Source organism: Cydia splendana, chromosome Z (assembly GCF_910591565.1).
Source record: "Cydia splendana chromosome Z, ilCydSple1.2, whole genome shotgun sequence".
Taxonomy (NCBI): Eukaryota; Metazoa; Arthropoda; class Insecta; order Lepidoptera; family Tortricidae; genus Cydia; species Cydia splendana.
Genome location: NC_085987.1, coordinates 6,081,473 through 6,209,161, shown reverse-complemented (window position 1 = coordinate 6,209,161; position 127,689 = coordinate 6,081,473). Strand labels below are relative to the sequence as shown.

The 127,689-nt window shown below is 37.9% G+C and overlaps 5 protein-coding genes and 1 long non-coding RNA gene across 8 annotated transcripts in view; 3 read left to right on the top strand and 3 right to left on the bottom strand.

The window, feature by feature from the left end:
- The window catches only part of LOC134805226 (uncharacterized protein C1orf131), a 1,513-nt gene extending 180 nt beyond the window's left edge, over window positions 1-1,333 (top strand). The window contains exons 1-3 of the mRNA XM_063778534.1: window positions 1-153; window positions 817-1,001; window positions 1,240-1,333. The exon at window positions 1-153 is cut by the window's left edge and continues 180 nt beyond it. Coding sequence (XP_063634604.1) covers window positions 1-153; window positions 817-1,001; window positions 1,240-1,302 — 401 coding nt within the window. The 3' untranslated portion in view covers window positions 1,303-1,333. The remainder of the gene's footprint in view (window positions 154-816; window positions 1,002-1,239) is intronic.
- A 4,767-nt stretch (window positions 1,334-6,100) lies between these two features.
- LOC134804271 (uncharacterized) lies at window positions 6,101-74,492 on the bottom strand. Its single transcript, XM_063777256.1, has 3 exons — window positions 74,113-74,492; window positions 44,012-44,279; window positions 6,101-9,326 (listed from the first exon to the last, which is right to left on the bottom strand). Exons 2-3 carry the CDS (start codon window positions 44,132-44,134, stop codon window positions 6,252-6,254), a joined length of 3,198 nt encoding a protein of 1,065 aa, XP_063633326.1. The 5' UTR covers window positions 44,135-44,279; window positions 74,113-74,492; the 3' UTR covers window positions 6,101-6,251.
- Window positions 74,493-75,490: 998 nt separating this feature from the next.
- Window positions 75,491-92,752, top strand: LOC134804293 (CIMIP2 protein CG18335-like). Of its 2 annotated transcripts, XM_063777296.1 has the most exons (8): window positions 75,491-75,685; window positions 81,039-81,177; window positions 81,704-81,800; window positions 82,654-82,829; window positions 83,002-83,161; window positions 83,592-83,730; window positions 90,652-90,750; window positions 92,602-92,752. In XM_063777296.1, exons 1-8 carry the CDS (start codon window positions 75,636-75,638, stop codon window positions 92,669-92,671), a joined length of 930 nt encoding a protein of 309 aa, XP_063633366.1. In that variant the 5' UTR covers window positions 75,491-75,635; the 3' UTR covers window positions 92,672-92,752. The 2 variants fall into 2 exon arrangements, with proteins under 2 accessions (XP_063633366.1, XP_063633367.1); XM_063777297.1 differs by lacking the exons at window positions 82,654-82,829; window positions 83,002-83,161 and having other exon boundaries at window positions 75,493-75,685; window positions 92,602-92,706.
- Window positions 83,874-89,237, top strand: LOC134804277 (elongator complex protein 3). 2 transcript variants are annotated; one of them, XM_063777270.1, is made up of 7 exons: window positions 83,874-84,555; window positions 85,215-85,379; window positions 85,884-85,998; window positions 86,373-86,623; window positions 87,824-87,989; window positions 88,346-88,558; window positions 89,008-89,237. In XM_063777270.1, the coding sequence occupies exons 1-7, from the start codon at window positions 83,993-83,995 to the stop codon at window positions 89,197-89,199; spliced, it is 1,665 nt and encodes a 554-aa protein (XP_063633340.1). In that variant the 5' UTR covers window positions 83,874-83,992; the 3' UTR covers window positions 89,200-89,237. The 2 variants fall into 2 exon arrangements, with proteins under 2 accessions (XP_063633340.1, XP_063633339.1); XM_063777269.1 differs by having other exon boundaries at window positions 83,876-84,555; window positions 85,884-86,002; window positions 86,377-86,623.
- A 499-nt stretch (window positions 92,753-93,251) lies between the features above and the next one.
- LOC134805058 (kynurenine aminotransferase) lies at window positions 93,252-114,100 on the bottom strand. Its single transcript, XM_063778344.1, has 9 exons — window positions 113,832-114,100; window positions 103,518-103,671; window positions 101,346-101,472; window positions 99,976-100,085; window positions 98,847-99,087; window positions 97,613-97,779; window positions 96,259-96,445; window positions 94,864-95,027; window positions 93,252-93,482 (listed from the first exon to the last, which is right to left on the bottom strand). The coding sequence occupies exons 1-9, from the start codon at window positions 113,999-114,001 to the stop codon at window positions 93,420-93,422; spliced, it is 1,383 nt and encodes a 460-aa protein (XP_063634414.1). The 5' UTR covers window positions 114,002-114,100; the 3' UTR covers window positions 93,252-93,419.
- Window positions 114,101-121,770: 7,670 nt separating this feature from the next.
- On the bottom strand, window positions 121,771-122,447 carry LOC134805348 (uncharacterized). The gene is made up of 3 exons (XR_010146267.1): window positions 122,423-122,447; window positions 122,002-122,294; window positions 121,771-121,930 (listed from the first exon to the last, which is right to left on the bottom strand). It is a non-coding gene; the product is annotated as an uncharacterized LOC134805348 (long non-coding RNA).
- Between the last annotated feature and the right edge of the window lie 5,242 nt (window positions 122,448-127,689).

Here is a 127,689-nt window from a genome sequence, read left to right as displayed (position 1 = left end):
CAGACAATGTGGTGAAACTTGGTCAGAAGGAATTGGATCAAAAGAAAGACTTAGATCTTAAGAAAATCAGGCATGAAGTTGTGAAATTTGGTATGTCAGGGTTCGACCCGTCGAAGAAAGAAGAAGCCAGGATTGCACTTGCAGTTAGTTTAGGTAAGCAGGAAATATAATAACAAGAATATAGTCAATAGGTCCAAAACGAACCGGACACTCAAGCCCATGTTCTTAGTATTCTTTCTAATAGTTTTTTACCATCAACAACATAAACAATTTAAAAAGCTTTGCGTCAATAAGTTATTATGGGACATTCTTACACAAATCGACCAAGCCCTAAAGCAAGCGCAATAAGGCTTATGTTAAGGGTACTAGACAACAATATATATACAGATATATACTTAACAACATAGAAAACATCCATAACTGAGGAACAAATATTTGAACCTGGGACCTACTTATACCACAGAATAAATAATAGTACTTTCGTACAGAAAGGAAACTTCCTACAAAACCAAAGTTTGACAGCGGTTCAGGGTCGAATCATGCTATCCCTTTCTAATATATGACACTATCCCTTTCGGCTATTTAGGGTTGTCAATGCAAATGATTATCTTATCTGTGGTTGTGCATGCAAAAGGAAGTCAAGTGGTGCTAACCCTAATAATTGCTCGGAGCAATGCTGAGCCGAGCGGAGCCGAGTTTGGCCGAAGTCAGGAGTTTCGCACCCCTGCTTATACTTACTCCTACCTTGATACTTTCATCCTTCCATTATTCTGCAATTCCCTTAGTAATAAGCATGTTTATGTTTTATGTTGATAGGAGCAAAACCACCTAAGAAGGAATATCTCAACTACAAGGAACTAATGCAGAAGAGGAAACAGGAGAAACAGAAGGAACAAGAAGAGAAGCAGATGATGAGATCAAAGAGCATGCTGCAGACCGGTGGAAAGAAGAAGAAAAAGACTGGAAATGATGTTGGGCACTTGTTAGATACATATGGGAAGGTAGGTTTACTATTTTTGCAGACAGAACTCTGAACTTGTGAACCTAAAAGTAGGGTTGAAATATTAAATGTCTCTCTCTCTCTCTTTAGCCCTTTTCTACCCTTCGGGTGTAGGCCCGATATTTAAAAAAATATCTAAAATATTGATGATTATTATTATTCTAAATCTGTCTGTAAATCAAATATGTGTTATCTAGTCAAATTTATCAGTCTAGATACAATTAAATTTATTCTTACAGGTTCAGAAAAAGGATTTGAAGAAAAAAGATGGCCCAAATACTAAAAAGAAGAGAAAGAAGTGATTTTTACTTTTTAACTAGGTGTGTATAAATTTAGTTGCAAAAGCAAATTAAATGTTTAAAAAGTATGATTTAAAAAGTTTAAATATTCCTCATCTTACCTTCCTTTGCATCTCATCATGTTTTGAGCAATATGCCACACATTTATTCATAAAACTTTATGGGCCTGAGTTAGTTAAATGATGTTTTATCCCTTTCTTACAAATACATAAGTCAAAATGACAGATAAAGACAAACGATTATTAGCTAATAAAGGTTTATAGCGCGTTTATGAATAAAGGGGTTAGAAAGGAATGATGAAGATGATTGAATAGCTATCCTATTATATCCTTCCCCGGGTCTTAAACTATCTCCATACCAGGTAAATTGGCTCAGCGGTTCAAGTGTGAAGAGGTACAAACAGACAGGCTGAGTGACTTTCAGGGCTCGAAACCGGTATTGAAATACCTGTTAATATTGTTCCTAATCCGTTATATTTCGTTCATTAAAAACCGGATACTTAATGGAATGTAAACTGAAAAAAACAAATAGGGAACGGAATTTTATAGTTCGCAGGGAACGATAAAATACCGGTTCCTCTTATCTCTCGCTCTCGGAGACTCAAACTCCGTGTCGTCCGTGAAAGAGACAGCAATACTTACACGTTATATCTTGCTTCAATATTTTCAGTTTAACCGGTTAATTTCATTCCTCAACAACGAAATGAGAATGTATTTGGCATTAACATAAACCGTTATATCAAAAGTAACTTCTAACCGGTAACCACAAACAGAAATGAAATCCTTTTTGTTCCCGGGTGAATGAATGAAACCGGTTTGAAAAATAAAACGGATTTAATCGTACGAAATCTGGCGTTGGAAACGCTCCAAGTCTGGCTTTTTAAACGCTGGAAGTCTGACGTTTAAAACGCTAATATTCTAGGGCACGTATTTAACCGGTCAACTAATTAATCGAATTTGGGTAGTTTAAAATAATAGAAATGGGTACTAAAATTAATAGTTTGGGAACAAAAACGGAGCCTTAAAATCAAAGAGTAAAGTAAGTAATATAGGTACTTAAAATATATCAATATGAGTTGTATTTTAATGCCGTTACAGCTTTTGATTATTTTTAGGCAGGTGCCAAATATTTATTTGGCAACTGAATTATTATATTGGCGACTATTTATGAAGCACATTTTAAAAAGACAACGGCTATCTATTAATTTAAAGATGAAGTTCGTTTAAAATATTTTGTCTGGTCACTACACGGTCAACGTAACACGCTCCTCCTCGCTTCGCTCGTCGTCGCACCTATCTTTTGACTCTGGCAGAACACAGTGGTAACTATTGATAATTAGTAATTAAAAATTTAAAGACCTAATGGTATAATCGCCATTAGGTGTTTCATGATTAGGAATTTCGATTATAAGTATAGCAAGTATAGTAGGGTATTATTGGTAAATAAATTTGTGGTGTTTTATGGATTAGGAAATTTGACAATTTAAAGTACTAGGTATGCATATGTTTAAATTTAAATTATTTAAAAATGGAGTATTTAAAGCTTATGTATATAGGTATCTTAGATATTCTGTATATGTACAAAATATAAACAACCAAATTTTATGATCGCTTTACAATATTAGTTGCCAACTTATTATTTTAGACGCCAACCTATCAATTCAAGTTCCCTATATTTTTTTTGGGTGGCTTGATTTTGCTGCCAGTTTTTTAATAATATGATGCTTAAATTTGAGGCTAATATAAATTTATTGGTGCTAAAATATTAATGCACAGCCAAATTATATTATTATATGCCCAGTGAAAGTTCCTGTTTAATATTTTAGTTGCCCGGTTAATAATAAGCCATATTCGAGTTTGATATACCAGGATGGTATGCTGCGCTAAGAGGTAAAACTAGACAGAGACACGTTTGAGCGAGACCGTTATAGGTTTTCCGCTGGACCTCGTCGCCAAAGCCAATTGATAAATGCATTTGACTTGCGCAATGCACGTCCTGAATTGTATTCAAGTTAACGTTAATAACGATGTGATGTACTCTGTAGAATATTTTGACAAACGTCAATATACAGATCCCGAATGGCTTTTGGCTTCCAAACAGTGGGTTCACCGTTTTTCGTCACCAGGAGATCATGACCCACCAAGAGCATTGAACGAGTTCAGAGGGTCGTAACTTCAGCGAGTTTTGCTGCAATATCGCACTTGTGCAATTTGATAATCTGTTGTTTTTTAGTAGTGTTATTAGTCACTTAGGTCTCAGACTTTGGAGAGGTATCGCTATTGGTTAGATGCACTAGACTTGCGCTGTATCCTAGACGATATTGATTTAGCAATTCCTTTGTATGTATTAACTCGAAGCAGCGTACACAACTCTAGAAGTTTTAATTATTCGTAAGGCCTGAAGGGGTCTTTTCTATCTCTTTTGGTTATACATCGGAATACTACACGAGATCATTACAAATCGGTATACAGTTAAACAAACGAAGACTATAAAATACTTGGCGTCGGTCTTGGTGCTTTCGTGTCGTCTTCAGTATGGAGCCCTATTAGCCATGTGGAAGGAAAATGACAATCAAATCTATGATCTTTTATACAAAGATATGTTATACACGTTCCAAAATTGAAGCACTCACCTCGTGTCATGTGTACGAGTTTGTCTCAGTCTGCCTGACGCAAGCGCGAAGGTGTACACCGGTTAATACTTTTCCACAAATAACGTGTATTAAGCAACAAAATGGCGTCCTGCGTTATGTTGAAATGCTCAAATTATCCGCGGAAGCGCAAAAAAATTGACGGCGTCACATATCATTGGTAAGTAAAAGTTGAAATAATCCGTTTTTCTTCGGTTTAATCTTGAATTAAATAAACCCAGCCGCCATTTTCGCCGGCTGACAGAAAGAGATAAGTTTATGTTCTTATCAGCGAGAATGACAAGGACGCACCAACTGCGTACATAGATTATCATAGCAGACGCGTCATGGTAAGTTGCATTCATTGTTTGGTGCTTGTCGTACAAATAAGAGAAATATAAATTTCAACTTTAATATTACAGTTTTTTACTTGAACGCATTTTTTCTTGTAATTAAGTACAACAATTGGCAAATTAAGCATTATTATTCGCCATATTATTGTCCGGGTCGCATCAATTAAATAAATAGGTATATTGCTGTTTATACAAAGATTACTACAAAATTAGTATTTATTGTCAGGCATTACATTTTCTCACACAATAACAATTATTATAACATAAAATAAAGGATTTTGTTGTTATTTTGTTTGCTTTTTGTCATAATGTTTCTTACTTTACTATTGAAGAAATTGATTTGACTAGTAAGTAGTAAACTTTAATTTAAAAATTCATTCTATATAATTTTATGTAAATTTGGGAAAAAAGGTGTTTGAGAATGTTTCATTACCATTAACCAATTAAACTTAATTGGGTATTTCATACCCCGCCTAAGTAACTCACAGTGTCTCGGGTAAAGAAAATAGTCTCAATGTGTACAATTATTATTCTATTAAAAAAAACATACCTAACAAAAGTAACAATGATAAGTATAATATAACATCTTTTATTTACATAACTAAATGTGAAAACTTTTTACTTCGGTAGCGAGTACATTACCACATAGAACTCACTGAAATGATTTGCACCTTCTGTCAAACATCTTATTCTTTGATATTTATTTTTCTTAAAAGTTTTACGCTTCGCGCCATATTCACTGTTTGCCGTCGTGTTATGGTGGTATCACTGATTTACCAAATTCACGCGCAAGTGACAAACACTAGCCGTCTCTTTTTTACTTAGGTATTCTTTTAATTGTGCCGTCTCTTTTACGCATTTGCGTATGAAGTTGTGAACAAATTGTAACTAATGCTGCCGTGACGTTGGCAGCATTGGTTGGCATCATTTTTTTCGCTTGATATGTTAGTGTATGGCATATCTAGTATAAAAGATCATAGAATCAAATGGTCACTTTTTAAAACAAGAACGCTAAGAACTCATCGCAGCGGTGCTAATAGAGATTGACATTGTACTTTGACACAAGTACTTTGTGATTATAATAAAGTCTAGACTACTTCGTTGCCTATATATGTATAACTTTACTCTCCACCCAAAGCGTTTAACCAGTACGAGTATCAAGACTCCTGAAGACCTGAAGTGAATACTACGCTAAAAAAACAATGTGGGACATGCTACTAAGCAAGTGCGTCGGGTATTCTTCTTCGATAAGGGCTTTCAATGTTTGATTTGTGTGTTTATAGAAATAAATGATGCCATTTTCATTTTTCTTTATTTGAAATACCCTATGACGTCCCCATTTTCCCATAAACGATAGCGACCCTTAAAGCTTGTTAGTCTGTGTGGAAAGAGAAGAGTCGTGGAAACTATGGGGCCCAATACATTCCACGACTCTTCTTTTTCCGCACAGACTCTACGAATTTGTCGAATAACAAAATAAGGCTTACTCGCGAAAATGGGGATATTCGAGAAAAGAGCCCCTTAATATTGCATTGTCATCCAATTCACATATTCGTATGTACTTATGCAAATTTTCAGCATCATCGTAACTCCCTTCGGCCGTGTTTTAATTTATCGCCACAAATTGCGAATTTCCCACTTTTCGAACTTATATCGTAATGTACCTACTGCAAGTGCGAATAAAACATTGTGTGTAACAACTTCGCTAAGCGCATCGTGTTTCTGTTCACTCTCGTTAACAATTTTGTTCATACCTCCCTTATTGCACAATGTAGGTACTAGGTACTATAAGAGTTGTCGTGTCAATAAAACAGCAAAGAAAATGTTAAAATATTCATATAATTAAAGTTAGCTAACTATAGTTAATAGTATGTACATCAGGATAAATACAGTATAGTAATATTATGCAAGGCAAGTTCATTATAAAATAAATAATATTCAATCTAAAAATATAGACACGTTAGATACATTTACACGTAAGGTTCAAAATATTTAATAGCAGTAGTCATAGGTTTTTCGTTGATTTTATTCGTTGTCGCTGGGTTTTTTACTCTCATTTTGATGTCTTTTGGCTTGAGCACGTTTTTATGATTGGCACTCGGGGGCCTCACGCCGACGAACTGCTTGTTGGTCGCAATACTCTTGCTGCTAAGACCCGACGTCTCCAAGAAAATATCAAAGGTACCTTTCGTCTTTGCCACCTCCGCTTTCGCCACTATCATTCTCGGCTCACACTTCACAGTGTTGTAGGATCCACTGTTGCTGCCAGACGAATTGCTCGATTCTATATCAGAATTCCTGACCGATTCAGTCTCTAAATTTTCTATGTTCGACAAAAGATCGGGCTTATTCGATAACTTGGCGTTTTTTTGCTTGTTTAAATTTTCTCCTTCGAGAAATGTATCGATTTTGTCCTTGCCATCATTTTCAGGTACTGGTAAAATATGTTCAGTGACGACGTCGGACATGGAACCGTCACTGCTGCCAGAGCTGATACGGTATTCCTCTGCCACGATGCTGCCTAACTCGTCATCTATTTTAAATTCTTCAAAATTTTGGGACAAATCAAACTTGTCGATGTCATCGAAGTACTCTGCCTTGTGTAGTTCCGCTTTTTCGGGGCCGCGATTGAATTGGTGATCCAACTCGGTGAGGTTGATGTGTTTGCCGCCGCTTTTCCCTCCCTTATTTATCTCAGACAGGATAGAGGACACCGTATTACCCATTTGGATAGAAGCGCGGGGGTCCACTTTCGGTTGCATAGGATGCATGTTAAAGTTGGGTAAGTAACTGTCTTGCGGGAAATTAGTTTCTTCTTGTTTTTCATCTTCGTCGGGAATGATGATCTCGGTGACTTGCGGTAGTTTGGGTATGTCTTTATCGCTTATTTTGTTCTGGATGCGAGGTAGCGACACCACCTTAGCCACGCTGTTGTTCCGCTGACTCACGTGCACGGGGTACTGCTCATTGTGAATCTCGACCGTTGGCTGTGAGAGTAGCAACTCCCTTTTGCCATTGCTGACTACTGGAACATTTATCTCTGAAATGGAACAGTAGTCGGGTTCTACGTTAACTGTTGCTACTTGGCCCACTCTCCTCTTAACTTCTGCAACCCGTTGGTTAGCCGCAACGGCTTCAGAGTCTGACGGTTCTGTTTTCTCGGCTTTAAATTTGGCCGACAGGTTCTTTGGTTTCGGCGGTAGGGCGGGGGGAGTTCGCGGCACTTTTCTCTTGTTGAAAATCTTCATCGAGCCCAATTCGGCATCCTTCTTCTCAGTGTTACGTTCTATGTTAGCAGCTAGATTCTTAACTATAGAGCCTCTAATGTTTGGCACGGGGACTTTCGCGGCAGTCGTACGCGGCAGCGGCACGACCCGTTCGGCAGCCTTAGTGACTATCGGTTCGTATTCATTGCTATAGATACTTTGTATCTCGTACTGAAATCCCTGCGCGGTGTTGGGGACCTCGTAGCTGTGCTCAGACGCCGTCTCCAGGCTGAACTTTACGATTTTGTTCGCTCTCTTCTCTGATCGTGGCAAAGTGTGATTGTTTGCTCGCACTTTGTCTTCATACGAAATGCTATTGAGCGTGGAAAATTGGACCCGTTTCGTCGAAGATTTAGGACTTGGAGCTTCGCTGGACTTGGAGTTGTCGTTGCTGCTGTCATCCAGAGAGTTTTGGAGTAAAATTTGATTGACGCACTCGAGCACGGGGTTGTTCTTGTATATTTCGTTGGTCGGGCTGTCGTCTGCGTCGCTCGTGCTGGCGTACCAGTTGTCGTTGAGGTCGTTGGGGTTAGTTTTAGTCAAAGTAGATTGTAGGTTATTGTTCTTATCATCGAATCTGTTATTGAATCGGTCGTTGTCCTGTATCATGTTTTTGCATAGCACTTCATTTTTAGCTGATATGACTTCGGCGTTGAGAATACCACTGTTGAAGCCGGCCACGAGCAAGTCGTCGGCAGATTTGGACTTGTTATTATTGAGTACCCCCCGCTGCTCCATACAGTCAGTGTCTTGCTCGGGGTCGCTGACGTTGCAGTACCATGGTTTCTCATTTCCCTCTTCATTGAGAACGTTGTTTAAGAATACTTGTCTGTTTGCCTTAATTTCATCGGACGCCTGTCTTTTTATTCCGTGCAGTCTTTCCATTTTTGTAGAATAAGTTTTCTCTGATTCACTGGCATTATCTATATCTTTCTTAGCTTCACCGATAAGTTGATCGATTTTCATAGACGCCCTCCTTATGTCTTTTGCAATTTGATTGGCTGTTAAGTCGTTTTCGTTGTTGACTTGATAGCTCATGCCGACACATTCTTCGGCGCTACTGCTATTGGCTTGGTTGTAACCCTTTTGCGAGTTATCGTAATACTTGTTACTCTTTCTCCCAGAGTATTTCCTTGACCGTCTGAAAACGTCTCGCCTGACAAAAGCTTGCTTGTTTTTAATAAAAGTTCCTTTGCTGCCTGTGCTGGCGTTGTTGCCTTCTTCGCTCGAACTGCTATTGCCATACGTGACATCGTTTTTAGGTAACTGGAAGCTTTTACTCAATCTAGTGTTCTTCTGGAATACAGGTGGCGAATTTCGTTCGCGGTAACTCGAACTTCTGACAAAGTTGTTTTGGAACCTAGAGTCAGTGCTCTCCAGGCTTTGGAATTCTGGGTCAGTCTCGATATTTGTTTGCTCGCTCGTGAAGCCTAGAAGCTGTTGGCAGTTGCTGCAAAATCCCTTTCGAGCTTTGAGTTTGACGATTTCCTCTTGCTGGGACTTGATGATTTTCTCTTTCTGGTGAAGAGCTATGTGCACTTGTTTCTGTTCTCTGGTGAGCCGGGACTCTAGGAGGACTAGGGAGCGGAGCACGAGGGCGAGCTGGTCCTGGCGGAGGCGGCGCTCCTGGTTGGCGCGCTTGTCGCGGGCGGCGAGTGCTTGGCCGGCTTCGACGAGCTGGTGCCGCTGCTTGAGGACGGACTCAGACTGCTGCTGCAGGGCGCTTCGGACTGCGTCCAGCTCGCGTCGCAGTTCCATCGCTTCGGAACTGCTGTCCATCTGGAAACAAGGAGAAAACTTATGTTATTCTGATGTAGTGTACCTAACTGAAATTTGTACGTTACATGGATCGACCACATAAGACCTTGAGGCGTGGCGATATTTTACAACATAAACATAGTGTCAACTTGTTTTGAGCAGCATTGTAAAATCGTAAAGGATCGGCCCCTTTATGTTTTTCAGTTAACTTTAAGAGATCGATTGTTCCAGATTAGAAGTAGTTACCACGAACATCGTTTAGTGGAGTCGCAGCGAAACAGCCAAGAGTGAAATTGAGAACCCCCTACCTACTTTACTACGATGTTGATAAAATCGCGAATACTCTTACGTCACGAACATGCATATTTCCCCAATATCGTGATATAAGATTTACGTCAATAGCAGAACTTCAAAATTATTATTATGATTATGACTTATACGTTATCTTTAATTACTTAGCATGCAAGATTTATTCGATGACTGATGCGTTCAAGGGCATCTCCTATGTGGACGAATCAAAATAAAATGAATTTTTATATCACTTTAAAAAATTGTTTACTTTTTCTTCCATTTCTATTAATTCTCTTAAACGGATTTACGTCAACTACGTCACGGTCGATCGCACTACGTCAAATGCACGTAATGACGTAAGCAAATTACCGCAAATGACACAACATCGGATCAAGATCGACATTTAGCTAGCTAGCATTTCAACAGGTCGCGTGAACAAAATGTCAAGTACGTACGATTCTTTTGTACGAGGAAATAATTGCAATTCCTATGCTTAAATCTGATAATCATTCTTACTGCAATAGGGTAAATCGATTTTGATTGGCACTCTAATAAATGTTAGCTGTGGCACAGAATAAATAATAGTACTAGGCACAGAAGACTCACTCTCTAACAAAACGCGTCTGTCACGATCAGCACAGATATGGCCGCTAGGTGGCGATAGCGCCACGCGCGGCTTATGGCAAACCCCAAAATTGGGGCCGAACGGATGTACTTTTAGCTACCTGTAGCAAAGCGACTAAATCGCGGAGTGACACACGCCTGGCTGTGGCCGCTGTGGGCTACCGCTTCTTTGGAGCAATTAAAACCTCCGTAATATGTGTAGCTCTGAAAAGGAACCTCAGTGCACTAAGCCTGAGACACCAGTGTCTCATTTCCCTGAAAATTACATAGATGTCTAGCGCGAATCTCTGAATGCTCACCATTGAAAGAGATCCATTCCTGGTACGTCGACAAAATCCTTCCATCAACATATTAATATATTTCCTCAATAACCACTTGACTGTTTACTATACTGTCTAACACTAAACCTCAAGCCTTCCAAATGTAAGCATGTTTTGGCCCGTTCGTCACTAATAACATCCCTATACACACAAAAAGGCTTGTTTTCATATTAGAATCAAGTCGTATGCGACTATTTATGTACTGAGCGTTCTACAAGATAATGAAAGTCCAATGTCCAACCAATATATGCCGGCGGTCAAAGAGTATCGTAAAAATCGTCAGCGGAAATATAGAGTGCTGATAAGACAAGATCACTTTAGCAAGTCCGTGTCAAACGAGCGACCTTGAAATGTGGAGGACAAATGTGAGTAGGGTATGCCAAGAATGCTTTAATTAAATCATAGTCACGGTCCTGCCGGCAGACAGACGTTGTCGGTCTCAGTGTCTGCTGAGTGGCAAAATAATACAGGAAGGCATTAAAGGTACAGTCGCCATACATAATATATCGGAGCGGCCAAGATGCTCACAAATATCTGAACAAGCACTCTAACGCCTTGACAACAGAGGCGTGCTCAGGTATTTGTGCGCACCTTGGCCGCTCCGATATATCTGATGGCGACTGTACCATTCCTGAGGTTTTTAGACTTTTAGAACGTCCCATTTAGTTCCAGGATATGCACGGTCATTATTTTAATACGATTGCGTAATGCGTGACTGATCAATTTCGCATTGTTGATGTTTATTGCTGTGCTCCATAAATATAAAAGGTTAACGTTATGATTTATGAATTACTTATGAGAAACAAACAAGAGTACCGTAAAATCAGGTAACTAATGTAACTATAGTTCTATAATACAACTATATGGTCCAGTTTTTAACGTTGATTATCAACGACCCTGTCTGATTTGTACTCGTTATATTTATTTTGTTGCTTATATTTACAAACACTAATACTCCTAGCTGACCTTATTAGCTATTACAAAATGCATAAGGTCCACCGATGTTCAGTTAACAGTGTGGGGTGTGGACGATGGTACTGATGCTTTTTAGGGTTCCGTACCCAAAGGGTAAAACGGGACCCTATTACTAAGACTCCGCTGTCCGTCCGTCCGTCCGTCCGAACTAAAGTAAAATATCGTTAAATCTGCCCAATAAAATTGTCATTTCATTAGGTCAAAAACGTCCGAGAAAAGTATTTTCCGTGGCCAATATACAGGGTGGAAAGGCACGACGATCCTTCCCGGAAGTATTAGGTCGTTTAAGTGATACAGAGACTATTGGTAATGGTAAGAATCGTTAATTGAGTAAAAAATAAAAATTGCAAAAATACTACTTTTTAACTGTGGTGATAACCCTATAGCATGTGCACATGACGGCTAGATTAAGGATCTCCGTCGGGAAAGCTCGGGACTTTACACTTTTTTCCGATCGTTGACAGTATCGCAATGATGTATGAATGACGCATAAATGTCAAATAAATCAAATGCATGCAAAAATATTACAAACAATTTTATTACTTTCTTAGATAATTACTTTTTTCCAATATTTAATACTATCTTCTTTTCACATACGGTGTTCAAATGTACCTCCGTGTATTACAACGCCGCCGCAGCCCGTACCCGAGTATGTCGATGCACATGCGATATAGTGTATGCTCTTCGTCATTTATCCTCCGCAGAAAGCACCAATTAGCCTTTGTCTCATTTCGTCCGCAGTTTCACATTCCGTTTGGTTTGGTACACCATATCTTTTACACTGCCCCACAAATTTAAATAGCCACGAGCATCTAACATTTTTATTTGAAGAATATGACATTCAATAAGTATAGTTCAATGAAAATTTAATTTCAAACATCAGACGTCTTGTCTATTTCCTACCACGCAAGAAGGTTTGTTAGTTTGGTATTGAAGAAGTATTTATTCTTGATTTATTCTTAGTATTTCATTTTTGCAAGTTCATTTGGTGCAACTAACACAACCTACTTGTTATTTTTAATTATTTTAGATAGTTTCCAATTATTCGAAAATAATTTTGTGAAACGTGTTAAGAAACTAAAACCTTTTTATCAGTCAAGGAAACCAGAGATATTTATAAGACGATTGCGTACTTTTGAGTGGTTGTCAATGTCACCATTTGAACTGTCGTTGTAAACAATGTTGTGGTTAGTATTATTAATATTAAGGAATAACATAACTATTTCATTCAAGTATTGAACAAGTGGAACCACTAAGAAAGCGAAAATCCTGCAATGATTCTTACCGTGCTGTAAGCAGACCTAAAAATGGTTAGATGGCAACAAATTAGCATAATTTCCTGTCGAATACTGATTGTTTACAAGTAAGTTCATTGACCCTGTCACCTGTTAGGGTTAGAACAAAGTAGTTTTTTGCGTGGATGTTTAAAAGGTCATAATTTAGAAACGGTTGCCCATATTAACATAGTTTCTATGGAGAAAATATAGAGCTTAGGCTAAACTATCTCCCATTTCCAGAAAGGATCGTCGTGCCTTTCCACCCTGTATAAAATTAACGATATGGGACATTTTACTGTCTTTGATCATACAGGTTTAAAGAAGTAGAAGGTCCATTTATAGTGTAGTAAATGAAGCAAGTTGTTGTATACATAGAAACCCATGCATTAATTTCTCAGTCGATGAAATTTTGCTTGGTTATTGTATAGTATGAGCCGAAACTAACATATAAATATCAAAAAAGAAAACACTCCTAAGTTGGGTATTTATACGTAAAAATACAAATCTGTTTATATATTGAACCGAGTAATTCCTCCGTCCAAAATAATTTTACCAAATAAGTTATTTGTATCAGTATGTGATACTAGAAAAAAATCTAAAACTTTTGTCAAACATGAGAATATTTTTTTTATGATAATTCCTTTTTTGACGCTCATTTTCATCGGAAAATTGCTCTGCCATATTTTCCTTCTTATATGATCTTAGAATACAATTTGGCGTAGTGGGTAAGAAAATCCAAAAAAAATGCATACCCAAGTTTATGTATTTTAGAGCTATTAAAAACTGAGAGTGGAAAATTTCTCAGCCTGATTTCTTTTTAAATATATACTAAGTAGTCACGTATATACTTAAATCCAAAATATCCAAAAGAAATATCATCCCTTGTACACGAGGAATTACTGCGGGGTCCATTACCTTTATTTACTACACTATTATTTTATGACGTGCACGGGAAAGACGCATAACCTAACAAAAACCAAAAACTTATTGACGCACTGAAAACGGTTATTTTAGTGTCGGGGGTATAAAAAGAGAGATTAAGCAGTTAGCAGTATTTTCGGATTCTGATGGCAAACAGAAAATTTTCAGGGCTCACTGATAAAACAGAAACGTTAGTAGGCGCGTCACGTATGTATGTAAATATTTAACTAATGTAGGTAACCCACATAGTACCACTAAAAGTGATCGATTGGACGAATATCATTATGCAAAGCCTTAGGCATTGTTGTGGTGTATGAGTCAAGACAATTCGGACTTGTCCAGACTTGCATAAGAAAATGCAAAACACCATGATGAAATTATCGCAATTAAAGTACAGGAAATTAGACCTTAAGTTGATGGAAATAGCGTCGTGCATTGAAACGTCTGCATCATCATTAGAATATTATCAACCTCATTAATACTATGAAGTATTTGAACAAATTAAATTATTAATTCGTTTTTATCAAGTAGAAACACTACTATATAAATTATAAACTGAAATAAAACTGAAATAATGTCATATACTAAGAAAAAGTGACCAAGGCCTCCAGTGCCCCAGGCTGGAATCGAACCAGCGTCCTCTGCTATCGCGGCAGGTGCCTGAACCACTCGGCCACCGGGCCACAGCGACATTAGTCAAATTTTCCAAGTATATGCATTAGTCAAAAGTAGTTATGCGTTAGTTGTTTTCTTAGTATATGACATTTATTTCAGTTTATAACCTCATTAATGTCTGACAGTCGAGATGCAACTTTATTTCTAACTCAGTAAGTTGAACTCGCTACAGTTTCTTTCGGATAGTTTACCAATAATATGTATCAAGATGGCGGGACGACTTCGGTGCTTTTTGCTGCGACTGGCGGTGGAAGCACATGCACCAAACCGTGATGAGCGGGGGAACAAAGGGAAGTTCTTTGCTCAACAGTGGGACACAAAATAGGCTATTAAGAGCCAACGGGAGTGGTCATTTCTCCATACAAACGTACTCCTCGTTTTCCTCCGTGGTTTTTGAAGCTAGAGCAATGATTTTTTCAACACAGATTAATATTGTCAATATCTGTGTCGGACCGTTTTACTTTTTTTGATATTTTTGTTTTTTAAGGCGCTCGAGCCCTTCAAAAATGGCCAAAATGGCCTAATTGACTATGCCGCAATGAGAGGCGTGGCATTCAAAATTGATATCAATTAGCCAAAAAAGCAAAACGGTCCGACACAGATAATTTCATAATCATTTAGATTTCCAAATTTGGTTACGATTGGTTAAGTTTTGGAGGAGGAAACAGAGGAGTACGAAACCTCGATTTTTGAGATTTTTACGCAGGATTTTTCGCCTTGTCCTTATCGCACTACTTTTAGGTGCCGCTTCCGTTAGCGAGACGGGTATATATACCTAAAATATTTAAAACTCAGCTCCTGTTTCGTCTTAAAAAATGTACCTATCAACGGACGGTGTAGGCTTTTAGGGTGAGAGGCTATTTGTTTACGTGTGCATGCAAAATATTCCTCCATCTAACTTGTGCACCGCATAGTACCTATATTAATAATTAGATTTCACCGCAATAGCACTACGGTGCGATTTGATACGCATCGACCTTCGTGATGCATTCGCTTGCGGCTAGGGTATTCCGTAATCGGAACTTCAGGCTAACATAAAGTAGGGTATGTATAATACGTAAGTAGGTGTAACATCACAAAGGAATGTAAGAACTGTAACGAGGGATCGCCTGCAAAGTATTCTGGTTGATACCTACATAGCGGCCGAGCCAGCAGAGTAAAAAAACTTAGTATCGCTATAAGCGCTAGCTTCAAGTACTTTGTCGTGTGCCAGTAGAGAAATGTATATTTAGGGCTCTATATACATTAGGTTCTTATCAAAAGCAGCAGTAAGCACAGCCCCGCCACATTTAATGTGAATGTCACTGCGGAAGTAAGTTCGTCGACCCGAGATACGCGTACAAAGTGATAGTACGCCAAGACATAAATGAATAGGTACCTATGTATATGAGGATGTTGTTCCTTTTGTATTTGGCTGTCCACAATCGACCTTAAGCCAAACGAGCAAGGTTGGATTTAGAAGAAGTCGCATGTAATAAGTTCAATTACATTGCGTTAATTTACATTCAATAATCGGATGCCCAAGTTAGGCCTTGAAACTTGGCCAGTTACGAGTATTCTTCCATAGGTGGCATCCTAAAGAAATAGAACATTACATCCGTACTTATGAAATATCTTGCTTATGTGGTCCATGATATCGGGACCACATTTCGTGGCTTATATGTTATGTTACGTGTTGTTTTCTTCTTTTATTTTGCCTCGAATAAACGCTCTCTATTCTCTATATTGCCATAAGTGTCTACACTTACTTTTTAGGACAGGCAAAAAGGGGAGCATCCGCTCGGTGTACCTACTCGTTACATTTCATTAAAGTGTCAAAAGGGCCTCTACGTGTTGGCTTCAGCTCCGCGCACGCCTCCCAAAGGTCCGGAACACCATTGTTCCGTGATGGGAAAGACATACGCTAACATCAAGCAAGACTATAGTAGATTGTTAACCAAGGGATGAAAGGCACTCATTTCTGTTGAGGTAGTTTGGCACTCGAACCCAGTGAGAGCCCCAATAGTCCGAGGCTGAAATGATGCCTTTCACCCGAGTTAAACACTCTACTTTTCATTTCGAATACGAGGAAAGTAAAAAGCATGTGTTTTTTTTAAACATACTAAATACCTATAGTATGTTTTGAGGGTACTTTCAATTAACAATTTAGGCAAAAGTATCGTTTTTTATGGGATGGGGAGTCAAATATCAGAATGGAAATTGTATAACAAATCCATTTATACCCAAATTTCAATTGCGTATCGTAAAAAAAATCGTACTTGGAACCTAAAATGCTCTAGTGCAGAAACGTATCATTTTCTGCACACCTTTTAGAACAACAATGACCCTCTTTCAGAGCATGAGAAATCAAAAATATATTACATCATATATAGCTGAAAAAGAAATAAACTTTCACTACTTACATATTATGTTAGGACCATATCTCAAATCTATTAAGCATCATTAGCCACCAGATGCCATACTTTTGGAGTAAAAGAAAGTGAACACAAAGGTCGAAACACTACCGTTCTGTTACAAACGTCTTAACTCGTATGAGACTTGGCGTGTTTACGTCTTTTTTAGTCAACACCTACACTTATAACCAACACAACCGTTTAAGCGTATACAAAAACTTAGTTACACAAACAGACCCACGCTTATTGTAAAATCGAAAGTGATTTTCTAATCGTTAGGTATTTTTATCACCCGCCATATCTATCTTTGTTCGTGGTATACCTACTGGTGGGTTCGTCAGTCGTCTGTCTAACCAAACATCAACATTCTTGAATAGAATGACTGTTTTATTGTTTTCATAATGTGTTTACTAACATAATTATGGCTCACAATTAGTAAAAGGAATGACAATGGAATTTTAATACAATTTCGCAATTAATGTGTAGAATAATAGATACGATGATAGCACAATAGCCATTTCACTAGCCTCGTGAGACTTAAGTACTACATATTCGTTTCTGATTCAGACGCTTACGTACTTGCTCGGTTGTTTGAAATAGTTTTTAAAACGATAATAATTATGTATATTTAGTATCGTTGATCTAATTGTCTTGAACTTCTTTTCTTTGCTTCAGATTTTTTTTAGATTCATATATTAGGATTACAATTTGTAGCCTAAAGGGGATCAACATTTTAATAAAACAATCTGTAACCATGTTCGAATGGTTACGTATCTACATAATTTCCCACTGACATCATTTATTGGCTGGTCCACCACCACCAGAAACGTGTATTAAAGTACTAATATTAATATAAACTTTGGCGATACCAGGTGCTGGGTCTTAGTTAGCGAAGTATTATTAACAACTGTAGGATATACGGCGATGACGAAATTGACGAATCCTCTCTTTGACCACAAGAAGCAAGTAACTTGACTGCAACCTAATGACATTCTGCTAGTAATGATTCCGGTCACTATGTCGTGAGAATGACAGTGGTCAAAGTAGACACCGTACGATTTCAAACCGTATTGTAATGCCAAAAGACTTATTTCTGTGCAAAGGTGTATAATTTAAAAGGTGACAAATCGCTAGAATTTAAAGACAATTAATTATATTTAACACCTTTATTGTTGAGAATATTGTTTAGTTATGATTGGTATGGAAAATAAGCCAAGTGGGTCCGTATTAGGATGGGGAAGTCTGTATTAACTAATAAATATTAAGGAAAATCCAAGAACTTACCTAATCGTAAATCTGTCGTAGCTAGGTATTTGTTCTAGGAAACTATGGCATGGTTTGGGCATATGTACCTACTTGTATCTACGTTACGAAATTAGGTTTTTATATTATTAATTTTATTTATCTCTAGACGGCGATGGAGTACACCATAAACAATATGTAGTTTCTTATCTCGCTGAATATTCAACGCCGGCTCTGGCGGAGCGTGCGATACTTTGCACATTACTCGTGTACAGTCAGCAGCAGAAGTTGCTAAGCGGGCGAGGTGTTCAAAATGATCTTGACGCGACTTTATTGTTAAGAGAATAAGAGCGTGTCAAGGTAATTTTGAGCACCTCGCCTGCTTAGCAACTTCTGCTGCTAACTGTACAGTCCGGCATAGTTGCTAAATATAAAGCCAGATACATACTACATATTAAAATTCTGTTTGGTAATAAGATTGTACAGTCAGCATTAAAAGTATCGGATCAGACTACGCGTCAAAAGTATATCTAAACTAAAATCGGCGCACTAACAAACTTCGTGACTCTGGTTTCAAAGTAGTGATCCAAAAGACTCGAGCCCTGTTAGCTTTTTTTTAGGGCTCGCCTCATCTCTTGGCGCCCAAAAGGCTAAAAGCCTATTTTACTAATGAAATGAAAAAGGCTTTTAGCCTTTTAGGCGTCAAGAAAATAGGCAAGCCCTAAAAAAAGGCTCACAGGGCTCGAGTCTTTTGGATCACTATTTTAAAGGAATGTGTTGTCCGAAATATAAACTTTTCGTTCACAAGATTTGAAGAAATGTTTTAAGGGACCCACTGATTAACAGTCCGCCGGACGGTATCGGCCTGTCAGTTAAAACAAATTTTTGACAGTTCCGAACAACTGACAGGCCGATACCGTCCGGCGGACTGTTAATCAGTGGGCCCCTTTAATTACCTGAGAATTGATATAAGCAAAAGTTAGTAAAAGTTATTCCGTAATTAGTTCATAATAGGTTTGATTCCAAAACTATGGTTTGATGTGTTTATGATATAGACTTATTATGAAGTAACCAACGAATGAAGAGATAACCTCTTCTTCGGCAGTGGGGTAAACATCACAAATCTTCCTTTTGGCTTTATAGCAGTGGTGGGCAAAGTACGGCCCGTGGGCCAGGTGCAGCCCGCGAAAGGATTTATCTGGCCCGCCGCCGGACATTAAAAAAAATGTATCATATGGCCAGCAATATAATAAAAATACATTTTTGCTGTAAATCTGGCCCTCCCCTGAAATTCCTTCAAGTTTTAGCCCGTCATGAAGAAAGTTTGCCCACTACTGCTTTATAGGAATTCTAAAATATCGCTAACTAATATTTATATTTATGTAAATGTGTACCTGGGGCCAATTACTCGAATGGTATTAGACTAATGTCATTAGTGTGTTGCCATGGTAACCCATACGATTTGACAGTTCGTGGACTAATAATATTAGTCTAAATAGCGTTCGAGAAATAGGCCCCTGGGCTGTCCATTGCGTTTTAAATGTTACGAGTTTCAAGACGCATTTTTAATTAAGTATGTAAATCTTACTTGTGTATGCCACAGTATACGTGTGGCATTTTCATTGTGCGCGAATAAGCAATTAAGCACTAAAAAAACTGTTTCTCACTTGGACGTACTCTAGCTGGCTCTACTATCATGCGCGAACGCAAGTAATGTAGCGTAGGGTTGCCACTTGTGACAGATCACTATCACTACACCTTATACTTAAAACAAAGTCCCCAGCCGCGTCTGTCTGTTTGTGTGTTTGTTCGCGATAAACTCAAAAACTACTGAACGGATTTTCATGCGGTTTTCACCTATTGAGAGTGAGAGTTTTCATCTATTGAGAGAGATTCTTGAGGAAGGTTTAGGTGTATAATTTGTTAACCCGTGCGAAACCGGGGCGGGTCGCTTGTATAATATATGTATGAGTAACTCTCAACCAACCACGGAATATATACAGACGAAACCCTCGGTAGGTACATTTTTGACTTTAAATAACGGTCCATATGATTGACACCTATCTAATAAAACCAAAAGGATACATAGCACTGAAAGTTATCCCTTCTCCATAACTATACCTCGCCCAAACCTTGAATTACACAATTTTCCGCTATTCAAAAAATCAAGAAATTCGTGTCACGTAATTTATGGACGATCCCTTAAAACTAAAACTTAAATGTTCTGTGCGGGCGATGGGATATGCTTGTGTCGTCCTTTTTTGTTCTCAGGAGCAGACATCAAATATTGACATTGACAGTGTAGGATTGGCCAGACCGCCATTTAAATAAAAGACAAAGAAATAAAATGTGAATCTTACTGTGGCGTGGCAACCCTGGCAGCGCGGAATGCGCAGACGCACGCGCGAAACCGGTCGCCGCGAAAGCGCTCAAGGTTGAGCTTTCTTCAATGAGCTTTTACGTTTTTTGCGCTAATTGAGAGCCTATTGGGCATGCGGCTGCCTACTCAGAAAATACTCCAGCCTAATAAGTCCCTGCATGTCTAGCATGTTTTGTGGCAACTGGCGCGACCCCACATGTCGCGCGTATATACAGTCATCAGCATCAATACTACTAGTACTAGCGTACAGAAAGGACACTTCCTACAAAACCGAAGTTTGACAGCGATTTACGGACGAATCATGCTATCCCTTTCGGCTTGTCAAAATTCAAGTGATTATCTATCTGTGGTGGTGCACGCAAAAGGACGTCAAGTGGTACCAACCCTAATAATTGCCCTAGCAATGCTGAGCCGAACGGAGCCGAGTTTGCCCGAAGTCTGGAGTGTCTCCCGCTGTCAATAGTAGCGGATGAAACAACGCTCCAAAAGTATTTGCCACCATGGAATACTTTTCTGAATAAAGTCACACTCTAATTGTTCTAGAGTCTGATGTGCGGAAAGAGAAGAGTCGTGGAATGTATGGGGCACAATAGTGGGGCACCGTTAGTGTTCTAAAGTATCTGTCACACTCTAATTGTTCTAGAGTCTGTGCGGAAAGAGAAGAGTCGTGGAGTGTATGGGGCACAATACATTCCACGACTCTTTCCGAACAGACTCTACATACATGGACTTTATTTATATCCCCTTGTCATGCTATTACAGAATGTTAGATACTTTTGACGCATAGCGCGTTAACCTCCCCAGCTTCAGTTATCTATCTTTTACTGTTGACACATTTCACACATTTTTCTGATGGATTTTGTAACGCTGCTATCACGGCACTCGTACTTAGATAAGTTATCTAGAATTCGTTAAGTTTATCTAAACAGATACTCAGAGATTGGATCAAGAGCGTCCAATAACCCGTGGAGAATAATGGATGTGATCAATAAGCGACAAGAAGAATTCACATTGTACAAAGCGAATAGGAAAATACGCGGATGTCCAAACTATAGAATAATAATTTGATCTCATTCGTTCTTCTTCTTCTTCCTCGCGTTATCCCGGCATTTTGCCACGGCTCATGGGAGCCTGGGGTCCGCTTGACAACTAATCCCATGATTTGACGTAGGCACTAGTTTTTATGAAAGCGACTGCCATCTGACCTTCCAACCCAGAGGGGAAACTAGGCCTTATTGGGATTAGTCCGGTTTCCTCACGATGTTTTCCTTCACCGAAAAGCGACTGGCAAATATCAAATGACATTTCGTACATAAGTTCCGAAAAACTCATTGGTACGCGACCTCCGGATTGAAAGTCGCACGCTCTTACCGCTAGGCCACCAGCGCTTTTTTTTGATCACAATTTGATCTCATTCGTTACTTTAACAAATTGAGTTTTGCTTTTAGCAGGTTTGGTACAAATACCAAAGTGAAACATATGACAGGAACCAGAAAGTATATTGAATTCGGTTTCTACACATCTTTAGGTCACTACCCATAAAATTCTTCAACATTGCCTACCAATCCTACCATGCTGAACATGGCTTAGCTTGAAATAATCAATCTCTACTATTAGTCTTTAATTCCTAATAATAGCCTTTCTCCCATTATTAGAAGTTACAGACACAGACAACTGGCATGGTAGGAGTTGAGCAAGTTTACGTTTTCTGCACCACCATTTTACTTTCAACAGACTTATTACGTTGACTTATTATCACAAACTGTTTTGATGTCCACATTTCGTGCCAAAGCGACATCCAACAGTCGTGTTGCATCACAATAAAGTACAATCATGTTAGTTCTCCCACGAGCTTTCACAGGGAAAATTTAAGTGGAAACCGGTATTTGGGTCGCGCTTGCTGATGTTTTTGTATGGCGAAAGGTAATTGTAGCTTGGTAAAAGAAAACAACAAAAACAAGTAACTTAAATGTAATCTTTAGCCCTCAGGGCGAAACGTTGATGGAAAGAAGCGTTTGGCAGGATCTTTACCTAGTAGTTAGGTACGTACTTAGCTTAGCGCTATTTCAGTTATGTACATTCAAATGTAAAAATATGGGTGCTTACAACTTACTCAAAAATATGTTCCATGGTTTTTAATTACTGACATAGAATATGGGACATATTATTGAGTATGATGAGTGCACCCATATTTTTACACTTGACTGTATACAACCAAGATATACATACAACACAGTGCCGGGACAACGCTAGGAATCTTAAGTGAGAATGATTTGTGATAATCTTAAGAAGTCATAATAAAATTAGGCTAATACCTTCAACTAGAACACTACCACATAACCATACCAACCATACATAAAATACATAATAAGTTAGAAGGTAGGACTTATTATAACAGCTTTGATATTGTTAAGAAATCCTATAAAAGATTGATGGATTATGCCCGTAATATACCTAATTATTCTACCGATTCAATCCATACCTCAAATTGTGAACCAATATGGAACACAAAGCCTTATTCAAGTCATTTGATCGACGGTACTACTTCGAGAATTACCTTATTGCAACGAACATTAACTGGACTACTCGTACAATCCCATTATTGTGTAAGAAACATTAGCCATGCTTTACATAAGTTTAATCCGAGTATTTGTTTGTTTGCCTGACTTTCAACCTTTATTCAAACGGAATTCCGCCTCAGTGTTTTTGTCGTGGATTATGACTCGAAATGATGGTACTTAATTACATAATTACCATTGGAGCTGTTGTATAAAATGATAAGCTGGTTATTTAAGATACAGAGAGAAATCTTTTGATATTTGATCTGGAACTTTGTGTGAGTCACTTGATACATAAAAAAAATAAATAATAAGATGGTTGAAGTAAAGTAAAGAACCTTGCACGTACCTCAAAGTTAGATTAAAAATCGTCGGGTGACAAGCAAAAGTCACTAACTAACATCATTGAAATTATTGGACAATAAACCGTGTTACAAGTGTAATAAAGTGCATTGTTACTTTAATTTTTTGAGAGTACTTATTGAGTTTTGCTTGTCACCCGACGAAATTTAAAAGACATCACTGCGCACTGCGGTTTATAAACGTAATGAAAGGCTAAACTATGGTTTTGATCCCAAAATTAAATATTATATTAGCCTAACTATGTCACGAGAATGCATGGACGTGTAAAATATTCTCAAGTGACGACACAGGCAATCTCTAGTTAAATATGATACCTATAATTTACTTACATACACGCGTGAATCCTGAAAACATTATTTTTGTTTTCTGAACAATCGTACCTACCAATAAAAGAGTCAAGAACGCCTGTTATTACTCATTAATGTTGCATGATCATTTCAAGTGGAAGAACTATTTGAGCCTCCCGGACCCTAGGGACAATCCATGCAGCGACCTCCCATACCACCGACTGGGAGTTTACTTACTCCCTTGACATTTTAGACCTCACCAAACCAATCAATATCGAATTACTATAGTTCGCAAAGCAACGTTCTATAACGTTCCACTTTGCGCCGTTGGTTGGAATGCCAATTAAATCCCTAACTAAAAACAAAAGGTCACCGGGCACGCGACGGAGCGTGGAACTAACGCTGCGGGCAGTTCGTTATTTAGTGTTGCCACGTGCCCTGTATTAGTGTTTGCAATGAGGGCTGAGTTAACCTTTAAATGCTGGTTGCACAGGGTAATAGAAATAAGTCGTTCTAAAAAAAATACACCTAACTGCGGTTAGGCGTCGCAACTGTCGCAAGCAACTTGAATATACCCTATGTCACTCCCACAATTGACAAAAATCTAACATTGCAATATGACAAACGTTATAGGCCGTGCTAAAGAATTAGCACAGAATAAATAATAGTACTAGGTACAGAAGACTCACTCTCTAACAAAACGCGTCTGTTACGATCAGGACAGATATGGCCGCTAGGTGGCGACAGCGCCACGCGCGGCTTATGGCTAGCCACCAAAATTGGTGTGGAACGGATATACTTTTAGCTACCTGTAGCAAAGCGACGAAATCGCGGAGTGAGCCACGCCTGGAATTAGATAGAGTCGGACCAAGCTATCTTTGCATTTCATTTGCAATGACAAAGTGTGCGATATCATCATTAATGTCGAATTTGACGTTTATAATAACAATCGCTCTCCTTGTTCTGTTCAAGTCGGTACAAATTTAGGTTAGAGTCTAAGCTTTAGACGAACTTTATACATACATTTAAGGATACTTGCCCCGTATTGCTGAGGTACATACCCGTATTTATAGGTTCCTAATAGTGCTTTTATTGTATTGGAGCATCTCTTTAACTCAGCCTTGTACTGAGACCACAGTGACGGCTAGCCGGAAAGGATTATATAGGTCCATACTCTCAAATCGATAGAATCGCTCCAAGAATTATAGTAATTTTATACTCGTAACATACTGTACTTGTCAACAGATTAAAACCTGAAAGCAATCCACAGTCCTAGGTGCAAGGTTCAAATTGCTACATCGCTAACACTGGAGCAACTTAATCGTTAATGTTACTGGTAGTAAGCACGTGCTCATGTTTTTGCCTCGAGTATGAGGGTGCTTTAATGTGGGAAATCGATTATTGTCTATGACTAAACGTAGAGGTAGAGTTGCATACATAATGATTAAGTTACCTACCTATCTGTTACTCTACACTAGATTAAAGACTCTAGACTCAAAATTGTACAAAGTCATTTATACAAATAAAATCAATCAAAGTCAAAATTGTACAAAGTAGAGTTAAACCATGCAACGCTTTGCCCTTTATTAAAGTTCTGTCATAGTTAAAATTCCGCTGCTGGCATGGGCTGTTTTCATTTCCATAAGCTAACTCTGCTCTGACTTTCCCAGCACCACATATTCCTATGAAAACATGACGTATAATAGCGCTGTGGCTGTGCTATTTAACAAACATATATTTTTATAACAGGTGTCACAGACAGTCCCCTATGCCGAATATGCATGGAGACAGAAGAAACAGCCTCTCACGTGGTGCTGGAATGCAGCGGACTGGCCCCATACAGGGCAAAACATCACTGATCCCCGAGAGACCTCCCCGAGGTCCTACTCAACATCCAAGGTTTGATACGATTCCTCGAGGAGTTGGACTGACAGGACTAGCCCCCCCTCCCCCCAACTGTCACGCAAAATAGGCGCCAGTCGTCGAGTTGCGGAAAATAGCCCGAACTACTACAATACAATAGCGCTGTGCACTAGTTGTCGCTGCAGAGTTAAGCTCAGACGGACTCTAGCACCAAACCTTCAGTATAGTGAATAGTCATCGCTATTCGACGCCAACGTATGAATCAATCCCCAAACGTCTAGGTTTTAATTGGACAGGGCTTGATTAGTGTGATTTTGCGATCTTGGGCAATTCCGCACGTCGACACATGTTACACAGTTTCGCAACGTCATGAATCTCAAGTGCGTGCGGCGTGCGCGCACCGTGAACGTGGCGCAAGCGGGGGTCTACTCGTATCTGTGCCGCGGAATAATTAACCCATGGAACAAGACCATGGTGAAACGATCACGGTGATATGGGCATTTGGTACGAATCACTGGTACCTAGTTGGAAGGAAAATTTGGGGACTATGCCTACAAAAACAATAAATATACGCGGTGTTATTTCAATACTGAGCACAGGCCTCCTCTAGCTGGGACTTGACAACCTTCGAATTTCTTCGCGGATGTATGCAAGTAATGCAGGTTTCTTTCCTTCGCCGAGAAGCTAGCAACTCATATAAGGGTAGAAAAAACACTGTATATACATGTAAATTATTACAGTGATAATTGACACGTCAGAATGTCATGACTTATCGCTTAGTTAGTGATATGTGGCAATTGAACTGGCTAAAGTGACTACTGAAATGACTAAGGTGATTATGCTCGAAAAAGCGTTTCCTTGGATCATAATTAGGGTATATTCATAAGGCTAATAAAATGCGTCAAATAGCATCGCTACTCCAAACAATCCGAATAATCTACAAGATTAAAAAAAAACAAGGACATACCACGAAGCACGAAAATATTTATTTAGGTCTCCAATTCTGTAGAACGTTTTGTCTTACAACGAAGGGGCAAAATTTCGCATGCAAGAATTTTGCCAAACGTTAGAAAAATGTTAGCGAACGCTGTTATCTGTACTTTCATCTGATTCCGCCAGCACTAAAAGCCGGGTCCAACGAATATATTTCTTATTTAGATAGTCTTAAGGACTATGCTGCACGAATCACGTGTTAGTTTTATTCTTCAGTGATGCGGATCTAGTAATTTACGGGATCATTACTATGTAGTTGGTAAACAGACAGATTGATGTTTGGACGTGTGCATTATTTACCTACTTGTAGTGGGCTTGGGAGTCACCGCTATACAATACCTTTAAGGGGCCCACAGATTACCAGTTCGCCGAACGATATCCAGCCTGTCAGTTGTTCGGAACTGTAACCTTTTGCGTTTTTAACTGACAGGCTGATATCGTCCGGCGAACTGGTAATCTGTGGGCCCCTATGCCGACAAAACACAGCAAATTCACAAACACAATCTTAGGCCGATCTGGACAATTCCACGGACCATTGTTAAACAAACCTTGTCCTGAGAAAAGAAATTCGATGGAAAACTGATATCGCGCCTGGAAAAACTTTTAACAATGGCGGATTCTTCCAAGAAAAGATGGCCTGTCTAAAGTGTCTAAAACAACTCAGGGTTATACGCGCAACAAACTACTTTAAGCAATGCTAATAAGGTTCAATATGAAACTACAACAAGCAACCGCAAGAGGCAAACCTGATTGCGGTAAACCTACAATCCGAGTCGTGAGCACCCAAGGACTCACGCAATAGCTCTGTACTTATTAAAATAATAACCCGGTATAGTTTACCAATCGTGTCGAAAACATCCAATCGAGACCATAATACTTTTATAATAGAGTTCAAAATTAATCGACGTTGAATACTGACATCTGCTCTGTAGTGAATGAAAAAGGCAAGTAATATCGTTTAAGCGAATTATCTATATTCTTCAAAACGTGGGTGATTAATGTCGAGCATCTAAAGTATTAAGCATTAAGAGCTATATTCAATTAACTTGGTAGTCAATCGTTATAAAGATTACATAAAAAAGATAAATCCGCTATTTAGTGTAAACGCTACTTGAGTTCGATCTGTCGTAATTATTAGATAGCAACAGCTGCTGACAAGATCCTGTAGCGTGTATCCCTGTAAGGTTGCCTTCCCACTGAGGCTGCGGGAAGGGGAATCTATCAATAGCATTGATTATCATACCGCGGAGCGGAGAAGAAATGTGGATTACAGCCAATGCTAACCAACGCCTCAATGGAAAGGCCCAGCCTAAATCTTGACTGGCTATTAGGTATTATTATCATACCGACTAAAATCACCCAGATCATATTTATTTGTCGAATATGGCTTTAAACCCCCGATAGCCTAGACAATCCAGGGCTTTAGCCGCGTAAGCTGAAAACGTAAAAAGGTCGGTTCGAATCTAGTCTGCGCCACTGGAGGGCTCGGTCAAGGCTCGGTCAGTTTTTCTTTAGTATGTGACATCTATTTCAGTTTATTATAAATAAGAATACCTTTATGATCTTTAATGGCTTGTCTAACGTGCATGTGACCCGTGGATTCGTAAATTTTCATACCACCTACATGAAACTTGTTTACTGTTTGGTATAAAAAAGAATCTTCTCGAATAGCCATGACAATGTTGATTGAAATATCTAATGAAAGGTGCGATAAGGCGATATCTATAAATCGATTGCAGTATCGAGGCGAGCCGTGACATATCGATTAAACGCCGACACCTCTGATAATCGTACATAGTTTATAATGACACGGAGATAAAATAATCAATTAATAAAGTGCATATCGCTCTGCTATCCGAAGTACAAAGATTTTATATTGTTTTAACTTATAATAATTTAGACGCAACGGGTGACCGGAAAGCATACCTCGTCTAACGCATTGGCGTTGCCGTTCAGCGCGGCAACGCCGCCAGCCTTCTGGGCACCCTACCGGACGGCACAGACCTGGGGCCAATTTTCTGTTGGCTTTTACTTTATAGGTAGTTTTAGTTTAGTTCCGAAATTTTTCAATGTGGAAATTTCGTAAGTTATAATTAGTTTCCGAGGGCACATGCCTTACAAGCACTATTGTCTATATATAAATAGTGATAAATTGATAACCTGATAACTAACAATTATTAAACCTTTTCGCAAAGACATAAGGCCGGGCATTGACAATTGGTCAGATGTTTTACATAAGGTAAGGTGGGTTAGGACGAACATAGTTTATATTGTGCGGGGCAGTATGAGGATTCCGTAAAACTGTTTGTCTTGCCCCGGTGATAGTCTTTACCTTACGCCGGTATGACAGAAGCACCACTCTCCATGATGCTTTCTCAGCATCATTGATTGACAAAACACGCAATAGACCAGCGGTGGAACAAAAATGGGTTTTGATAACATTAAAGTTTTTTCTTTTTTGATATGTTATTGCATGCATGTTAAATAACATTTATGTAAAATATTAGAAAATTATAGGTGGAGCGTTCGGCCATATTTAAATATTTCAATTTTGCTAAATAACTATGTAAATATAAAATTAAAGTTACAAAAAACTGTAACATGTTCAATAACACTTTAATTTATTCACAATATTCGGTTTTTAGAAATCTGGAACAGCTGCTTTCTGGTGAACGTAAAAACACGAATTACTTTGTCAATAAAGAATTAAAGTAGCTGATATTGTAAAATTACGATATTATCTAGCAACTTAGTATACTTGTAAAAAATTAGAAATGTAGACAATGTGCTTGTCTAGATATTGATTTCTGGTTAAGCAGTATAGCCAATATTGAATTAAAGTTTGTAGAGTTAATATTACACGGTCATAATAAAGATCTTAGTTCCCACACAAAATATTAGAAATATAAAATCACGGCGACGCTAAATACTGATACGTAAGTATGCATTCCGCGCTTATATTGAGTTACATTTCAAACGCGCGGCGTTTTCGCGCGTGGCAGGAGGCAGCGATCGACGGTGGCGGGCTAGCGATTAGCGCGGTGCCCGTAAAAAATACGCAAAACGTTTATAAAATTATTATCAATGGTAAATAGTTATATTGTTAATAGTAGGTACACTAATGGAAACTTACCTACACTTATTTATTTCTATATGTACTAGGGATTGCCCGCGGTTTGGTTTACGTAGAATTCGTTATCGTGTTAAGTATAGAAATAATAGATACATTTGAAAATTATTTTAGGTGCATTGTCATACAGATAACCACCCTTGTTAAAGTATTCTTCAAATTCAATAGACAGGTGTCATTTCAATATAATTTTGCGTAATTTGGCGCTTTTAGGTTATAAATGACTAGCGACATATATTTTTTGTTTAATAGCGATATCCGATATATATATCTCCGATAATATTTACTTTATCATTTAAATCAATTTCAAACTAACGTTATTCAATATTTATCATTTTAAAGTCAATTTTACCAACCAACTGAGCTTTACGAGTATACCTACGGAAACAACTCAAAATTTGCATCAAATTAAATGCCACTCTTCTTATCCGTTTCGAACAATCAAGAGGGCCTTTACGAGCTGATGTAGTGAACATTTTATTTAACCCTCGTCCCTTGAAACCTTCACTACGCTCGAGGTTCAACTTTACGAACCACTCGCTACGCTTGTGGTTCAATTTTAGAATGTTTCGCTTGTTTGGGTATCAATATTAGCATGATTAATCAACAAATTTTCCCCTTGTAAAACAAATAAATAAGGTAGGTGAGGTGCAGGCATATGAGGCCCGGCGGGTAACAAGGCCCAGCATTCAAAAATAGCAGTTGCTCCCTATTATTCTGAATTTGTACTTGTTGCTAAGAAGATCCACTGTCAGTGCAGGTAAAAAGGTCCAGTCCCGGGCCTTATTGAACGTATGAGATGAAATAATAGATTAAAATATTTTTAGATAATTTGGAATATTTTTAATCACTCATTAATAAGGCCAATTTGAAGAAACTTCTATGAAATTATGACTTATAAATAACACCTTCACTGCGTGGGCTGTCCAAATCGCTGCAGACTTTTCTTGGTCTAACTCTAATAATTTTTCACTTGCTTTATTGACCTAAAGACGTTTTAAAGAATCAAAAAGTCTAATAACATTTAGACACTTATACTTTTTAAAGGCAGTAACTACTTACTTATATAGGTAACTTTTTTTATTAATACATAGGTAGTTATTTACGATAGAAGTGCGAAAAATTGAAATTTTGCAACGAATGACGAATTTTAAAACACGGCCAAAGGGAGTGTTTTAATGTGCTTATTATAGCACCGGTGTTGTAATGTAGCACCAGGGTCCTATTTCACCAACGTGACATTGTTGCTGACGTCACAGGCATCCATGGGCTACGGTTATAGCTTACCATCGGACGGGCCTTATTCCTGTTTGTCACTATCATTGTATTATTAAAAAAAAACTTTATTATATCGGCAAAAAACAGGTATCTTTCTTGTGATGTTTATGATGACAATTGACACAAGATTTCAAAGAACTTTCGGTAATTCATGACAGTAAATGAGTTCTGTGTCGGAATTTCGTGACAACTGTCGTATTTCTTGTGACAATTGTCCAAGTCCCAGCCCCCCCTTTGCTACAGTCCAACCCGAAAGGCACCTTAGGTCGGCACTTACGTCATTATTACCGGCGCCCTAATACTAATGAAATGAAAATGAAATGAAAAATATTTATTTCGAGCAACTATGGACTCATACAGATTTGTTAGTAGACTTACGTTCCTAATGTTAGTACCTAATTAACTATTACAATATATATACACTGCTGGAAACATGCATTTCGCAGCAGTGTCTCATATACGGGCAGTCAAGTCTGTCCGCTATCACACACAGGATAGGGTTGGGGCTGGCCCGCACCCGGCGCACCAGGGATGTGCATCGTGCAAACTAATGCGGTGCTACGCGACGTAAGCGCCGACCGCCATATTCAACGTGGTTTGTCACATAGTACCCTGTAAAGGTATGATTCCAGGGATAAAAAATATGTTATAATTATAACGTTATCCAGCGTATAATGGAATTCTTAAAAGTTTTTCTTTATAATTACTACAAGTAAATTTGTTCATATTTGCATATTATTAAAAAGGTAAATGAAAAGTAATTGAGTAATTTAATTACTAATTAATGTAATCACAATTGCAAATTACACAGAAAAATTAATTACATGTAATTAAATTTTATGTAATTAAATTACAAACATTTTAATTACATGTAATTCAATTACACGAGTAATTAATTACATGTAATTAAATTACACGTGTAATTAGTTACGCCCAACACTGGTTGGTGGCAAACAACCACACCGCTCGTCTGATGGTAAGCGGTTACCGTAGCCTATAAAGGCCTGTGACGTCAGTAACAGTGATGTCGACAAATGTCGCACCTGTCACGTTGGTGAAATAGGGCCCAGATGTACAGTAAAAATCATGTTAAAAGATAATACTAACTGTTACGAATAAATATTTATACTGTAAAAAATTATCCCACCAAAAACATTTTCATGTAAAATGTTGCTAAGACGAAACCATAAGCCTAGGACTCGCACTGTTAAAAAGTTATCAGATCTCTTGTCGAGCCAAGCTTCAAACTCTACAAGCCCCTTCACTAACTCTACACCTTAGTCAAAATATGTGGCTTGGCTGTTTTGCTACCGCCACATGGGCATAAGGTGAAAAACTTATTATAATCATTATTTTTAGGGTTCCGTACCTCAAAAGGAATAAAACTGAACCCTTATAGGATCACTCGTGTGTCTGGCTGTCCGTCTGTCACAGCCTATTTGCTCTGAAACTACTGGACTAATAAGTTGAAACTTGTCTATAACCCAAAGACATACATGTAAAGTAAATATGTAATATAAATTTAAATAAAGGGGTCACTTTTGAGATGAATGATAAATAGAAGAAAAAAAACTATATCTTTGTTATATATCAAATGAAGGGGCTCATTTTAGAATTAGAATCTCAAATATATTTTTTTCATAATTTTAAAATAAATAGTTTAGAAGTTATTTAAGAAAACAGGCAAAAAATTTACATTACCCTTATCTCCGAAACTACTGGGTCTTTTTATTATGAAAAAAATACACATATTAGCTCTTTACCTATAGATGACAGGAAAACCTATTAGAAATGTGGAGCTAAGCGTGAGCAGGCCTATGGAACTCTCTGCGCGAGCTCGGATTAATACCTACGAATCTGTAGGGCTACCGCCAATACCGAAAATCGTCAATTGCGGGCATTTTTCTCTGTCACTCTAATTACGCCTTCATTGGAGTAAAAGAGTAAGATCCCCGCAATTTGCGAATTTCGGTTTTCGCGGTAGCCCCTCTGCTCCCGTTCACGGTAGAAAAGCAAGCCAGTTGGTTGCCACACGCGCTCACGTACGCACGTCACCGCGCGCCGCACTGTCAATTTTTACGATAGTTACACGGACGGCGGGATTCGGGAAATGAATTAGAGATGCACTAGATAAGAAATAGTAAAGATATGTGACGTTCCACGGCAAAAGGTACCATTGCCCCGACTGAATATTGGAGTGGCGATAATAATAAGCGTAAGCGCCAGCCGCCATAAGGTACCTTTTCCCGTGGAACGTCACATATCTTTACTATTTCATATCTAGTGAAGTCTAACGGCGCGATATCTTAAAGTTCGAATCGCGCGGGTAGTAGGTACCTACCTACTATTGACTTTCTTTAATTAAACATGTAATGTTTAATATTAGGTCATTACCTATGAAATTGGCGTTTTGTTCGGAGAATTTCAACGAAACACGAATTTCCATACAATTAATTTTGCGGATATTTTTTTGATGGCTAATTCAAACCAAACAAAATTTTTCCAGTAATTTTTGACACCTTTAAGGTATGTTTTCAATATCTCCATTTCTTGAAAATTGGTACCATTAGAAAAATATAAGTAATTTTAATACTCGAACCGACAGCACATGAAAAGACCTATTTTCAAGGCTTAATTCTGAACACTTAACAATAAAAAATAACAATTAATTGTATGTAAAATCGTTGTTTATTGAGTGCACTGTAGTTTTATTGTAATTGTGTATGTACTTTTGTAAAAAACAAAACTAGGATCAGACTTATATCTATGAACAAAAACGCCAATTTCATAGGTAAGGACCTAATATGTGTGACAAATGTATAGATTTAGATATCTATCTATTTGAAATAGGTAGTAAATTTTTAATTTATTTTGGTAAATGTTTATTTTAATGACAGTAAGTTTACACCGGAAAGTGCCTACTCATTACCTTTATTCATGGGGTTTCTATTATTTTTCTTTACTATGTAACATTAATCTCTATCTGGTTTTAAATTACACGAAGTTTTAAAACGAATTCTTGCTGGGATTATTGCGCGGTTTATAAAACGGCGTAAACACTGCGGTTACTGCAGGGACATATGACCTTTTAAAATGACTATTTCGCAAACACTAAATCATAATCGGAATATTAGGTATAATTTAAGATTAAGCTTTCCTTTTATTTCACTCCTCTGTTTAAGTGGGTATTTATTTATCATTTCTAAGCGTCAGCAACCCTAGCGTTGTGCCGGTGCGCGCGGTGCGGGGAGCGGCGCGTTGAAGGTCACTCCATTGTATTTTTGTGTAGGTATCAAAACTGTAGGTACTTGCGTTTTGTTTGAGAGATAAGTATCTGTTCGTAAGAACTATTGTATAATCTGTGGCGTGAGTCGGACTTAAGTACTTAGTTTTTGATCCGATCCCTACGGGTTTTTAAAAGACATTTTACTCACTTTTCACTAAAAAAACATATTGTTAAAAATTGTGTAATGTACGGAACCCTTGGAACGCGAGTCCGACTTGCACTTGGGCGGTTTTTTTATTATACATACAATAGTTCTTGTAGAAACGAAACGGCCGAGCTACATACTTTGACTAAGGTGTAGAGCTAGTGAAGTTAGGGCTTGTAGAGTTAGAACCTTGGCAAGAGATCTGATAACTTTTTGACAGTGCGAGCCTTATGGTTTCGTCTGGGCAACATTTTACATCAAAATGTTTTTGGTGGGATTTCACTTCTTTTTGTAAGTTGCTTATGACAATCTTCCATCCCCTAATTTAAAGGGTTGGGGGTGATTTACTATTAAAAATCCTGAAATAAGTATCTGGGGGCATCTGTTACACAATGTACTTCTTACTGATTCCCCATATAAACCCTTCACCCCGTAAGGGTAAACTTTGGGGTTGAAATCTGCCTTCAGCCCGTAAGGGTAAACTTTAAGGTTGAAATCTATTCTATATCCTTCCCCATAACAATACCTATCTACATACCAAATTTCAACTAAATCGGTTCAGCGATTATTGATTCCCCATACAAGATTAAACCCCCTCATCATCCCCTTAGGGATTAAAAAATTCAAGTTTTTGAATTTATTTGTTGTTTGTGTACTAAAACTATCTTACATATCAAATTTCAGCTTCTTAGAGGACTTCAGGAAGTACCCTAAAGGTATTGATAATCATCAAGTAAGTGAGTCAGTGACGAAATCGAAGTTTTTAGATATGAATAAAATCTAAAGTATAAGAGCTATGCAATTGATATGCTTAATAAGTCCGAGAACTTTGTTTATCTAGTATAATCCAACCCCAAGTTATGAGGGTTCCAAAAAACGACGAAGCGCTTCGAGAAAAGGTAGATAGTGCCCTTGCGCTTTGCTCGTCTTGGCGGGGGCACTGCCGTGCCCCCAGATGTTAAAACATAATAATAATAAAGCTTTATGTTTAGTGACTTTAGTTACCTACTATTTTCGCGTAAACTAGACAATTTTTATATCTTTAGTTAATAAGGCCCAAAAGAATTATTTTTAACTTATTATAAATATCCTCTTGTTGTGAAGTACCAAATATTGTTATTTGTATATGTATAACTCTTAAGTTAAAAACAATAAAATCTGTTATTGTCTACTGTCAAAATTATTATTTTTTGCGGGATTAAGTAATACCCTGCTAGTGTTCAATAAGGCCCACAATAGGACTTTTATAAAAGGTATATTTTCCAAGAGAATCGTAATATTTTTATAACTATTTTGGTATAATGAAGAAACTTCAATAAATAAGATACCTATTTGAGTGAGTTTTTCATACTTAATATCCTGTTTATTAAAAAAAAAAACATTTTAATTTAAGGTGGGCCGTATATAGGCATATACGGCCGACACGGAATATACAATAAGGTGAGGTCACTTACCTTATTGTATATTCAATATGTATACGTGTAATATTGAGCAGTTGGTTTATAATATACATAATATGATATTGACGTTGAATAGGACAGGACATGACAATAGGAACCAGAAATAGGTATAGTCGGTCAAACCAATTTGTCAGTAAATAAAAACAAAAAACTATATTCATCCTTTTCTTTTGGGTGCTAGTACTAGTGTAAGTCAAAGATAGTATGATGATTCTCTCTATGTTTGAAATGAGACAGTCCTTTGACAAACTATGGTAAAAAAGAGTTGTGAATATCATGTACATTTTTATTACAATTTCGAAATTCAAATGTTCTTCCTAATCAACTCGGCCACTAAACTAACTGATAACTTGGTATCCGATCCGCTAACTCGGCGAATGAATCGCCAATTCGCCAACTCTCCGAGCCGAGTCAACGCTATCACACTGCTACTAAGGCCATTCAAAAATAAACCTTAATTCGAGAGCCCGAAGGTTCTTATATGACAAACAATACATTATGACTTAAAACTTTATGGGAAACAAAGGGACCCCTTTAATTTCACGTAATGTCCGCATCTAATTTATATATGTCCACAGTAAACAAACAAATGAATGATAAGAAAAGACAGACAGTGCTGTGAGCGGCAGGTGGGGCGAGGCGAGGGGCGAGGTATAGGTAGGCTATGATAGGGTCTCGGGCGGCGCGCCGGCGACACTGACGGACCAGCGCGGCGTATGTATGAATTTCGCGCCTTTTTAAATATATTTTACTATTACAATGCAAGCTACACACCGAAATTTCTTATTTTCCATAATATGGCTGCGTATATTATTTTATAGTAATAGACTGATTTTTACAGACTCTAATTCAATATTAGATATTATAGGACAAAAAACGCATATTAATTCTAAAGCATATATCTTATTCTTCTAAATTTTTAGCTTGCCTATTAACTTAAGAATTTAGATATGTTGTTGTGGATTTATTAAACTTTAATTCAATATCGACAAAATAATAAGCTAATTTGTAGTTTGACTAAGAAGCACGTTAAAAAATTTTCTAATAATTTTACATTATAAAGCGTCATACATATTATAAACGATGGAACTTAAACATTGCACTTTAATTCAATATTAAAAAATCATTACTAAAAATATATAAATACCTAATTTATATCTAACGCTCGTTCTAACTTTTCGTCATATTTTACAAATATGCTTAAAAATATGTCCCATGTCAGATAAGTATCACTTTTTCATCTTTAGAATTATCAAAACTTTTAGTGCAAAAATCCGGTCCCACTATTGGTCTACAATGACAGTATACATTACGAGATGAAATCATTAAAGCACTTTCATATCGCACCTTCAAAACCAAAGGGTAACAACAAATTAAAACAAACGCATCCGAAATTCAACCTTACCGCATAATAATTAGGTGTAAAATTGAAGGAGCGACACACGATGGTGTTCGACTAGTTACGATTTTGGTAAGTTCATTAGCCTTCAACAATAGGCCGAGAGCCGATCGGCGAAAGTGATTTAGTTACATTAGATAATCTATAATAGATATTATAAATAGGTAGGAAAGCACTTGTGATGAAAGTAAACGTGACGACAATTTGTTATGTGTATAAGTCAGTCGATTGGTATTGAAATTGTCAGACGTGACGAACAATCAAAGCATGGCTTGATTGAAACTTGACTTTTTCTTCGAGTGGGAGGAAACCGTATATGTACCTACGTACTCCAATGGAAGCATAGGCTTATGAACTGAAACATATGTCATATACATACTAGAGAAAAAGTGATCAAGCCCTCTGCTAACGCCCTGGAAGTCTAGGCCACGACGGTATCTAATCCTAAATTTTCGAGTATGTACATATATGCAATTTTTAAATGACTATGCGCCTGTAACCAACCAAGGCGAGCATGCAGTTACGTGCTTACACCTCCTATACGAATCTCTTAGTTGCATGGCTTATAGGCTTATGCTCAATGTTAAAAAGTTACCTGATTAATAAAGTTATACCATAGTAGGAAATGCGTATCGATGCGAATTCGGGTATTATTGAAGTCTAAGGTTTGTTTGAATTGCTTGTAAATAATGACTTGCTTCAAATTTAGAATAAGGAGCATCTGTAACTTTGTAATTTAAGTTCACTATTTCATTGACTGGAAGCACACTGGAAGTAAATACCAGTTGGCAATAAGTATTCCAATTAGTTTAAAAAACGACAACCTTCAAATGTTTTGTTTATGTAGGTATTTAATGCACATCATAAGACTTACCTATTTCATAATAGACGATCTTTAATCGTGTTTTTGTAACATAATTGCTTACACCCACGTTTGGCCTAGTATACTCGGTCTTCTTAATTGTTCCATACTATACCTGACTATTATACATATGTTGACATATAAACCAATACGGAATTAATCAGTGTCTGTTTACAAACAATAATGTTCTGAAACAATCATATCTTTGCTGTTAACGTTTTGATGTTAGTTTACATTTCAGTTAATAACGGCTTGGACAAATACAAATTTACACAAATCTGCGAAAATTTTAAATATAAGGGTTAAATACTATTTTAGTAGGTAAGGTTTTTTCCCGTAAACATCATAAAGCCTGACTTTCTTATAATTTAATATAATTCAAAGTATTCAATTCAAACCTTCTAGGTAGGTTGTATGTACGTCTTTAAATATGTATGATCACAGCCTTAAGGGGCCCACTGATTAACAGTCCGCCGGACGGTATCGGCCTGTCAGTTAGAACAAAATTTTGACAGTTCCGAACAACTGACAGGCCGATACCGTCCGGCGGACTGTTAATCAGTGGGCCCCTTAAGTAAAATATACCCAAATAGTTAACTTTTATATTGTGCACAGGAAACACAAATTGTATGAAGGTGGGAAAGGCAGTAAAGAGGTAGTAGTAGTAGTAGTAGTAGTAGTAATCACTTTATTGTACACAACACAGGTGCTGTTATTATAGAACAGTCACTGGCAGATTACGCCCACAGACAAAGCACGGTGCTTTACTACGAGTGTTGCCCAAGGCACAGGCCATTTGGCCCGATCATCAATAAATTCAAAACTTTGGCCGTGACTTAATTTGTTTACAAAAACTGACGCAACTATCTGACCTTGAAGATTCACATTTAGGAACTAAAATACGGTTTTCCGGAGTAAAGAGGTTATTCTATCATCGGTTTAACCCTTTACACGACGCCGTTCGAAATAACGACTTGGGAGTTGAAATGTTTGTGTATGTGGCTTCTGACGGATGCGAAATTTAAGTTAGGAATGAAGAATCAAAAATCAATCTCGCGTGAAGGTAATATATATATTTTTCTACTAAAGTCACCCAGTGGATCGTGTTAGACACAGCACACAACTGAATGACCAGGTCGAGGGATTTCATAGCATTATTAGAAATTAATATAACATTAACTTTCAAAATATGTATAAAATATTTTACCATTTTCGTGTAATATTTATTTACGTACTACATAACTTATGTAATAAATGAACACTTAAACAATATTTTACGTAACCATTATAAGCAAGCAACATTATAACTGCGTTTTACTGCTAAAAATAAGTATTAAGGCGAACCCATACCTCAACGGCTTAATGCAGTATCTAAGTCAGTACGTTAAATGTGCATGCATATTATTCATGTACGAAAAAATGGACATTGTCAGATTGTCACGACCTACTAGGGACCTAGTAAAATAAAAAAGGATTTTATGAAACAAATTACGGAACAAAAATGTATTATCCGTAATGGTCTCAGATCCCACGATCCCGTTTCTATGGTCGACCTTCACCAATCTGTCTGACGGATGAAACTATGAAAATATGAAAGAAAATATGTTCCTGAACATAAAAAAATAGGGTTGCCTAAAGAAATCCGGTCAAGGCTATTTTTAATAAATTTTTGAAAAAAAAAATTTTTTTCTTCAAATTTCACCGATTTGTCTGACAAACGAAATAAGTTCCAATGGAAAGTATAGAACTTGTACAACATAAATCAACTAGGTTGCCTATTGCCATGTTTAAACAGGTGCGTTTTTATCGATAATTGCACTCATCTGTCTGACGCTTGAATTATACATCAAAATGTTGGTAATTTTATTGCGAATACAGTGGCATAGGGTTGCCTGCGAAAATCCGGTTACAAATAAGGGTTGCCAGGCTTTTAATTAAAATAAGAAGGGAAGACTTTTACCGATAACTCATAAACGGCTTAACCTATCAAGTTTGTTTTAATTTTGTTTGAATTAGTTTTTTAAGCACTATTTTTATGATGTTTTTTCATATTTTTTGGATCAATGGTTCAAAAGTTAGAAGGAATACCCGTATTTTGTTCTTTCTAAATTTTTATTTCCAAAACGGTTAACTTTATCAAAAAATATTGTTTGCAGACCCCTATTTATTTTTAAAGACCTATCCAACGACACCCCACAGTGTAGGGTTAAAACGGTAAAAAAAAAATCAAGTACATTTTGATTGTTTCAAAGCGATTATTTCCGAAAACATTCACTTAATCAAAAAATGTTATTCTAAGACCCCTATTTATTTTATAAGACCTATCTAACGATATCCCACATCGTAGGGTTGAAGTGAAAAAAAAAACTCACATACATTTTGTTTCGTAACAAGCGATATTTTTCGAAAATGTTCACTTTATCAAAAAATGTTTCTTGAACACTCTTATTCATTTTAAAAGACCTATCCAACGACATCCCACACCTTAGGGTTGAAACGAAAAAAAAAAAAAAAACGCCACACATTTAGTTTCTTTCGAAGCGTTTAATTCCGAAACTTTTCACTTTATCAAAAAATGTTTATAGAAAACCCCCATTTATTTTCAAAGACCTATCCAACGACACCCCACATTATAGGGTTGAAACGATGTAAAATATTCACACACGTTTTGTGTCTCTTAAAGCTATTATTTCCAAAAATATTCACTTTATCAAAAAATGTTAGGTAGTAGTTAGATAGGTATTTTAAAATAAATAGGGGTCTTAGAAAAACATTTTTTGATTAAGTGAATGTTTTCGGAAATAATCGCTTTGAAAGAATCAAAATGTACGTGATTTTTTTTTACCGTTTTAACCCTACAGTGTGGGGTGTCGTTGGATAGGTATTTAAAAATAAATAGGGTCTGCAAACAATATTTTTTGATAAAGTTAACCGTTTTGGAAATAATAATTTAGAAAGAACAAAATACGGGTATTCCTTCTAACTTTTGAACCATTGATCCAAAAAATATGAAAAAAATCATAAAAATTGTGCTTAAAAAACTCATTCAAACAAAATTAAAACAAACTTGATAGGTTAAGCCGTTTATGAGTTATCGGTAAAAGTCTTCCCTTCTTATTTTACTTAAAAGCCTGGCAACCCTTATTTGTGACCGGATTTTCGCAGGCAACATGCCACTGTATTCGCAATAAAATTACCAACATTTTGATGTATAATTCAAGCGTCAGACAGATGAGTGCATTTATCGATAAAAACGCACCTGTTTAAACATGGCAATAGGCAACCTAGTTGATTTATGTTGTACAAGTTCTATACTTTCCATTGGAACTTATTTCGTTTGTCAGACAAATCGGTGAAATTTGAAGAAAAAAATTTTTTTTTCAAAAATTTATTAAAAATAGCCTTGACCGGATTTCTTTAGGCAACCCTATTATTTATGTTCAGGAACATATTTTCTTTCATATTTTCATAGTTTTATCCGTCAGACAGATTGGTGAAGGTCCGATGTATGGGGGATCTCCTACTATAAAAAGCTGTTTAAAAATAGAATTTTCCGTCCGTTTCTTCTGACTATATAATTAGTAATTACCAACATTAGTATAGTTTAATCAAATATCTTTTTTTGTCTTGGTCAGCTAGAGAGCCTCGGACAGTCAATACGGTCACACACAACTGCATACGCCATAAACGGCCAGGCTATTGAAGACCGCACCGAAACAATGCAAGTCCGGGTCGGTGAAAGTGGCCGGCCCGATACTTGTATCTTGAATATTTAAAAGTCGATGAGTAAACTGTCATTTAAAATTTTAATATCGAACTTTGAACTCGAATTTTGGCGTTTGAAGCGTCTGTCTCAATGACATCGTTTTAGTGTGGTCCGATTCGAATTGTGACATAGATAAAAAAAGACAGGTTTTTCAAGCGATATATTTTATGGTCTTATTTAGAATTGTAGCCAAGCTAACTAATCTGTTATTTGATTCTAGCACCTATGCGTATGAAAGCGCAGGCGTCTCATGATGTTGTTCTTCAGGCTTTGCAAAAACACTACTTCAATCCATCAGATAACAAAGGTTTGGAAGTTAATTACAAGATAAAACCAGATAAAGCACTAAACGTATTGCAAACGATCTACATTTTATGATGCTTCGCAAGCCTGTCGTCATGCGTCAAGGCTGCAACGGCGCCGGCACGAACTTGGCGCATGCACTTTCACGCCTGTTATGTTGCGTGCACGAAATGTGCTTGTGGAAACGCCCTCAGCTTCGCTCACTTGTTTAGGGTCTGTGCTTTACCAGTATCATTATAACAAGATATAACGAGTCCAGGAAAAAGTCATTAGTGTCCTGGACTATTCATATAAAAATAGGTCTCGGCAAAAGAGGGAACCTATAGTGCAGCGGTCGGCAACCTTTTAGCAGCCAAGGGCCACATAGTAGTTAAGGAAGTAGACGCGGGCCTAGGGTTACCAGATGACAGGAATTTTCCTGACATGTCAGGAATTTTGGCCTTTTGTCAGGAATGGGGACGGAACATAGACGTGATAGACTTTTTTATAAATTCTAAATTTGTATCTGGTAACCCTACGCGGACCGCACTTTTGTTAATATGTGTGACTTTATCAGACATTGTTGTTTGACAATATTACATACAACATAGCCAAGGGGGCTCGCGGGCCGCAAGTGAGAGGTTCGCGGGCCGCTTGTTGCCGACCGCTGCTATAGTGCATAGTGGTTGACGGGGATGACATAGGTACTCTGCCGACGATGTGCTTGGTCTTGATAGTATGAAATGGTGTAGGGTAGGATACAACTCAGTAATAAACAGGTACATATATATTGGTGTAACGTAGAAAGTGGTATAGTTTTGAAAATCCCTAATATCTACTATAGTTCGTTTTTTTAGCATTAGAAAGAAGGTAAGCGATCTTGACATGTCTTTTAATTGAAAAACTCTTTTTAAAAATCAGTAACTATTGCTTATGAAAGCAGAATAATATGTATAAATGATCGTATTAGATTTATAATTGTTACACATTTGCCGTGACTTATTTTTGAAACGTGTTTTTCAATTAAAAGACATGTCAAGATGTTTACCTTGTTTCTAATGCTAAAAAAACGAATTATAAACACGAAGCATTTCATACTTTGGCAACACTTAAGTTACTGCAACGCTTACCAAGGCATCATGCTTACTGTTGATCAAGTAGAAAATGTTTCTACTCGTAGTTTAGTAGATACATATATGGAATTTTCAAAAATAACCCGCATTCGAAGTTATCCCAATACACCTTATTAGTCTTGCTCGCGGAGTAATAGTGCGACATATATAAAATAGTAGAACTGAAATAAAATGGAACTAAAAAAAGTCACTCCTACTAAATTGTTGCAAGTGCCATTTTCGTCAAAAATGTGACAGTTACGTAGGAAGTGGCGGCCTCATTAATTTTCTACAATATCTTGTCGGACTATACCTTTCTACTTTTATTATCAGCATCTTAATATACCTATACAATATTACTACTGCATTGGGAAGTAGGACAAGTAGCAATAAAAATTTGAGCGTAAATTGTTTGTTACAAACGCTCGCTTGGCCTCAAAAAGTATCTTCTTTTAGTAGCCTTAATTAGTACTTAAAAGTAAAGAACCGAGTAAAGATCGTATAAAGGATTTCCGGTGCAAAAATCTTCAGTTATTTTTTATCGGTAAACGTTAAATAAATATCGTAAATATGCAAGTGTAGGTATATATATCGGCAAAAGAGGAGTACTTATTGCAATAACGAATGAATAAATGAGTGAATGTTTATCATTATCACATTCACTTATTTAAGCTCGTTCGACTCCTCTCATTTCCGTGGAAAGGCAGCCTTATTGCTGAGCGGGTAAACATTTGTAGGTACAGATAATTTTGAACGACTCGCCCGTTTTGCAACTTCTGTTGCTCACATAATGGAGTAAGGAAATAATGATAATGATAACTCACCCTCTCGCACGGCGGCAGCGGCGCCGGCACATCTATTTCCGTATATATGCATAGCGTCGACTTTCTGGACAGCGAGTCACTGGCCAGGCTACTCGAGCTCGAGCCCGTGGAGAACTTCATCATTAATTAGGTGACCTCCTGCACCCTGCTGCGATGTGGCCGGCACATCCCACAGATCCTGGGTGCACAGAATGCCTAATTGTGGACGCTCAGTGTTTTGGCGGTCTCGTGATGTGGTCAGCGCAGCGTTGAAAATCAATAGGTCAGCCTGGAACAATGGAAAGTTAAAGGTCATTTATCAGTGAATCTATGATATCGTTTAGAGGATTATGGAGAGGTAAGGTAATCGCAGTTTATGTAATACATTTTCGACTTTCGTAGACGGAAAGCCCTTTGTTTATTAAAGTGTTTTCGAACTTTTTAACCAAGGGCTGTTCATATCGCCCATGCAGGCATTTGGCTTTCCCTTTGACTTATAGACCTAAAGGGAGACCGCTAAATTTGTAGCAGGTCCTTGGTCGAGGTATGACCGGAATACAAATATTAATATCTTTTCTTTCACAACTTTCACAAGCGTAAAGTTTATTACTATCATTGCTACACAAAAATGTTTCAATGCTGGTTTCAATAGTTTTTCGAGGTGATGTTATTGTAATTTGAGCATTCATCCATGATTCATCTCTAAAACGGGATAGTTTGTATAACGGGATGTATAGTTCTCTTTATTCTAACGACAGATTTGGCTTGCCATACTTACTCAAAATCAGACAGTGACAGAATGTGAAAATACCACCAAAAACGAAAAATTTCTACGAAAATGCGACGTTCATAGGGGCACCCCCACACATTGTTACTTCAAGTCGGTGCAGAGTTACGAGTAGGTAGGTTAGATGGACTCAAATACATGGTTTCTTCTATATCGCGCTTTTGTGATCAATTGTTAACAAACAGCATCTCGCAATTTTTTTCGACGGAAATTTAATTGCCAATATCTTAATGGATCTCATTATCATAGAATCTGTATCACTATCATAATTGTATACCTAGTCCTTGATGGTTTCGAAACAAAAAGTGGATCAATGTTGTTGCAAAAATCGTTGTGAAACCGAGCCTAGGAAAATTATAATCTATTCATAAAATCAATGGCTGAATTGTTACTAAATCGCTCAACTAATTATGTTTTTGGTATTACTTACATATTTGGAGAAACGTAACACCGCATGTAACTCTGAGGGGCTACCGCGAAAACCGAAATTCGCAAATTGCGGGGATCTTACTCTTTTACTCCAATGAAAGCGTAATTAGAGTGACAGAGAAAAATGCCCGCAATTGACGATTTTCGGTATTGGCGGTAGCCCTACTGAAGTGAAGTTTTCAAGTCTAAAGCCCCATTTAGACGGTTCAAGAACTTGCATGCAATATTCAATACATTGCTAAGATTACAATGAATTCAGTAGATCGACCGAATACCGCAATGTAATGAAAATCGCATGCAAATAAATGTCCCGTCCCGTCTAAATGGGGCTTAAAATGTATATTCATAATTTTGGCACTGACGTGACGATATCAAGGGTCACAGATCATTTGCCATATATAGATGTTTGTGTAACTCATTCTTGACGTTATCGTTTTATATAAACAAATTAAGGCTACAATTAAAAGAGGTATTCAACTTCAAGAAGTACCATAAATAGACAAATAACTGACGTAATAACAAATTAAAAAACTCGTGCAGGCTTGCAATGAGTCAGAGCCAAGTTTACCTTGAGAGAGAAAATTCTTACTGATACCAACAAGTACGCCATTACAAACTGTATTGCTTGAGGGCTAAGCTCTATTGTGGTGTAATCTGATAAAAATTATACGTGGCCATGCGATAACTGTTATACAATTGGCAGTGTTTTTTTCTGAGATTTGTAATGGTTAACAGGCGATGACCCCATCGCCGCGGATCGCACTGGTCGAATACAGTAAAAGAAAAATAATTTACAAGAAAAACAAAATTGCTTAAGTTCGATCACCTTTTGTTTTATGCGCGCGCGGCTGAGATTAAATTAATTGAGCATTTTGATTTTCTAATAGAAGAAGAACTACGTGTGTGATGGTCCATTGAAAATCATACGTGTATTATAACTACGAGTATCATAAGTCTCCGATATATTAGGAGGTTAGGAGGTGTTGTGTGAGTTTTCCCAGCGATAGCTTACCCTATACAGTTTGTAAGTGGGTTCCATTATAGTGAATTAGTAATAAAAAAAACCGGGCAAGTGCGAGTCGGGCTCGCGCACGAAGGGTTCCGTACCATAATCCAAAAAACAGCAAAAAAAAAAAACGGTCACCCATCCAAGTACTGACCCCGCCCGACGTTGCTTAACTTCGGTCAAAAAACACGTTTGTTGTATGGGAGCCCCACTTAAATCTTTATTTTATTCTGTTTTTAGTATTTGTTGTTATAGCGGCAACAGAAATACATCATCTGTGAAAATTTCAACTGTCTAGCTATCACGGTTCGTGAGATACAGCCTGGTGACAGACACACGGACGGACGGACAGACGGACGGACGGACAGCGAAGTCTTAGTAATAGGGTCCCGTTTTACCCTTTGGGTACGGAACCCTAAAAATGAATATTGACGAAGTGCGTGATGGGTGGGGAAGCTAAAGCGATGCCATCGCACGATTTAAAGGCAACATTTTGATATAATATAACATTTTATGGAAGGTAAAACAAGAAAGCCAAGTTCGCCCAAATCATAAGTCACGCATATCGTCCCGCATGTCACAGACATGGGCTTAAAGTCAAGAAATATGTGACTTTATTAACCATCTGGCAACACTGAATAAATAGTGTCTGCGTAGAAGGCTCATATCGTATGAATAAATGCGTAGGTAATTCAAATATTAATATTGAGAATAGTGTTGGATTTTTTACCCGGCCGGCCTTCGGGTAACAAAGGAAAGTGTGCTTTAACAAAGACGCTATTCGAGGCAGCACAAAGGCGTATTCGCGTTCGCTGGTGGGAAAAACCACACGTTGCGACATTTTGACGCTAGGGTTAACTGTTATACGTAAAGTACGAGTATATTTAGCTTGTCCACGTTGTGTTAGCAAGATTATTAATTTTTCAGTCCCACTGCACACATGCCTCCTTTCATTGCATTGGTATTATGAATTCGCATAATTAAATAGGGCATGTCACAAAATTACAATTTTATATGCATTTATCTGTTTTATACATATACATACATTTATTAAGTGTATTTTTGTTTCTTTGTATGTAGATATTTTCATTCTGGTTAACAGTTTCGCAGTGCCTTGATGGTAATACTGTAATGCTGTGTAACGAATTCGAATAATAAAATAAAATAATAAATAAATATATATCACCACATACCAATCCAGTTATTCTTTATAATCCCGTAAGCCGCCAAATGCAATGTCAAAAACACTTCTAGCATAGCAGAAAATGAAAAAACACCACAAATATTGCAGCCCTTAAAATTAGTGCCACCATCATAATGATATTTAGCTTTTGTCACGACACGACCACAATGTTCTCAAGTCTAAGTCCAACCGATAATTAAAAAGAAATGCGTATGCTCTATGGTCCGTTTCGCGCCCGAACTTGAACCAAACTGGTCGTTCTATATTCAAACGTATTATATACGTTAGCGTCCCACTTTTCATTCAGGAAAACACCCGACACGCGATGTTTATATGGGCGAATAATACATGCGTTTACAAACCACACTACTATCTTTCGAAGAAGAAAAAATATAACTTCATTAAGTGATTAATTTGTTTCCGCTTTTCACCACCAACGTAAGCGCTTATTATACATCTACACGGTCGCCAGGCACTTTTTGTAGGGAGGCCGAAAGAACAACAAAGTTGTATCCGAGCCTTAGATAACGCATGGTATCTTGAAAGCTGCAAACCCTTATTCAAAAAATTTAATCTGCTCCCGCTCCCATGTATGTATATAAAAGATGCGTGTCTATATGTCCAAGAAAACCCTGATAGTTTCATTCGACGCACTGAAACTAGCACAAGGCACACAAGGACTCAATACAGATATCTATTACATCAGCCTCCTTGTCACACTACAATCTATAAAAAAAATAGTTTTAACATGTGTTTAGTTCTGTACAATAGATTACCTGACGATATTAAACTACAGAACAGTCACTGTTTTAAAATCAAATTGGTTGAGTGGCTACAGGAAAAATGCTTCTATAGTACAAAGGAATATTTAGATAATATGTAATAATTGTATGGGCAAATATTGACGACCTAGAGGAAAATAAATTTTAATTTGTAATTTATAATGTAATTTTTATCTTATTTTTATGATTGTATTTTAAATTATTTTATTGCAACTATTAATTTATTATTTGACTATTCCTAATTGAAGTAAATTTGTAAAATTCTTTTCTGTTTGTCTCTAATGTAATGTCTAGAATTGAATGTAAATATGTAAATAATATAGAATAATATAAATAGGGACTAAATGGATGCGATAATATGTAAACACATTAATATTACTAATGTATTGACCTATTATTGTATAAAACGTTGCAATATTTGTACACCTGCATGCAGGTTGAATACGCATGTACTACTTTAAATTAAATTAAGATCCCATGTAAACCGTATTATGACAAATAAAATATTGATTGATTGATTGATTGATTGATTGATTGCGTTTTAACGCAGCGATACTGTCTTTTCGGCATATGCAACTGCATATGTTTGTCTTCAGTTCTCTAATTCACCGCCAGCATTAATAACTTTGTGCTAAAAACTATATGAACGCGTAAATATAAGGAGAACGGCTGACACACCTTAAGGCAACCAACTAAGAACTACAATAGAGTCCATAGCCCCATAGGAGACCTACTGGACTATTGACGACGCCCTACAATAATACAGGAAATGTATGGCCAAGTAGAGTAGTTATTCTCTGTGTGCTATGATTAACTTCAAAGTTATGGTAAGTTCGAGAAATCGTGACTGAACCTACTCATAATAAAATGTATTTACTGTTACGATACAATACAAACTGATTTAAGTAAATGCTGTAAATGTGAAAAATAGCAGTAAGGTAAGGATCTTAAGTCACACGTACCTAATTGTATATATAGTAGGTATCTACAAATCGATGGCGTTAAGCAGTGTTGGCTGAAAGTTAATGCAAATTGAAAATGCTGGCCATTAACCATTATAAATTGAATCGTAAACTGTAATCGTCCGTTACAGTTTAAGGTTCAATTTATAATGGTTAATGGCCAACATTTTCAATTCGCATTAACTTTTGGCCAACACTGGCGTTAAGCTTCAAAATAAACATGAAAATCTGTTGCCTGTCTCTAAAACTGCAGGAGTGCCCCAAGAACGGCTATATAACATCATTTTGTTCAGAAAACAACGCTCGACCGATTACCAAGTATGCATTTACATGGAGACGGATTTGACCCCATTTACGCCAATATATGTCACCTATGGACGCACATCGCACGCTTGCAACTTAAAAACATTAACTCAATCAGCTTCTTCAAAGTATTATGGACCTTGTTACCTAAGTCATACAGAGGACAATCTTTAGTTCGCTGTTATAAGATATGCCGTTTTGTTTTTAAAGCCATTTATGCATCAGCCAGAAAAAGACGACAAAGTTATTGTAGCAATATCGTTTCTTAATTTTGCGTTTAGTTAACATTGAATCTTATTACAATGGACAAGAGCTGTCTTTAAAGAAACGCGTAGATTGACACAGTATCTAGGTGTTTCAAGCCTAAGATATGCAGATGTACCTACCACGTGTTTCCGCGACCGGCCAACCGTACATTCGATGGAGCGTAACGCACGCAATTCTGTAATGTCTTTGGACACGCTAAGAAATTTTAAAATCGACAAGTGCATATATGAATCTCTCGTAGACGGTTCCCGTACCTATACTTATATATAACGCGTGAATAAAAAGAAATAATGATCAAATTATCTTGTTATAAACAAAAGAAAATCGACTAGATGATGCAATGACATACTGTCAAACGTAAGACCTCTTTGCTTACGTTAGGAAGATATCACTCCACCTTATAAAACAAAGTCCCCCGCCGTGTCTGTCTGTTTGTATGTTCGCGATAAACTCAAAAACGACTGAACGGATTTTCATGCGGTTTGCACCTATCGATAGAGTGATTCTTGAGGAAGGTTTGTGTATAATTTGTTAACCCGTGCGAAGCCGGTGCGGATCGCTAGTAAATTAAAAAGATGCCTTGTAATCATAGACTAATTCGTTTTTTTAAGGCACAAGAAATGATTACGATCTGACAGATCTGAAGGCAGAAATTGTAAAACATACTATAAATAAGTATTTTTCCCGTTTATTTCTAGGTTTGAAGGTCTTGCGTGTAGTAGCTGTTATGTTCCATAATATTTGCTTATGAACTATTTTATTTTGAATGGATTCGACTTACATAAAATACAACATAACATAACCTAAAAACAAAACCAAAGCGGATTTTTTTGCTACGGGACCCTAACAGTGGCCGCGCAGTACCTGTACTTACCTGAAAGTGCTTGGCTCGATTTTAACAGTATTTAAATTCTTCTCCCTAAAACTTTAGATTTTGGGAACCTAAAATGCTTAAGTCACATTACCTTGTGCTATGAAATTAGTGGTTAATCTGTTGTTTTATACAAAATTAAAGCACTATTTGCAATCCCGTACGTATGAAAAATATCTGATCGTTTAAGTACCCTGTCGTTATGTACTAATTAAGCACGTTTTAATGCCCCGCTAATGTTACGTAATGCGACAAGGTTCCAGGCAAATGTTTAATGGACTCGTTCTTTATGGAGCATTCGATATCGACAAATAATTTAGCGAGAGAAATAAACATAATTTGAGCAGTTTCTTGAAAGCATTCCAGCGAGTAATTAGTTTAATGACTCTAAATTAGATGTTGCGGACATGATTCTTTTTTCAACTTTTTTTGCCTCTGGTCATTGAACCTTTTTGGATGAATAAACTTACCTTGGTAATCTTAGTAGAGTTTAAAAGATCATACTTACGGCTCTAAGTAAAACTACATAGTTTTACCTAGAACTAGGTATATAGAACGACACGTATGGCTGTGAATGATATTTTTTAACGTTTGTTGTTTTGAAAAGAGTTTTTGTCATAAAATACATTTTCAAATGGAAGGGAAAAGCTTTTATCGCCGTCTATACTTTATTTTAGACAGACATCTTCAACATCTACTATTATATACAAGTATGTTGTGTACATACTGTACAGTTATACTAGCAAACTTTTTGGTCAAAATGTTGAGCCGAATCGGACATAGGGCATTACAATCTTGCCAAAACCGAAACATACAGGCCTATTCGGATTTCGAGATAATCACAAGATATTGAGACGATTTAGAGATCAACTAGATCTACATTAGATATCGACTAGATGTGACTTGGATATCTAAGTCATAACTTGTCGAAATCGTTCAAGAGGACCTCCAGAATCGCGGAAACGTCAAATTTGACATATCTATCTTACAAATATCTTTAAATTATCCGTATCGTAACTTGTTGAAGTCTAGTAGAAATCTAATTCATTTTCCGAATCGAGCCGCTAATAAGCATAGTGATCAATAAAATATTGTGAAAACACCACTAAAACGCTCGTCCTTGCCCCAGTTGAAAAAACTCCGTTTACTTACTTGTAAAATGTACACAAAATGTTGTATTCAATGTTCTCGAGTGCAGAACAGAAGCTAGTATATCGCTACGCAAGGCCTGAGCCTTTCGAAAGTAAAAAAGACTTATAGCACTCTAGTTTCGCACGTTTATATGACGTTTCCGTGTTCAATACGACATTATCGCGTCATCTTATCGCTACGATAAGGTTTTACTGTTTAAGTGTTTTCATGTTAATTCCCGCGAACGTGCCGCTTGGTTTTTAGTTTAATCTTGGAATGATAAGGTTGATAGGTTAAATTTATTGTACATATTTAGCTTAATCGTTATTTTAACGAACGTAGTTGTTGTAGTTGTAGTCAGGTTATAATTAACGGGTGTGTCCTATAAATATACTAAGGAATTATAGAACATTTTGTAGTCCGTCTAAGCTCTTGCACCGACATCATAAAGGGTATAAAGAATGAGTATGGTACAGTCGTCATCAGATATATCGGAGCGGCCAAGGTGCTCAAAAATATCTGAACATCCACAATAATAGCTTTATAATAGAGGTTTCGTTTTGATTTTTTTTTTCAATAAGAGAAACGTAACTTATGACTCGAGAACTCTAGCAACACTGCCGATATATTTGATGGCGACTGTTCACACCGTACCTTAAACTTTAAATTCCACACTTTATCGGTTCAGAGTTAGCTCAGACGAACTGTATTGAAAATGAACAAAGTAGAAATGGAAAGCCCTGAACGTCTGTCAACGTGCCCAGAGTTTCCAGTCCAGTGATTTTACAGTCAAACCACGCTAACTTATCCTGCCAAAAACTACGTCAAGTATGTCACTCCTACCGTACCGGGAGCACACCCTAAATTTGCACCGATTTGATTCAAGTCAGTGCAATTTTAGTGTGGTCTGACTGTACACACACATTCTAAGGTCTCGATTAGTAGAGGGCGTTCATTTTAAGGTCAGTTTTTCTCCGTGGTTTTTATAACTATAAAATCGTGTGTGGTCCATCCTGTTTGACATTAAAATTGAAATAAGCGGGCAGTGGTATAGTTATACTTATATGACATTTTTTTGCCATGAACAATGGGCCTTAGGCTTGTGTCTACATTTTTTGCGAATTTTGATAGATGTGAACCTAAGAGCCTTTGCAAATTACATATTTTTATACAACATCAACTCCATTCATTCGCTTTTTGTTATAAAATAACTTTCTGCTAAAGTGTCTTTTTAGTGTCCTGAATAAGGAATCCTGCGGGGCGGGCGGTCGCATAGAATCCTAAACAGTCTGCATTTGGTTCAAATTTGCATAAATGCAAAAATTTTGTTATTTAAAGTCACGGAAGAAAGAATGAGCGCTCTTTGTTTTGTGTTTAAAGTCTATGGTACATTTGCTATTTTGAGATCAGATAATCAGAGCAAAGCAAAACGTCAACACACCTATTGCATGGACCGCTTGGAATTATCGGCGTGTTCAAAAACGAGCAAGTCTTAGGGCCGACTACCTGTACTCCTAGACCACGCTCCAAAATGTCTTAACCGACACACCTTTCCTATGAACATACGTCATCACTATTACCCTAACTAGATCTAATAGCCGGATCACAAGAAGTCCTAAGAGCTTAGACGCAAGGAAGTTCGATAAGACATTTTGAATTGGTGACTTCGAACATGACTGGTGCATTCCTTGTACGCATTCCTTCGCTGGTTACAAATGAAATATGTTTATACTTAATAGGGTTTGAGGCATATCAGAGACTCGAATCGACCGGCGAAGATATCGTTCAAGAATCTTTCGGGTACGTACTTATAATATGCTTTTGGAAAATCCTAGTAAGTATACTTGTCACCATCACCCGAGTAAGCTGATCCGGTAACCTCAGCTGTCACGTTACGTTTACAAACCTGCACACGTCCAATCTGACGTCCCCATATGAAGTCGTGAGTTTAGTCACACCGAGGCATGCCAGGACAATGGCTTGCTGACATGCTTTTACTATGGCACTTTGTATATCTATGTACAGTTGTACAATACATAATCTCCCAATCCAACTTTCGAGAACGAGCGCGAAATCTCCGTTTCAGCATGGGCAGAAATGTTTTCGTATGTCAGTCCGGCTGTTCGGCTGTTTTCTTCAATAGGTCGCATTTCTCAAACGACTCACGTGAAATTAAGTGAGCAGATCCTATAGATATTCAGATTTATTGGATTCTCTTTTTGGATGTTTCTTCAAAATTCGATTTTGAATCGCGAAGTCTACAGCTCACATCTAGTAGAAAACCAGACACCTTGGGCAGTAGCAGGAGGATTATTCATCATTTGTGGCCGGAATTTAGAAATGTCTGACATTATTGTCATATTCACCTCGTAAAGTATGACTGAATTGAAACTATGATATGGTAACCTCAGCAGTCACGTTATGTTTACGAACCTGCACACGTCCAGTCACGACATGGCCGGCCCCATATGGTGATCGAGTCGTGAGTGTGCTGAAAAGACAATGGCTTGTACTAGGTGTACCAGTTCTATCTACAATTTTATACCTAGCACTGCGAGTTTTCACTTATGGCTTCTTAGCAGCAGTAGTCTGGAATTTTTCGCCGTTTGTGTAATTGTAAACATCGCCTCGTAAAATTTGCGCCTCACTTGTATGTTGAATGTTAGTTGACAGGACTATTCGACCAGAGATGTGCGAGGATGCGTTGCGGGGGATGTTTTTATCAAGCTTTTATTAGTTCGACCTGTATGTAACTAACATGTAATGGAATCTGAGGTAACTAATTTAACCATCTTCCAAGGATCGTAGCGTCATGAAAATTGGCAGCTGTATTATGTAGTTCTGATGACAATACAATAATATGGTACTGTCGAACTGATCTGATGATGGAGACAGGAGGTGGCCATAGGAACTCCGTGATGAAACAACGCAACCTAATTGTGTTAGGGGTTTTTAGAATTGTCTCGATGAGTATTAGTTGTCTGTCGTAAGAAAAGTACAGTCAGCGATAAAAGCTTGTACCAAAAAAAAATTTTTGCCAAAAACTTATTTAAGAACCAATTTAATAGAATCTCTGCCCGCTGAGCGAGGAAAACAAATGAAGGGATTCTATTACATAATTACTTTGTTTTGCTGTTCTAATTATTTTCTCTTTATCGTATTTCTCTCATCTTATTGTCCTGTCTATGTGTGCTTTATGGGATAAATGTCTTTCTTCTTCTTCTTCTATTGGTTCTTAACAAAGACATCCGTCGCAACGCATCCTCGCCCATACCTCTGGTCGAAACGCAGCCTCGTCTTTGTACCCATTATTAGAAAGCAAACTCCACATATTGAATATCCAATATATTGAATCATTTAAATTAACATAAGAAGGTTAAGAAGGCGTACAAGCCGAGGAATTCATTTGTACGAGCCAAGATTCGACCCGACTTGAAACCCGGAGGCCTGGTGTTGGTTTCGCTTCGCGCGTACGCATTTCACGGGAAGACATCAACATTCTATAGAACGTGGCATTGTTCGGTATGTCCAGCGTCAAATGGAGACCAAGGTCTTACCGCTCAAAAAAAACACAATCGTGTGCACACGGTAAACCACCTATATCCTTATCGACGGGACCACGATACCAGCAACACTTTAACTGACCATCAACCACTGGTGGCATTGGTACACCTTATGTCTTCGCAGTAAGGCTTATCAATTGTTATTAAATAGCAAGCACCTTCAAACGGTTCCTTATCTCAAAGTTCACCTTAAGCCATCGTGCGTGCCGCGACCTAGGCATTTGTTAAATGTAACAATGTGTGTTCGTGATCTCGGATCGAATGATTCGAATGTGAGTCGATTTCTTTCACCAGTCAAGGTCCCTCGTGTGCCTGCGTGTTGTGTAATTAGACTATTCATAGATTTTGAATGATGGATGTATGGATGTACCTGTTTAGGACGTAACGAGGTAACGAGGAATGGACAGTTGATGTGCAAGTTGCCTCAGGGACGAAAGGCCGTGTATGTTGTTTGCGCTTCTAGTTTCTTGTTGCCAGATTCGTGTCAGAACGGACGACTAAATGCATGGCTTACCCGACAAAACCATGTTATCAGTGTTGATGACGAGTAAAAAAACAAGATACAACCCTAGGGCTACATGAAATCCAGAGATTAGGTTTTTAAAAATTTCATATTTCTTGTCAAGTGCGTGTCGGGCTACGCACTATTGAAAAAAACAAAACAAAAAAAAGTCATATTCAATATGTCGTACGTACAGTCACCTGCAATATTATGTTACTCTTCGAAAGCCACAAAAATATGTGACACTCTCTTATGGCTCTACAAATAAGATCGTGTCAGATATATTTGAGCCTTCGTTGTGTAACATATTATTGCAGGTGACTGTACCTAGTGAAAAGAGCGCAATTGCTCGGCACTTATAGTATTTTGGAGTTAGACCATAGCGCAAATACGGTGAATATTACAAGATAGGGTAGTGGACACATTTTATGTAGGGTCCGACCAAAGTTTCGGTTTCGGCATAAAAATCACGTTTAGGCTGAAGATTCGGTTTAGGCAAAAAACCGGTTTTGGTCGGACTCTAGTTTTGATGTGACTTACCTTACATCATCAAAAATTAAATCTATTAAATATTAAACCATCTAATTATTTTTATACAGTTAGTTTCTAAATCTGCACTCAAGGATTCCCAAGCTGCAATCTTCCGGTGCATTAATGAGTTGGCAATGCAATGAATTATATCCTGTCATATCCCAGCAAGATAGGCATCAACATCAACCCAGTACCTTTGTAAGTGGCATCCCGTCGTTCTTCCTTTCCTTTTGCTTTTAATTTAATATGAACATGTTTTAATTAGAATGGCAGCATCTTATTTAGGATTGAGAGATTCGCAAAGCAAACATTTTTATATAAATATTCTAGATCAATATCCGTACCCTTGCCGTAACCCCAGGTACGGAGACCGTAAAAATTCAATTGTCGTCTATCCTCATCGCTATTGGTCTTGGAAGTGACAAAGATGAAAAAACACAGATTTCGATATTCGATCGACATTTGCGTTAAACCTCTTGCAACTACGGCGTTTTTAGGGTTCCGTACCCAAAAGGTAAAACGGGACCCTATTACTAAGACTTCGCTGTCCGTCCGTCCGTCCGTCCGTCCGTCCGTCCGTCTGTCTGTCACCAGGCTGTATCTCACGAACCGTGATAGCTAAGACAGTTGAAATTTTCACAGATGATGTATTTCTGTTGCCGCTATAACAACAAATACTAAAAACAGAATAAAATAAAATTTTAAATGGGGCTCCCATACAACAAACGTGATTTTTGACCAAAGTTAAGCAACGTCGGGCGTGGTCAGTACTTGGATGGGTGACCGTTTTTTTATGCATTATTTTTCCGTTTATTTTTTCATTATGGTACGGAACCCTTCGTGTGCGAGTCCGACTCGCACTTGCCCGGTTTTTTCGGCGACATTAGTATACGACATTACGAAAATACATAATTCGGGCGGATGGATATCATAGTCATCATCCTGATTGTAGTTCATAGTAGTCTCCTGCAATAATATATATGTTACACAGCGAAGGCCGCAAAAATATCTGACACGATTTTATTTGTAGAGCCATAAGAGCGAGTCACATATTTTTGCGGCCCTCGAAGAGTAACATACTATTGCAGGTGACTGTACTCTATTTCTCTTTTAAATTAATCAGAAAACCATCGTCATTTTGGCCGGTAGCGTCATGAATACAAGTCAAACAGTCCTCCAAGGCAGACAATCAGAAATCAATAAAGGCCTGAGACGGTCATAATATCGGTAATAAAAGTACCTACTAAAGAATTTTACGCGCAAAAACGCCTTTCAATAGTTACGTAAAGAATGGTACCTACAGGTAAAATACCGCTGACATTTTTCCCTCAAAGATTACGATTACTCAGTAATAATAGAAAGTGACAATGACCGCGGGTTTTGTCTGAAAACAGGATACGCGAGAAGTCAAAGATGCTTCTCAAGCCTTAATCCTAGATTCTTGAAAAAACGGGCCAGGTGTGAGTCGGACTCGCCCACCGAGGGTTCCGTAATTTAACTAATTTTGTGCTTATACATTTTGCCGCTGCCGCTACTGCCGCTAGCCAAGTCGGTGCAGAATTAACTTAGATGGATCCTCTTAGGCTACCTTTCCACTGAGGCAGAGATGTGCTAGAATCAACCAATAGCATTGGATGTAATCCAGCGGAGCGGAGATGACAACCATTGCTATTGGTTGATTCTTCTCCGCTCAGCCATATGTTGTTGAAGGTAATGACTAATGACGGAAAACGACTTAAAATGCCGGATATCCCCGCCCAATAAACTGTCACGGCCAAGACTGGAACCTAAATCCTTGTAAGCACGTGCTGTTATCAGTCCGAATAAATCACGACTTGAACTTAAATCCGTTAAGGCGTTCGGCTGGCTCGTCAAGAGAATATGAAGTTTAATTAAACAAGTTTAAGAATCAATATAGCCTGATATTATAATAAAACAAGTTCATAGAAGGTCAGAGGACATACCGCAAAAGACGAACAAAGTGTTGCCTCTCTGTCACACTTGTTATTTCATATGTAAGTGCGACAGGGAGGCTAAACTTAGTTCGTGTTTCGGGGTAGGCCCTCATCTATTCTATGTTCCATTATATACCTAGTATAGCTACCTAGGATGTAAGATACATGTTATCGAAGTTTGGAAAACGATAGCTAAGGGATTTTTATAACATTGCGTCATAATATCTCAATGACTACATGTATATTTTTAAAATTGGGACTTGGTTTTGTTATTAATGAAACAAACCGAAAAATTAATCAAGGTTCCAGTCTCGACTGAGTCTATAATTTATACAGTATTTACGTTGTTTATTTAATTAATTGCGTCGAATGGAGCTGAAATTGAAGAGATATTTATATAATTCAGTTTCGTATAGCGTTTTTATTTGTTAATTTCATATACATTCCTAAGTTCTATCAATTTTATCATACATGTACAGACTAAAATCGGGGTGGAAAGACTCGAAGTTAAGCCTATTTGTATATTAAACATTGGATTTTGAATACTTAATAAGATAGTTGATACACCCAATACCCAATTACATATTTCACTTTAGAAAAGTATGTTTATCCTTATGTTCGTAATGAAAATGACGTTAACGATTATGTCTTATCATTATAATCACCTTCATAAAAACAAATATTGATATAACAACCAGATATAACTGCCCGTGAAGGCGATCCCAAACTCGCGTGCTCTTTCACAATAGAAAACAACTTTATACCATATCAATACTAAAAGGCAGTAAAAAAAATACTACTTTCAAATTAAGCTTTATAAGCACTAGATCAAGTTCCAAAATGGAATGCACTTGGGGTATTGGACTTCTAAGTCTAAGTAATTTCATGGGGGAACACAACGGAACGGCCATATTGAGCCGTGACGTCACAACAGCTGCGCAAACTCAATTTGCAAGTAAACAGAGCAGCGCCAGCTTAATTGTGTTGGTGGCCGAAATTGGAACTAACTTTCGGTTCTAAGTTGACAACCGTGTCGTAAAATTTAGAATTGTTTGAAACCTTCTTTCTCTTTTTCGTTTCAGTGACGCGCAGAGTTCAGTAAGAAAGGTGATGAAACGACAACCGACGCGACCCTAAATGCTTTGCGTTGCGAGACTCGTGAGTTCGAGTCTTAGCTAGACACAGTAACTTTTACTTTATTCATGACATTATGATTTTTGTTAGCCGATGCTTCTGTTTAGCACCATTTTTTTCATGCTTTACTATTTATAAGTTAGTTACCGCTGATACAGGCTTAATCAATTACTTCAAAGCAAGCTTGTCGTAAAACATGCGTAAACTAGCCGTGCGCGCGTGCAACGCATAACCCACTCGCCTAATAATGACCAACAGAACTCATCAAACTTTTGTTTGGTACATTTTTTAACGTGTTTTGAATAGTAGTTTACGCTGTTCTTACTAAAATCCAAAGCCAAGCACACAACCGCCTATCGTGGATCATCTGTGTATACATACAAGCCACGATAACCACTACATAAATAAACTCTTCGATTTATTCGTAAAGGATTGCCAACAGAACTCCTGAAACTTTTAACGTGTTAAGTAAATGTTTAACGTGTTTTAATAGTAGTTTAAATCGCTCTTACAGTGTTCAGTAAATCGAAAGACAGGCACACGTCGTGGAGCCTTCATTTGTGTAGGTACATAAGCCGTGAGCGCGGGCAACGCATATACCCCTCGCGGGTGCCGATCTCGTCGCATAATAATTGATTGTCCTAATGTATGTAATGTTACGCATAAAATTCTTTTCGCATTAATTTTTCTCCAGCTGAAACAAAAGAGTATTTTCGAAAATATTTTGCATAGGGTAGGTTAGGTTAGGTTTGTTTTATAATTTTTCGAAATGTTATTAGTTTCAGCACAATAACAATTATGCGAAATGAGTTTTATGCGTAACATTACATTAGGACAATCAATTATTATGCGACCCAATATAGACCCCTCACTCGCCCAACATGGCCAGCAGAAATCATCAAACGTTACTGTTAAGTACCTAAATTATTCTTTATCGTGTTTAATGTTAAAACAAGTTAGTCTTAATCAGTAAATCCAAAGCCAGGCACACAACCTTCATTTGTGTATATGTCGGCGGCCGATCGTAAGATCAGGCAGATCGTAATGTTCCTGTGTAATGTTTTGACGATAGTCACATCAAACCAATATATAGGTAGGATAGGTTCGTTAGGTTGCTTCAGATGCCCGAAGGGCAAACTGCCCAGAAATAGGAGCCCTGCGTAGCGGGGCTCCGTCGACTCAGGGAACGAGTCAAAGATTTTCACGTTTCACGATATGCCTAGGAATTTCACGATATGCCTGATCTTACGATCGGCCGCCGACATATACAAGCCGGGCGTGCGCGCAACGCATGACATGACCCACTCGCCCAATATGGCTAACATCCGGAACGGGAACAAGACGAGCCGTTACTCGCCTGCAGCGGGCCCTATCATTTACCACGGAGGCTTAAGTAATGGGAGGTTGGAGGCTTGATCATTAGGAAGGAATTGATACCTTAACGGCCTAGCCTGGTCGGTAGCGACCCTGCCTACGAAGCAGGAGGTCCCCCCTTTTTTTTGACGGAGTGGGAATGCGTTTATGCACGCGGTGTGTGGGACTCGCCGCTCCTTTCCCCTCTCCTGGCAAGAGAGGGGGAGAATTTGGCCCTACCCACTAAACCCACACCGGCGTTTCACCGTTTCTTTGCCGTTCGTGAGGGCGCACTGGGATCGATGACATTCCACCACGGCGCCCTCCAGGAGGTCCCCCTGCGAGCGGATACTATCATTTACCACGAAGGCTTACGTACTTGGGAGGCTTGATTGGTAATATTAAAGGAATTGATTGACTATATCGGCCGCCTAGTCTGGTCGGTAGCGACCCTGCCTACAAAGCAGGAGGTCGGGTTCGAACCCTGGTAAGGGCATTGATTTGTGTGTGTTATCACAGATATATTTATTCCCGAGTTAACTCAAGAAGAACTTGTGGTCATGATATAATTAAAACATTTCTTTCTACTCATTTCGGACCGTGTTAAGTAATTAATTACTTAATTATTTTAGTTAGTAGAGATGCGTTTTTGTTTTATGTATGACGGCAAGTATGTTGCCTAACTAAAGACTAAAGGGTTAAATATGCTAGCTTAAAATACTAGCACAGCTTACAAACCTATGTACTCGTAGGTACAGGATGATTCCATATAATTTCTCACAGGCGTAGACACGTCAGTACAATTATTCTTAGTCCTAATACTCCTAATACAGTTACAGACGGCGCAGCATTTGACATGCTTCTATACTAATTGGCTTACCCTAGCCCAGTTACTTGGGCCAAGGTCCTTTGGAAACGCACTCTGAAGCCACATAAACGCGAATTAACACGATTGTTTTATCGTTACTTCACTTTTGTTTTGTAACCGTTTACATCATTTATGATGATGATGTTAATGATGTAAGCAATGACGCAATTGGTGCCTAAAATGCTTATCCAGAAATAATTCACATCAAAATTATATTGTAAGTTTTCGACCATGTCACTTTTCTCACGATACGCAAACTTTGTTTCACCAAGTGACCACAAATCATCCGTATCGGGGCCGATTTTTTAATTTCGGCCGCTCGATTCCGTGTATTTCATTCAATACTATTTCCACTACTAGGCATTTCAATTCTACTAATAGAATTGAAAACGAATGGTTAATTCGGTTAATACCATGCACTAGGTTCCCAATTTCTATAGCTTGTATTTCAAAATTAGCATTAAACCGTTTTCCACAGATTTACGCACGATTTACGTGACGAAATCGAGCGCTCGAAATTCAAAAATTGGTTCCCGGCGTGTGTTTACGTGACATTCGGAAACTCATTAAGTCATTACCTTACTCTAGAGGAGTAAAATTGCGAGAAAAAAATCAAGTCGTACCTTCACTCGTCCAAAAGCATTTAGGTAGGGTTTTAAAAAGTAGATAACTTAAGCGTCACTTTACGCACTAGCTACACAAGAGACAAAACCAAACGCCTGTAGTTATCAACCATCAAAAATAATGTTATCGGAAGCATTGTTCGTTCCCAGTGTTTATCGATAGCTGATAGCGAGCGGAGAAATATCACACGTTGGTAAATCACACGAAGATAAGGCAAACATGAGATGGATAAGGAAAGGAAAGCTATTAAGAGGGGACTATATAATATAACGTAGTTTTTACAAAGGCGAATGCCATGATTATCACTATATTTGCAAGAGAAGACTCCAACCAATCGGTACCTTATTATCAGTGATCGTTATTTTTCTAGCAATTTTGGTGCAGCATTGTTGGTTAAAAGCATCTGTTTGCCCTACTCTAGGTGGAATAGATAATTAGGGTTAATAACAGTAATATTAACCTTAACCAATCCTCTCCCTAGAAAAAAAAAATCCTTTATTTTTACTATGCTGCACCAAAATTGCTGGAAAATTAACGATCACTGCTTATTATGTAGATTAAAATTGGCTCGATAGAAATAAATTGACTCCATTTTAATTTCAATTGTATCTTTATCGATGTCATGCATACCGTATATCCGAGCGAAATGACGAGCAAAACCAGGTGTATATTTTCAGCCATTGAGACAAAACGTTAAAACCTGCGCGGTGGCCTATCTTACGTCGCAAGTTTCACACGGCGCGCCATATCTTTTGTTTCATTCTAATATCTTGGCGTTACTCCCTCTTTTAGGAAATATTTATGTGCTTGTATTCAAAGTATCATATAACTTCAAGGAAACAAAACATCCGACACGTGTTGGACACGTAAATTACAAATTAAGTTGATCGCTTTTTGTCCCAGCAAAAACGACTGGCCATTACATCGGTATTCAAATGAAAAAGCTACCAATCGTTGGGGTTTCAGGGTCTCACTTCCCTTTTGTTTATGGTTAAGAAAATATTAATACAAATTTGAATCTTATACCATAGACATTATGTATGTGGATGCGAGTGTAGGAAGAATGCTTTTATTTATGGCTGAGTGCGCAAAAAGTAAGGTGTAATTACGATATGCTTGTTTCTAGCCGATGTTAATACTTGTTAGATAGATAATTGAATCGAGGAATCATTGGTCTTTTATCTAAAATCAGGGTTCAATGGAACTGTTTATCATATTCTATTTTTTTACTGATTTGACGACGGAAAACATGGTTATCTTATCGTCATTTGGCCTAGCACTGCGCACTTGGTCACTGGGTAAGCCCAATATCTAAGGAGATGGGATAGGCTATATCACTATATGGGGCATTATCTATGAAAAGGGACCTTACTGTCGATGGCGCTTACGCCGCACAGCGTCGCGCGGCATTGTATTTCTATCGGAGTATCTTTAATAATGGCGTAAGCACCATCACAATAAGGTCCCTTTTCATAGATAACGTCACATATAGCAGCCGAGACGGCTCATCGATGCGGCCAACGTGGTCACAAATATATGAACACGTCTCTATTGTCAAGGCGCTAGAGTGCGTGTATATTTGAATATTTTTGAGCACCTCAGCAGTGATGATTCTGTTGGCGACTATACGCCGGGTGGGGTACCTAAACCCGTCGGCTAGGTACGATAGTCTCCACGCTACCCCAGTAGGCTAATGAATTTCTTAGCGTAAAGGCACACAGGTATCATGCTGATGTATGCGTGACTCAATACTCCATATGTATATATTATGTATGTTATTCACCATTCTAACCAGTTTCTATAACTATTAACTCATCTCTGAGTTTAAGAAAGGGAAATGAGTAGTTCAAATTTCTTAAGAAACAAAACGACGCAGGATGTGGTTCTAATTGTAAAAAGGGATCCAGCGGGACATCTAAGTTATTCATGTAACCTTTGAGTGTCATACAACAACTTTATAAAGAACAGGAAGCGAGACGTGGCAGATTTTGAGTGCATGTTTTACCAAGCAGGGCTCACCATACAGATGAAATAAGAGCGTAAAAAAAGGTTTTTTTTTATTTCACCTGAATATGGTTATATAAGTACCTAGGTAAAAACTATATGTTTAAAAAGGGAATGGCATTTAGAACATACAGTATACAGTGTAGGATGACGATTGATCAAATTGTATGCAAATAATGTTTTATACAACTCTCTGTGAAGCAACTTTTTTGTGTTGTTATCTTGTCCCGTTGTCTAAGGGCTTACTGGCACACTTTGAAGAGCTGATGTTGTATGCAGTTTTATTAACATGCTTAGTACTTAGTAGATGGGACCCATCATGGAAATTGGTTTACTACCACAAAAATGCATGTTTGATACATTTAAATACCATAAAATCAGGATTTCACGAGTCGTCTGTCCCCTAGCCCTATATAACTAATCGTAACCATGGCAACGAGTAATACATAAAAATGATTCACTCATATATATCAGACCTGTTAACATAAGTAAGTTGTGTTGTCGCGCGCAACTCCTACCATCTTGCGTTGACTTCAAGTATGGACTCGCGCGCGAGAACGCAACTCATTCTAGACGGTCATGGCCATAAATTCGGATATGGACTTTATTATACGTCCCCTTTATTTTATTTATCAAATGGCGTTATTCATAATTTCATAAACACAGAATATAATTTATAAACGTCAGCAAACTGATAAGCCATTTGGAGTGAGACAAAACGTAGCAGAACTTTGCTATACGTTATATAAATAAGCGGGATAGACTTCTGTATCGGTTTTTATTCGTCATTTCATCAAACGTCAAATAAGAAAGCCCGTAATACAGGTTTGGTTGGACCGGATTGCTGATGAATGAAGAACGCCACATGCATTTTTAGGGGAGCCATTTAGTAAAGCCACAAGGAGCTAAAAGCAGGATAACAAATGGTGTGTCCATATTTGGTTTTAGTTGTAAACCAAAAGTTTCAGTTGATTTAAAATAATTGAATCAATTTATTTAACTATCGTATTTTACTCCCGTCATTCAGATGCACCCTGTACTGTACGTCATAACCACGGATACTCCTAGACAGATTCTTTACTTAAGTGAAACAAATCGTAGCAAAAAAACGCGAGGCGGGCTGTTTCTACCTACCTATTTAAAATCGGATGGACGCATTTCTAAAACTACAGTCGAGTTCGTATTCCTATATGTACATAGATTTTTTTCACGCTACTTATTGCAATGGATGCTGTACAATCGCCATCACCTATATTGGAGCTGTCAAGCTGCTCACAAATATCTGAACAAGCCTCTATTGTCAAGGCGAGAGTGCGCGTTCAGATTATTTTGAACACCTCGGCCGTTCCGATATATCTGTTGGCGACTGTTTGTAACCCTTATTTTAAAGCCATAAGGTCCACCGACGTTCAGTTATTTATGTTGCTAAAGCGACCAGAGTTAATGAACTTTCCTAATAAGACAAAAGTCCGAAGTTAAAGAGCATGTTCAAAGAAAATCAATATAATAATCTTAAAGTCAAACTACTAAAGAGGAACGAGAGTTAAAAAGGTTTCTGAGTCACGCCTGGAATGTTTTAAAGACGGATGATTGATGGGTGGTATTGTTTTTCAAGAATTCAGACTTTCAGCTATGTCATGTGATATTAATTTGCAGCTGTGTAGACTGAAGGCGTGACGAGTACATTCAAATACTTTTGTACGATCAGTTGTTGTCTAGGTTGTAAAACCAAGTAACATTTACAGTTCCAAGGACTAATAGAAAATATATAAAAAAAAAGAACGCGATTTGCAGTAGTCGGGTTTTAGTTTTTGAACTTATTTTTTATTTAATTAATTTTGGGGTCATGATTTCGTTACTATTTGAAGACACTTTATATTACTTTTGCGAGGGCGTCCTCAGTACAGAAATGCACGCAGAGCGCCGCATATATCGGGCTACGCCTGACTACTTTGGCATGGAGGCTTCGGAACACGTACAGCGTGCCTCGTACGTCGGGCTACGCCTGACTCTTTTGGTACGAAGGCGCCTGGCTTTGGAACGCGTACGTACAGCATGCCTCGTACGTCGGCCTACGCCCGACTCTTTTAGTATGAGGTCGCCCGGCCTTGGAACGCGTACACGTATAGCGAGCCTCGTACGTCGGGATACGCCCGGCTCTTTTAGTATGAGGGCGCCCGGCTTTGGAACGCGTACAACGTGCCTCGTACGTCGGGCTACGCCCGACTGTTTTATTATGAGCCCGACTTTGGAACCCGTACAGCGAGCCTCGTACGTCGGGCTTCGCCCGACTCTTTTAGTATGAAGGCGCCGAAGGCGCCCGGCTTTGGACAGCGTACAGCGCGCCACGTACATCGGGCTATTACGTCTGACCCTTTTAGTGTGGGGACGCCTTGTGGACCGAGTCCGTTGCGTCACATAGGTACGTTTGAGTATGTTTCGCCTGACCACTGCGAAGGCGTTTTTTTTGTCCAGCAATATTTTAAGAGGTGAATATACTAAGCAACTTTTACTATGGGACCAAACCCAATCTTGTAAAAAAATTGGCTGTTTCATACATTTTGGCTGATCTGGACTTCTATACCTATTCACGTTATAAAGTATTGCAGGTCATTAAAAAAACACCATGTAGGTATATATCGGCCAAGCAAATTTATTTTGCAAAAACCTTTTTGTATTGCCGTAGTCGCGTAAGCGTAACACGCGGGTCGCGGATAGAATCCAGAGCACTTGTAGATTCGTAGTTCGAAATGTTCGAATTACCTACCAGATAAATTAATGTTTTATCGGGTGCATGCAAGCAAAGCCGGGTGCAAAAGCTAACAATATGTATATATTTGAAATGTGCTAATTGAGCTCTTTCAAATGATATACAACACGTCATCATTACTTATTTTTAATTTTTTGGTTCGTGACTTTATGACCTCTAGAGGGCGCCGTGTTCATTTTCTTGTGACGTCATATAGCCTATAACCAGCGGACGATTAAGACGATTCGAATGACATATCGTTTGTCAAATTATAATGTGTACTTTAGAAGTTATGAGGGAACAAATTAACATACATACATAGATACATACCCACGTACATACCGGTCAAAATCATAACCCTCCTTTTGCGTTGCCGTAGTCGGGTAAAAAAGTACGTAGAAATAATAGAAATCGCTGACAAATAAAAATAATCTACGCATGGTAGTGTGTCCGGCCGAGTTCGAAGCTGAGATAACACTGCAACATTAGTATATGTACCTATTTGTACAATAAAACGTGTAGCATGACTATAGAAAAAGGATACAAAATTATGGCGTAAATTTTAAAGCTATTCTGTCCTTGGGACACAGCTGCAAGTGCACTTTATAATGCACTTACTTGTATTAATAAAGCGGTAAATTGTGACTCATAATAAGTCATAACAATGTTTTGATTGCTATTTAAATTAATAGGGTAACCTATTAGCATTTAAAACCGCATTCTCGATGAGTAAGTTTAATTGGCACCACAGATCCAAGTATTAATTTGATTCGTGATTCAGAGTTCCTTATTTTCTCAAGCATTGAGTTTAAATTGTAATTAAGAAATTGAGAGGTACGTAAAAAATTGTTCATTACTCGTTTCATTTTTTTATTAATAATCGGCGAACGTTAAGCACACTTAACTAATAATCTACGTAAAAAAATTGAAAGGGAACCATTACACGAGCGTTATTATTAGCTATCTTCGTTTGCAGGTATTTAAGTATCAGTTCATAAAAAAAAGCATTAAACCACTTGGTATCCGATGAGCTGAAATTTACCATGACTGCAACTATCGTGAATATCGAAATTAGAAAATTGACTGCGTTTATGTCACTCGAATAATGCCACACATTTCCCACAGAACAGAATGAAAATCCAACAGGAGAGAAAATAGAATAAAAATATTTGTAGAGAAACTTTGAACTATAAGTTTCTCTACAAAATTTACCATCTGAGTCAACCCTAGACAGCATCTCAAGCATGCTCGGGGCAAGAAAGCCTCACATACAACACCTTGACCTCCAAAATGATGTGCGTTCGAGAAATCTACGCGACCGGAGACGTTTGTGAATGCATCCGACCAATGTACCTACTTACAGATATTCTGAGAATACTCTCAAGTTATGTTATTACGCTTTCTAGGCAAAACTGGCACACTATTACTACAGCTCGCAGCAGAAGTAATAAGGGCGAGTAGGTTCAAAATGATCTGTATACAACTTTGAACTTATTATTGTTTAGGGAGTAAGTGCATGTGCAGAATGCAGGTTTTCTTTCACACCCCGTCCGCTTTGCTACTTCTGCTGCTGACTATGTACCTATAATTCTAAACAAAAATATGCAAATACATATCTAGATATGGACGTAAGTGATACTTCGAAGTTGAAACAAAAGTCTAAACCACAGAAAAATGTAACGATCACGTTCATAAAGTACTGGTAGCACTCAATAAATAAAAACATTGAAGTTTGAAAAAAGAACAATGAACGAAAAAAATAAAGTTTAACTGTCTCCGTGGAATATTATATACGCAATACAACTTTACAAACCACAATCAAAGATAAGTAGACTAGATCGGGAATTATGTTTAGAAACACTTGGATTGTTTATTTTTTGTGCTGCATGCAAAATATATTGGAAAAAGGATAGCTAGAGCATATCGGGTAATCGAGCTATTAACACTAAATAACTGTAAGTAGTCGTCTATAGTTTCAGAACGAAATAACACTTCCTCGTGGTCATTTTCTTTTTTGTTGAATATCACTGTCGTTTTGGATGTTTTACGATTCAGTTCAGTTGTTTCTAGACATTTTTCAGTCAAGTCTCAAGTGCAGTTTCCACTTTCCACTCCTCAATTAAACACTATCTAATCAGCGACGTAATATCACGGCTTATGCATCCTGATAGCGGATGTTTTTCAATATCACGTACATATTGTTAACAATGCGATACCTAAATTAATTTTGTCTTGGCTGGAAGCCAACATTGTTTTTAATGATTTTTTATTAGTTGTTTAGAACACCTAACTTATGAACCAACAAATGTGTATGGCTTTCAACAGTAAAATGCTACTTGACAACCTTTTAGATTCTACAATTTTATTTATTCCTAATAGAACTTGGCCGGTTTTTCAAGTTTATATTTTGGGTGAGATATTACGACAGTATCAACCCAAATGAGTTTAGTCTGTTACTGACACGAATCTGACAAAACGAGACCCTTGAATGACCGGTTATAGTCGGACCTAGCTAATTGTACTTGAATATGAAAGTCAAAATTAGTATGAAAATATAACCTACATATATTTCGGACCTTCCACACTTTGTCAAGTCCAAGTCAAGTGCAGACTTTTAAAATATAAACAAAAACACTCGTGAGTGAAAACGCTGGTCGGTTACTTGAAGTACCAACCTAACGCACAAGTACACATTACGCCGAAAAAAATAGCAATCGCACCTACGTACAAACGAGTTCGGGTATCGTACACCTGTACACATTCGCGAGTGAAAATGGCGTCTGGGCGCGTCACGTATCGGAGAAAGTGTACTACTTAAACGACTGGTCCACAATTGGGACGACTTGAACGCGGTTTTAGGGTCCCGCCGGCTTTATGGCGACTTCCGCTTGTTGGCATTGATGCGCTAACCCTATTTTAAGGTTTTGCATCTCACATTTTGCTTAATGAGAGAGTGAGACGCAATGCACATTGGAACAAGATATTGGACAGATGCAATACCACCCTAAGTAACGTCGATTTTTCTGTGACAGTGGTGCTGTCTTTACATTTGAGTTTAGTAACTCGCTTGGCAGAGTTTACAATTGTTTTTGACTGTGGTATATAATAAGTAGAGATGCAACGGATAGTTGTTTGGCCGGATACCGGATATTCGTCCTGACCATCGGCCGAATATTTGGTATCCGGCTGCCGAACATTCGGACGGCGGAACTATACCTACATTTCGGTTTTTCAGGTGCGCATTATGCAGGTTTTGATCTGTTTCCTAGTGAACGTTCGCGCGGACTCATTTTCTAGGTTCGAATTTTCGAAATGAGTGCGCGAGCAAGTGAGTGGAATGTTTAAATTGTATTAAAATAATAAACGAGTACTATTGACTGTTTCTTATTTCAATTTTGTGTACTCCGAAATCAAGCAATGTTACTATCCGATATCTGGCCGGATTATAGGCCACTATCCGGTATCCTGCCGGATGTTAAAATAATGGCCGGATATGCCGGATACCGGATAGTAATCGAATATCCGGTGCATCTCTAATAATAATCCCTAAAGAAAGGCCTCAAGATTGCTAATTATGATCTAAAAAAGCGCTATGACTATGACTTTTAAAAAATCCGTTCTCTGAGCCTACTGCACCTTAATACACAAATATCTGGGAGACCGAGCTTTGCTCGGAAAACATATAAAAACTCAAAAATGCGCGTTTTCCCAGAGATAAGACCTGGCTAGATCGATTTATCGCCCCCGAAAACCCCCATATAGGAAATTTCATAGAAATCGTTAAAGCCGTTTCCGAGATCTCCGAAATATAAATATAAATAAATAAACAATAATTGCTCGTTTAAAGGTATTAGATTAGCTCCTAGCTGATGTTGCTTCACTGTAGGGCGCAACGGCCAACCAGTTCCTTATCGACGAGTCTTTATCTGTATTATTTTTGTTCTAGCACTTCATATTCGTGACAAATCACATATTAGCGACTAAAAGAAACTACAAGAAACGGAATCTTTAAATGTTTAAACCACAATCGTTCGTTAACATAACCTGATAATGACGTTCAATGCCTTAGTTTTTTCACACCGACGCAACCGGTATTTCGGCTGATAAATATGTCTACCTGACAGGCTTAATTTCGAAGTTCCCAGTCCGCATTTCCTTTAACGATAACGTTCTCTAAGAATACCAAATATAACTCGTGATCGTAAGAACTACGAATACAATACGTATAAATTAAAACAGGTGAGTTAGATAGCGCAATTGTAAATAAAGACAATATTATGCAGTGGAGTTCTTTTTTCAATTCAATAATTTTAAGTTTTTGGATTCAAAAGGTTTTCTTTCAATTCAGTAATTTTAAGTTGTTTAATGTAGCATGTATTGTAAAATAAATTGTTGATTCCTGATCCTCCTGATATTTTTGATCGATTGATGGTCCTGGGTTCGAAACCCGGTAAGGGCATTTATTTGTGTGATGTGCACAGATATTTGTTCCTGAGTCATGGATGTTTTTATATTAAGTATATGTAATATCTAGGAGACCGAGCTTTGCTCGGAAAACATATAAAAACTCAAAAATACGCGTTTTCCCAGAGATAAGCCCTAGCTAGATCGATTTTTCGCCCCCGAAAACCCCCATATACCTAGCAAATTTCATCGAAATCGTAGGAGCCGTTTCCGAGATCCCCGAAATATATAAATAAATATAGGCATATCAAGAATTGCTCGGTTAAAGGTATTAGATAGATATCGTTGTCTGAGTACCCACATCACAAGCCTTCTTGAGTTTACCGAGGGATTTAGTCAGTTTGTGTAAGAATATTTAATCCCTATAATATTTATTTATTTGTTTAATTTCGAGTCGAGGAGAAATTAGATTAGGTACGCTAATTTGGTACCTCTACCAATTTCATTGTCGTTTGAAATAACTTACGTAAAAAGTTTATTTAAATAAGATATTATTAACGGATAACTATGTATATTGCTAATAATATTTATTTACACCTACGGCAAGGCCGACGTCGGGTGACGTGTTCAACTGTTCAGCCATCACAAAGGTAACGATAATTTGGCGGAGTAGGTACATCTCGGGTTTGCTTACCGAGGGTTCCGTCAACAGTTACGTAATATTTATATTCGTATTTAGTTCTGGATAATTTAACAGTGTCGTACTTCTTGCCCGCTGTCAAATTTACACGAATTTAGAGACGCCATAGATAAAAGAAAAAATCACCAACTGTCAAAATGACACTTCATATTATTCGCCGCGCTTTCACGCAAACGGACGAATAATGTCAGACAAACTATCTTTTTTGTATATAAGATATGATTGATATGAATGTATTAAAAAAGGTGAATATCGGGTATAAAAATAGGTATCGTATCGTATGATCTATCCTAATCTGTGGTCCCAATTTTAAATCCATTGAGTACTTTCGTTCATACACTTCACACACCTGACTGGTAGAAGCCTATTGGTGACTTGATTAAGTTTAGTAGGATTTTTTAGAATACATTCAGTTAGGTATAATGACAAGTTTTGTTTCTGTGTAACTGCTGCAAATACGGCATTGCGGTTTGCTTCTTTGTTGTGAGAACGCCTGGAAAAACCCGCTTTAACGAGTGCTTTATTATAGAAAGGTACAGTAGGTAATTAAAAGCTTTTCAATAAATGTCAAGAAGACATTCATAAGGACATACACGTTTATTACTTAAAAATAATATTAAGTACCTATTACGTATAGTTCGTTCGTAGGTTGGTTTTTATGTCGCCACACATCCTGATCTTATGAATTATTTCTGTGTAAGTAAATAAATATTCACATGAAGTGGGTTTGACCAATAATTCCTATACGTAACAGAGTTAAGTAAACCTTAAAAAAATCAGAATAGCCAGAATAAATACGTATTTGGATACGGCACCAATATCCCGATAGAAATAAAAGTCAGTTTAATACATAATCGACATATTCCTATTCCTAAATTGTTGATCCTGACTCCATTATTTACATGGTTTAGTTTGTAGGTACCTAATACCTTTCCTTAATAGTAAATCAAAACTCGCGAAAAACCTTAGGTTCTAGAAATAACTTTATAGTCAAGCCAAAGACTATCTCAAGGCATTGCGACCCCTAATAGTCGTGCCGTAAAGGTGTTCCTTGATTTGACTTTAGTCTATAGCCGCGATTCGGTTTTGTTTCTCTCATCTCAACGGCGACCGAGCAGGATTCCTTCGAAACAAGGTATGTTTGAATGGGTATCTTATATCATTGGTATAGCACTACAAATATACCTTTACCACTACTAAAGCCGTTGTCTTTAAACGGCCGACGTAAAGTTAGTAGGCATACGAAACGAGTTTACTTCTAGCAGGGTTAAATTGGTTTTGTTAGGTAGGTATCCCTTTTTAGGTGAAAACCTTTAGAAAGGTCAGAGGTATCACGTTGCTATTTAGATGTTAGGGGGACTTAAACGTCGAGTTTTTCATAGAGCTGAGCAAGTAATCATAAAACTAGTTATAGGCGTGGTTATAGGCGACTGATAACCATCATATTATAGGTAAACATATCGCGCTAAACTACGATAGCTCTCTCAGCTTGAACAGTCACAGAAAAAATGCAACATGGCATGGTTTGTCTACAAGCAAAATCATTTTCTTCTCGTCTACACTACGCCTTTTCTACAACATTCACTATTCATGAGCTTACTATTTCTTTTAATCTAGGTATTTATTTTTAAAAGGGGAAAAATTTATAACAACAGGTCACTTATCGTGTCATAGGTGGTATGTACCACACGATAGCTACATTAGCTACTTACTTGACAGTTATTAACACGGTTTTATAATCAACAAACCGAACATTGGTAAAAGCCTTGTAATTCAAATAAAATATAATATACGAATTCGCAGTAGCCATTTGTTATAGGTACAAAAACACCATGTATTTTCTTCCATGACATGAGGTTAGTAACGTTAGTAATTAGTACACGAGCGAGTTACTCGCCACACATAAACACAGCATCATTATTTAAAATCACAACAAAGTAATGTTTCCATATTAAATTATAAATAAAAATAACAATAACACAATGCGCAATGCAAAATGAAATAAAAATCTTACCGTAAAAGTTTCGGCAAAACTCTTCGAAGTTGAAACAAAAGTCCAAAGCACAAAAAAATGTAACGAAAACGTTCATAAACTACTGGTAGCACTCAATAAATAAAAACATTGAAGTTTGAAAAAAGAACACTGAACGAAAAAAATAAAGTTCAACAGTCTCCGTGGAATGCATGCAATACAACTTTACAAAGCACGATCAAAGATAACTAGACTAGTTCGGGAATTATGTTCAGAAACACTTGGATTGTTTATTTTTTAAATAAATTCGCACTGTACGCGAAAGTTAATACAGTTTCATGTGCATTTATCGGTCTGGCTGTCACTTGACACATCACCGCCGAGACGCATAGCCCGCCCCACGACCAAATATAATATGGCGGCCGTTGCGCGAGAGCGACCGAATAGAACGGAAGAACGGAACGGAACGTTTGAGGCGAACGAATGAGCGGTTTCGTTCATTCCTCTGACTGAACTTTGTTTGGAGTTGATCAACTGATAAATAATAAAATTATTGTTGATAATAAAATAAAAATGATAAACAATCGGCCAAGTGTGTGTCAGAATACTCACATTATAGGAGTAGGTAGGTACATTGTTAAAATACAATTAAGCAATTTGTGTTTGTACACAAACAAAAAGCGCATACCTACCTAGCTACCTATATACCTACCTCCTTTCGTTTAGAATCGAATTATCTTGTAAATAAAATTACTATTATGTCAAGGACCAAATGATCAGCATTGATAGCTTTCAACCAACTTTCAACTGAGATTTTTTTTTAGATTTATTTAGATTATAATTAGGGGTCATCCATTAATTACGTCACACGAATTTCTAGGTTTTTTGACCCCTCCCCCCCCCCCCCTTGTCACATTTGGTCACATTTGGCAAACCCCTCCCCCCTAGTGTGACGTCACATTTTTTCTACGAAATCGCCAAATCGAATTAAGTAAGTACCTAAGTATTATTAATATTTTATCAAAATATTTTTGACGATATAAATATTAGTAATTTTATAACCCAAAACTGCTTAGGAAAGAAAATTAAAAGAATAATAACGATTATCGTTTTAAAAACTTGTTATTTAAATGTACAGCTAATAAAATAATTTAAAAAAAAAAATCGGTTACTGATGAAGTTAAAGTGACGTCACAAAGTTTGTGTCTCCCCCCTCCCCCATGTCACAATATGTCACATTTTCTTGACCCCCTCCCTCCCCCTAAACGTGTGACGTAATTAATGGATGACCCCTTATAGTCGAAATAAATCTAATGCTCTAAAAAAAACGAACTACTTATATATAAGTACAGATTAAAAAGTATATTTTGGCTTAATAAAACCTCCTCGGGTAAAGACGATGTTGCGTCAAAACTGCCAAATATGCGTCAAAAATCACGGCTTCAAAATTAAACATCTCAGTTTTATCAAAATTCCAGTTTTAATATATTTATGTCACAAATATCCATGGTTTTAGTTTAAGTAGGTATAGGTTTGCGGGGTTGCTGGTAAATCTTAAGTAAAAAATGGCAGCGTTGGATTTAGTGAGCATCGCGCAACCCCACTACATCCCAGGGTGAGAATTCATTTCAAATTATTCACAATGCGTTAGGCTGCCTTGCCACAGGGGCGGAGACAAGCGAAGAGGAGAGGAATCAACCCACAGCATTGGTTATCCACATCTCTTCTCCGCTCCGCTGGATTATAACCAATGCTATTGGTTAATTCCTCTCATCAGTAGAAAGGCAGCCTTAGGTATTCGGAGCCGCAGCAGAGCATCAGAGGGGCTACCGCGAAAACTGAAATTCGGAAATTGCGGGGATCTTTCTCTTTTACTCCAATGAAGGCGTAATTAGAGTGACAGAGAAAAATGCCCGCAATTTGCGAACTTCGATTTTCGCGGGTATAGTCCAGGTGTCTCCACACCTTCTGTCTGGCCTCCGATCTTGCACACAGACACATGCTTGAAATGAAAATGACAGATGCTTGTTTGCAACCTTTCATAAGCAAAACAGAAGCGAGGCGCCAGTGACGTAACGGATTACTTACCATACTTCACTTCTACTCGTTACCCAAGTAGCATGGAAGTGTCGGCAACATCAATATAGCAGCCAATTAAGAACTTAGAATGATTTAAGGGACGTATAAGAGTGTCAGAAAAGATTTAAGCTGTATAAAAGGTACTTTACAGACATTATACAGCTCAAGCTGTATAAAATCATTATAAAGGATTCTGCGGAAGCATGGGGTGCTTTATCAGAATATAAAAAATCTACTATAAAACTAAAAGTGTTGTGAGAGACTACAAGCTAATTCTATCGTAAAAGCTGTATACAGGCTGTATTGTAGTAACACTTGGCACTTTTAGCTGTACAAAAGTATCTGTCAACTCCGTTTTAAAACATTAAGTGTTGTGAAACACTACAAGCTAATTTTATCGTAAAAGCTGTATACAGGCTGTATTGTAGTATCACTTGGCACTTGTAGCTGTACAAATGTAAAGCTATTTCTTATGGCGTAATCTTACTCTCCTATAAGAATAGTAGTTGTATAACTTCTGTCTGTAAGGGTATTATAAAACCAAATGAATAAATGGCAGCTATAGTACAGCTTTTTTCTGTATTACTGATAGAGTCGCTTATAACAATCTTTTGGCGTAATTTTACACTCGTATAAGTATAGTAGTGTATTGATTTCTGAAAATAAGTGTATTATAAAGCTAAAGGAATATATGACAGTTACACTACAGGTTTTTTATTTGTTATGTACGGAGAACCGAAATACAGCCAAACGAATACAAGTATTCTATTATAAAGCTGTTTTAATTACAAAAGCTGTAAAAGACACTCCATTTATTACACAGCACAGCTACTAAGATTATAATGCTCTCCAACTATCCTGTAGGCTGTTTAAAAATTGTCGCCATTTTACAATAAAAAAAAAACGTATTTGTAATTATAATTAAAGAAATACTTGCAAATATTAAGCAGACTAACGCCGTGTTATGATTACCAGCTAAAATAAATGGTTTAGCCTTAGAATTAATATTTATAAATATTTTTGATACTCTAACCTTAAAAACAAACAGTAACTTTACCGATTTTTGATATTTTTCTTATGGTTTCTCTTTGTTATTTTGCAGGCGCGTAAAAATTTTGCCAGAAAAGATACACAGGTTCACAATAAATAATAATCCGCACTTACCAATAATGTAATATTCCATTCAAGTCCTGTATAATATTTACTTTTACTTTTACCATCCACTATAACACTTTATTGTCGCCATTACTATATTACGAATGAACAAGATTAAGACATTTTAGTTTCTTAAATGATTATTATTCTCTTGTAATTCTTTCTTATAACTCATTTAAAACTTATATTCTTATATCGTACTTTATAAGAGATTATCTGTAGTGTTAAGGTTTCCTGTTACACCGAAATATAGCTGTAATGCAGCTATTATGCAGCTTATATATTGCTTATACAGCTACTCTACAGCTCTAATAACGCCAAAGGCTGTATAATTTGGGCCCTTTTTTTACTTATAAGGGCTGTATAAGCGCTTATACAGCCTTTGTACCAGAGGCGTATTTACAAATTTGGCGCCCCGGGCCATTTTGATTTGCCGCCCCCCTTCATCAGTGACGATAAAGTATTTTATTTAAGAAAAAAAACCTGCAACAATTGCCTTTGAGGTGTGAAATTAATAAAAACTAAACATTTACCATTTACTCACATAGGCATTTACATTGTTTTCCTATGTACAAATTGGTTGACAAAATCATCAATGACGCTGTCGTAATTTAAAACGTTTGTCAGCTCAGCTTCTATATTAAGAAGAGCTAAGCTATTCCCGCGCTCTTCGCTGATAGTCGTACGTAGATAATTTTTTATTCTTTTGAGTGCAGAAAGGTGACGTCACTAATGTCACTATTCTAGATACAGATTTATATGGGCCGTTTTTGTGACTCAATGAAGATGCGACCTCGTTATATTTGCCTGATCTGATCGGTGACCGGTGGGTACTGCTGGATTTTGGCCATTGAGAATCAAGGTGAGGCATTGGCAGTCAGGCTGGATATAGCTAAGGAGTTCGGTCGGGTCTGGCATCGAGTCTGCTCGAGGGACTATGTTATACAAATGGATCGCTAGCTTTTTTTCCGGTAGACGCATATGAGCCGGAAGCTGCTCCGATTGTGTGGACATTATCGCTGGCGTTGCACTAGGTTCTGTGCTGTCATTGCTGCATATCAATGATAATCATTGCTATGCAGACGACAGTAGTAGGGATGCGTATTACACAGGCCGTGCCATTATCCCTCATTCTGTGGTGCTGGAAAGACATGAAAAGTATTGTATTTGTATCTGATATCGAGAGCACTCTATCTATACTGGTTTCGGCATTGGATCGGAACAATTTAGTGAGATTCAATACCACGAAGACACAAGAACCGCCCAATGTAGTCAGATGGGTCACAAATAATGTAGGTACGTAAGTGAAAACGCGAGCGTAGCGAGCGCGAAATTTTTTCGAGAAAATAGTAGGAAAATTTTTAGGGTTCCTTACTTCAAAAAGAAAAATACGGAACCCATATAGGATCACTTTGTTGTCCGTCCGGCCGTCTGTCTGTCTCAATATAAAGGGTCTTGACATGACAGAGGGCGGCAAAATCGACAAATAATGCTTGTTATTTAAATTTTACAAATAAATAGGGGTGCGACAAAATTCTGGTCTACCCTATCTGAACACCAAATAAAAAAATTTTGTGACCCAAATTTGCCGCCCCCTAAAATCTGCCGCACTAGGCTTCAGCCTACTCAGCCTAGTGGTAAATCCGGCACTGCGCCGTACTTATACTTCTTGAACGAAAATGTTGCTTAATTTAGGTACTTGTTGGTAGATATTGAAGCGTTTATTGTTGAAGCGTTCGTTTGTTTATTAATTTAAATGTCAATTAAAATATAATAAAAAATATAGCTAAGTTTGATTATAAAAGGCGCCCAGAAAAAGCCGCGAGGGGGCGGCTTCGCCGCCCCCCCGCGGCCTGCCGCCCCGGGCCATGGCCCCCTTGGCCCTAGGGTAAATACGCCCCTGCTTTGTACAGCCTAACTGTACAGCTTATAGTATACAAATAAACTTTAATACAGCTTATATACAGCTTGCAATGCTACTTGGGTATGGTGATGTACCATTTATAAACCAAACGTAACTTTCGCAACCACTTACAACGCCGGCATTTCAAAATCGACTTTACAAAACCGTAATAAAGTATTTTTTCCAATAACATTACAGTGATTAAGTACAACAAGAGCTTGCAAAGTTAGCGAAGCGTTAGTACTTTGTCGTTGTAAAGAGTTATATATGTTGTTAACGGACCATAGGGAACAATTTGGTATGGCACGGTATTATGTGCACAGACAGAGGTACAGAATTGAGTAACTTTATTTATTTGCAGCCGTAATCGCTTTTAGGTTTAAGAATAGGGCTGCCAATTTAATCTGTATTTATTACTGTAAACGGCAATTCAACAGTTTTGAGAAATACCTATACCTACCGCATTTTAAGTATAAGTACCTGGGGCTTGAAACCTATAATGGTTTCTGTACTATTATTTTACATTAGCTTCTACCCGCGACTTCGGCTGCGTGGATTGATGATGATGATTGATAAAAACTATTCCCTGGGCCGCAAACTGTCTTCACCAAATTTCATCTAAATCGTTTAGCGGTGTATGCGTGAAGTGACGTTTAGAGAGGCCATTAAACTAGAGTTAGAACAAGACAAGTCTACAACGATTTCATGATAGATAGGTATTAGGTACATACACTGTGCAAATATTATTTTAAACGTCAAACGTCTATGAAATTATGATGTACTAGCGACCCGCACCGGCTTCGCACGGGTTAACAAATTATACACCTAAACTTTCCTCAAGAATCACTCTATTGATAGGTGAAAACCGTATGAAAAATATTAAAATGCGTTCAGTAGTTTTTGAGTTTACCGCGAACATACAAACTAACACACAAACATACAGACGCGGCGGAGGACTTTATAAGGTGTAGTGACGGTAAATAACACTTGCACTGCGTATGCTATCGAAATCATTGCAGACTTTTCTTAGTCTTACTCTAGTCTTCATGCCAACCCTGTTTGCCAGCCTACAACAACAGCGTTGTTCCTAAAGATTGGTCCCACCGTTCACGCTGCTCAAATACAAATCTGTCTATTCTTTACAATATCACGTTGCATAAAAATGAATTTTGGATGCTCCAGTTCTGCTCCGGTTATTACGTAGATCTCTTTTGCATAAAAACATAAATAAAGTCGTGTTTTTTAGTGTAGTAAAAGCAAATACAGTATATGACCCGTTGAAAATCTAAGTCTGTCGTGATATAAGCGAGCCAAGTTAGTTATTAATGTATGTTTTTCTAGCACTCGCACTGTGCTGAGGTAAAAGAGGGGTAGGTACCTACCTAAAATGGTAGTATCCTATGTACTTTTTATGTTTACTAAAACGCATTCGTCACCCTCGCCATGGGCTGCCTTTCCACTGGGGCGAAGATTAGCGGAGATGAGAAACGTGCAAGAATCAACCAATGACATATATTGTAATCCAGCGGAACGCAGAAGACATGTGGATTACACCAATATTATTGTTTGATTTCCTCGATTGATTGTGCTCCCTAGTTATGTTATGACTCTCATAATTCTTGGTAACTGAAATATTTTTCAACGCCCTCAAATATACAGACACTTACTAGATGTTGACCGAGACAAATTATGAGGTAAACGTAATTCCCAGTTTTTATCCCTGACCCTATTCACCGCCGTTGACGGTATCTAGGTTTACGAATTGTCACTGTGGACGATGGTAATGAGCTAATGAGTAACTTTTATACTGACGTAATCGTCTGCTCGACAGATACACAGGGCACTGTCCAGAATACAAGTACCGCATCGGCGACACCTATGGCTCCACCACACACAAGATCCTTCTGGACCCGAACGTGCAGCACTCGGAGAGGCTCGTGTTATCCGACAGGACAGCTGATGACTTTCAAGTGAGAACTTACGCCTTTCTCTTTTTCTCGCATTTAGTTACTTTCCGGAAAGAGAGAAAAGGAATACTGGAAGGAGAGAAAAGGAATGCTGAAAGCCGTTTCAAAAATGTTGGTTGCTGATATGATTGCGTTCCTATATAAAATGAGGATTCTATTTGGTTTTAGTAGATGTTTCGGATAGAAAATATGGTTGTTTAGAACTTTACACTTAGGCTGCCCTTCCACTGTCCAGCGCACACTCCAGCGAAGCGGAAAAGAGATGTGGATTACAACGAATGCTATTAATTAGTTGATTCCCGCAGGTCTCCTCTCATCTCTTCCGTAGTGGAAAGGCATCCTTACTGTTCCGAATCAGATTTCATTTCAAGCATTTTTTTAACTATAATACCTAAGTACTCTCTGCTCCAAGCTATATTGCCTTCAGTCGTATATAAACATGTGCAATATGCTCTGTTCTTTCATGTCTAATATCTCTATGCTATATAAGGCATGAGACTGCTAATATATTAGCCCGATGTGTCACCAGGTATTCCGGCCAGCACAGACTGACGTGGATATTGTCAACGCGAGGTTTCGAAATGGTGATCCGGTGTATAAGCATCCGATGATACCAGGGTACGAAGGTGAGTGACATCTGACATTTTTTTTTAAACATTTCTTTTTCGCCATGCCAGTCAGGTTGAACCCACAAAACGCTTCTAGTCTCTGAACCTGATATTCCTATCCATTCTATCCAATAGGGTACAGACAGAGGGACGTAGCGCGAAAATATGTCGACGTCTTAAAAATAAAGAAAATTTGTAGTTATTATTCGTTTTAATTACGACGCGTATCTATTAACGGGAGCAAGAAAATAGATAACATAATACATATGTACCTACACGTAAAAGATATGAGTGGATGCGCTTTTATACCTACTGAATTAGTATGGGAGCGCTACATGACTCGAAAAGCGTCAACGCTCCTTCTACTTTGTAAATGATCTATGTGTAGAGCCTTTCCGAGGCATTGTGTAAAACTGTACCATGCAAATAAATAGTGGGCAGTGATTCATCGCTGGTTCTGAGTCAGCACAACCATCTGGATCTGGACCGGTTGGAACGGTCGTTTACTTATAGGACGGCCAAATACCTATATAGGTACTCAACTTTTCCTTAAAGTTTACGCTATTGTAAGATTTAATATGCTGTGATTAAGCACTGGAATTGTGTGTCTATGTAGATGTGTCACTAAGACATGCGTGCTGTTAGCAAGGGAAGGTTACGATTCTGTTTGATTTTGAAAACGCAGCAGACCTTTTGAAATTGTTGTTTGGAAACGGACTTTGTAAGAATCATACTAACAACGCAAAGTGAATTTCATCTGTGATTATCAACAAAACACGACGGTATTTTTCAATAGTTTGGCAACGGTATTTTAGTTTTACGTTGTTTTTTATGAGTACGGATTGGGGGTAAAAATGATATAATCCACCAGGCTTTCTACCTCGGTTAAATGCGCATTTCGGCCAACGTTACACCGTGCTCGCAACGGAGGCACTCTCCGAGTTCCAAAGGCAACAGCTCAACTCACGCGCGGCGGCAAACCAACTTGATAGAGTCCTTGACCTACAGGCAGGCAAAGGCACACCCTGGAACCTAGTCGACAGATTCGTAAGTGAAGAATATAATGCCCTAAATGCAGAATGCAGGTGATAAATGTGTGAAGACGGAAGAGAATGAATAGAAGACGAAGCATGCCAGATTGTAAAATGGATGGAAGGAAGCCAATTTATTTGTACGGGAGAGTTTACAAATGAAGTTTATAATTATTTTCTTCTCTCAGTCGGCGACGGCTGAATTCAAACTGCCTTTGGTGGCAGTCAGGCCAGAATGTGCTGGTATACTACGGAATTTACCTATGGATGAAGCAAAATTATCACCGGCATCGCACTCAATCAGTCCCTATTTCATGGAAGATGGACCAGACAAATTTATTAAGAAAGGTAAAATAGTGATTTGTAATCCAATCCAATAAAGATTTTTTATCCTCATCCAACGAAGACTTAGGATATGATGATAACCATTCAAGAAATTTATGCATAACTGATCTCCTCCAAGTTCGGTATATAATGTAAACTTTTTTTGTTTTAACATGAAATAAAGTATCTGGCCATTTTTTTTTGTGGTCTTGTCATTTTGGCATTTAGATTGTTATTAGTTATTTTAGTTTTAGCAACCGTTAAATTTATATTTTGGTATTTCTCGATGAGTTACTCAAAAATTCACTCTTCTTTTGTAAGATCCCAAATATGGGGTTTTAATCCTGCACAGTCAGCCCGTAAGTTACGACATGGACACGGCGTTAAATTGCATAACAAGTAATTTGTTTATAATATGGTTTACGAAATAATATTAATGACATTAAATTTATAGGTTTCGCGGGTCATGTACCGTACGGATTCCAGCGATTTGGCGAGAGCTCAAAGAAACTAACTAACTCTGCACTCTGTGACTTTTCGTCTAACTACAGGCGAAGGCAGAGTACCGAGTGGGCGCCTGTAAATGTAGTCAAGTAAGTTTCAATATAATTTTTGATGTTGCATTTGATTGTGGTCATCTATTTACCGGTATCGATTATATCAGAATAATCGATTCTGAATTTAAGTTGTAAACTCTAGCAACATCGAGTTATTTTTTACAGTAGCAAGTTGAATACGTGTAGACCATAGAGTATAGATTTATGGACTGTCATTGTCAAAGTGACGAATTTAGTTTATCACACGCGCAACGCTATTTATTACCCTTTACCCGTGCAATATTAAATAGTCTTAAAAATGGCTAAAAAGAAACTCTTACCAAATCTCTCTAAAGAGGAGAAAATGGTGATAGTGATATCAGAGATCATACAAGAGTTGTTGGTCGCTCATCGTCAAGGGAAAGACGTTAACCTAAACAAGATGAAGACGCGTATTTCTTCGAAATACGGTCTAGGGACGTCTCCTCGTTTGGTGGATATCATAGCGGCGGTGCCGGCAGATTCTAAGAGTATATTGGTGCCTAAATTGAAGGCTAAGCCTATACGCACGGCGTCAGGGATCGCGGTGGTCGCGGTGATGTGTAAGCCTCACAGATGTCCGCACATAAACTTCACGGGGAACATTTGCGTGTACTGCCCGGGCGGGCCGGACTCGGACTTCGAGTACTCGACGCAGAGCTACACGGGGTACGAGCCGACGTCGATGCGCGCGATCCGGGCGCGCTACAACCCGTACTTGCAGACCCGCCATCGCGTGGAGCAACTGAAGCAACTCGGGCACAGTGTGGATAAGGTGGAGTTCATCGTTATGGGCGGCACCTTCATGAGCTTGCCGGAGGACTACAGGGACTACTTTATTAGGTAAGTTTTACGAAACCAACATAGTGCAATACAAATCAATACAATTTTATATAACAATGTCATCCTCCGCATCTCTTTGTCTGAATGCCTGTATGTTTGCGATAAACGCAAAAAGTACGGAACAGATTTTCATGCGCTCTTTACCTATCAGTAGAGTGATTCTTGAGGAAGGTTTAGGAGTATAATTTGTTAAGGTTGTTCTAACCCATGTAAAGCCGGGGCGAGTCACAAGTAAACAAAACAGTTTTGTTTCTTCAATGAATCCACCACCACCACCAACAGAGTTGCAGTTTAATGTCAGTGCCTAATTTAGCTCTCCTGCAGTTGAGCCTCTTAACTTTGCACTGATAGACAGTCAGGTTTTCAAGGGCCGGAACCTTTTCCCTATCTTGCCAGTGTCACCTCATGCAGAATATTCCAAATTTATTACCGGCTTCGTACAGCTTACACAAAACCTTAACAAATTATACACCTAAACCTTCCTCAAGAATCACTCTTGATAGATGAAAACCAAAAATGAAAAAAAACCCACTCATTTTCAAGTTTATCGTGAACATACATACACACAATCAGACAGATGAGGCAGGGGACTTTGTTTTATAAGGTGTACTGATTATTTGATATACATTGTTTTGCTTCACTACCATGTATCGTTTCAGGAATCTCCATGATGCCCTCTCCGGTCACACATCAAGTTGTGTTGCTGAGGCCGTAAAATATTCGGAGAGGGCCAAGACCAAGTGCATCGGAATCACTATTGAGACTAGACCGGATTATTGTTTGCAGAGGCATATGAGTGACATGCTCAACTATGGGTGTACCAGGTACCAAGGACTTAAAATTAAACTTATTTATCTTTTAAAGTTTTATTGTATGGCAGCCTTTTTGCATAAACTAATCTCTTTAGTTTTTCTGAATATCACATTATCCTGAAGTTATCTTCAATAACAGATGGATAGACAACCAAAGCGGCCTGTAAGTATTCCGTTAACCTAGTTTGGTATAGAGCAGGCTCAATCTGTAGAACGTGTATTGAGCTTTGCCTTCGCAGGCTACAGTTTTCTGTAAGAAACAGTATTTGCTCCCAGTTTACACCATCATTGAGTTTCTTAACTTCAAACTCGGGTAAATCCATCTGTCAGATTATGCGATTTTGGTATTAAGAAAAGGTAATAGGGTAGATATTTGCTGAGAGGGCCGAATGGATTTACCTGAGTTTGAAGCTAAGCGACACAATTCGTAGTAATGCTCCCATTCCTAAAACCAGTGGTATACAATAAGAGATAGCTCTGAAACCATCCATAATACTTGTTTAAATGTTATAACAGGTTGGAAATAGGTGTGCAGTCTGTGTATGAGGATATAGCCAGAGACACCAACAGAGGACACACTGTGAAGGCTGTCTGTGAGAACTTCAACTTGGCTAAAGATGCTGGTTACAAGGCAAGTCTATTTAATCCCATCCAACATGTGATCAGTGATCACATATTCATATCATATCTCACAGAGTTACATTATAATATAATCCTGCGTGAGTTCTGATAAGGTTATATACATATTGTGTATAATTCACATTGTATATAATAGGAGAATTGAATTTAGAGACATGGTACAGTGAGCAGCACAAGTAACTAGCTAAGCAGGCAACATAACGTTTTTGCGAATAAAAGCGTCTGTACATCATTTTGTCTGCTTAGGACAAAAGCAATATGCCTAAGAAATTTAGGACAAGTTTTTGTAAACTTAAACATTCCTTCCTATTCATTATTCACCACACAAATTCAGCTAGAGGAATTAAAACATCATTATATTTACAGATAGTCGTCCACATGATGCCAGACCTTCCCAACGTGGATTTCGAACGTGACGTCGAACAATTCATTGAGTTCTTCGAGAACCCCGCATTCAGGGCAGATGGCCTAAAGATCTACCCAACTCTGGTCATCAGAGGAACCGGCCTGTACGAGCTGTGGAAGACAGGGCGGTACAGGAGTTACCCGCCTTCGACTTTGGTTGATCTGATTGCCAAGATTCTGGCGTTGGTGCCTCCTTGGACTAGGGTTTACAGGTGATTGTGTTTTTCTACTTAATGGGTGGGGTTTAAAGTCAAATGATCGCAACAATTTGGGGAAATAGTACCAAATGACATGTATGTAACAGTGATAAAAAATATAACTTTAGACCCCGCTATCGGAGGTGCAAATTGGTAGCTGTCAAGTTCTTAGGGATGGGTAAACATTAATTTGTAATGTCGATAATTATACTCGTAGCTATATGTCAATATTTTTTCTTTACCATAATGAGAGTCTAAGACTTTAATTAAACGTGTTTATTTTATAAAACAGGGTCGGCCTAAAGCAAAGGAGGTGCAATAAAGACAGAAAATTTTTGACCAAAAGTGCAAAATATATAGGAATCGTAAAAGATTAAGAATAATTTCATTCAAAACGCTAAACGCGTAAAAAAATGTCTTTCTTTGCACCTCCTTTGCTTTAGGCGGACCCTGTTTTATAAAATAAACACGTTTAATTAAAGTCTTAGACTCTCATTATGGTAAAGAAAAAATATCGACATATAGCTATAATAATCGACATTTCAAATTAATGTTTACCCATCCCTAAGAACTTGACAGCTACCAATTTGCACCTCCGATAGTGGGGTCTACATATAAGCAAGCAAATTTAAATGTTTTTCTTATCATCTAATATATATATTAATACAGTAAAATTATACATTTTGCGTTTGCGTCAAATCCGGTAGTTCTGATTTTTTTCGAAAGGCTTTATCTCGGAAAATATTAGATGTACAGAGACAATTCTAGTGTCTTATTGTAGCAAATTTAGTCTACTTTAAAAATGCCCTAGGAAGTTACTATCAAAAACTAGTACTTCAGGGTTATAATCGCCCAAATTAAAAAAAATTGCGGTTTATTAGATTTTTGACAAAGTTGCGTTCGGCGCTCGAGGTCACAAACTTGGATTATTCATTGGGCCGACATCATAAACAAGTCTGCAAAAAATCAGAACTACCGGATTTGACGCAAAAGAGCCAGGTTACAAAATTCGACAAAGTTACTGGATTATATATAGATATTTGTATTTTTTGAATGCAAAGTCTTGCAATCTTACGAAATCTCAATCTTGCGCGTTTAATTATAATTGTGACTAGCGCTAATGCCTGCCAGCTACCATACTGTCTTATTATACCTAATTCCGAAACGATAGGTAAGGAAAGGATCCCGACATCAATTATTTTAATGTGTTTACAGGGTGCAACGCGACATCCCGATGCCATTAGTCTCTAGCGGCGTAGAACACGGCAATTTAAGAGAGCTAGCACTTGCTCGCATGGCAGACCTGGGCACGGACTGTCGCGACGTCCGCACCAGGGAGGTCGGCATACAGGAGATACACAACCGAGTGCGGCCTTATGAGGTATGTGTCACTCTGCGTTTAATTTTGTATTAGTTTGGTTTAACTTCTGAGGGCTCGGACGAAAACCTTTAAATCAATGTGGATGGTGCATCTAAGTATTTTGGAACCTGTCTCTTTCTGCAGGTAGATGCAAAACTAATGTAACGCCATTCAAGATTAGTATCTCCTGCCTTAAGTGATGGGTTAGATGGGATATCCACCTTCATTAAAAGATCCTTCAGCTCTCACAAGCGCTTCGCCGCACCGGTTATAATATTCCTCAAGTTGTCAAATTTACTGCGACAATATTTTGCATTAGGTTGGTACTTCACACGTTCTTTTTGGTTTGAGAAAATTAATCATGATGTACTTTCAAGGTGGAGCTTATCCGTCGCGATTACGTCGCTAACGGCGGTTGGGAGACGTTCCTCGCGTACGAGGACCCGGACCAAGACATCCTAGTAGGGTTGCTGAGGCTCAGGAAATGTGCCAGTGACACTTACCGTCCTGAGCTGAAGCCCGGACCCGGCGCGGACTTCAAGCAGTGCAGTGTGGTTAGGGAGTTGCACGTGTATGGCAGCGTTGTGCCGGTGAGTTCTTCTATATACATATTTTTGTGTCCATACACAAATAATAACTAAAATAACCAACAGATTGAGAGACGTCCTTCGCTTACCAGGATTCGGACCAAGTTTTCCAATTAGGGTTGCTAAATGAGACAGTGACGCTTGCCGCCCGGAGCTGCAATAATTTTAGTACAAGCTATGGTTTTGTACTAAAATGATGGCAGCGTTTGGTAGTAGATTGGCAATCAAACTGTCATTTTAGTGTGTAGAATACCTACAACTGAAGTAGCGCTTGTTTGGTGCATAAAGGTTTTGTGGTAACTCGATTGTCAAATATTAGCGCTTTAACTCGTTACCATACTACTGCAGCACTTGACATTGAGCAGCATTCTTATGTGCCTTAGTATTCCTTTGTCTATGATTGTACTCACAATAGTCTAAACACCTTTGTAAACACCATTATCATTTTTCAGGTAAACGCCCGCGACCCAACCAAATTCCAGCACCAAGGTTTCGGAATGCTCTTCATGGAGGAGGCGGAGCGTATCGCGCGCGAAGAGCACGGCTCTGACAAAATGGCCGTCATATCGGGCGTGGGCACGCGCAACTACTACGCCAAGATCGGTTACAAGCTCGAGGGGCCTTATATGGTCAAGCTGCTTTGAATAAAACATACTGACAAATCGTCTTTCATTTTTCTATGTCTGATATAAAATATTCTGTTAAAGACATGAGTTTAACTTAGAATAAAAGCCTTTTATTTCAGCTGCGATAATTCATTTGTTGAACGCCATTTTGAATACATAAGTAGTAAGGTAAGATGGCGGACATAACGGGCGTGGCCACACGTAACTACATAATATATAACGCCAAGATATATGGTCAAGTCGCTTTGAATAAAGTGTACCGTGTTTAATTTATTTTTAGTTTTAGAGTAAATGTCAAATATATTTAACATTTCATTTGACAGTGACAGTCAGTACCTACATTGAATATACCTATCTAAGTAATGTAGCAAAATGTTAGAGTAAAGTATGAAATGAATTAGTATTAGTATACTTTAGGCGTTTTAAGCAATTGTTCAATTTGTGGCACAGCGAATTGTTTAAGCGCTTTTTATGGTCACTGCGCCGCACGCTTTGATAAAAAACCGGCCAAGTGCGAGTCGGACTCGCGTTTCCAGGGTTCCGTACATAAGTCCGACTCACGCTTGACTGCACATTTCTAATAGGTTTTCCTGTCATCTATAGGTAAAGAACTATTTTGTGTATTTTTTTCAAAAATTTAGACCCAGTAGTTTCGGAGATAAAGGGGGGGGGATGGTCATTTTTAGGCAATTTTCTTAAATAACTTCGAACCTATGTATTTTAAAATTATAAAAAAAATATGTCCATATTTGGGTCACTAATTTACATATGTGTACCAAATTTCAACTTAATTGGTCCAGTAGTTTCCGAGAAAACAGGCTATGACAGACGGACAGACAGACAGACGCACGAGTGATCCTATAAGGGTTCCGTTTTTTCCTTTTGAGGTACGGAACCCTAAAAACAAATGGTGGACTATTTGGCATACTCGAAGTCCGATATCTTGGTCCAATGTCACTCTCACTAAGCAAAATGTGAGACGCAAATACATATTGGACAACGAAATTGGACAGGTGGAATACCACCCTAAGGGACGAAAGCTTGTGAAGCTTGGCGTCATTTTACATACGTAACGTCTTTGAATTAAGGTTCTTGGTCTCATGTGCAAGTACTGGGGAACGATTTTTGAAATTCGATCGCTCGATTTCGTCACTCGAAAATCGGTGGAAAACTCGTGGAAAACGGCGAAATGCTAATTTTTGAAATACGAGCGATAGAAATTTGGAATCGAGTGGTATTGACCACTCGTTTTCAATTCTATTAGTAGAATTTAAATGCCTAGTAGTGGAAATATTATTCAACGAAATACACGAAATCGAGCAGTCGAATTTCAAAAATCGGCCCCCTGATCCAGGCTAGGATCCAGATCCTAGCCTTGTTGCCTATTCTGTCCTAACCACAGAAAGAAAACGTTTTTTTTTCTGTTTTGTGACCCTATCCTAACATTCCTATTGTATCCTATCCTTCCAGGCCTGACCCTCCTCTCTCCATCAACCCCACCGAGATCTATCACAAGCACGTCGGCATGATACCGAACTACGCCGGGCACGTGCCTGGGTGCCTGTTCAGGTAATAATACTCTCGGTCTAAGCTAACTCTGCATCGACTTTCACGTGTCAAAGTGTGGTCACCTTGTAGAACCACTTCCCGGTGTCTAACTCAGTCTTAGAGCATTTAATAACTGGAGCCGCCTTTAAGAGCTTACACTTATGCCGAAAACCTTGCACAATTGTGCAAACTTTTGCATGGACTGACATGGCTATTTGTACGTTACGTACAAATCATGTAGAAATAGCAATACATTTGACGTCCCCTCCCCCGCAAAAATTGGCAGAGTGTTTTGTACAGAAAATGACAGCCCTGACGTCTCCAGTTACTAAATGCTCTAAGAACTCGGTTGAAATTTGAAGTACTTCCGTCATTACGATTGCAATGCAATAATGTATGCTAAAATGAAGCTGTAATCAAAGCAACTCCTCGATGGAAAAACAAAACCATCGAGTTTGGGCTCATTAGAAAGGTCTTGAGGACTTACATAATTGCAAAATGAGGAAAAGTACAGTCAACAATAAAAATGTGTGTCACTAAATATTATGTTTGACTGTTTTCACAGAAAGTTGACGTTGATAATTCCACACTTTGTATAGTTTAATGCAGAGTTATCTTAGTCCGACCTTTACGCATTATACCTATAGTTTTTAGTTTGATTTTGCCACGTAAAATGGTTTTATCCTCCTAAGGCCCAAGGTCCTACCTATAGTACTTATTCAGTTCAATGAAAATTTAATCATATTCGATTGCAACAGAATTGCTTTTGCTTTGTTTCGTTCAGTTTTTAAACAACGCAATATCAACTCTATTTCCTACATACACTAAAGGTTGAAAATTTCTGTGGCAAATTTTGCATTATTCATTTCTACGGCTGGGCCTTAGCAGTGTTGGCCGAAAGTTAATGCGAATTGAAAATGTTGGCCATTAACCATTGTAAATTGAACCTTAAACCGTAACGGACGATTACAGTTTACGATTCAGTTTATAATGGTTAATGGCCAGCATTTTCAATTTGCATTAACTTTCGGCCAACACTGGGCCTTAGGTTAGGAGGATATAAGTTTGACCCGATTGTGTTTCTGTGGCATCGCATTATTTTCAGTTGTAGAGAACCTTTCCTGTATATTTTTATACATCTAATTAAAAATGTACCTAGTGTGTCCACGGGGATTGCTTTGTGTATAGGTATCTAATATTTTTTTTTGTGAAATACTTCAGTTTTAACTAAGATTTGTTTGATTGTAGGTATAATAAATATCACACTAAACGGGTATCAGATGTACCGATTGTCACGGTACGATATTTTTTTGTTGAAAGTTTACAACAGTCGTCTTTAAACTTTTCTGACCTTTAGGGACATTTAAGTATTTATTTTTTAAGAAGGTCCCAAATTATTTGACTTGAAATTCTTCATCGTTGAGCTGATATGATAGCGATTCGTGAGACTCCACTTATCTCATTCTCATAATGAGTGTTAATTTGCCACCAACAGTTTACTAAAATTAGAATGTTTATTTGATTACAGATTTCAGGCCTGTGCAAGTGTGCACACCGGATGCGTGTGTGTATTTAGACGTACACGTGCGCGTTGTAATATACAGACCCTTTTGAGAGACGGCACACCGCTTGCGTGCACGGCCTCAACAATTTAGCGCACATGTATGTACGTGCCCATCTACGCACACGCAGCCGGTGTGCTCTCGCCTTTCAAATATTGCACGTCTAAGATCCGAAAACTTCACTAATGCATGTAAAAGGGGCTTTACATAGCTACGTTTTTTACCTACGTTTCTGTGCATTGCATTTATTTACTTACCCAGGACGGCTGCAAAGGTCTACTCATAAAACAACATTGATATTGATTTCTAGATTTGGCAAGACGTACGGGAATGATACTCGCGACGCGAAACGCTGGCTCCGCGGCAACTTCCAATCTTGATTGTGAAGCTTAGGCGAAAGGATTAAAGACGAAAATTGAATGTGCTTGTTTTTGAAACGGAATTAAAATGATGTAAATGTTTTTAATGCGAGTGATTTATTTGTTATTTTATGTACTTGTAGGAGTTTGGTTCGAAACATTGCTGCAAGTAGCTGAAATGGTCAACTCTCCAAATAATTGACAGTTAATCTAGATGATATGAGATGAATCTACCATCAATCATTCCATCATTGGATGAATCTATCATTTTATTACCTTTATTTACCGACGTTTCGACAGGTTTCACTGGTCGTGGTCGTGGCTATCGAATCTTTGTTGAGAGGTGATTCAGGTGATGCAGGTATTAAAACAACCATTACGTTTTACATGCATATATTAACAACAAATAAATCTTGGCTACAAGTGTATAAAAATATATCAAAGTGAGTATACAGTATGTTTCTGACCATGGGGCTTTAAATCCAGGGCTTGATTTTACTCGCTAAACTAAGCTACTTTTACTATGGGACCAACCCTAAAATCGGTGAAATTTTTTTGGCTTTTCCATAGAAAACGTCGACATCTGATCAGCCTAAATGTATGAAAAAGTAAATATTTTTTTCGGGATTTCGGGGTTGGTACCATAATAAAAGTAGCTCAGTTTAGCGAGTAGAATCGAGCCCTGGATTTAAAGCCCCATGGTCAGACACATCCTGTATACATAAACATTATCATGTCCAATTATCAATTTATCACAACCCTATTTTTTTCATTTTTTCTTTGCATTCCACTCCTTCAGAAGTTTTTCTGTCAAGGCGAGATTTTCGTCTTTCTGTGAACAAAGTTTTTGAATTGTATTTTATCCCAATAATGCCGGTGTACATGTCGCAGTCGGATCGTATAATCCGCCGTATTACATTACGGCTAGCCGTTTTCAAAAACAGGGGCGTTTTGAAATGCGACGGTTTAACGATTAGCCGGATTGAATGCGGCTGAATGAGAATCCGCCGGAATGTATTCGGCGCCATACGTTCTTCAACACGGCTAGCCGTAATGTAATACAGCGAGTCATTAGCCGCCGCTTTGACAGTTTATAGTTCCCATTTTTAACACCCGTGGCGCTGCCCGACAAACGCTGGGGTGTCCATCAAATCTGGAGTTCGTCGGACTGTTTCTTTTCAAAAAACATTTCCATCGCAACTTAAGTAGACGGAGCCCCGCTTCGCGGGGCTCCTATTTCTGAGCGGTTTGCCCTTCGGGCATCTGAAGCTACCTAACGAACCTAACCTACCTACCTATTGATTAGTGAGACGTCCGTGAAAACATTACACTTTGGGGAAAAAAGCGTAGGTAGGTAAGTAGGTTAGGTTCGTTAGGTAGCTTCAGATGCCCGAAGGGCAAACCGCCCAGAAATAGGAGCCTCGGTTACGGGGCTCCGTCTATTTAAGTTGTGAAGGAACTGTTTTGGAAAAGAAACACATGTAGTGCTGTGGGACCATGGTAAAAATAAATTAAAAAATAAATTAAAAAATAAATTAAATTGCAAACATTGTCAAACTCCGGTTACGTAGGCGACCGAAAGAACTGGTCACTCTACAATCTAAAATAGTAGTACGATGCGGCTAAACGTAGGCCGCCTTATTGAAGAACGTATCGCAATGACAATCCGGCTAATCGTCGAGCCGCCGCATTTCAAAACGCCCCTGTTTTTGAAAACGGCTAGCCGTAATGTAATACGGCGGATTATACGATCTGACTACGACATACACATTGTTGGGTCATCTTAGGCTAGTCTAAGGGACACAGCAGCTACTTATGCGTCGGAACGACATATAGTGTCAGTAATATATAGAGTGTATCCTATTAACAAAAAGCCCTGAATAGTAACGTTGCATTTCTTACAAAATGACTGCCCCGAATGGGCCTACAGATGTAGTCCATAATTATTTTCCATCGTATTTTCACGGAAACGTACGAACGTGTCTTGTCTCGGTACAAAATGTACTGAGGTTGACTGAAGTAGCATGACAAATACGAACGTTTCTGAGAAAATGCGATGGAAAACAATTATGCACTACATCAGAATTCTGTTTGGATACTTAATTAGGTACGTATTGAACTTGTAGACCATAATTGTAGTACTATGGTTAGATAGTTATACAGTAAATAACTTTATCTTGAACGCTTACGCAAAATATTTTCAACCGAGTTACCTTTATGAAGCAGAACCTGGCGTAGTTTTCCCCTAAATGCTTGTTGGCCTCGGAGTAGAACGCGCTGGGAGGGATGGTCAGCACGCCTGCCTCCTTGGTGAACTTTTTCGTGAAACGGTAGTCCTTGTACTTGTCTGTTTCCGATGACAGGTCGATTTTGTTCTCTGTGAATAGGTAACTCACTGATTTAAACTTTCACGATTATTAAACATTATCAAACTACACAACGGGACTTAATCGCGTATTTAAGATTTACCTCCGACGTTTCGAGGACGGCGTTGTCCCCGTGGTCTCGGAGAAGACTGGCTCAAGTTGAGTTGGCTGGTTCATAGGTAACTCAAAGCAAGTAACTACAGAGTTGACACGTGTGCGCTCGCGAGAGACAGAAAATGTGCATTTTGACGACCGGTCTGGCTTAGTAGTGACCCTGCCTATGAAGCCGATAGCCCCGGGTTCGAAACCCGGTAAGGGCATTTATTTGTGTGATGATGAGTATGATGACACAGATATTTGTTCCCGAGTCATGGTTGTTTTCTATGTAGGTATTTTAAGTATTTATATATTATATATATCGTTGTCTAAGTACACACAATACAAGCCTTCATGATCTTACCGTGGGGCTTAGTCAATTCGTGTAAAAATGTCCTAAAATTTTTATTTATTATTATTTATTTAATGCGAAGTTTTGTCTTATATATCAGACCGCGGCGAAATGAGCCCGTCTTTGTATGTCTTATATATCAGTCTACGGCGATTAAAAGGTTAGGAAACCCTTTAAAGGTAAAGGTTAGGGAAAGACGTCAACTGACGCGCGCGGCTACAGCCCAATATCAACCTTTGTGCATTGCGACAAGGTTCACGATAACGCGCCGCGCACGGTAGGCGTGGCGTTCAACGGGTTAATGGGCAATTTCATTTTAACTTGTACTTTAAAGTGCGACTTAAGTCGTGTTTCAGTAACCTCTAACCGTCATATTCCTGACAAAATGTATGGGATATAAATATTATAGGACAATTATAGGACAATTTTATACAGATCGATCTAGTCCCACAGTAAGCTCAATAAGGCTTGTGTTGTGGGTACTAGACGACGATATATATAATATACACATATAATATACCTACAAATACTTATATACATAGAAAACATCCATAACTCAGGAACAAATATTTGTGATGAAGACACAAATAAATACCCTTACCAGGATTTGAACCTGGGACCTCTTGCTTCGTAGGCAGGGTCACTACCGACTAGACTAGGAGGCCGTTAATATATGACATTAACCGTCAGTTTTGTGACGATTGCTAACCGGCCGTTAATTTAATGGTACACAGTTGAGTGAAAATGCTCTAATACCAATCACGTGTCACGTCGCAAATTTAGTCAAAATATACCTAAACCCGTCCAGTCGGCGACGACGAAGTACCCGCCGTCGGGCACGGTCGGGTTGAACCCGTTGGTCCGCAGCGCGCCCACCAGGACGTCCCTCTTGGCCAGGAGCTCTCGGGCCAGCGAGAAGAAATAGCAGTCGGGGGAGTTGTAGCGCCCCAGCTCGAACTCCAGGGAGCGGGCGACGGCTTCCTGTGGGAGATAATATACTTAAGTGTACAGCTAGCAGTTTTTGATAAATATTAGGGCTTTTTAGATCATAATACGATTGCCAAAAAACATGAATAGCAATAGGGAATATTACTCGAAACTCTACTACCACCGTCTGAGGGTCTACCGCGAAACAAGAAAATCGAAATTTCGTTATTTAACCTCTCTATCACTCTTGCATATTCGAGCGATAAAGAGGTAGATAACAAAATTTCGATTTTCGCTTTTCCCGGCAGGCCTTTTGTGAACAAACTGCCTTGATGCATCAATGTCATATTTCACTATCTGTGAAAACTTGTCAAAAAACAGTATGTATAAGTTACTCTATGGTTTACGATAGTGCTGCACTCTAGCGGCAGAACATTGCCGTAATACTCTCTATTGGGAGTTGTGAGGTCTTTCTCTAGTAACTACATTGATTAGAATCTGATTAAATAATTTTCGCACAATAGAAAAAAAAACATGAACATAGAAAAATAAACTAAATAAACTGAAAATAAATGCTTTGATTGATTGATTGATTGATAGGGTCTAAACGCATTATCAAACATGTACTGTAACTAATTTTACACAACAGTTTTGCTTCTAGAAATGTGTAAAATTAATTTTGATCTAACTAATAAATTACTCTTTTTTTGTAAGACCAACTAAAAATAAAAATTCAGAAACAATGATATCCGCAATCCCGCGCACGCACGGCCATCAGAGCAGCGTACATATGTGCATAATTGTTTTCCATCGTATTTTCTCGGAAACATTCGTATTTGTCATGCTACGTCAGTCAACCTCTGTACTTTTTGTGCCGAGACCGACTGGAATAGCAAGAGACGTTCGTACGTTTCCGTGCAAATACGATGGAAAATAATCATGCACTACATCTGTACGTAGTAGGACCTGATCTCGCGACGCCAGAAAACAATATTGAATATACATTATAATGCCTGGGATTTCCTTTTGAACGCCAGACGGCGAAGGAGTATGCCGTGCACCGGTCGCCAGGCGATCGCGATTATTTAAGCGAAATTGAACTTTACGAACTCCCGCGTAAGTCCCTATTGCATTGGCGAAGCTGATGGCTGTAGCCGTCGTTGGCTTCCTTGGCAAGACTTTCGATGACGGCTACAGGCGACTGTGGTGGTCAAAAGGTACCTGCACGGGTGTGCAGCACGTGTACACGCAGTTCTGGTGCACGACCTGCAGGTTGCGCATGAGCGGCGCCGGGCCGTACGCCCAGCCGATCTTCCACCCCGTCACCGAGAACGTCTTGCCCGCAGAGCCCACGGTGATCGTGCGCTCCCACATGCCTGGCAGGGTTGCTGGAGATACACAAGAGAAATGGTGAACTTTCTGCCAAATAAATCCTTTTTAGGGTTCCGTACCCAAAGGGTAAAAACGGGACCCTATTATAGTCGGATGGTTTTAAAATGTCTGTATCCACTTGAGAGACTACCTGACGATGAATGGCATTGTTATCTTTTGCTAAACCAAACCGCTAAAGTGTAAACAACGTTATTTACGGTATTTGACGTCTGTCACTCACAACAGCAATACTACGTAAAATGTTTTGCACATCGAAATCACAAAGGAAAACAACTGCACTGCGAACGTTTACGTTCTACGTCTTTTTTTAGGGTTGGCCGGACACCACCGTTATGAATCGGTAGTCGTCTAAGTAAATCGATATGAATTTTTCATTTTTCTTTTAATAAAAATAAGGAAAAGGTGGATAATTAACTGTAAATATGGATATATTTATCGTCACTTAACAGACAACAAATTTGACACAGTAATAACATAAATAAACTTTAAAATAGATCCCCAGTTAGTTTCAATTTTGACAATGGGTGCGACCTACTCGGTCGGTGTATTAAATACACCGACCAATCGGTAGCTTGCGGGAAAACCATATAATTCTAGCTTTATTTAAATCTCAAATAAAAATTCATTATACGTCACAATTCGATACCTCAGTCTACGTGCCATCCAATCGTAATCGCTTGCTGTGACAATCGATTTGCGTTAGTTACATCTCTATATACGTCAGTCATAATGTGTCAAATACCGCAAATAACGTTGTTTACACTATAATTACCTGTGCAAAATGAAATGCAATAACAACAAAAGATTCTAAACAGATAACATCTTAACCGCTTGAAGGATAGAGTTAAATTACAATAGCAAATACCCAATGTCAACCTTCGTACAGTCGACGTCAAAAATATGTTTACACTTTTGCACCTTATTCCTTTGTAATAAGGCGAAAAATGTAAACATATCTTTGACGTCGACTGTACATTCCGACATGGTTCGTGATGATGCGCCGCGCACTATAGGAGTGGCGTTCAATGGTTTGAACAACAATCGATTGTAACTAATCACTCACCGATCCTAATATGCTCATGGGGTTTATACACGATCCACTCGTACACCTCGTCCGACAGACACAGCACGTCGTGCTTCTTGCACAGGTCGGCGATAAGCTGCAGCTCGGCGCGCGAGAACACCTTGCCCAGCGGGTTGTGCGGCGTGTTGAGGATCAGCATCTTGGTCTTGGGGCCGAAGAGGCCGGCCAGCTCGGCCTCGTCGAGCACCCAGTCAGCGGATGTCGCGGCGCCCGATTTTTTCTGGAATTATTTATCACATTTTTAACTCGGGAGTTCCTGAGTCCTAATTTCAATAAAGGGATGGCCAGACAGTCGTCAATAAAGCTACCATGCTGGTTTCCAACCGTGTTGATTTTACGACTAGGTTGATTTGTCTCAAAATATTTATTATTATTTATACCTACTCGTATAGTTTTAATTACAGTTACATTCGGTATAAGCGCGGAAATTAAGCTATTCTAGAGATCTAAGTAAAATTTATATAAAAAATAACTCGCAGAATACAAAACATTAAATTTGAGTTGTTGTTCGGAAATACAACGACTATTTAAGTTCTTAAGTTATTTTATGTCCTATTGTATTCACAATAAAGGCAGCAACTTTATAGGTATGTAGTGTGCTGCGTAATGTTTAGTTTGGATAACGACGTCTGGTCATAATAATTTACTGGAATACTCCGGAACAACGTTTGGTTCTGCGACCCACATTAGAGCATTTAATAATCCGGATATAAACTGTTGATAAATATTAGGGGACATCTTGGATCAACCTCGCCCCAAACTAAGCAAAGCTTGTACAGTCACCTGCAATAATGTGGTACACAACGAAGGCCTTTAAAATATCTGACACGCCATAAGAGCGTGTCACATATTTTTGCGGCCTTGGAAGAGTACCATATTGTTGCTGGTGACTGTACTTTGGTACTAGGCGACGATATATACATAAATAAATCCTTATACATATAGATACATACTTATACATAGAAAACACTCATGACTCAAGAACACATAGGTATCTGTGTTCATGAACCCAGGACCATCGGCTTCATAGGTATGGTTATTACCAACCAAGCCGGAATGGTCGTCGATTAATGGTGATGATGATAAAAATTAAATGGTAGGTACTTACAGGTTTCAAGGGTATGAATTTAGGGATGCCGCCGGCCATCTTGATCATGAAATCGTAACAGTCGAAGAAGGGCTCGATGACTATCACCTCATCGCCTTCGTCCACATGCCCTAAAAATAAAATAATACAAGTATGATACCCTATTTATATAAGTACTCTCAAAAGGCGGAAATACGGGGGTCTCGACGCCAAATACAAGTTTGTTCCTTTCGGTGTCGAGACCCTCCGATTTGGCCAAACGGCTGATTGATGTCACTGGGGACAAAAGAGCTGACAGCTTCCTCGCTCAAAGAATAATCGTTCGGATTCGGCGAGGAAATGCTGCCAGTATCTTTGGAACTATGTATGCCCCTCATTAGATATAGATTTTTAGTTTTTTATTAGTTTAAGTTTGGACTGTAGCTATATTTACATTTTATTCATTTATATTATATGCAAATAAACCAGTATGATCCAATTATATTATAACTCCAGATAGGTTATAGGCGTTCCAAAACTAAAGCGCTCATTGTACAAATGGTACAGTTGTTCTTTAACCTAGGCGAGTTATAACTGTGCACGTGCTAAAAGAGAAAGAGACACGCTAATTTACAACAACGAGTGTAATAAAGATAAATGTTATGCGAAAATTAATCAACAATAACTATTAAATTGAAAATTAAAAAAAACCCACGCCTAATGCCAAAAAACATTAGCCAAAAATGCCTTACATCATTTTGGAAAAGGGCTGATACTTTTTAAACTGTTGTAGTTTGAAAGTGTCTCGAAAATTTCACAGGAAACAAAGGATACTTTCACTTTGGAAATGGAAAATTTGATGAAAAAAACCGGGCAAGTGCGAGTCGGACTCGCGCACGAAGGGTTCCGTACCATAATGCAAAAAAAAAAAACAAAAAAAAGCAAAAAAAAAACTGTCACCCATCCAAATACTGACCACTCCCGACGTTGCTTAACTTTGGTCAAAAATCACGTTTGTTGTATGGGAGCCCCATTTAAATCTTTATTTTATTCTGTTTTTAGTATTTGTTGTTATAGCGGCAACAGAAATACATCATCTGTGAAAATTTCAACTGTCTAGCTATCACGGTTCGTGAGATACAGCCTGGTGACAGACGGACGGACGGACGGACGGACGGACGGACGGACGGACGGACGGACGGACGGACGGACGGACGGACGGACAGCGAAGTCTTAGTAATAGGGTCCCGTTTTACCCTTTGGGTACGGAACCCTAAAAATATGAGAAGTTTCCGAAATATTACCGTGTGGAAATTTCTCAATTTTGTAAAGTTTTCGACGGCGATGGCACATCAGAAGGCGTAGCGCTTGAAACTTTGAAACTCAGCTTAGAAACTAATGTGTAGGCTCACCTAAAATAGCAGAATAGAGTGCCTCGTACGCTCCGCTGCTGACCAGCACCTCGTTTTGGGGGTCGATCTCCCTCCCTATTAGAGGCGAGTACAGTTTGGAAATAGCTTGCACCAGACGGGGATGGCCCTGAAAATTAAAACAATATATAATACTATATTCAAAATAATTATAATCTTCTAACTGTATACCTACTCTATTAGGTAATTGTTTGCTTCTTTGTTTCTGAAGGTTAAAGGACTTGAAACTAATGATTTCGGCATTGGTACCATGCATAGTAAAAGTTGTTCATTAGCATGACCTATAAATTCACTACGGCGAGTATGGCTGGTGACAAGAAAATCACCCTGTATGATGCAGTATTAGGGATGATTTAGACAATGCGAGAACTCGCATGCGAGTTTCATACCATTGCGGGTTTTGATTGGTCGGTTGAATTGGACGTAATCCACAGTCCGCAATGTAACTAAAATCGCATGCGAGTTCGCGGGCCGTCTAAATCAGCCCTTAGACTCACGATTCCTTCGCGAATATATACACGGTCAAGCAAATCTTGTCAGTAGAAAAACGCGCGAAATTCAAATTTTCTATGAGATTCGCGCCTACATTTTTCAAATTTGCCGCCTTTTTCTACTGACAAGATCTGCTTGAGCATCTATAGTATTGTATACCATTTTCGTAGGTCCATGGCGTTCGTACAAACAGCACCACTCTTAACTGTGCATCGGTGGACCTTATAACAAAAGGCATAGGGTCCACCGATGGACAGTTAACAGTGTGTGCGACAGTACTTGCCGTGTGCCGCAGTGGGCTTCCCGTCTGTAATCGTGCTGGCAGTTATAAGTATACCGTCGTGTGACAGGGACAACATAATATAACACTATTACCAATACTTTCATGTTGTCTTTGTCACATGATGCTATATATAACGTTATATAACTGCCAGAGTCTGGAGCACGATAAGGTTTATTGCCCTGTTACAACATAATTACCGTGCCACATGCCACAACATTTATCTTTAAAGGAAAATAAATCTTCCTAACCCTTCGTGACCTTACCCAGTTCATTTTATGTGACGTCATGTACATATAGATAGTGAAGTAATCACTTTCATAGTCTTTGTGGCATTGACATAAGATCTTATTACACTTTCGTAGAAGTACTTTTTTCAATAATTTTAAGTACAATTCAAACACATAAATTACAACGAATGGGATAGTTGGGTCGATAAACTTTAAAATTTCTTATCTATAAATAATATTCAGTCTCTAAATAAGCTAAATAAGGAGGTAGATAGCCTTAAAAACGTTATACACGATGGCTAAAAAAGAACTGTATTCCTGTTGCCAGGGAGGTTTTGGGATTATACTGAGCAACTTTTACTATGGGACCAACCTCGATAAACCGCGAAAAAAAAAATTACCCTCCCATAGAAAATGAACCAGTCAAAATGTATGAAACAGCCAAAAATATTTTATCGCGCTTTCGGGGTTGGTCCTATAGTAAAAGTTGCTCAGTATACCTCCCTGGCAACGGGAATGCAGTTATTATTTAGCCATCCTGTATAAAAAAAGGTTTTGCTTTTTAATTCAAATCCTGGAGTTGAAAATAGATAAAGGGCTTAGAAAGTACCAACCTACTCAAGCTACGTATTAAGAGGAAAAAGGACAAGGGCTTCTCCATACAAAAATAGTTCCCTCATTTTTCTCTCTGGATATCAACATTAGAGAAAAGATTGTTTAATAATAATAATGAGAGTTAGGAGCTTCCAAAAATCCTTCGCAAATTGCTCGCTCTTATAATAATTAAGAATTCGAAAAAGAATCAAACATCCCTGCATCTTAGCTATAAGGTTAAATAAGAAATAATTTGTGTATGTTTGTGTGGAGAAGCGTTCATCCACATTCCACTTAATGGCTCCTCTACACTATCGGCGATGATAGACGATGACTGGCGGAGACGATGGTGTAGAGGGCACATTCGGCAGTCCCCACCAGTCATCGTCTATCATTGCCTGCGACCCGCATCAAAGGGAATTAAGGTAATCGCCGGGAGGTTGCGTTGTACAGCCGATCATGTGATGCTTGCACGATGATCTTGCCGATGATACTATCAAAGGTCATCGCTGATAGTGTAGAGGAGGCATAAGGTTAAGGATTGTGTAAGCCACTCACAAATCCCCTCGTATACTGGTTGAGTAGTGGGTTGTCGCCGGTCGTGATCTCAGCCAACGCCTGTGTGACATGTTTGGGGGCGTGATAGTCCGGAAAGCCCTGTCCGAGGTTCACAGCAGGCTTGTACTTGGCTACTAGCTCAATGTACTCAACCCTGCAATGAAAAACAATACTTGTTTTATTTGATTTTTTGGGGACAATAGGGATGTTTCCTGTATATAAAATAAATTATTTCACACCATGCATGAAATAAAGCAGCAGATAATTGTTAGAAAAACATAGATAGCAGGTATATTTTGACACAATTTCAATTTAATAAATGCAATGAGACAGTTTAACCAATTGCATATAAGTAATTGAGAATGCCAAATCCGATATGTACTTACTTATTTTGCTGGCTCAGGGACCAGTGGATCTTGGCCTACGACACTAGATTTCACAATTCGTTCCAATATGTGCACAATTTTAATCAAATTAATTATTACCTTATGTATTTGGTTGCTGTTATACATGACATGTGGGTAGATGAGAAGATCTGCGGGTACCCCCAGTTTGGTTCTAGCTAGCAAGCCAGCACACGTACGTAACATTCTGGCGACGGGATTTAATTCGGGAATACGCTAAAAGTGCTTTAAACAAAGTTTTTGAATGTTTAAAAGTGTGATTTAAGTGTGATGAATAAAATGTCGGTAAAATTTAGTGAATTTCATATGGACAAAGACAATTGGAAAAATTACGTGAATAGGTTCGAATATTGTTTGCTCGCGAATAGTATTCAAACGGACGAGTTAAAAAAAGCGAATTTCTTTGCAGTTTGTGGTCGTGATTTATATGATCTCGTTGAGTCGTTAATTTCACCGAAAAAGATCGCAGACATAACCTATACAACTGTCAAGTCCGCGTTAGACGATTATTTTAATCCAAAACAAAATGAAATAGTGCAATCGTATAAGTTTCATATGAGGTGTCAATCGAGCAGTGAAAATATAAAAGAGTACGTTAGCTGGTTTGTTACTGCACACCGTTGTATGGGGACCTTGCACTTTGAGACTATGCGCTGAAACTTGGCACAGTTGATTCGTAGCTGGTCTTGAGCAGATACAGACCGGGAGCCGTCGAGAGCCACCTCTCATTTAGTGGGGGGAGGGGGAAGTTCGACGCTGCCGCGCTTCACTTGGAGCAACATTTCTCCAAAACTATACCTATTAGGGCATGTAATATATCATTTTAGGATAAATTAAGGATGAGGAATCTAGTTTTAGAACAAAAACAATGCACTTTCTAAAAAAAAAAAGCATAAAGTAGAAAAGACTAAAAAACGTATTTTTGATTTTTTCATAATTACCAATTTTTTTTTAAGTGTAGCAGGAATCTGAAAACAAATAATACAGTCGTAAAGCTACACTTATTACGTGTAAGAAAATATATAGTTTAATATACAAAACTGTTGATAAATGGGAGATAAAAAATAATATTAAGCGTGGGTCAGAGTGATCTCAATACAAAATATTATGAATGTGGGAAAGTTACTTATAATTTGTTCTACAATCGTTTATTTTTCTTGTTTTTCATAAATAACTCGTAAACGGTAGCCCACAGCAAAAAAATATCTTTTACGTAAATAGTCTGTTTCAGATTTCTTATAAAATAAGTACTACTGTTTTTCGCTACCATCAATATTAAAAAAAATATTGAAGGGAGAAAATAAATACTTAGGTCCCCTTTTTTAGTCATTCGTAAATAACTCGTAAACGATGGCCAATAGCAAAAAATTTTTTAGTAGATGAATAATTTACATAAAATTTCCTACAAAAAAGGTCATTCAAACTTTTTCGCCAGGATCAATATTAAAAACGATATTAAAGAGAGAAAATAAATTCTAAGGTCCCCTTTTTAAATATTGATCCTAGCGAAAAAGTTTGAATAACCTTTTTTGTGGAAAATTTTATGCTAATTATTCATGTGTTAAAATATATTTTGCTATTGGCCATCCTTTACGAGTTATTTACGAATGACTTAAAAAGGGGACCTTAGTATTTATTTTCTCCCTTCAATATTTTTTTTAATATTGATCTTAGCGAAAAAAAGTAGCACTTATTTTATAAGAAATCTGAAACAGATTATTTACGTAAAAGATATTTTTTTGCTGTAGGCTACCGTTTACGAGTTATTTACGAAAAACTAACAAAATAAACGATTGTAGAACAAATTATAAGTAACTTTCCCACATTAATAATATTTTGTATTGAGATCACTCTGGCCCACGCTTAATATTATTTTTTATCTCCCATGTAACAACAGTTTTGTATAATAAACTATATATTTTCTTAAACGTAATAAGTGTAGCTTTACAAATATATTTTTTGTTTTCAGATTCCTACTACACTTTAAAAAAAAATTGGTAATTATGAAAAAATCCAAGATACGTTTTTTTGTCTTTTCTTCTTTATGTTTTTTTTTGTTAGAAAGTGCATTGTTTTGGTTCCAAAAAAAAAATCCTCATCCTTAATTTATCCGAATATGATATATCACATGCCCTAATAGGTTCAGTTTTAGAGAAATGTTGCTCCAAGTGAAGCGCGGCGGCGTCGAACTTCCCCCCTTCCCCCCCACTAAATGAGACGTGGCTCTCGAGGTCTCCCGGTCTTTATCTGCTCATGACCAGCTAAGAATCAACTGTGCCAAGTTTCAGCGCATAGTCACAAAGTGCAAGGTGTCGTGCACTAACAAACTAGCTACGTGGCTAGTTTGCGTAAATTGGCTATAGAGTGCAATTTTACCGATTTGGATCGCACGTTGCGCGACCGGTTAGTTTGTGGCATTCGTGATAAAGAGATGCAAAAACAGTTGTTGCAGCAGACAACATTAACTTTTGATCAAGCGGTAAAATTGGCGTTAACGGCTGAAACGGCGGACGCCGGAGTGATAGTCATGACGACGCCAGCGACGGTAGCGACCTCTAGCGTGGCGCCTACTGGTACAGGTGGTGACGAGCCAATGGAGGTTATGGAGGTTAATAAAATTAAAGCGAAACCGTTGGAACCGAGCAAGGATTGTTGGCGGTGTGGCAAAAGGCACGGAAATTTCTGTAGGTTCAGATATAGTCGGTGCTATGTGTGTAAAAAACAGGGTTATATTGCAGAGGTATGTTCGGATACACGAGACAAAAGTAAGTCAAAAGAATCAAGTCGGTTGAATGGATTGTATGAGGTTGTTTTGTTTAATTTAGAGTCGAACAAAGTGGATCCTTTTTATGCAAATGTGGAATTAAATGGTCGACTAGTAAAGTTGGAAGTCGATTGTGGAGCAGCATTTACTATGTTGAGAGAAAGTACAGCGAGGAAAATTTGGAATGGGAACTTGCCAAGGTTGGATGCGTCAAGACTTAGGTTAACAACCTGGACTAAGAGCCAGGTGGAGTTGTTCGGAGAAGCGGCAGTTGATGTAAGCTTTAAAAATATACATACAAAATTAAACTTGCTGATCGCGAGAGGTAACGGGCCAGATTTGTTGGGCCGTGATTGGTTTCCAGAGTTAAATATAGATATTCAGGGAATATATAACATGAAATTGGAGGATGAAGATATAAATACTTTATTGGAATAATATAAAGAAGTTTTTCAGTCTGGTTTAGGAAAGTACACCGGCCCAGTAGTAACCATACCTCTGAATCCCGAGGCGAAACCAAAGTTTTTGAAGTGTAGGCCTGTGGCATTTGCAATTAAAGAGAGAGTGTTACAAGAGATTGACAGATTAGTTGTAGAAGATGTTTTGGAACCTGTCAGTCATTCTGAGTTTGCCAGTCCTATAGTACCTATCATTAAGAAGAATGGGAAAGTCAGGCTTTGTGGGGATTACAGGGCCACAGTGAATATGGCTACTGAGACTGATACTTACCCTCTGCCAACTTTAAATGAAGCTTTTGCGGTTTTGCAAGGAGGAGTTATTTTCAGTAAGATAGATTTAGAGCAAGCTTACACCCAGGTCGTAGTTGATGAACCAACTTCAAAATTACTTACTTTAAATACTCCTAAAGGATTATTTCGGTGTAAAAGATTAGCATTTGGGGTTAAAGCCTGTCCTGGAATTTTTCAGCGCATGATGAGCAACTTATTGGCAGGCGTATCAGGAGCAGCGGTACTGCTGGATGATATTGTAGTCACCGGACGCACAATACAAGAACACAGTGACAGACTTCAACGCATCTTACAGATCCTTAACGAAGCCGGGCTTAGAGTCAACAAGGAGAAGTGCAAGTTTGGGAAGGCAAGCGTGGAGTTTCTAGGCCGTGTGATTGATGCCAATGGGCTGCATCCTTGTGGAGACAAGATCAAGGCTATAATGGAGACGCCAGCACCAAAAAATGTAAAGGAGTTGCAGGCTTTTCTTGGATTATTGAATTTTTATGACAGATTTATAGCACAGAAAGCAACGGTAGCAGAACCACTGTACAAGTTATTGTTGAAAGGAGCCAAATGGGTATGGTCACCAAATTGCCAACAAGCTTTTAGTCTCTTAAAAAGAATGTTGATTACCGGGAACACATTAGTACATTATGATTTAAAGAAACCAGTGGTTATTACATGTGATGCTTCGCAGTACGGTCTTGGTGCGGTTCTGGAACACAGGATGGAGGACGGTTCTTTGAGACCAATCATGTTTGCTTCCAGGACAATGAGCTCTCATGAACGAAATTATTCGCAGATTGATAAAGAGGCGGTTGCCATTATTTTTGCAGTACAAAAATTTTACTCATATATTTTTGGCCGTAAGATAGTCATTCAGACGGGCCATAAACCACTTTTGGGTATATTTGACCCAAAGAAGCCAATACCTAATGTGATATCACCCAGGATGTTAAGATGGGCTTTATTGTTAAACTCGTACGATTACGAGTTACAATATGTTGAAGGGAAAAAAATTGGGAATGCTGATGCCCTAAGTAGATGGCCCGGTCCTGAAAGCAGTGGAATAGAAGAAGAGCTGCAAGAGGTGAATGTTTTATTGCTCAATGAGACACCAGTTGAGTTACAGATGACGGCTAAGGATGTGGCTAAATTGAGTAAGACCGATGGTATATTAGCAAATGTGATGTTCTGGATTAGGAATGGTTGGCCAAGTACAGTAGAAGATAAATATAGAGATTATTATGTAAGAAGGGATGAATTAAAAGAATACAATGACTGTATATTGTGGGGAGGTAGAGTAATTGTGCCTCTGAAGCTACGTGAAAGCGTTCTTAAAGAGCTCCATAGCAATCATGATGGTATAGTCATCACTAAAGCAATAGCAAGGAGTTACTTTTGGTGGCCTGGTCTCGACAGAGATATAGAGAGCTTGATACATAATTGCCAAACTTGTAAAGAAGTAAGGAATATGCCAGCCAAAGTGACTCACAGATGGATTACCCCACCAAAGGCTTGGTCCCGGCTGCATATTGATTTTGCAAGGCCTTTCATGGGCAAAGTTTTCTTAATATTAATTGACTCATACTCAAAATGGCCGGAGGTCAAAATAGTTAATGAGCAAAGTTCAAGTAAGGTAATTAATAAGTTAGATGAGATATTTGCTGAACAAGGGCTGCCAGACACCATAGTGAGCGATAACGGAAAAGCGTTTGCGTCAGAAGAGATAAGTCAATATTTTAAACAGAATGGTATTAGACATATACTGGTACCTCCATATCATCCTGCGGAGAGAACGGTACAGACAATAAAATTGAAGTTAAAAAAGATGTCACATCTCCCATGGTCAACCAGACTGCAAAGATACTGTATGGTTTGCGGACAACACCCAGTTCTGTCACCGGTAAGACACCCGCGGAACTCCTGAACAATAGACGTTTCCGAACTAAATTTGAAAGGAGACAGAAGATATCCAAGAAAATGAAACAAAACGTGTGAGAGAATTTAGAGTGGGAGAGACAGTCGGTTTCAGGAACTATAGAACTGGGCCTAGATGGTTAGAAGGAACAATAGACAAAAGGATTGGAGTGTAAAGATATAAAATTAAACAAGGAAATAAATGGGTCCTTGGTCGGCGGACATGAAAACTTTCATGGGGGACCTGTCGACACGGCTGGTCGACGCTTCGGGAGACCATAGGGCTGCCGCTTACCTCTCCCAGCGCATATCGCTGGCAATACAGAGAGGTAACGCAGCCAGCGTTATGGGCTCAATGCCGCAGGCGGAGGTTCTAGAAGGGGTATTCTCTTTATAACTTCTTTTTATTTTTATATATTTTATTAGTATAATTTAGTTTTTATATAATATTATAAGTATTAGTTAAATTTTTAAGTAGGTTTATTTTAATTTTAGTTTAGTTTTTAAATCTTTAATTCATAGTTAGTTTTAATGTTTTTTTTTATTACTTAAGACTTCATTTAAGCAGTATTATTTTATGGTAGAGTTTTTAACATTTATATAAGAAGATCAAAATAAATTACTTTATTAACATAGTACGTGATAGTACTGAACGAAATCTTATACGGAGAATAAGCTTGCAACGTTAGTTATTCTCCGTGTAGGATTTCTTTCGGTATTATTACGTACTATGTTATATTGAACGTCAACAAGTTTTTCAACAATTATTTATTAGACATGTCAACCAGATGCTTGGGTTTACTAGAAGTGGCACAGAAGAAGAAACACAAGTTGAAATCAAGGCAAGATCATCAAGTAATAGTAAAGAAGTTCAACAAGGGGAAGAAGAAAGAAAAGATGAGTGTTTTGGCACAATAAGAATCCCTCCACCGAGTCAGTAGGCAGAGATGATTGGTGTGAAAGGTCCAGAAGAGTGTTTAGTACGGGATTCGAATTAGCTAGTTTTAATTGTTAGTGCACGACACCTTGCACTTTGTGACTATGCGCTGAAACTTGGCACAGTTGATTCTTAGCTGGTCATGAGCAGATACAGATCGGGAGACCTCGAGAGCCACGTCTCATTTAGTGGGGGGGAGGGGGGAAGTTCGACGCCGCCGCGCTTCACTTGGAGCATCATTTCACTAAAACTGTACCTATTAGGGCATGTGATATATCATTTTCGGATAAATTAAGGATGAGGAATTTATTTTTGGATCCAAAACAATGCACTTTCTAACAAAAAAAACATAAAGTAGAAAAGACAAAAAACGTATCTTGGATTTTTTCATAATTACCAATTTTTTTTTAAGTGTAGTAGGAATCTGAAAACAAAAAATATAGTTGTAAAGCTACACTTATTACGTTTAAGAAAATATATAGTTTATTATACAAAACTGTTGTTACATGGGAGATAAAAAATAATATTAAGCGTGGGTCAGAGTGATCTCAATACAAAATATTATTAATGTGGGAAAGTTACTTATAATTTGTTCTACAATCGTTTATTTTTTTAGTTTTTCGTAAATAACTCGTAAACGGTAGCCGACAGCAAAAAATTATCTTTTACGTAAATAATCTGTTTCAGATTTCTTATAAAATAAGTGCTACTTTTTTTCGCTAAGATCAATTTAAAAAAAAATATTGACGGGAGAAAATAAATACTAAGGTCCCCTTTTTTAGTCATTCGTAAATAACTCGTAAAGGATGGCCAATAGCAAAAAAATATTTTAAAACATGAATAATTAGCATAAAATTTCCTACAAAAAAGGTTATTCAAACTTTTTCGCTAGGATCAATATTTAAAAAGGGGACCTTAGAATTTATTTTCTCTCTTTAATATCGTTTTTAATATTGATCCTAGCGAAAAAGTTTGAACGACCTTTTTTGTAGGAAATTTTATGTAAATTATTCATGTACTAAAAATTTTTTTGCTATTGGCCATCGTTTACGAGTTATTTACGAATGACTAAAAAAGGGGACCTTAGTATTTATTTTCTCCCTTCAATATTTTTTTTTAATATTGATTTTACCGAAAAAAAGTTGCACTTATTTTATAAGAAATCTGAAACAGATTATTTACGTAACAGAAAATTTTTTGCTGTGGGCTACCGTGTACGAGTTATTTACGAAAAACAAGAAAAATAAATGATTGTAGAACAAATTATAAGTAACTTTCCCACATTCATAATATTTTGTATTGAGATCACTCTGACCCACGCTTAATATTATTTTTTATCTCCCATTTATCAACAGTTTTGTATTATAAACTATATATTTTCTTAAACGTAATAAGTGTAACTTTACGTCTGTATTTTTTGTATTCAGATTCCTGCTACACTTTTTAAAAAATTGGTAATTATGACAAAATCAAAAATACGTTTGTTAGTCTTTTCTACTTTATGCTTTTTTTTTTGTTAAAAAGTGCATTGTTTTTGTTCCAAAACTAGATTCCTCATCCTTAATTTATCCGAAAATGATATATTACATGCCCTAATAGGTATAGTTTTAGAGAAATGTTGTTCCAAGTGAAGCGCGGCAGCGTCGAACTTTCCTCCTCCCCCCCCCCCACTAAATGAGAGGTGGCTCTCGACGTCTACCGGTCTGTTTCTGCTCAAGACCAGCTAACAATCAACTGTGCCAAGTTTCAGCGCATAGTCTCAGAGTGCAAGGTCCCCATACAACGGTGTGCAGTAACAAACCAGCTAAATGATACAGTGCCTAGAAATTAACTGAACAGTAAAAAGCGATCCCGGTCGAGTGAAAGCCCACCATCCAACAGACCATCCTTGAAAAAGATAGCTCTCCAAGAATATGGTAGTACAGACATTGAGTCTGATAGTGGAGATGATTAACATTATAGTGCAGATAGCCAATAGTTAAATAGTTACTAAATAATAACAAAAAACTATGAAAGCATGTTAGGGTATAAGTGAACAATATAGTTTAAGTGCATAAACAGTGTAGTACAAAAATGACTAAATATTGAATTCTAAAATGTAGTGAAGTGTCATCTATCCAGAGGGAAAGGCATGTTATATATTGACATGTGGGTAGATGAGAAGATCTGCGGGTACCCCCAGTTTGGTTCTAGCCAGCAAGCCAGCACACGTACGTAACAGTTGCTAAGTAAGTAAATACTTGTCAATCAAAAATTGAGCACATAACGGATTTGGCATTCCCAACTAAATAATAATTTTTTTAATTAGTTTGTTTAAACAGCATTACAGTGTAAGAGCTTTAATGTGTTGTAACATTAATAGCTGATAAGATAAGCCTCAATATGCTCATGTCATGCTACATATTTATTTAGCATCTGCCCGCAACTTAGACTGCATAGAATTCGTACTTTTAATATCCCACTTCCACGGTAAATTCAACCTCCCATTTTGTGATCATTTATATGTAATAAAAACCATCCTTAGACTCAAACTGCCTCCATAGAAAATTTCATATAAATTGGTTCAGCAATTTAAGCATGTAGAGGTAACAGACAGATAGAGTTAAGTATTACACAGCATACAGTATTTATAAAAATGTAAAGAGCCTGAGAAAAGTATTGGTAACCAAGATATAAGGCACTCAGTTCCTAAGCCTGTCCAAGCTGCATCAGACCAATGAGTTTTGTAAAACTTATGCAGTGTGAAAATGTCATTTGCTATTGACTATTATGTCTGATTGGCTTTTTATTTCATAAAGCAATAACAAGTAATATATACAAAATAAATAAAGCCTTAAGGTAAAAATTATAAACTAAAATAAAAAAACTACATGAAATTATAAATAAAAAACTGGCTCCAGATCCGTCCCTAGTGGCAAGGTGCCAAGAAGGCTGGCGGCATTGGCGCGCTGGAATGCAATGCCAATGCATTTTGCGAGGTAGGAGGCAGCCCTCCAGTCACCCGTCGCCTCCATGAGGCTACTTCGCCAGCTCTGAGAATATGCTGAGGGCGCCAGGTCCCCACGGCCCAAGTGTTTCCATCCCATACAGCTCAAACATACAGCCAGAATCAATGGCTGCATATTTGCGCTGCTTGAGGTGTTCAGCCACTTATGAATGGCTTTAGTGAAGTTCTGTGAAACTTACTTAATTATGTTGCAAGACTGATTCATTTACATTGAATGAGTTAGGTGTGAATTTGTAATTGCTATGCTTTCAATATAATATGCTGACATATTTTACTGTGTACATAGTTACAGTGTAAGTGTAAATAAATCAATTTCAATACACAATAATATAAAGTAATCACGAGTACCTACTCATCAATATTCTTTTAATAATGTTATTATAATGTTTATAAACCATTATGATAGGGATAACACCGTAATCATTTAAACAATTAGATAAAATCTGCATATAAAGGACTACCTACAAATATTTAAATAGCAAATCTAAAGTTAAAGTTTTTAAAAGCATAGCGGGCATTATGTAACTTTTTAATTATTTCGCACTTACCATACGCTTTTTTCGCCGGCGCCATAGCGTGCTGGTAATTTGAACTTATTGTTCATATTAGCAGTCGCAACAAACGAAGCGGCACTAGTCCTACTGGCAATATTACTGGCTTGGCTGAGAGCAGAATGCACCTTTACGCCTTCTGTGAGGATGTGACAACCGCGTAACATTATTTAGTACACTGTAATAGCTATTTGTTTTACCATTATATTATAACCATAATCTCTTTTCTATTTGCCTGCCTACTAGATAAGAATAAGAACCAAGTAATTATCAATAAACGTCATTACGCAACCGTTCCGTTACTTGTTTATCACATGGATTACAGTATGACAGCATTGATAGAGTCATACTTATGCTTTAAAGTTATTAATGGTGTATTTGTAGGAGTAATTATAATTATTTAGCAATAAAAATTAATACATTGGTATTGTTTCAGCTAGAGTGAATGCAGAATTTATTACGTTGCGTTTAATCATAACGCTTATAAGATATCTGAACAGACCCCAGCCCGGTATTTATAGATGATGGTCAAGCAAATCTTGTCAGTAGAAAAAGGCGCGAAATTCAAATTTTCTATGAGACGATATCCCTTCGCGCCTTCGAGCAACACGGAAGGGAGGCGGCATTCGCACTATTTCCCCTCTGCCGAGGTATAAGATTAGCGCGTCAATCTAATCTACCGCGGGTAATAAAACTAGATGCACTTGGATTTTTCACTAGACCGAGTCCAGACGCGCGCGTGAACACTGCTGCACAAAAATGCCTGTTTGCTCGGTTTTTTGTTATAAAAAGAGGTCGGGGACATCAAATTTACAAAAAGAAAGTGTTACATTTCACATGTAATATTTTTTTTTACATATCATACGTTCAATTACATTCAAACACAATTATTATATTTTAGTCTCATGTAATTGTTGGATTTATTGATTTTGCTCGCTCAGTACAAATTGCGGATCGGTCGAGCGACAAATCCGACTTCTCATCTCTCAGAATACAATAACATACTTCAACGAAAATGTGTTAGTGTGCGTGTTGTGACACTTGTCACTCGTCCGTACACAAAAAGAGATCGAGGTTTGCAAGATTTGTCTTTGACGTGTGTCATTTTCTATGTATTTGTGTCGTCATTACAGATTGGATTTTGTATGTAAGTGTGTGAGAAGTGCGACTGTGTGCACCTTTCCCCCCGCGAAAAATGGCAGAACGATTTGTACGGTGAGATATCGCTTGGGCCCCTCCCTTCCGATGTGTCGGAAGCCGGTGTTGCTCGAAGCTTCGCGCCTACATTTTTCAAATTTGCCGCCTTTTTCTAATGACAAGATCTGCTTGACCAAGTATATATACTTGGTGAAGCAAATCTTGTCAGTAGAAAAAGGCGCGACATTCAAATTTTCTATGAGACGATAATCCTTCGCGCCTACATTTTTTAAACTTGCCGCCTTTTTCTACTGACAAGATTTGCTTGACCAAGTATATTTGACAGTTCTTTAAAGGCACGTTCAAATGCTGCTCCATGAATCTAGTATTAAAACTAGATCTGGCATAAGGGTGGGACAGGATAATTATCCGAACAGGATAATTAGCAAAGAATATAATACTCACTGATAATTGTGACGTCCCACGGTCAAAGGTACCTTATGGCGGGTATGGAGTTATGCATACCCCAGTAATCTACAATAGATAAGCTATCGATAACACAAAAGATCAACCTTCTAGGTTGCGTAGTTACAGAGATATGATTTTTTGAAAATAATGTTGTGAAATGAGCAACTTTACGATAGAGAAGTTTTAAGTTTAGCCGCCTAAAAAACTATGTTCCTGAAGTAAGTTACATAGTTGACTACAAATAATAATACCTTATATATCTGAGATTTAAAAAATATTGCGACTTGTTCTGTAATGCAAATAGAAACTTTTGATATCGACTGATTTATGTGTATACTAACCAATCTCTTGAAAATAAAGTTTTATTTCATTTTCACGAGTGATTGCAATGAGCTCGCAAGATTTCAATTTTATCTATTAGAAAACGACACTGACAGACAGTTTAAGCAAAAAACAATACCGATTTAGAGGTGAAAATGTATTTTCTGACTTTTTCATATAAAATCACAAAATTGAATATTTTTACTTTTAATGTGACACACAATCAATTTTTCTGAGCACATATGAAAGAAATTCTGTCATTCAAATGAAATAAATCCTAAAACCCCAACTAAATACTATATTTAACCCCTTATGCCACTTTAAACTTACATAACAATAACAGTATTTGCTCCATAGATTTACGAAAAGGTACCTTATGGAAATAAATCTAATAATACATCACTACAAAATATCAATCATATTACAGTTTATCTTTTATGAATAGAAAATATTAATTTACATTAAACTGCCCCAAATTTAATTAGTTCTTCGTCATAATAATCTTAAAAAAGACCAATAATTTGTATGTAATGAAAAGGTACCTTGTGGTCAAGTTACATGATGAGGCATGATGATGATGGAACAGTTAGGATAAACTAATAATATTTTGGTAATGGTATAAATCGTCTATTTCTTATCAATAATATATTTCGGTTGCTATTGAAGATGAGCGGCATTAAGGTTCAATGACCTCAGATATTCCATAAGGTAATGCGTCGGGTATTGGCATTTTTCAGCAAACCAATGGCTGATTTACTGCATGCGACCAAACCAAATGAAGATCATTCTAGTTAAGAAAGACTTGACGAGAGTAACTTTGGTATAATAGCAGTCTACTTGGATTTGTGATGTCGGTCAATGTACGGTTATAATATTTGCGAGGCGCCCCAACCAGAACTGAAATTATCAAATTAGTTTTGCAGAATGCTAATACAGTTCTCTACCAAACTTCTTTTCCCGTATTGACTAGTTTTTTTGGGAATTTTCAATCTTTTTTCCATAAGGTACCTTTTCTACTAAACTCTGAGACGACATTACTAGGCTTATAACTAACTTATAACAAAAATAAAAACAGGTAAACAAACGTTACGCATTAAGGTTTCAGATCAAACAATAAAAAAAAATTGAGCATTTTTTCACCTCTACAAAACATTTCATATCTCCGAAACTAGAAACCCTCATAAGGTACCTTTTTCCGTGGAACGTCACAATTAGTCTTATGTAGGTATCTTTCAGTAGGAGTAGCAGCGAAAGAGCTATTATTGTTTGTCCTTGTCACAGTCTCACATTTTATTTGTTACCCACCGTTTTTAGGGTTCCGTACCCAAAGGGTAAAAACGGGACCCTATTACTAAGACTCCGCTGTCCGTCTGTCCGTCCGTCCGTCCGTCCGTCTGTCACCAGGCTGTATCTATTAATCTGTGATAGCTAGACAGCTGAAATTTTCACAGATGATGTATTTCTGTTGCCGCTATAACAACAAATACTAAAAACAGACTAAAATAAAGATTTAAGTGGGGCTGCCATACAACAAACGTGATATTTGACCAAAGTTAAGCAACGTCGGGCGGGGTCAGTACTTGGATGGGTGACCGTTTTTATAGATAATGGTACGGAACCCAACCCTTCGTGTGCGACTCCGACTCGTACTTGGCCGGTTTTTTTAGTATGGATTATGGTGGGCAACAAATGAATTCGATCAATCACAGTGTCGCATTTGCGTATGTTTTGTCCCTCACGGAGGCACGCGTGTACCACTTCCAGGGTTGGGCAAAATACTGGCTTCCACGTATTTCAAATACAAATTACAAAATACATTTTTAAAAGTATTTGAAATACCAAATACAAATTACTTTGGTGACGGGTATTTGAAATACAAAATACAAACTACAGTGTTTAAAATAATGTATTTCAAATACAAAATACAAAATACCTTTAATTTTTTTTGTTTAATCATTTAGTTTTTTTAACGAATATCCTTTCCTAAAAACTTATAGGTTCATTGCGCAAGTTTTCGTCCAGCTCTAGTTTTCGTCCACTTGACGAAATTTGAATATAAACCTACATTGCTGCACAAATTTGGACTGATTTCAATCCTTAATGTCGAAACAATATATACAGGGTGACCTTAGCCATTGGACTAAGGGGCTATTCATAAATTACGTCATTTCAAATTAGGGGGGGGGGGGGGGGGTATGGACATCGGATGACGGTGGCATGACGTAGGAGGAAACGGGGTCTTTCGGAGCATGATTTTTGGATGATTTTAGGGGGGGGGGGGGGTCCAAAATCGTCAAAAATCGAATTTATGGACAGCCCCTAACCCTGAAATCCCACGTACGGTTACTTCTCAGAAATGCTCTAACGGTAATATTTTTTTTATTAGAACAAAAGATATAAAAATAAATTATCAAACAAAAGTTATTTCCAATAATCGACAACAAAAAGAAACATACTGTATTAATCATTGGCAGTGCTTTTGACAATTTGTTTGAAAATGTGCGGCAATGATGACATTTGTCAAAAGACAGAATCTTATTAATGTCATAAATAAAAAAGATAATCAAAACGGTCGAAGAAGGTTTCATACTATTTATTACCTCAGGAGCTACTAACACATACCTGCAGGTTGCTCCAAAGTAAAAAAAACGTAATTTGTAAATTTCTTCGTAACCGCTACACCGATTGTTATGATACTTTGTATACTGGTACTGGTACTGGTTCTAAATACCCTAATGCATATGTACATTTCGGCTTTGTCCAATGGCTAGAACACCCTGTATATCAGTCTACATATTAAAATTTTATTTCGGAAGTAGTAAATTAAAAATGAAATATATTATTTGCTAATCCGTCAAGTGGTCTAAAACTAGAGCATGGACGGAAACTACTGCAATGACCCTATACCCTGGCTGTTGACGAAAAGTTCCGCGCAGAATAGCTCGCGCATTGTATTTGCCCTCGTACAAGTCGTACATTATATTTAAATAAACGTTCCATTTTAGGATTATAGAATTTAATAAAATGTATTTTGATGCTTGAAGTATTTGAAATACAAAATACAAAATACATGTGAGTGCAGTATTTGAAATACCAAATACAAAATACTTTTCCAGGTAGTATTTGAAATACAAATACAAAATACAAAAATGTATTTCAAATACGTATTTCAAATACATGTAATTGAAATACTGCCCAACCCTGACCACTTCTATACGATCCTACCTTCTATGTGCTGCTCATACTCTTTTATTGTGCTGCTCATGGTGCTGCTCAAACTAGCGGGTCGCCATTTTCGAAAAAATTGGCCAAGCTCGAGTCATGACTCGAGGCAGTCAGAAATCGATATTCGCTCATGCACAGGGCTGCCAGTACATAAATCTTGATTATACGATCCAGTGCCCGCAATTATACGAAATTCGATTGCATGAAGTATACGAGTACTTACTAAATTAAAAAAAAAGATTAATTTTATATCGTTTAAAAAAAAACTGGCGAAATTCGGTTTTCGCGGTAAGCCCCCAAAATGCGGGGATCTTTCTCTTTTACTCCAATGAAGGCGTAATAAGAGTGACAGAGAAAGATGCCCGCAATTTGCGAACTTTGATTTTCGCGGTTATAGCCCACGTTGACGTGTATTTAAGTAGTAGCCTTTCCAGTAAATCGTATAACAGTATTGGCACACTGTTTTTTTGAAGCATTGTCAGTTGTTTGACATCGGTGTTTTTTTCGTATCCAATAGGGGATATTACTGCAATGTTCTGCCGCCAGAGTGCAGCACTCAGTAAATTCATAGACTAACTTATACATACTTTGCCTTAAACTGTTTTTTGACAAGTTTTTACAGACAATAAAATATGACATTGATGCATCGAGGCGGTTTGTTAACAAGGGCCTAGTATAGTCCCTGGTGTTCACTTAATTATACGGCAAATGATGATGATGGAATTTCCTTTTGCAGAGTTGCTCCTTTTGACTCACAGATTGATTTACGAAGGGGAGCCAATCGAATTTTTGATGTAAATTTTTACTTAAGGGGGGGTGCCCCCCGAAATTTGTAAAAAATAAAGTTTTGCTATGTGGTCAAGTTTGGTATCATTTTCGTGTAACTCAAGGATGCTAAATTCATTACTGATATTTAAATTATACGGTTTCATATAAATAATTTGAAATAAATTAAAAATAAATATTTTCTATTTAATTTTTTTCCGAATAAAAGCCCATATTTTTCTCTTTTTAATATATACACAAAAAAGAAAAATTTCATGAAAAAGCCCTACTATTCCTCGTTATAAAAAGTATAGAGTCTGTGCGGAAAGAGAAGAGTCGTGGGATTTGAGGGCGCGCCAGTGCTATTTTATGGTTTTTGCTATGCTGACAACACTGGTCACGTGATTATAGTACGATACTAAAGGTCATGATACTTTAATCCCTTTTGTTCCGGTTTTTTACCACGGCTTACTAAACGGAGCCTGGTGGTGGTGTCGGCTCGTCAACTCAATCCTCTGATTTAGCGCAGGCACTAGTTTTCTTTTTAAAACACACTCTTGTTTTTATGTCTCAGATACTAAAAAGTGACAGTGCGATTGACAAAACTGCTAGAACTAGTTAAGAATATGCCCAATACAACTGTAATTTTAGTACCAAACAAGATAGAGTCTCATTTATGTAGGTACTGCCTAATCTGTGCAGTCCAACAGTTATTTTGATACAAAACCGGGTAGATCGGGTAGCAATTGGGCAATAGAACTGTAATTATACTATCTGGGATATATTTCACCGATTGTAAACTTCAGTTTTCAGTTTAAAAATATTTATTCCCATAAGAATATATAATACATATTCACTTAAATGAGAATATACAGCCTTATTTATGATGTAAATAGATTGGTAGCAACAAGCAACATGCAAGTGAATTTATTTACAAGCTTATAAATAAGTTCCTTTGTATAATATGCTTTCATTAGCCTTAACTAGCATACAAGATAATTAAACATTATTGTCATTATTTAATAGTGACCTTGTATTATTATGACATTACTGTGAATAGTGTAAAAAAGGTTGTTATTATTATTTATTTATTTATCATTATTATTATTTATCATATTAATATGTATGCTTATGTTATGTGTACATTGTTCATAACATGTGATTTAAGAGTTTTCTTAAACAATTTAATAGAATTTAAAGTTTTAATATTTATTGGTAGCTCATTATATAATTTTACCCCTGCATGCGTTAGATTTCTTTTTCCGTAGTACTCAGTACGAGTTTTCGGGATATGTAAATGGTGAAGGTGTCTTTTCGTTTTGCTATATTTATATGTTTTAGCTTTAAGCGTGATTTGCGTGTGAATGTGTCTTTTTACAATTTGATGTATTAGAATACGTGTTCTCATGTGTATAGTTGTTTAAGATGCATTATTTTAGTCTCTTTATACAAAGTAGATGTTGGGGTACGGAATGGGTAGTTAAATAGGGTTTTAATTAGTTGATTTTGTGCAATTTGCAGTCTCTTTAGGTTTATTGCCGCAGCATTTCCCCAAAGCTCGATGAGGTATTCTAGATGTGACTTTACTAGCGAGTTATATACTATATACTTAACATAACGCGGGAAACAACCCGATGTGTGTCGCAGACAGCCTGTGAGTTGAACAATCTTAGTTCGCAAGTTTTCTATATGGTGCTTCCACGTTAGTTTAGAATCTAAAATTAGTCCTAGATACTTTTCTTTATGGCTCTCTTGCAGTTATTTGACCATCAATTACTAGGTTATCATGATTTTGTATTTCCTTATTTTTTGCCGAGAAGATTATATGTATATGCTGTTTTAGATGCGTTGATTGTGAGTAGATTATATTTAAGCCATTCAGATATTTTGTTTAGGTCGTCTTGAGCCTGATTAATGATATGGTCTATATTTTCTCCAAAGTAGAATAGGCATGTGTCGTCGGCGTATAAGGTAACCTGTCCATGGACATTAAGATCTTGAATATTAACTTGACTTGTAATGTATGTGTACATTATTAATAATAAATATGAATATGAATAAAAATTGTGCATAAGTAGGCAGGCCTTATTGGGATATGTCCAGTTCTCTCATCTCACGTTATTTTACTTCGCCGAAAAGTCACTGCTAAATGTGAAATATAATTTCGTAACTAACAGAACCTAGTAAACGAACTTACAAATAAAGAAATATTTTATTAGAAAAAGTTTTATTCAGAACCAAGTAAACGAACTTACAAATAAAGAAATATTTTATTAGAAAAAGTTTTATTCAGAACCTAGTAAACGAACTTACAAATAAAGAAATATTTTATTAGATTAAGTTTTATTCTTTGTAATCGAAGTCTGAATTAAAATATTCAATGTCACTTATGTTTGAGCTAGCTTCAGAACAATCAGGGACACTCATAGAACTATCTTCATCTGAACTGGATGTGCTTGAATCCGGCACGTAGATTACGAATTCTTGCATATCACCTACTTAGCGGTCTTTTATTCGAGATACCGTAGTTACTTTTACACAATCCTAAATAAAAATTTACATATAAATATGCATAAAATGGCAAGTATCAAGACTATTTATCAGTTATTTTAAAGATCATGACTGACCTGCATATTTATGAAAATTAATATATTTTGAATGAAAATACTTACCGATTATGTACCGGAGACAAGTTACTTGGGGGGCTTATTAAATAGGTAATTATTTAATATTAAATACACCAATAATACCCGTGAATAGCGGAAACACGTTCCGCGACTTTTTGTAAGTCGATTAGTCGGCTTTTAGCCGTTTTCTTCCCGCTGACAAAACCGAACAATGTTAAATATAATTTTCCTTGTGGTTTTATGTACGGTTTTATCGTGTTTTGTAAATATTTTATACATAAAACTTGCGGTTTTTGTTAATTAAAATATACAATGACAGAAGTTTGTTTACTTTTTACAAGACAGATGTCAAAGGTTTGATTGCCATATAAAATTTAAAATGTTAGTTCCCGTTTCTGCCACGACTCTTCTCTTTCCGCACAGACTCTACACTTGGCATATTTTTATGTCTAAAAATGTAGAGAAAAAAAAATGAAATGTAGACCTAGTTTCGACCACCAGCTCACTGAATAGTATACAAAGATATGAGTTATAGCTATGAGAATTACGGCGTTTGAATGATGAGATACCCTTTAGCATAGTGAGTCCTTAGAACCCTTCGATCATTTTAGGAACGGGAGCCACCTTGATTTCTGGAGAGGTGTGGTTGAAAGGGTGGGGATGATTTGTCCCATACAATCATAAATTTATGCAAGCATCTGTTTAGGTTTCTGCAATAAGTTTGGTGACATTTTCAAGTAAATCAAAAGACAGAAATCATTTAGATTATTAAATATTCAAAATACAAATTAATAATGTAAATATTGACTAATATTTAAATTATTTTCCTCTGGATTACGTTGTGCACCGAGCATAAGCAATGTTAAAGAGTGTTTACAAATATATAGGAAGTAAAATCTTTAAAATACGAAACAATGTAACTATTGGTCCATTTCTCTTTTTTTTCTTTTAATTTACTCGATAATGACTCCAAACTTAATGCAGAAACCTAAACAGATGCTTTTATAAATTTATGAATGTATGGGACAAATCATCCCCACCTTTTCAACCACACCGCACCAAAAATCAAGGTGGCTCCCGTTCCTAAAATGATCTAAGGGTTCTAAGGACTCACTATGCTAAAGGGTATCTCATCATCATCAAACGCCGTAATTCTCATAGCTGTAACTCATATCTTTGTATACTATTCAGTGAGCTGGTGGTCGAAAGTAGGTCTACATTTCATTTTTTTTCTCTACATTTTTAGACATAAATATGCCAAGTGTATGCATTTTATAACGAGAAATAGTAGGGCTTTTTCATGAAATTTTTCTTTTTTGTGTATATATAAAAATAAGAAAAATTTTGGCATTTATTCGGAAAAAAATAAAATAGAAAATTTGTATTTTTCATTTTGTTCAAATTATTTATATGAAACCGTATAAGTTAAATTTCAGACATGAATTTAGCATCCATGATTTACCCGAAAAACATACCAAACTTGCGCACATAACCTAATAATTTTTTTTACAATTTTCGGGGGGCACCCCCCCTTAAGTCAAAGTTTTGCATCAAAAATCCGGTTGGCTCCCCTTCTTAAATCAATCTGTTAGTCAAAAGGAGCAACTCTGCAAAAGGAAATTCCATCATCATCATTTGCCGTATATCACACTTTTTTGTCGTGAGCGCCACGGACTACTACCGGTGTAGATGACGGCCTCCTTTGATATCGATATACTTTTTATACCTTTTTCTATATTTTACTGTTTTTACAGTCACATATGTCATTCGGAAAAATTACACCTATATTTTGCAAAATTTCCGGGTGAATTTCAACAGGTCTAAAATTTACATGAAATTTACCTAATTTTGGTGGGATTTTTTATTTTTGTAGTTTATGTCTAAATTATGTATCGATAATACGTAACCAGTCACAATCGATATTGTGTAGTAATGGCCTTTCATTATACATAGTAGTTTTAGAGATATTATGATTTTAATAATTTGGTTGCCACCAAAATTAAATTTACTGGCCACCATATCTTTAGGTATTTCAATAAAAGTAAACGAAATCTAGCCTCAAATGGCTCCTTAAGCCAGTTGAGGGTAGATGAAAACATTACACGACCAAATAATGTAGGTTAAAGTCAGTACAATTACAAAAAGTGAAATTTTGTTTTATTGTAAAGTATTTATTTTGTACTGGTAATCAATGCACTTAGTCATTAATGCTGTGAATACAAAATATAAATATATGGTAGCAAATACAAAATTACTTAGTTATGGCTCATAAGTATCAATTTTGGTGGCATTAAGCAATTTTGGTGGTTAATTTCAAATTACCACCAAAACCACCAAAATGTATGCACCAAAATTAGAACCATTGCATAAAAGTATATTTAAAAGTAAACCGTTTCACTCACTTCAGTTTCAAGTTTATATTTTAAAAAAGAAACTATAAGCATGCTTTAAATACAGTTCACACAAAAACAACTACTTTTCGGTCATTAGTTAGATACATCACCAAAATTGCATTAAAAAGTATTTTGATACACCAAAATTAAGGCTCCGTCAGACATAGGCGTTTTGCGAGCGTGGCGTGAGCGGGGCGCGATGAAAGCGGCGCGCGCGGCGCTGGCGGGCCGCTCGCGTCCCGCCCGCATCGCGCTCTGCGGACGCCGGCGGAACGCGCGCGTCGCGCCAACATCACGCTCGCGGCCCGCCAGCGCCGCGCTCACAACCCGCCCGCACCTATCTTTCTAAAGAAGCAATTATTGCCTAATAAAATAGTTTTTTATAATCTAATCGAACACCTTCATACGTAGTTTACTGCATTACTACAGGAAATATCAAACAGGTCATTTTATAGAAGATAAAAAAACATTTTTAACCGCCTTCAAAAAAAAAAGGTTCTCAGTTTGACCCGTATGTATGTATTTCGCGATTATCTCGCGTTTGGCTGAACCGATTTTGATGCGGTTTTCAGAAAAGTGTTTGTTACATCCTGGAGAAGGTTTTAGTATACATAAATCTGAGCAAATGCTGAACCCTGGCTCTACCTAGTGGAAGTCAGGTTTGGTGCAACATAGGCCCACGCTATTTTGGTTATCCGTCACATCTTGATGAGCACTTGGGAGAGCAGTACCTGAAATAGAGCTAATGCTGAACCCTGGCTGTACCTAATGGAACTCAGGTTTGGTGCAACATAGGCCCACGCTATTTTGGTTATCCGTCACATCTTGATGAGCACTTGGGAGAGCAGTACCCAAGATAGAGCTGATGCTGAACCCTGGCTGTACCTAGTGGAACTCAAATTTGGTGCAACATAGGCCCACGCTATTTTGGTCATCCGTCACATCTTGACGAGCACTTGGGAGAGCAGTACCCAAGATAGAGCTGATGCTGTACCCTGACTGTACCTAGTGGAACTCAGGTTTGGTGCAACATAGGCTCACGCTATTTTGGTCATCCGTCACATCTTGATGAGCACTTGGGAGAGCAGTGCCCAAGATAGAGCTGATGCTGAACCCTGGCTGTACCTAGTGGAACTCAGGTTTGGTGCAACACAGGCTCACGCTATTTTGGTCATCCGTCACATCTTGATGAGCACTTGGGAGAGCAGTACCTGAAATAGAGCTGATGCTAAACCCTGGCTGTACCTAAAGTAACTGCTCTCCCAAGTGCTCATCAAGATGTGACGGATGACCAAAATAGCGTGGGCCTATGTTGCACCAAACCTGAGTTCCACTAGGTACAGTCAGGGTACAGCATCAGCTCTGTCTTGGGTACTGCTCTCCAAAGTGCTCATCAAGATGTGACCGATAACCAAAATAGCGTGGGCCTATGTTGCACCAAACCTGAGTTCCATTAGGTACAGCCAGGGTTCAGCATCAGCTCTATTTCAGGTACTGCTCTCCCAAGTGCTCGTCAAGATGCGACGGATGACCAAAATAGCGTGGGCCTATTTTGCACCAAACCTGAGTTCCACTAGGTACAGTCAGGGTACAGCATCAGCTCTATCTTGGGTACTGCTCTCCCAAGTGCTCATCAAGATGTGACGGATAACCAAAATAGCGTGGGCCTATGTTGCACCAAACCTGAGTTCCATTAGGTACAGCCAGGGTTCAGCATCAGCTCTATTTCAGGTACTGCTCTCCCAAGTGCTCATCAAGATGTGACGGATGACCAAAATAGCGTGGGCCTATGTTGCACCAAACCTGAGTTCCACTAGGTACAGCCAGGGTTCAGCATCAGCTCTATCTTGGGTACTGCTCTCCCAAGTGCTCGTCAAGATGTGACGGATGACCAAAATAGCGTGGGCCTATGTTGCACCAAACCTGAGTTCCACTAGGTACAGCCAGGGTTCAGCATCAGCTCTATCTTGGGTACTGCTCTCCCAAATGCTCGTCAAGATGTGACGGATAACCAAAATAGCGTGGGTTTATGTTGCACCAAACCTGAGTTCCATTAGGTACAGCCAGGGTTCAGCATCAGCTCTATTTCAGGTACTGCTCTCCCAAGTGCTTATCAAGATGTGACGGATGACCAAAATAGCGTGGGCCTATGTTGCACCGAACCTGAGTTCCACTTGGTACAGCCAGGGTTCAGCATCAGCTCTATCTTGGGTACTGCTTTCCCGAGTGCTCATCAAGATGTGACGGATGACCAAAATAGCGTGGGCCTATGTTGCACCAAATCTGACTTCCACTAGGTAGAGCCAGGGTTCAGCATTTGCTCAGATTTATGTATACTAAAACCTTCTCCTGAATGTAACAAACACTTTTCTGAAAACCGCATCAAAGTCGGTTCAGCCAAACGCGAGATAATCGCGAACAAACATACATACGGGTCAAACTGAGAACCTTTTTTTTGAAGGTGGTTAAAAATACTTCAACTTTGTCATTTTTGGCAGTAATGCAGTCGGCAGCTATACTGCAGCAGTATTGCAGCATGCACTACTGCCGACTGAATTACTGAGGCAAATATCAAAAATTTGGTCAGCATCATCGTATTTGACATTTGCTGCAGTAATGTAGTCGGCGGTATTGTCGCAATTATATACCTACTGCTTGCAGGCTACAAAACGCTCGTGATACTATTCAACGTCCATGATCATGCTTTCCAACGTCCAACGTTCAGTAATCGAGTGACCGCTCGCAACACGCGCTGTGTTGTGTGTGACTGCGCGGGCGTGATCAAAGCGGGTCGCGCGCGCGGCGCGCCGGCGGGCCGCTGCGTCCAAGCGCAGATCGCGCGCGCGACGCGCTCGCGTCACGCTCGCATCGCGCCCCGCTCACGCCGCGCTTTGAAAACGCTCATGTCTGACGGAGCCT

What these genes read in the sequence shown, in the direction of transcription:
- LOC134804271 (XM_063777256.1), bottom strand. Translation starts at nt 44,134, where the DNA reads ATGATGAAGTTCTCCACGGGCTCGAGCTCGAGTAGCCTGGCCAGTGAC. An exon ending in CGCTGCCGCCGTGCGAGAGG is followed by an intron (nt 9,327 to 44,011) that starts GTGAGTTATCAT and finishes CCTTGTTTCCAG; the next exon opens with ATGGACAGCAGTTCCGAAGC.
- LOC134804293 (XM_063777296.1), top strand. Translation starts at nt 75,636, where the DNA reads ATGGCAGCGTTGGATTTAGTGAGCATCGCGCAACCCCACTACATCCCA. An exon ending in GGACAGCTGATGACTTTCAA is followed by an intron (nt 81,178 to 81,703) that starts GTGAGAACTTAC and finishes ATGTGTCACCAG; the next exon opens with GTATTCCGGCCAGCACAGAC. An exon ending in AGACAAATTTATTAAGAAAG is followed by an intron (nt 83,162 to 83,591) that starts GTAAAATAGTGA and finishes TTAAATTTATAG; the next exon opens with GTTTCGCGGGTCATGTACCG.
- LOC134804277 (XM_063777270.1), top strand. Translation starts at nt 83,993, where the DNA reads ATGGCTAAAAAGAAACTCTTACCAAATCTCTCTAAAGAGGAGAAAATG. An exon ending in CTAAAGATGCTGGTTACAAG is followed by an intron (nt 85,999 to 86,372) that starts GCAAGTCTATTT and finishes TTATATTTACAG; the next exon opens with ATAGTCGTCCACATGATGCC. An exon ending in TGTATGGCAGCGTTGTGCCG is followed by an intron (nt 88,559 to 89,007) that starts GTGAGTTCTTCT and finishes ATCATTTTTCAG; the next exon opens with GTAAACGCCCGCGACCCAAC.
- LOC134805058 (XM_063778344.1), bottom strand. Translation starts at nt 114,001, where the DNA reads ATGTTACGCGGTTGTCACATCCTCACAGAAGGCGTAAAGGTGCATTCT. An exon ending in ACCAGTATACGAGGGGATTT is followed by an intron (nt 101,473 to 103,517) that starts GTGAGTGGCTTA and finishes TTTAATTTTCAG; the next exon opens with GGCCATCCCCGTCTGGTGCA. An exon ending in ACTCTATTCTGCTATTTTAG is followed by an intron (nt 100,086 to 101,345) that starts GTGAGCCTACAC and finishes TTTTATTTTTAG; the next exon opens with GGCATGTGGACGAAGGCGAT.